At 39.0% G+C, this 144,179-nt stretch overlaps 1 protein-coding gene and 1 long non-coding RNA gene across 3 annotated transcripts; one reads left to right on the forward strand and one right to left on the reverse strand.

Annotated features, from left to right (window-relative positions):
• Nucleotides 1-20,443: 20,443 nt before the first annotated feature.
• Nucleotides 20,444-50,242, reverse strand: LOC148223741 (uncharacterized). Of its 2 annotated transcripts, none has more exons than XR_015804084.1 (4): nucleotides 43,465-50,242; nucleotides 32,649-32,788; nucleotides 32,393-32,551; nucleotides 20,444-22,982 (listed from the first exon to the last, which is right to left on the reverse strand). It is a non-coding gene; the product is annotated as an uncharacterized LOC148223741 (long non-coding RNA). The 2 variants fall into 2 exon arrangements; XR_015804085.1 differs by lacking the exon at nucleotides 20,444-22,982 and adding an exon at nucleotides 27,689-29,412.
• A 339-nt stretch (nucleotides 50,243-50,581) lies between these two features.
• GNAI1 (G protein subunit alpha i1) lies at nucleotides 50,582-83,177 on the forward strand. Its single transcript, XM_014883461.2, has 9 exons — nucleotides 50,582-51,033; nucleotides 69,224-69,266; nucleotides 69,348-69,489; nucleotides 73,865-74,022; nucleotides 75,501-75,629; nucleotides 78,648-78,777; nucleotides 79,993-80,146; nucleotides 81,033-81,247; nucleotides 81,348-83,177. The coding sequence occupies exons 1-8, from the start codon at nucleotides 50,916-50,918 to the stop codon at nucleotides 81,221-81,223; spliced, it is 1,065 nt and encodes a 354-aa protein (XP_014738947.1). The 5' UTR covers nucleotides 50,582-50,915; the 3' UTR covers nucleotides 81,224-81,247; nucleotides 81,348-83,177.
• Nucleotides 83,178-144,179: the final 61,002 nt, after the last annotated feature.

A 144,179-nucleotide genomic window follows, 5' to 3' on the forward strand; every position in this document is an offset into this window, starting at 1 on the left:
CCTTGGCTGAATTTCCTCTCTATCTGTAATAACTCTAATGCTAATCCACCACATGCAAGCAGCAGCAGAACAGACATTGTGAGAAGGACTATGCAACCCCATCCTGGGAGTTATGCCTGTCTGAATTTTCATTCCTTAACCTGGCAGTTCTACACAGGAATAAAACCAGATCAGCCTTATACCTAAGTCTTCAAGGAATGGATTTCCAACATTTGCTGTAGCAAATGCAATTTCATCATCTGTATCCAGGGCTGAATTGCACAATGTCAATACAGCTGCTGAGAGAAGACTTTTAGATGTGAACCTTTAAGTCTAATGAAAATGTAAAACCAGAAAGTATAATAAATTCCTGCCCTAGGAATTGTTTTTGCACATGAAAAATTCCTTAGGTATACATAGGTATATACATATCTGTGTTCATCCTCCATAATATAATTGAAAAAATTTTAAATTTCATTAAATCAATTTGAATTTTTATAGGTTGTCAGAAGGTAGTAAACTGAGATAATCTTATTTTACTCCACTCTTATTGGTCTCTCATTCCTTATAGGAAGTAAAAGAGCATTTGCAGGGGATGCATGAAATGATACAGGGAACAAACAGCAAGAGGAAGCTTAGGCACTGAAGGACAAAGTGGCTCATGCAGCTGAATTGGAAAGAGAGATGGAGAAAAACCCAGTTTTCTTTATTCCTGTTCTAGCATCTTTCTTGATAGAAAATCTTAAAACCTTTATTTCCTCTATTGAAGTGGTCATCCCTGAGAGCAGTGAGTAGATTAGAGAGAAATGTTTAAGTACTCTTTTATTTAAGTCTAAAATATATCTGTAAAATGGTTTTGTTTGGGTTTTTTTTGTTTGTTTGTGTTTTTGGGTTTTTTTAATTATTATAACCTTCTGGAGAAATATGGATCTCCAACAGAAGACTCCCTTAATTTAAGTCGCTTAAATTCTCCAAAACTCATTCCTCTGACAGCTACAATTGCACTCGTGGTTGACTGTTAAATGTCAGAAATAAGACTTTACAAGATACACCCTTTTTTCTTTTTCCTCTGATAGAAAAAGGTTAACCCCATTGTATGATATATAGTTAGAGAAACTGGTAAAGTAGTATGAATATGTGGTAACAGTAACAAAGAATGGTTTCTAGTAATTTTATCTTTTCTTCTGTACTAAATATTAGAACCCCCAAACAAGACAGATTCATCAACCATCTCAAACATCACTTAATTTACATGAAAATCTGTCTGTTTACACAAATATATTGGGACAGCAGTGATTAATTCTAGTAAGCTAGGCAGGTAATTTAATTAGCTGGTAAGAATTCTGTCTCGAAATGTCTCATTAATTTGTTGTGAGAAGCTATCTCCAAAGTGCATCCATTAACCCTATGCAAGGATATATTCAAATGTGACACACACAGAAACCCAAGACAGTTACAGATAGAAAACTGCTTTCAATAACTCCACTGCAGCTGTAAAATGCTTTTGCTCAGCCCTTGACAGACCGGTGTGTTCAGTCCTTGACTGCCCAGTGTGTTTGGTATCTTTTAGATGTCAGCAACTCAGCAGAGAGCGAGAGGAGCAGCTCCTGAGGGGTCATCACTGAGCAGGGGTGCAGGTAGGAGCCTTGGATGTGCTGCAGGAGACACACGAAGATCTCCTCCTGCCTCTGAAATCACTCCTGGAAAGAAATTCATCACAGCAGTGCCAAAAAGATCCTACTGCAGAGGGCAAGGGTGTTGACAGGTAGAGAGAAAAGGACAGTTTTCCTCATCGTCTGGGATTCCCAAAAGAGGCCAGCAAAGAGACAGCAGACCCTTTCTTGGATCTGATCGATTCCCTGCACCAAAAGGAAACTGTTTCTCTGTGCCTAAGCCTCATAACACAGACAGGTACTGAGATGATGGGGTCACCCAGCTGACAGCTCACTCTCACTGTTTTTCCCCTTCCTTCTAAGTTACTTTAGCAGCAGGAAACTATTTCACTGTCTCATCCCTTGAATGAAGGACACTTTGAATACCAGGAAAAAGTGAGTAAAAAAGCTTTTTAGGCTGTTTTAAGTGAGCTAAGCTTCTCCTGAAAGGAAAATAAACATATTTTGACCTGACAAGAACAGCTTTAATGGATCAAGAGATATACAGATTTAGGCTACGTCAAAATCTTTAGGCAGGTAGCTGCTGCAGTGTAATGCTGCACTCCCTGCAGCCTGTGCACCAGCTTTCCTCTCTGTGGGAAGGGGCAGGATGGAGTGGGGTGATGCCTGTCTGCCCCAGGCTCACCTGGACACAGCTGTGTGCCAGAAGGCTCCTGTGGGTACTGTGGTTAAGCTGCCATTGCCAGAGGAAGCTCAGGCAGCCTCAGAGGGGCTAATGAGACACTGAGAGCAGCTCCCTGCATCTCAAGGCTGTCCCTGCTCCAGCCCTTGGCAGTGACAGGGTGGCCTGGGCACAGGGCTGGGTGGCCATGTCCTCCCTTGCTCAGCAGGAGCCCACTTCTCACAAGCTCTGCATGAGCCACACACAGGAGGAGGCTGAGCCCCATCTAATCCTGCTCTGCCCTGCCAGGGGACATCCACTGCGACAAGGCAAGGCAATTATAACTGCCCGGCTTTAAAAATCTGATCAGTGGGTGCCCCTTAATTAAGGAGCTAAATCAGCAGGAACAGAGCTAGCTTTGATTGTCTCCTCAGCCTGGGGGACTTCAATTATATGATTTTTGAGATTCCTACAAATGTATCATTCTATATGACCAATCTGTTCTGTAGCTGCAGGTGTTCTCCCTCCGGGTCTCCCTTCAGACACCACGTCCAGAATTAACACAGCCAGGAAAAATTGTATTAAGTGCAGAAACCTGCCTGTGCCACCCAGCTACACCTATCCAACAGGTACCAGTGGGATATTGAGCCTGAAAACCATCCACTCTGTTTAGGAACAATTAGAAACACTTCTGTATGATTTAGGAAATGCTTCACCCTATCTTGGTCTAGGAATTCTAGGAATTCCTCAGTTCACAGACACTCCAGGGAACACCCAAACTGTTTGACTTCCATCATTGTCAACATCACACACAGCCAGGGACACACTCTGGACTGCTCAGGCACAGAGAAGTAGGAATATTGAACATAAAATGTAAGTATTACTCTTTCCTGGTCAAATTTAAAAGATGGTATTCAAAGCAATAGTTGGGAAACCCAATTCAGACCAGCCTTGCTCCCGAGTGGAAACAATGGAGGTGACTGATCTCACAGCAGGGACAAGGAATGTGGTGTCAGCTCTGATACCAGAGGCTGGGAACAGAGTAGGTGCTTCTTTCTGAGAAGTATAAAATAGGAATGTTCAAAATTATATCAACCAGAGATAAACATGCCTCCAGCAATTATAAATTTTATGGCAGAACTCCCTCTCAGTTGCCTCAGGCTGTTACAAATACAGCTAAATAGGATAATTTGTCTGTCCCATCTTTAAAGAGGCACATATAACACAGTCTAGAGTAAAGGCAGATGTGCCATATTATATAATGTCTGTTTTATATGACAGGTTAATATAGCCAAAACTGTCAACTCCTCCTCCACATGCACATGCATGAAGGGAAGGATACTGCTGATGCTAATCATTGCTTTTAGATCTACAACACAAATAATTTAAACTAATTCACAGCACTGTGGTTAGATATGCCATAGTTACTTCTCTGTCACCTTTGGCCTTGAGCAAAAGTCATTGATACCATGAAAATCCTTGGCTTAAGCTGATGCTGGCAATTTTTCACAATTGCTACATTCGGTTTTAGGAAGCCAAGGGCTGCCTCTGCTCTGCAGTAGTTGTGTACTTGAGTAGAACCCTACAGAGCTCCAAGGGTCTGTGCTACAGACAGTATTTGTTTCTATATTTTAACTGGTCATTGTCTAATCTACCTCTGTGATACCTGAAAAGGAAAGAAAACAGGGAAAAGATAGCAAGCCATTAAATATCTGTGACCTTTCAGAAGAATTTATGAAGTCCAGTGCACAGGTTAAGCTCTGTAAAATATTTAACTACTGGGAACATACTCAAGTGCTTAAAACCGGTTGCTCTTTTCACTCTTTTCCCTCAAAATAGCCTGACCAGCTTTGGATGTCCAGCATTGCCCAGGTTTAGCCCTGCTCTAGGCAGGTGAATAGCTCAGCTCATAAAATGAAATTAACTGTACCTAATTAAATCCTATTTTCTTTCCCCCCAGAAAATGAAATTTTGCCAAATAAATTTAACCATGCCAGAATTCAGGTAAATAGAGGTGTAATAGATTTCAGATACAAGGAGAAAATGTACTTTCCTTTAAAAAATAGATTGTGTGTGTAAAGGTAGAAAGAAAGCAGGAAGCATGAAATGATTCAGAGACAAATAAGCATCTCTCTATGACTGGGCCATGAAATAGTGGCAACTGCAGCATGGTCCACATGCCAGGACCTGGGACAGGGCTGGTGCTTCTAGGCTGGATTTGGGAGGGATGCTCTGCAGCCAGACCATGCAGGAGAGAGATGTTTCAGAGAGCAGCACCACTGCTCCACCCCACAGCGTGGTGGTCAACTGTGAAAGAAAGGAACAGGGCCAAGCTGCTGATGGAAGGTTCAGGCTTTGGGAGGGATCTGGAGCAAAGCTGTGACCCTGTGGTAGGTTTTAGTGCCATGTGAGGTCTGTGTGCTCCAGCACTGGAGTTTTTGGAGCTGTAATGGCTGTTTTGCCATCCCTGTTTTCCATTTCACCAGCACTGCACTAGACAGGGTTTTTTCTATGAAGAAAAGGGAAAAACAGGGAAGTAACTATGCTCTTTGATTTTTTTTCTAAACCTCTCGAAATTACTGATGTTTAATGAACTTGCTGCACAAAAACCCTGTATTTATAAACTTCAGTCCTAAAATGCTTGTGATAGGTGGCATTTAAGATGCAAAAAAAGCAGTTGTGTCTTGTGGTTAAACAGAGAACAACCAAAAAACTATTAATGACTGCAGAAGGAAAAAAAAAAAAAAAAAAAAAACTCTGTAGTTTGTGGTACACAAACTGTGTAGTTGTGGTTAGTTGTAGTATCTGTGAACTGTAGATCAGGAGCTGAAGCTGAAACAGTGCAAATATCCAAGAGAAGGAGAAATGAGATTCCAGCCTGGAGTGAGACAGCTCATTTGTAGCACTCCATGAGGAAGTCTGTGACCAGCAGGTCTTTCAAAGATCCACGTGTCTCAGGACCAGGTTATGACACACTGCAACACTCTGCAAAGAGCACTCACTCTTCTGATCACTGCAGTAAATGTGCCCTTCTTCAAATGATGCCTCCCAGCACCCTGACTTTCCTCACTGGCTTTCACCAAAGGATCTGAGTTCTCTTGTGCTGCATTTTACACCCAGGTAACCCAGGAGGGGACAATGGTTGGTGGCACTCTTGCAGTTAGTTTTGCAGTAAACCTGAGAGCCAACTGACTGAGAGTCAATCATTCCATTTCACAATGCACAGGGCTCCTCAGCAGACATGGGGAGCTCAGGGACAGGTATCAGCCCTGCCTCTTCCCATCCCACCTGGAAGTGCATCTGTACACTTCCATGGCTCCCACCGGGTTTCCAGAACCAAAATTTTGTCACTGGTCCGAGCCAGACCTGCCAGCAGTGCCTCTCAGGGAAAACAGACAAGAACAATCTGAGCCATGATGGTTCTGTAGTTGATACAAAAACAAAAAACAGGCAAGAGTAATTTCTGGCTGAGATTTTCAAAGGATCCTAAGGGAGTTAGGATTCAATTCAATAATGGGTTGGAGTTACTTTGAAAATCACAGTCTTAATCACTGAGCTACTGCTGTGAGAACTCAGCACTGTGCTGTTGAGTAAAGGATCATTTTGCCACATTTTTTTTCCACAAGAGAGTTATCCTGCACTGGCAGTGATTAATAAGCAAGAGCTAGTAATTAAGCTTGTATTTACAGAAAACACACAGATGAAAATGATGACTAAGGAAATGGTGTTACAAACTGACCCTTCTCACTTCAAAGAATGTAAAAGGTGCAGCAGACTTTGCACTCACTCCAAGCTAAATATCTAATTGCACTTATCTTCTCGTCCTGAAAGCTGTAATGAGGAGATTGCACATGTAAGAAGTGAGAAAACTAGCAACTACCCTTTCTGAGGGTTTCTATATGAAAAAGTGAGGAAATGCTGTCTCTGCTTACCTTGTGAGTCTTTCAGGGCTCACCCTTTACTGAGAAACAGAGAATCACTTTGTAGAAGACACCAATAAGACATAGAGACAGTCTGGTTTTTTGGGCCACTTCTAACACTCCTGCAAGACAAGACAGATCCTCCTGCCAGCCTGTCATACTGGAGACATCTTTCTGTCGTTCCCATATGGGGTCCCAGCCCCAGATCAGCCCAAGGGAGGAAGTTTGCACATGCTTCTGCATGGGACACTGCAGCTTTGGGTTGTAGTGGATTTGCCAGTGTGGTCCATGTTGTTGTGGATCCATTGGCTCACCCAACCAAGGAATCACTGTGGTGTGGTTCAGCATGGAGCAGGCTGCAGAGGAAAAGGAGAGGAGACACACACAGACACTAAATTCTCTCAAGTCTCCCATCATTTCAGAGGATAGGAGGTGGGCACAATGCCAGTCTTCCTCAGCAGTGCAACAAGAACACACTGCATGTCAGATCCAGAGAAGTCTCTGGGGTGAAATCAATGTCTCTGCATATCTGGGGATCAAAATGCAAGTTCACAGTGCAGGTGTGAAACTGATTCATTTCATGTGTGTTGAGATAAATTGCTGCCAAATCTCAGGCTGTCTAAAGCAGTGGTAGGTATCTGTTTGAAGTTATGAATCGTGCTGGGCAGCCTCCTCTATCTCAAGAGTAAGTAAACCATAGATCTGATAAGCTTTGTATTACCTTTGTAAAACTTGAATCAGGCCCTAGGGTGTTTTCTTATGCTAGAGTATTTAAGATTAATAAACCTAAATGTGGTATACAGTTCAGAGATTTGGGGGGCAAATCCTATGTTTACCAGGAAGATAGATGAAATAGACATTTTGTGAAATAAATATTTTATAAGAGAAATAAAAATAAAATAAAATAAAAATTCAGAATTTGTGTCTCAAAGGACTAATGTATCTTAACATTTATGCTGAAATGATTCTGAGGTCTCCAATGTTTCATTTCCCTTGCCTCTGAGCAACATGATTAATTTAAATAGACAAAGAACCAAATGGTAAATCACAATTCCTTTGAAGTGTACAGCTAAGTCTGCTGAATCAGTATTAAGCTGTTCCTGCTTTTCAATTAACTCTTTGAGAAACCACTGCTTCATGGAGACCTTCTGTAATTACTGATGTGAATGAGTGGAATTCCAGAGGTGATGAAGACCTTTCAGTTAATTGATTTTGAGGCTCCAGCTAGACAAGCCATGAAAAAAGAGGAGAACACAGCCCTGAAAGTGGTGATAAGTAGCTTAATCTTCAAGGCTTTTTGGTTTTATTTTTAAAAAGAAAGCAGTGAATAAGAATGTTTAGCAGTGAATAAGAATTTTTATTCTCAGAGTTCTTTTGAGGAGCAGCTTCTGTAGTTGACATAAATATGTTAGCAGTAAAAAATAAAATCAATGACCTCAGCAGCCTCCTCTAGATGCAATCCTAAACCTCAGTCTTTTCATTTGGAGATTTTTTAATTATATAAAGAGTGCCTCTCCCTTATTCTGCCATCAGTGCAATGGAACATAGCTACTTGCAACCTCTTTTCTATAGTGGATTAGGTTCATTTTTTTTAAATTCAGGAGACAGCAGTTTTGGAGATGAGTTACAGTTATGAATGATCTTGCCAAGGAAGTACCAGAACATGTTTTATGTTGTGGCAAGAGCACTTATCTCCTTTCATGAAATCAAGGTTGAACAAGAGCAAGGTTCATCTCCTCTCCAGGTCATCTGAGTTTTATTGCTTCTAAATATGCTGGCAGTGTATTGAAGCATTGACTAATATACTGTAGCATGCATTTTTATTATTTTTATAACATCTTCTGTCTTTCTTATTTCCATGCCTTCCTAAGGTAAAAAGTGATAGAATTTCAAGGGAGCTTAAAGTACGAATTTTTACAAATTATTTGGGATGTAGACAACTTGGACTTTAAAACTCAGTTTTTAAATTCTCAAATCTGGTTTTTATAGACTAAATCTTGTGTATGTGTGAGAGGTAGGAACTGTCACAAATCAGTTACTCCAAGCAAAAAACATTTTTGGGAATATTATTCATACTTAGCTAAATGAAACCATAATTGACAGGTTGCTCCTTCTGTGCTAGACATTGTAGATGTACACCTACTGTTGTAGATGAGATTGCTGAAATCACCAAGTAAATTTATGCTGTGTGTTGGCAGAACTGCCCCTTGGGTTCTAGGCCCCCCACTACCACATTCACCTGCAGACCTTTACAATTTTGTTGCTCTGAGCCTTGCCATGCTCCTTTATACACCTGGCAGAGTATTTTTGCTCCTCAAGGTGTTGACAGCTGTTACCATGGATGGCTCTGAGGATCTGATCAGCAGACCCAAGGGGTCTCCTGCCTCCAGGACACACCCCACGAGGTTTTCTATGCTCAAGGCTGTCCCCCATAGTATTAAACACCTGCCCCTGGGCACCTGAGCAGGGTCCCTGCTGGCAGCTTCAGCGTGGGCTGAATTCCTTTCCAGCTTGCACTGGGCACTTGCAGGTGGCTGCTGCCCTGAGCACACCTGGACAGCTGCCAGTGCCCACTGCACAAACCCAGACCTGGATCCCCCTTCCATCTTCAGTTCCAACATGAAATTCACCAGTTTGAGCTTCACTGCTCTTTCTTACTCTTCTCCTCCTTCTGGCCTTCTCTGGAGTGGCATTTTGTTTTGGTGAAAAAAACCTTTTATGTTGGAACTGGAATATAGAGGAACTTTGAATTCTGTTTTGACCAAGGAATTAATATATGAATTTTTTTTCAGATTTTCTCCAGCAGTTTTGGTGAAAAGCATAAAATACCATTACAAACTCTTGCCTTAGAAGTTACTCAGTAGTAACTTGCTTCTTAATGATACAAGCTGAAACTATTAACAATGTGGTGAAAAGATAAAATTTGGGGTGTTTTTTGAGACAAAGCTATGGTTTGATTTATTTTTTAATTCATTACAACGAACTGTTTATTTTAGTCCTCGATGAATTAAAGTGACTAACTGTTTTTATCAGAACAGTTTATCTAAATCAGTGATAAATAATGTTGTTTGACTTAATATTCCAGCCTCATTTGCTTTTCACACAGAAATTAATAACAGCCAATAAAACACAGCTGTGTAATAATATTGTGCTAAAGCCATAAACACTGTATTTGTAAAGCTGACATGCAATAAAAAAGGACAAAAACTATCCTCTAACTAAAGAAGATTGCAGCCAGACTCAATAACTGTTGATCTTGGGATCTTTACAATATAAAACTTTGAAAAAAATAAACTTTTTTTTAAAAAAATATTGTTTTAATGAAATGAGAAAATTAACAATAATTGTTTATTTCTTCCCCTGTGTGTCCCTTTTGTCTCCCTCCCTGCCTTTCTACCACTTTAAGGAGGCAGTGGAGAGGGGGAAGGAAGGAAGGAAGGAAGGAAGGAAGGAAGGAAGGAAGGAAGGAAGGAAGGAAGGAAGGAAGGAAGGAAGGAAGGAAGGAAGGAAGGAAGGAAGGAAGGAAGGAAAATAATGTATACATATCTAAAATCTGTAAATTACTTTGAAGAAATAAAAGTATGCGTTTTAAGCCTACAAATAAAAATTACCTCATTTTTGTGTGTGATTTTTTATTTCAATGTTGTGATGTTTTCCAGCTTCTACTTGTTTGGATATCAGTTAATTACAGTCACCTTAATTATCTCATACCATAGTCATATTTTCTCTTTTGTTGAGTAGTCTGTTAAATAACTGGAGAAAGTTCGTATGATGGAAGTTAATTTTGTTATTACTACCAAGTCAGAGGCTTGATCAAGAAGACAAGAGCATGAGAAAATATGAAGCATAACTTCCAGTTCCTTTCCAATCTCCCTGCCCCATTTCCCTCCTGGGTTCACAGAGATGTACCCATCTGTTTCCAACTAAGCGTTTCAGGCTCTGTCTTTTATAGAGGCTTTTTGCTACAAGCCCAGAAACATCCTAAATATCTGACTCAAACCAGACTTGTGCTTCTCTCCCATGAAAATACAAATTCCAGGCCGGGAAGGAAATTTCCTTTGCCTCTTTCAGAGTTGCTGGTGCTCAGAGATACCCAAACATCACTGACAACACATTAAATGTGTCAGTATTACCAAATGCTGGTCTGCTGACCTTGATATCAGCCATGAGCAGAGGCCAGGCAGCCACAGCATTTTACAACATGTGAATGTGAGTGCTGCAGTACAGGCAGGCAGGAGGTGAACACTCCTCATTCCTCCTGAAAACGAGCTGCTACCACAGAGCCCAGAGCCCAGCACACTCACCTCAGCTGGGCTCAGGCACAAACACACAGGGACATCAGTTCTTGTTGGCTCTGCCACTAACAGGGCAATGGGGGCTGCTGGGAAAACCCTATCAAGGAGATGGATGAAAACAACCATAAACTATGTAATGTTCCTAATGTCTTCCAAATCTCATTAATATATTTCAAATTGCATGGAGTGGTTTGAGCTGATATATGATTTGATTTCTTATGATCAGTGACAACATAAGCAATCCCCAAACTGCACTGGCTGAGATTTCCCCTGGCATTACAAACTCATATTTCTCTAGAAGTGTCTTTTCAGCAATTCCAGCTGCACAGTCATTATAGTTGTATAGAGTATATATAGTCATTGTTTTTTACTGACTTGTTTAATTGTTTATAACTAGAATGCAGTTTCAAAGTTAATTTATTGGGCTGACTGGAAGCTGCACAGCTTTCAAGTGTGTATGGAGCCTTCCCAGATTCCATTTTACCATTTTCATTGCCAGAGGCCACTTTTCTGCCTATTTAGTTTGGTGCCTTTATAAAATAATGCCATCAATATATTCAGACTGGAATGAGAAGGCACACATTGACCTTCTTTTTGCCAGTACCTCTGGGCTGTTGTTATTATGTTAAAGATCTATAGGTCAATAAAAAAGCTTATTAAGGTGAGGTTACTAAATGAAAACAGGACAGACAGTGGGGTCAGTTGCCATGTGCAGCTCAAAGCAATATAAATACAGACTTCTCTCCTTACTTCCCTCTTTTTTAGGAGTGACTTTAGTGCTTTTTCTTTTAGCCCCAGTTAAATGGGTTGTGTGAAATATGCTCAACTTATTTCAGGTGTACAGAATCAAAATAGCCCAATTTTAGTCTATAGATCCCCTGCTGCTAGAAATTATTGATTCTGCTGATGTAATAAAGTATGAATTCTCAGAAATTATTGTGAATGTTTTTTCTCCCTAATTCTTTTGTATTTGAAGGTAGGTGCAGTTCTCTACTGTTTCCCTATCAAAACACCCCCAACAAAACGACCCACCAAATCCACAAGAAAAACAGAAGGAAAAAACCCTCTGAAAAATCAAAATCCTTGAAAAATGGAAGCAGTAATCATTGACATGATTTTCATTCATTTTGGCCGTCTCTTGTTAAACAACTCAGTAGTGCAGTGTAGCATTCTGAGCTAAAATAAATGACCTGCCTGAATTTCACATTTATCTGTTCATTTCAGTGCAATTTAAGTAGACTATCTGACCTAGATAAACTATATAGGTTCATTGCATAACATAGGTATGATGAAAGAGCAGGTTCCTGAGAATATTTTTCACTATTACATCAAGAAAGTAAAAGGGCCAGTACTAAGAAAAATAATGTTCCAAATAGCATAAAAAAGAGCAAATAGGGAGAAAAGAGCTATTTGAGTAGATGGCAACAGGTCACATATTAAAACTTCAAAAGAGCTGGTCACAAGGGAAATTAAGAGAAACATTGCAGAGAGCATATGATTAAGATGTGTATAGAAGCACTGCAGTGAGCAGTGGAAGTTGTGTTCTTGCTTCTCCTTTGACTTATCTCACCCTCATTTCTACTACGGCACTACGGTGTCATCAGACAAAAAATGAAAATGTGACTCCAGTGGACTACTCTTACTCTGAAATTACCAGAAATTAAGGAGCCTGGACTCAAAGCACAAGTTCCCATTTGTATTGCACAGTGACTTAACCAGCATTACTGTTTGAAATATGGATTTAAACTGCTTCTGGTGATTCCCCTGTTTCCCTGCTCAAGGGAGAAATTTCCACCCATAGTGGTGACTGTCAGTTCTGACCCTAGGTACTTCCTGCAGCTGATCCCATAACTGATTGTGGGGTAGGGGAATATAACATTTATATAGTCAATGGCACATAAGAGCTGAAGAAAATCCCTGGAGGGGAATAAACATCTTCCCCCAGAAGAATTCTCAGGAAACTCAGAGCAACAGAAGAAAAAGGCTGCAGATCTGCCCTTGCAGGATGCAATTTATCCCAGGAAGGACAGTATCAGTGGCAGCACTAGTTCTTTTGCTCAGTCTCTCTCTAACATCTAAAAGTTTTCCATTGTATATTTTTTGATTCCTCTATTTTGTATCCTTGCATTAGATCCAGACAGACTTTAGAACTAATCATGCCCTGGCTTCAGGCTTATGCTTCCCTAGAGAGCATCACTCTGGCCTGCCAAAATAAAACCCCAATGAACACAAAAAGAAAAATCCCCAAGCATTTATATTTACCCTCATATTCAAGTGTTTAAATCTATTCAACTACTTTGAACTCCTGAGGCACCAAAAGAGAGACACCAAATAATAAACACAATATTGTATTTTTTCTCCAACGTAAAAGAGAAGGCAGTTTTACTAGCTGCTCTGAATTGGCAAGATTCCCATTTTCCCATTTTATTTTCTTCTCCTTTATCCTCCTTTTTTCTTCCCTTTCCCTCCCTTCAGCCAAGTCACTGATCTGGTTTCTGAGGTCCTCCTGGCAGAAGCTTACCCATCTGTTCAGCAACGTCTCTTTGTAATGATGCTGGCATTATTTTTTTCTGCATTTTGCTTTAATGGTGTTCATCAGAAATGTGCAATCTTGAATTGCAGCCGACTTCTCATCAGAGTGATAACTTGTTTGAGTAAAGCTCTGGAAGGCAGAGACCCTTAATTTTACTTTAACAAGCATTTCAGTGATGGGCAGTGGGAAAGCAGACCTGAGTCACCTCCTAACTGACAGCTCTTTTTACTTCCATTTGTATTAAACAGGAAAAGGTTTACTTAAAAATACTTCTAAGAACAGAGAGAATGAACTGCTGAAGTCAATTAAATCCGGTTATTCAACATGTTGTAATGGATATGTAAATTTTTTTAAGCACAATGCTCTTTATCTCAGTGCTGATGAGAGCATGACTCTTTGACAGGAATAGGGCATTAAATACGGCAGGTGAGTATAAACAACCTTGCTCTCTCTTCAACCTCTGACAGTACATTTTACTTTCTAAGAAGGTTCAGAAATTCATAGACTTGTGGGACATATTTTCTTCCCACTATACTAATATAAATGAGTCATTCCATTTTGACCATTTGATTTTCCATGAGCCTGCATAAACAGAACATCACAAGGTCTGCACCTTTTTAATCTTTTTAATTTTGAAACTCATAATTTTCATCAAAAATTAGTGACTAGCAGCTAATAATACTTTATATATTTAGCATATGCAATCCTGTAACTCTTTACACAAACCCTGCATCACCCTTGAAGAGAAATTTAAATTAATTCTAATAGATAAGGAGAAATGTATAGGTAAGTGGGTGAGAAATATGTAAACTCAGAAGGCATACACTGCTCTCTAGTGGCAAGAGCAGGAAATCTTAATACACAGCCCACAACCACACATTGTTTAAAATATAGGATTTTTTAATTTGTTGCGCCTTTTCTTTCAAAGAGAAAAGCAAGATCAGTGCCCTACCAGTGCTTCTGCTGTCAACTCTCAACTGCCAGTGTTTGTAACTGGCAGTAGGGTCTGCATTTTAACTATATTTATGATTCTGTGAAAAGTGACTGCAGAATTTTAAATGCTAAAATGTTTTTATAAAATATGAAAAACATTTCTATATTTAGAAAAAATATTCTTTCAAAAATGTCTAAACCAGGACACTATTGTACATTTAAAATTGGTTAAAGTAACTCCTGTCAAATCAACTCAGTCCAATTTTGTAAGCTTACAGGTCAACTAAATATTTTCCCATCTTTTGCAACTGTTTATAATGATAAATTTTGGGAACACTTAGGGGATTTACTTGTAAAAGGATATATTGTTTTCGGGGCCCAAAAGTGTCTAAAGAAATTTTTCATTTCCTAATTCAGCCCAAAGTCTAAGGAACAGTGTTTATTTTCAGCTCTTCAGCACCCAGTGTGTTGATTCATCATTCTCTGCTTTATGAGAGGGAATTTTTGCCAGCAGGAACAGCAAAATGGGCCCTGGGTTTGTATTTCAGCCTATTCATCCTGCTGCCTGCAATGAGAAGCCATATTACTTATCTGATGCCCATGGCTGCAGACATCAGCTGAAGGTGTTATGGAGTTAATCTCCCCAGTGTTTTTGAAAAAGCTCTTAGGATCTGATGATAATGACTGGTATTTGATTAATTGCTTTAGCAGTTTGCAAAATTCATTTTATTATTTATGAAAGATAAATCCTACATGGCGTGACCCATGGACAACAAGCCCTATGTTGAGAATCAGTTTAAATGAGCTCATATATGTCTTCTTACATATGGTCCTAAAATAAATCCGTGCCTGGAGGGAAGTTATTAAGGGAGAGTCACTGGATGGGAACTCCTATTTCACTTATAGTCAATGGAGAGAAATTTATGCTTCCCAGAAGGAAGGTAGAGGCAGAAATTTGTTTGACCTCTTTCAAATAACATCTCTGGGCTGAGATGAATAACAGCCAGAAATGTTCATTTCTTTGCATTGGTTATAGAGGGACCAGGAAAGCCAGCTTAGAGATGAATTTGCCCAAAGGAAAATTGCTGAGGTCCTCAGGACTGAGCAAATTGAGCAGCCATGGTTCAGACCTTGGACACTGAGCAAAGGTCCTCACACAGGTGGGATGTCCATCCAGTACAGCTGGCCACACAAAGGCAGAATGCAGGTAGTGATGCAAGAGAGATGCTGTTTAGGTGACAGCTCTGCTCTGGTCTGATTTGGTCATGAGAAGGTGCAAGTCATGCTCCAGCTCACTGGGTATCATTTATGCCACGTACCTTCCATTTGTGTAATGGAACTGCATGTTATCCAAGGAATGAGGCAGTTTATTAAGTTTTATAAGCAGGAATCTCCATAAATGTACTACATTAGCTTAAAAGCAGAACAGAGATTTGTTTTAAAGATACTTTAACTCTTTTTTTTTGTCCTTGCAACAGCCATTCACAAAACAAGTTGTCAAGATTTAAAAGAAAAAATGTAGTAACACATTAACACAGAAAAATAGCCCTGTAGGGAGATATATCTCAAATATTTCATAAGTCCATAAATTAGCTGTATATTCTGAACTTGTTTCCCGTGATTTTGCTTCAGTCAGTGGGCAGGGATAGGCACTTGAAAGATGACCAGCATTAGAAGATACATTTTGGTGAGGAATCTTAAAACCACTTTTTGGAACTGCCCATCTCTCTCCTTTACCTACAAAGAGCCAACACAGGTAGCTATCCTTGTACATCCATGAGCAAATAGGAAGAGGTGCTCCAGCCTTTATCTCTGCCTCTTCACTTTCTTTCCTCTCTCTCCTCTAGCTCATGTTTTTGGGCCATATGAGAACCTTCTAGGGCCAAAACTGTCAAAAAAAAAAAAAAAAAAAAACCAAACCAAACCAATCAAACAAAAAAAGAAAACATAATTTTAACCTGAATCCCTTCTGTAAACCACATTGCTGTGGCCAGTTCCTGCCAGCATCAGAGCAGGGGAAGCACACAGGTGGGAAGGAGTAACCAATACCAGGGGAACTGCTCAGACCTTAATGCTCAGCAGTTATGGCAGCAAAGTGGAATCCTGTGATGACCACAGAAATGTAACTGAAATCTTCAATGATTCCTTATCACAAGATGATTAACACAAGTGCACTATTTTATTTATGTCCACGTGTGATGTTTGTCTTTCACAAATTGGACTCTTGGCTGAGAAACTCCAGTCACACCTGGCATGTGTGTGACCCCGGACTGCTTGGGGTGCCATGGGTTGGTTGTCACCCTGAAGGGCACAGCAGTGAGCCCAGAACAGTGTCTGCAACTGTGAAAATAAACAACAATTATTGTATCTTTTGCAGTTTGGTTTCAACACATGCACAGTGGATGTATTCACTGTCAGCCTACATTCACTGCTTCATTTTAAACACACCTCTATCCTTCTGAATCAAACAACATTTCTCAGAGGTTCAGAGGCCAGAATCACACATACCTTAGAAACCTCTAGTGTTGATTGATCTTGAACTTAACAATTCTGAGTTTAAAGATTTCATTTGGAGTTTACTGAGTGCTAAATTTCTTCTGGAGTGTATTTTCACAAAAAATAGTCCTTTAAGCATCTGCCTTCTTATCTCAATTGTAATCAAAATGGTTTTGAATCAGTATTCTCTAAATATGCAAACAAGCTGATGGGTGGGATTTTGTCTGTTTACAGCATGCCATTACAATCCTGCATTTGTGAGTCAGCTGTGACATTCTGCACTTGATCCCAGGGCAGAACTTTAAAAGGGCTGTTGGTGTTTGCATTGTTGAACAAATATTCTAAGATACTTGAAATCCCCAGATCTCACCTCTGCATTCCAGTGCAGTGTATACAGAACAATTGTGCCAACTCTGCTGTATCCCATGTGAATAATAAGGAAACAGTTTTCATATATTAGGGTAGAAATATGGGTTCCCAAAAATCATAATTATCCCAAGATGCAGTACTGTGTTTTGGGCTATAGGGCAGTGCCAAGGTGCCACCAAGCCTGAGGACTTTGACATTTGCAGGCTTTTCAGCACCACAGAGATGTGCAGAACCCAAGGACCTGGTCAATCTTCCCATTTCCTTGAGAGTTCAGAAACCCAGATCTGAGACATGACATAAAATAACAGACAGAAACAAGTGAGTGGGCAAAGCTGGGCTCCAAACACAACACAGAAAGTTGAAATTCAAACACTCAGACTGCTCTGAGGAGCAGCTTTACTGTTCTGGAGCAGCTGTCTTGTATTTTACTGGACATAAACTCCTTTTGCAAATATGGGGAAATGCTCTCTTCTGACATCTGTCTTGGTTTAAGAGAGATTATCTTCAATAGCTGAGAGCTGTGTGCTGAGGACAGAAGGCAAAACAATATATTTTGCAATTTTTCAAGAGTATTTTGGAATGATCCAGACTATGTGAAACTGAGATACATTGGCCTCTTTCCTCCCTTACTCTGAGTGAGGGGTACCCAGTTTCTGTTTTCCTTTTATTCTGCAGTTTCAGACAGATACCCATATTTATATGCCTCTCCAAGTAAACATTCACAGCTGTCACTAAAGGATTACAGGAGAGAAAAATATCTTGCTTTCAAGTAGAACTATTGCTAAACTAAAAACATGAGAGAGGTTAAGTCCCAAAAGACTGATACTTTATGGCTCAGTTGTGAAGTAAATCTCATCAAATACAAGGGGTGTTGAAAGCTTATGGGATATTTCCTGTCTTAGCGTGGTTGTCTCTTGAGATAGCCCTTCCAATAGCATTCACTTTTTGCATGAAATAGAAAAAATTATTTACACCTATTTCTGCAATCACTTTTAAGCACAGTTCTTTTTATGAGCTTTTCTTCAATCTAACAAACCTCTAACTTCCAAACAACTGTGTAATCTATAAAATCAGTATTTTGATGTGGGATTGAGCTGTGTATGTTTGTGCTCAATTTGGTAAATGAAAAAAAGCAGTTTTATTCATGCATTGTACTAAAGGGAAGGGAGTATTTTGAATAATGAAAGTTCTTCAGTGCAGGGCATCTGTGAAACTTCTATATGAGATGAGATATACATACTATATGTATACATGGCAATATAAACAGTTCATCAGTAACATTTCTACCCTGCAGTTAAGAAGGAATTCAGAGAGACAAAAGGCACACTTCCCTTTAGTTTCTATCTCACCAAAACAACTTAATCCAACTGAATAACTGAATTTCCCATGCTGCTTCTCATTCCTGTAACCAGAGAGTTTGGATCTTTTTCTAACTTGTTTGGTTTGGGGGGGTTGTTTGTTTTTGTTTTTTAAAGCAAATATAAATCACGTGCACACACACACAAAGATTGTGAAGTATTTCTTAAACTACCAACTTGCCTGCTTAGATGATTTTCCCCCTCATAACTCAACATATCTTCAAAATATTACTATTCTTGTTTTGCTGTGAGATTTCAAAGATATAGGGACTGAACAAGAAGGAAAGTAATGCCACGTGAGCTGATAGTTCTGCATGCAGATACAAACACTGAAGAGAAACTTTAGTAAATACACACTTCTGAGATAGTGTTTCTATAGAATTTTTTCTTTGTTTATTGAGAGAGTGGATTTACATCTAAGTATTGTGGAGAATTTCTAAATATATAACATGTGTATAACAATCCTGGTTTATTTCATCATCTCTAGGGCTATAATTTAGGAAATATAGAGTTCAAAGGCACTGTAAACATCCCACTGCAGGGCACAGCTCACTTTTCTCTGAGATGAGCAAGCAGGAGACAGTGTGAGGTTTTAAAGACACATATCTACAACAGGTGCCTACTTCATGAGAGATAAGAGATCTGGGGTTTCTTTTATCCTTCTGGGAGGCAGGATTTAGTGTACCAACAGAGAGCAAAGATTATAGCAACACCTTAAGAGTGCTGCTTCCTCGTTCAAAAGGAGCTGCCAGATCCCTGCTTTGCTGCTTGTAACAAGCCTGTGCTGCCTCTAGTAGCTGCAGAGTGAGTGGGGAACTGCAGATGTGATGTTTGGGAAAAAGTGGTGCAGAGGATGAACAAATAGGCTGTATGATGTTTAACTCTGTCACAGCTTGAGACCTTCCATGCCCAAATAAATCCTTAGTCTTCTGATTGCTTTTCCTTATGTAGCATAATTCTGTCTTAGTATTCTCTGCTGCACAGCATTTCAAGTTGGTTTTCATAAAGTTTGCATTCTAAGAATTCATAGGGAATTCTACTAACGAAAAATTATTCCTTTTGAACAGGGGCAAAGGCAACATTTTCCAAGGTTGCTGGCTGTTAGAAGGGCGGCCATTAAAATAAAGCATTCCTACTGCAATACTGCTTTTTAAATTAAAACCAACTCTTTCAAACTGCTACTCTGGCCAGAATTGTCAGTTTGATGACTGAGGCCTAAAACAAGAAAGATAATCAGAGCTTAAGTCCAGTGACACCATATAGTGAAGACAGAAGGTGACTGGTGAATGGAAAAAGCTAACAAGCAAGCCTAAGTGTCTTTTTTACCTTCCTATTTTACTACTAGTGAAGACATCCACATTAATCAGATCCCCAAGCCATAAAGCTGAGAGAGCTGAGACATGGGGAGTGTAAGCAGGAGCTGTTTGGATGAGCATCCCAACATGGGGCAGGAGTTAGTGGGTGCAGACTCCAGGGTAATTTGGGAGAGGCTGGGGATGGTGAGGGAGTGAGGCAGGGTGGCTGAGCCCCAGGACCTGATACCTGAGCTCAGTGCACCCTGAGGAAAGCTAGAGCTTATCACCATCTACCTGAAAGAAGAGATTGTTACTGCTGAACTTCGGGAATATACAATTCTCTAAATTTAAATTTCATTCACATTGTTAAAAAAATGGAACTGCTACCACAATCCTGCTAGTAGCAGATGAGATAAAATTGCTCCTGAAGCAAAAGCACAGTCTTTTCTGTCCTGAAAAGAAAACAATTATTCCTGCTTGCTTGTAGAGGCTTCTCTAAATCTCCTCACCATCAGAGCAGGTTGTTTCTCCCACTTATCCCTTCTCTGCGCAACATCTCATCTCCAGCCAGCCAGATCTGATTCAGGTCCAGGTGGTTACTGCTTTTCTGGAGACCATGAAACACCCATTTTGTTTCATTTTAGATCAACAAGTGATCTATGTGCAAGAAAAAGTGACTGGCCCTGAATTTTGTTCCCCCATTTCTGCATTCATTTTGTGTGCTTGCAGAGAAGGCAGGCAAAATGCACAAATCTTCCATGGCATCTATAGGTGTCACACACACACACAGTCACACCTAAACTTAACTCCTCTCTGGGCAGAGAGCCCCACTTTGTGCTATTACACAAATTAGACAATTTCTTAATCATGAATATAATTATTTATAAGTTATGAAATCTGTTTCCAGTCTTACACAGGCAGAGATTTGCCCCTGGAACTTTATTCACTTGTTATTGCTAGGTGGATACATATGTGCTTTTGTATGAATTGATGAGGTGGTAGAAGAAAAACACACTTTTTTGTACCTCACAGCTATTCTTTCACATCTCCCACATATTAATATGAAATTAATATTTTACAGAATAATGTGTAGTTTGCTCTATGCTAGACTCCCTTGCTTTGCTAACTTTTTACCACAAGGTTTTCTAAACGTAAAACCTACAAAGAGAAATGTTCATTTCATAACTTGGAATTCATATTAAATACTCTGGATAAATACTGAACAACAACAACAAAAATAAGCTGTTCTGCATGTTTTGGAACAATGCAAAAAATTGTAATAAGGCAAAATAAGTATAGTGTTTTATTCAAGGCTGTAAAATCAACAGGCATTTTATAGCTGAGATTTCATTCCATTTGTGCAGACAATGAATGTTTGTGAATTTTAAGCTAGACTTGACAATGTGACCATTTTAACAGCAGAAGTAATTACAGAAAAGAGGTAAAATACTGAGAACAAATACCACTGTAAAAAACTGAGAACAAATGCTATTTAAAAAAATCCACTCACTACTGAAGTAAATGGGAAGCCAAGCCACTAAATGGCGCTCCAGAGGTGTTTTGAAATCACAGAATTAATTTGTTAGCAAATTATTATTACTGGAAATGTATTTTAAGACAGAAAACATCAAGTGTTATGTCAGGAGGAGTTCAGGATTTCTTCGAGAAGTGTTTTGCAAGCTCTATAAAAGAAGTGAGTTCCAATGGAAATATTTAACTTTCCTGTTGAGTATTCTCAACCACGGCAGACAATTTTTCCTAGACTCTTGAAGGACCAGATATTTCAACAGCAGAAAGGTAATTTCTTAGGAAGAGATTTCTTTACTGTATAGAAAGACAGAATTCTACAAACAAATAATTGGAAAAGCCCGTAGGTATATAGAGATATATAGACTTTTCCAGTAGTCTACAGGGATAGCTGAAATACTCTCCCTAACATCCAAAAGAAAAATAAATTTATCAAGAAATATTAGTGATAACGATTAATGTCCTGATGGAAATTCAAAGGATTTCCATGGTTGTAGCTACTTCTAAGCAATTGATTTTCCAACATTCAATGCTTGATCAAACAGAAAAATATTTAATATCATTAAATTAAAATTATTGTGTGTTTGAGAGAATCTAGATTCAGTACATTTCAGGTACACACTTCAGCCATGAAAAAGGTTGTTTGTACTGCTGACAGGTGGTCTGGAGTGATTACCTGGCTCTGGACATGGGGGTGAGGGGCAGGGCCCAGGTGCTGCTTCCTCAGTGTCGCTGGTGAAGGGGAAATGCATGAGAAGGAGCAGATGGTCCTGCAAATCAATACCCAGCTGTGCAACTGGTGTCATCAAAAGGGATTTGGCTTTTAAAAACACAGGATCCTTTGTGAGGATTGAGGACTGTTAGGGAGAGATGGGATCCACCTGACAAAGCCAGACAAGAGTGTGTTTGCTCACATGCTGACTCACCTGGTGTGCTTTAACCTAGGAATTGTGATGAATGGAAATAATGACATGTGGGAGACAGCACCGAAAGGGGTGGAAAGCAAAAGGCTGGTGGCAGGGACAAGAGACACCTCAGAATCAATTAGAACGGTAAAAAGACATCAACTTTAGGAGTATACAGAGACCTGCAACCTGTGGAGGAAGCAGGAGAAAGTAGAGCTCTGCATGGAGTCACAGAAATATTGGAATAACTGAGACCTGGTGGAACAGCTTGCACAGCTGGAGGGAGCAAGAACATGGATGTCCTAGGGTGATGTTATGGTGTTTGTATCTCCAATCGTGTGTCCTGATTATGTTTGGTATTATGTCCTGTGCTTCCAGGACTGACTCTGAGAGTGAAGCTTTGTTTTGTCTTATCAGCCGGCTCACCTCCCCCATGGTCTATGTTTAGGAGAGGTTTTAGCTCGGCTTGCTTGCTTGCCTGCTTGCTCGCGTCTGCCTCTTTTTCTTTCCTTCGCTTTGCCCTTGCTTTTTTCTTATTAGTTAGTTCAGCTAGGCAGTCCAACTTTTTCCCTGGACTGTTTTCTCTTCCACCCCGTCCCCTCCCTCTCCTGGATACCATCTGAACCTGTTCCGGACGGGGACCTGGGAAACCCCAAGAAACACCGGGAGGCTACACTTTGTCACCTGCAGCAGTCACCCCCAGCGCCAGAGACTGATAACTGAGCGACCACTCGCCAGAGAAACTGAGTTTGTCATCCCTTCAGAACGGTGAAAGAGTTTTTTTTGTCAGCTGGTGTTGTCTTTCTTCCCTGTGCTGGGGAGTGTCTTGCTTGTTAAATAAACAGGTTTTTTCTCCCACTCTTCTCCGAGGAAATTCTTCCCGAACCCGGTGGTGGGGGGGGAGGAGTCGTGGGGTTTGCTGTCTGGGGGCTCCTTCTGGAGGTTTTCCCCCAAATTTGCCCAAAACCAGGACAATGGAGCAAGCTCTTCAGAAAACTTGGGCAGGGAAGACAAGGAGAAGGGGTTTCCCACTGTGTGAAGGTGCAGCTTGGATTTACAGAGCTCTTCTATGGGATGAATGCCCAGCTGGTGGAGAGCCTGTGGGTCAGGAACAGAGAAGAGGCTTAGAAGGCAGACACTTGATGGGTTGTTGTAACAGACCCCGTGGTGATGGTAAAGAAATGGACAGAAATTTCTTTAATCTTAAGGGTATTTCTGGTCACACACCTTGGTTCTCATGGGGGAACTCGACCCAAGATCTGCTGGATGGGCAGCTGTGGAACATAGTCAGTGGTTTCTGAGCATTCTCAGGGGTAACTTCTCAATACAGGTAGTTGATGGGGCTGCCAAGGTCTCCCAGACATCTGTTCTTGGTCAAAATGTTCAGGGAAGGCCATCAAGCAGTGCAGAGCTTTCACTGAGATATTGATTCATTGTCCATTCTGGAAGAGTTCCAGGGCAAAACCCTGAGCAACCTGGTCTGACCCTACGGCTAACTCTGCCTGGAGTAGGAGGTTGAACTAGAGGTCTCTTCCTACCTGAATGGTCCTATGAGCTATAATTTGCTGAAAAACAACCTGCACAGAATGGATCATTAAAGCCAGTTCACAAATATCCCAGTTCACTCAGCCAAACCAAATACCATCTGTTTACCAAAGAGGTGAAGCTGACAGAAATAAGGGTCATAGTTTCAGGTTTCTACACCATGACAACCTGGGTCAAAGGCACAGTAAAACAGTGGGTTATATCAATTAATTGGCACATGATAACATACATACAAGGAAGAAACCATTGTTTAACAGTTTATAGATGTCATGAAATAATTTATTTGAAGAAACAGAGTAAACACCCTTACTGGTGATGACTAAAAATCTGTATTGCTCTTACCAAGGTTAAAACATCAATGAAATAAGTATTTTTGTATAAGGTCTGCTAGTGATAAAGTTGGGTATGACTTTGATATTATTTATAAATGTAATTCTTTAATTTTTAGGAGAGAGGAGATATAATAGAAATTGAACAATAAATCCTTTTAAGATTCATATTCACCAGCATGAGTCAAAAAGGATTTTCTGAGGATCTTTTTTATTTTACTTTGAGGAACTTGAAAAAATTTAGTTTTGCTCATGCCAATTCACATCCAGTTCTGCACTTTGTCTTCTTGCTCTCTGAATTTTACCTTAACCCTTTGAGTAAAGCTTTTACACTTTAGATAGATTTTTATGGGAATTCATAAGCAATCATTTGCTTTCACATGGAAACCCTCGTCAGTCTGTCTGTAAACGAATATTCATGAAGATGCCACAATGTGAACGAACAACAAGGTGATCAGAAATGAGGACTAAATGTTTGTGTGCAGTGGATGGTCCTTGCTCTCCCGATGGCTCTGACACACTGAGTTCCCTTTGCTGATGGTGCCCTCAGCCCCTCCAGACTAAGAAGTGCAACAGTGCACAGCCTGTCACTGTCACAGTGCTACAATCTACACACAATTCTGATTTCTCATCAGCTCATACAGCAGTGCCACTGACTGAGAAAATCTAGAAACAGGACATTTTCTTGGGAAGAAGTGTACATAATTTCCTTAGCATTTTAGGTCTTGGATGGTTTTCCTCTCTATGTGGTGTTTTGTTTCAGCCAGGACCATACTGTTCTCATGAAGGTATAATTTCACCACAATAATGAACTAGCCCTCTCCAGTAAGACAAGAGCCTTTTTAGTAAAAGAAAAGGTCACTGGAATTCTGGCATATTTTCAGAGGTTGAAATGAAAAAAAAATATGTTTGTCAGAACATTCAGGAAGTGAGTTCCATACAACCTCCCAAGAAGACAACATCAAAATCAAACCACGTTAACTAAAATAATGCACCGTAATATACCTTCATTTTATTTCTCATTTTTGTTCTCTGGCTTATAGACAAACACAGCTGTTTCTGCAATGCTAAACAAAAGACAGCTTTGTTATAACTAAATACACCCCAGATGGGAGTGTCTCCTTGCAGTAAATCACATACTTAGTGCATGGCTTTGAAGAGACTTCTTTCAGAGATCCCATCTTTCAGAAGTGTTTGTCTCGGGGCTGTAGAGCAGCAACTTGCCTCCCTCAAAATATAACTGCCCCTACACATACAGGGGCCCCTACTTATACTACAACCTTGTTCCCACAGCCCAACAAGTGTTAAAACACTGTGTTTGGTAGGGAATGCTGCTCAGATGTGTTAGAGTGAAGTCCTCCATCTACTCTGAAAATCATAGCAGACGGAAACTTTGGAAAATTCTATTTAACTAAAACCTTGAACAGATCTAAAAGCACAATTATTTTAATCTTTAAGAAAGTAAAGCAAATCTGGAACATAAACCTTCTAAACCAGGTTAATTCTTTAAAGAAGTTGGCTAGTTCATCCCAACAAACTTTTAGTTTCTACTGAACATGTAGCTATTTTTCTGGAAAATTACTATGTGCCTTCTTGGAAGAATTGCCTGCCTGAACAATACACAGCTCAAAGAACAGTAAGAAGATGCAAGTTGGAGAAGCAAAAGACATAAAGAGAGAAACCACCACTAGGTGGCAAAATGGTGTTTTCAATGTAATAACATCAGGATCCAGGTTCATTGATGCGGTTTTTAGAAACTTGTTTGCCCAAACAGGAGTGGTTAGATATAAATAGTGCATTGTAATGTCGCAGTGTGGAAAGCAACCATGGGTTTGTAGTCTGACTTCACACTGCTGGTAGGATTTCTCCTGCTGGGTAGCCATTCTTTGGCAGAAGTCAGTAGTCAGTACCTGCTCATATGCAAGCCTGACTTTCAGTTTCATTTCCACCTGACATACCAAGTTTGATGGGACAGCTAATCACTCACAGCATAGCATTCAGACTTGAAGAATTTTCTTACATTTTGTCTTGGCTGGAACACAATAGGATAGGAGCCACTCTAACCTCGTTAGAATCATGTGAATATGAAACAGATGAGAGGGAGAGAAGAGTCAGTTCCCATTTAAAGTTAAAGCCTAGGTAACATCTTAAAGATGCTGTGAAATAAAATACAAAAACTTTTGGTATTACCAGATTGATAACACGGATTTCCCCTGCCAGCTGGGATGGGCTATGGTGCTGTGAGCTGTGACCTGAGCTCCATGGGCTCTGAGCATCCATCAGCCCACGGAAACAGGCCTGTAATGTGCAAACAGTGCAAACACTGCATAAAGGAAAGGGATAAAACCACTGCAGTTAATATCTAATCTGAAAGGCAAATGAAAATAGGCATTGTGGGACATCCTTGAATACACATCCTTGTGTAAGGCCACAGGACTCATCACTGCCTCTTATGCTTTTCTCTTAGCTTTTAGTTGCCGTGGTGATGGAATAACTTTTTCTCTGCAGCCTGTTGTCCAGCCAACACTAAATCTGTTCCCACCTCATCCTTTACAGTATGCCCTGTCCACTTCACACTTGTCTGTTCTCTTCTTCTCAGTCTGTACTGGTCTTGAACCACTCCTTTGTCTGTTCTGCAAACTAAATTTGCCCATATAAACCTGCCTTGGCCACAGAGCACCTGGCTCCCCAAAGAAATACAGGATTTAACAGACCCACAGACTGAAGAGTAACTGCAAAGAGAAAAGTGTATTACAACTGTTGCAAATCAAACAGAGGCTAAGCACAGCTTGCTTTGCCTCTGAACCTTTTTTCATTCCCCAAGAAGTTAATATTTAAAGTAAACAGCATGATTTGAGTGTGCTGCCGTATGGGACATTCCCTGGCTGTCAGTGAGCCAGCAATGTGCAGCAGCTGGGACCAACCCAGCCCAGTCTCAAAGGCAACTTCAGTCTCAGACAGTAAAAACCTCAACATCTTGTCTAAATTATTTCCATCCCACTGTTCCCTGTCAAATCAACAAAATGTGCTCAAGTGAGGAAAGAAAATGAAGAGTGTGGTCCCAAAGGGCATCTCACAATAACACCCTCAGCTCTGCACTGCAGCCTTCACAGGCACTGCTGGTCAGCCCTGTGTACACTCACCGGGGTCACATCCAACATGTAGTTCATGAAGTCATGAAATTAGGTTATTAATGGGTGAACAGATGTAAAGGCTAAAAAAAAAGGAATATGAAATCAACATGAACTGGCAGCAAAATGGAAAAAAAAATCAAACCTCTAAATACTTCCCTACACATACTGACTTAAATTTGCTATTGGAAGATCATAAATTTTCAAATTCTCACAAAGGTATCATAATTATATGTTGGCTGACTTTTGTGCCTTTGGTTTATACTATAAGTCTCTTGCAATTAACTTTTTAATTAATATTTGATTCTATAATTATAGGGTTCAGAGGAAAATTCACTTTCTATTTACAATAGAAAACAGATGCTGTTTGGGAGGGGGAAATGTCTGTTGGGCTGAGGCTGTATGTTCTCTTATTAGCAGGTATGATACACTGTGCCTGTCTTCATTTGAGGTAAAGCCTCATTCAAAGACCATTTTCATAGAATCAGAATGGTTTCAGTTAAAATGGACCTTAAAGAACATCTAATTCCAAAGCCCCTGCCATGGGCAGGGACACCTTGCACTAGACCAGATTTCTCAGAGCTCCATCCAACCTGTCCTTGAACACTTCCAGGGATGGGGCAGCTGCAGCTTTTCTGGGCAAAACATTCAGAACAAAATATTAATGTATCTAAAAGTAACACTCAACAGGTTTTTACTGTTTGGTTTTTTTTTCTTTTCATATAATTCTTATATTTTGTAACTTCAAAACTTAAATATACATTTTACAGAAGAGAAACCAGAACCATGTTTGGTCTTTTGAAAAAAAGTCAGAGGACAGGAACTAAATGAGTAACATTCAGCTTCTGGTTTGATAAATGCACATTATTTCTGCCGAAATGCAATCAATATTGTAGGCTTCACAGTTCAATATACACTCAAAAGCCTTTCCAAGAAGATGAAGAGAGGTTCCATGATTGTGTCGAGTGGGTAAATTATTTTCATCAAATCTGCCACACTTACCAGTGTGTTTAGGCCAGTACGTTTCTGAGAAAACAACCCAAACATTGATAAACTCAACAAGCCTCAGGCAGGTCTGTTCCCTCTCAGGAACAAAGAGACTGGTGTTATTTTCAGAGTACTCACATTACAGAAAATTAAGGGAATGAGAGTGCAGTAAAGACTGCACTGGCAGATGCAGAGCTGAATCAGTCAATATTATTGTACATAATTCAGCTAAAAAAGTCCCATTTGTAATCTACTAGAAAACCTTCTTAATTAGAACATGCTAATGGCAAGTCTGTTCTCTCTTGAGTGGGAATACTGAATAAAAACCTGTCTTCTAATAATGCCTAATATAAAACATTGAATTAAATTCAATAACGTAACATAACATAACATAAACATTTGAAATAAATAAAATACTGACCTTCCTAAAAATAATGCTCATCACCTACAATTTAGCCTAATATTTTTTGATTCCTGTAATCCCAATCAGGCCATATCTTTACAAAGACTGAAAATGCAGGTTTCATTCATCTGCCCTCTTGGTGCCAGAAGAACATACATGCATCTATTATGTTAATATGTTATAAATAAAATTATTTTAATAACAATAAACAGTGGCTGTGGTGCACTTCAGTGTCTCATGTAATGCATCATGATTATCACTAGGTGACTTTAGAAGCTGTCTGAGTTTTAGCCCTCTGTCAGAGCAGCTTTACAGGACCCAGGTCTGATTTAGCTGCCAGTGGTCACCAGCACCTCAGAGGTGAAAAGGTTCCAACCCTTGCTGCCAAAACTGGAGCTGTCAGGATGAGAGCAACCATAGGCAGGTTTTGTGAAAAAACAGAGCTGGTCAAAGAGTAAGAAAGAATCCTGGAATCACAAATAGAGTTTGTGGTGTAACTGAAGCCAGAAATAACTAGCTAACTGCAGCCTCCCCTTTAGGCTGTGCTGCATTTTGTATGTGCCACAATGCATCCTGCTTCAGCACAGTAATGGAAAACTTGGTTGCTCTTCAAACAGCACATCAGTTAGTACAGACTTCTCATGCATCTGAAAGTGACTCATAGTCTGAATTATCACAACAAATCATTTTAATAGATATACTTGTGTTAATAACTAAATGCACATAGCTAATGTAACAATGTACATTACTTTAAATATTGCTCCTCAGTGTTTTATTAAACAGTTGAATACTTTCAAAAATTGGAATGTCAGACTGTGTCATATTGCACCATTTCATAGTTATTTTCAATTGAGCACTCAGACAGGAGTATTTACTCATTTAAAATAAGTCAAATTTATACTTAGACATATCACAGGCTCAGCATTTCTTACAAAACTGATGGGAAACACAAGCTCTGGCAGCTGTTGGTTTGTCCAGAACAGCAAGGTCATGAGCAGAACCTGTTGTTGATCCTGTCAGTTTACTGTAAACCCAACACACCTTTCAGGCCATGCCTTGTTCACGTGGTTTTTGTGAAGATGATTCATCTGCAGCCTTTTACAATGAAATGTTTGGATTCCTTTTACCTGTGACTGAAGGGGAACATTACCAAGAGAATTAATGTTAACTGATACTTGGGATGAAAACAATCAGAATAATTAGGTCTATTCACATGCTTCTGTACTAATTAGAATTGCTTTGAGCAAATGTTTTTTTAAATAGAGCTTGACAAACGTCATTTGTTTGACCAAACTATTTCACATTTCACAGAATCACAGAATTTACAAGGTTGGAAAAGATCTTTGAAATCATCAAGTCCAACCTATGACTTAACACCACCTTATCAACTAAACCATAGCACTGAGGGCCACATCCAGTCTTTTTTTAAACACCTCCAGAGAGGATGACTCCACCACCTCCCTGGGCAGCAGAGGAAGCCAGTGACCTGTAAGCATAATGCATGAGAAAGGAAAAGTCCAGCTGCCCTTTATAATCTGCTCTACTGTCAGTAACACTTCAAATTAGGTGCCTCTCACACATTTGGTACAAGCATATAAATATTATAGAAACTTTAAAATATGCACAACCTGATACAATCAGGCTTCTTGAATGTATTTCATTTCCATGGTTTTCTTTTGGAGTTGATATTCCCTGAGCTCACAGACCTGTGTGTTCACATGCATCCGTGCCAAAGCCCAGAGCCTGGTCCCTGGTCACCCTGCAGCTGCAGTCTGCACATTGCCTGTGCTCTGGTGCAGACACAGAGAGCTCACACAGCCTCACCTGGGGAGTCTGGGGACTGGGTCGTGCCTACTGCTCTCAGCCCTGGCAGCTAAAGCCCTTCTTAGAGATGAAAACACGGACTGAGTCAGCCACTCCAGCTGTATGAACAGTTTTCATGCTATTTCAGATGAGCAGTGAGGTTCAACCAGCACTCCACTCATTCCTCTGAGATCTCCTTGTCCTCCCTGTAGAACCACTAGCTTGAACAATGCACCTACAATGAAATAAACACTGTGTTCCTAATTTAAAAAATGTATCAATATGAGCACCTAGTTCACAGAAAAACCACATTCTCTGGCTGTAAAGCTGAAACATTTCTTTGGGCACGCTGTCAAGATCATCTATTTGAAGTAGTGTCAGCCACTATTCAAAGCTACACAATATGCTGTTTGTTTACTGTGTGCTATAAATAAGAATGCACAAAAGAAGAAAAGATGCAATTGTGTTTCATCTTGGAGAGTTAAATGGAGCAATTATTTCTGTTTCCTGATTTCTCTTTACACCTTTTAAATAATGTAATTATTTTTTTCAAAGCTTTCCATCAAAACACATAGTTTCAAAATCACAGTTGGCATAAAAAGGCTTTGCTGTGCTCAGTGGAATTCTGTTTATTTGTAAAGTTGATAATTTGCTCACAGAGCTGTTGTGCCTACACATATCCATAGCTCAACTCCATTAAAATATTGTCAAACATTTCCAGTGAATATAAAAATACAAAATACATTAACATATTAATTCATTTAAAGATTTATAATTAACAATGAAATGAATTAACTTTGAGTATTTTTTCCAGTGGAAACATAAAACTTTTAACACACCACATGATGTCTCCACTTTTGAGGTATGTAATATAGCATTTTGTAACAAAGCTTCATCGCACTACAAACTTATTTACAATGCTTTACTACAATGATATGTTGATCTATTGTTTTAGTACTTCTATCGTTTTTCTTGTTACCTTCTGTGCTGCCCTATATTTCAGCTTCCTTCACTGAAATACTTTTTCAACCAATTTCCCTGTCATTCAGGTTAGGTGGAATTCCTGTGTTCCAGGTTTCACCCCCAAAAAGTGTTGCAATCTAGGTTAGTCATATAGGTTTCCTTTGTAATGACTGTAAAGGGTCTGATAAATCTGAGGAGTGACTCATCTAATCCTCAAATGATTGAATTCAATAGGAGACACAATGTCTTTCAGAAGTATCTCTTCCACATTGCTTATATCCAGGTAACACTGACTAGATAAATTGCTTGGATTAGACACATTATTTCCAGACAGTTAAAATGAGAAGGAAAAAAATTTCTTGACCCATTAGTAACAGCAGGGAGCTTGGACACATCTTTAACCTTTAACCACTGTGGCAGCACAGACGCCAGCATGCTCTGTGCACCCACCTGACACAAAAAGAAGGTTCACCTGTGGCCAGCTCCAGGGACTCTCTCTGTGCTCCTACAGGTACCAAGCACAGGTCAAGTAACAGGCCATGTGCTGCTGCAATGTCTGTAGTGCCAGCCGAGTGTAGAGGTGAGAGAGATGGAAAGTGTATGCTGAGATAGACAGGTCAGAGAGCACAGTGGGAGTACTACTGCACATCAGTGTTCACTGAACTGAGCACATCTAGCTTTTATTGTCCTGGAAGAATTTGAGGATTCTTTTTATTTCTCTGTATAGAAAATTCTACAATGCATGTTCACATCCACTACATTCCAACACAGTGAAAAAGATACTTTGAGTAATATAGATCCTCTTGATACCTTCTGTATTAAAATGAAGATGAGTTAGCAGTGAGTCCAGGCTCCCTCCTACTTCCTCCTTCAACCTCACACACCCACTTCCTCACTTCCACCAATTATGACAGCAAATAAAGCAAAGGGCTCACAAGTTTCCCTGGTTAGTAGCACTTATTGAATCTGGTCATCTCAGCCTATTACTGCCCTGGGCAGTCACTACATTTCTTTGCAGCAGGTTATTGCATCTGCAATAGGAGGAGCAAAAGACAATGTATATCAGCTTCTCAACTGCTACAGGTCACTGCCAGCCACCTTTGATTAGAAGAATACTGGGTGATGACCGGGTGAAAATGAGCTGAACACAATCTTCTAACCATAGTTCTGTTAGATTTATTTGCAAATTATTAAAAGATTTGTATTATTTTACATAGGAGAAACAAGAAACTCAAACTCTGAGAACTCAGTCTCTGTGCTAATAAAAAGCACACAGCTAATTTTTTACAAATAACACAAAAAATTGACAAAGCTGTCATGATGATTAGTTACAGTTTGGGCGAATACCTGGGACAGAAGAGATGTGGAGAATTGGAAGCTCCCGGGAAAAAACTTGAACAAGCCTTCAACCTTTCCATCCTTCTCTTCCTGCCTACCAAAATGACCCTTCTCCTTTCCTGAGATGTGAGATGTGGCCAGTGAAAGTACCAGAGCCAGGCTGTGAATCTGAGGAAAGGCAACGTAAAACTGCATAAGATAATGATTACAAAACATCTGATTGAAAGAGGGAAAAGTCACTGAAGGAAAAATATTTATGACCTGCCTGTGCAATGAAAGATGTGAAGCCAGACCAGGTACCCAGAAAGTCAGCTGGAAGGCAAAGACTGCAGTCAGTGTTTTCCCTTCCCACCATTAAAATATTCCTGCTGATCAACAGCAAATAATACACTGTGGGCAGGAGCTCTATACAGGGCAGAAATACAGAAAAAAACCCAGATTAAGCTTTTGTTATATTTAATTCTAATTGACAGAAGAACAATGACAGGCATTTCTCCAGTATTTCATAATTAATTGAGAAGCAGAACTAATGAGGCTTTCTGGAATCAATAGTGGCAGTCAACAGCACCAGCCCCTTTTGGGCACGTTTTTCACACTAACCATGGTAACAGTGTTAAGTGTTTCCATTAACATGACTCTATGTCACCTGCCATACTATGCATTATTTAATGACCTTTCTCAGACATATAATTGCTTTTTAAGATTAGCAGGTGATTTGTAATATTGTTTGATTGTATCCCTTGGAGTCAGTCAGCTGTCATACCAGCCCAGCTTTATGCTGGTTTTAAGAGCACAGGAAGAAATGAACTGGCTAAATAGAGAGAGCAAGTGTTCACACAATGCCCAGACTAAAAACCCAGGGGGATTTCATAGTAATCTGATGTTCAGAGAATGTAATAATATAAATGACCTATTCAAAGCCATAGAAACAGCTGTAGAGTTTAGCAAAATGTCCTATGATTCTCTGCTAGCTTCTCATTTTGAACACTAGATCAATCCCTGATGTTTTTCCCAGGTTTATTCAATGGCTTTATCAGCTTCTAGTGACAGCATTTGATTTCTACATCCTTTTCAAATTTTCAATACAAAATCAGAAGCTTTTTGTCAGACTTGGTTGTCATCCCTCGTTCCTTCTTTTCAGCTATGACTGTTTATTTATTGAATTTATTCCACCTACCCTCCAGCTATTAGCTATATATTGTCTCCATAGCAATCCCTCTCTTCTCCTCAGCACAAAAGCAAAAGAAGAGGCCTGGTAATTGTGATTTGAGATGCAAGGTGTTATTTTAATGCTTTCAGCAGTGCAAACAGCAGGGAATATGGCACTTCTGACACTTTTGGACATCATCACTGTGTGCATTACTTTTTCCATATTCATGTTTCATCAACCATTTGCAAATTCTCATTTATCTTGACTGACTTTAACGTTGGCTTTACTCACATTTTATAATCAATATAAATTTAATGGTACTGTGTTCTCATAGGCTGCTTTCCTCAAACAATTTTACATTTACATTATATGTCTTAAGAGGCCTTCACAGATTTTCCTTCCCATGATGTGGGGGGAAATTACTTGGTTAAATTCTCTAGATAACAGGTGAATAAAGACTCTTTCTCCCACAAGCCTTTGCTATATCTTTTCTAGTTTTTTATGTGGTTTTTTTTACAACAAACCAGTATGGTTGATATCAAGGAAGTTCACTTTCTCTCCACAGCTGACAACAGTTGTATACATGTATTTCCTTGAATTCTTCACAACTCATCCTATACTTGTGGGAAAAAAAATACATTTTTGTATGATATGTTAAGAAGGGATTGGGTGTTCTGTTTCTGCTTCATCCAAGGTTCTGCTTCCATGTCAAAACAGACTGTGTATTAGGAAATGGCAACCTATACTTAGAGTTTACTACAAAGAACTAAGCTGGGTAATGTACACATTTACCATTGATTGCAATTGTGCTAGATAGCAGCTAGAACAGAAAAATGACATCTCTGTCACCACGAGGTGTTTTGTATTTTTTATTACTACTTTATAGGCTGAATTAAGTGTGAATGGTTCTTTGGGACACAGTGGGCTTTAGCCTCGGCCTTGGTTAATTTCCTGTTTAGCATGAGCCTTCACTAAACTTTATGCAATAACACTACACTAGGGATGGACAGTTTTACATATAATAATGGAGTAGAGCAGCAAAGTAGAAAAAAAGCGCTGGCAGAAAATTGATAGAAAAGTTAGTTACATTTAATACGGAAAAATCAAGCTGAGCCCCCAAATAGGTTAGTGAAATATAACATTATGAACTGTGAAGAACCACAGGGAAAATTTAAATGGAGGCTAATGACCCAGAGTGAGTTCAGGCAGCATTGTAATATCTGCTTGTGAAAAACAGAGCAAAGGGTAGTGCGTGATTAAAAACTATACTTATACAGATTAATTCACCCAAATGAAATGAAAAGGATTAAATATTTGTAAGTCTGTACTTTTGCTTTGACTTGAAGTAGACAAAGGCCACTATTAGATACTCTGTGCAACAAGAGCATTATCAGAAGTTCTCTGCAATTCTCTTACTTATAAGTTCATTTGGATCAAGATAAAAGTCTAAATAAGATCATATCCTTTCTGTCGTAAAGCACTACAGTTCCCGTACCCTTTGTAAAAATTGCTTTTAGGCTTTTTTTAGCCCCTTTAGCTACTGGAAGACTGCAAGAAGGTCTTCCCAGAGATCTCTCTTCTCCAGCAGGAGCGACCCCAGCTCTCTCAGCCTGCCTTCACAGGAGAGGTGCTCCAGCCCTCTCAACACCTTTGTGATCTGCTCCAGGCTTGCTCCAGCAGGGCTGTGTCCTCTGTATGTTGGAGCCCCCAGCCCAGGAGGCAGCACTCCAGGTGGGGTGTGGCAAGAGCAGAGCAGAGGGGCAGAATCCCCTCCCTCTCCTGCTGCCCACGGGGCTTGGGATGCAGCCCAGGACACCCCTGGATTTCTGGGCTCCAAGGGCACAGTGCTGCGTCATGTCAGGGGTGTCATGACCTCATCAACACCTTCTCCTCAGGACTGCTCTCAATCCCTTTCCCACCCAGCATGAATTTGTGCTTGTTATTGCCCTGTGAAATGCAGAGATGATGCACTGCTTCAGTTCAGGACCAGAGCTCTGACAGAAGATGCAGCTCCTGTTATGCTGTTTCCCTTGCTGCCCAAGGAGCTCACAAGGAGGAAAAAAATTTCAGAGAGCAGAAAGATGTTTTGGAAACAAGCCACTCTTAGCAAGAAGATAAAATTATTATTCCTCTTTGCTGTTACTTAATAGTAAGGAAGGCTCCATGAAAGAATTAAAGTTTAAATCTCTGCATATTTACTGTGTTGGAAGATAAAAGTATTTTGGGGTTATTCCCTACCTAACTAGGCTTTAGAAAGAAAAGTTCTGAGAAAAACAACCTCAAGACATTAATTAGTACCAAATTCAGGACAATCATATTGGTAAGAAGCACTGATTGACAACTCAAGTTACAAAAGCATTTTATATCAACCAAAACTTCTTCAATATTCAGTGTTGTTTTGAATCAAATTTAATTTTCACTTTCCTTTGTATCCTTGTTCCAGACTGACAGCACACATCTTGCTAAAAAGCAGTAGCAATCCAAACTAGCTAGCCTTGAAGCAGAAGACTGCATGACAAGGAGTACAGGCCTTTTTCTATGATTTAACATAAAACCCCACGTCTTGATAAAATTGACCACTCTAATTCAGTTTATACATATTAAAATCAAAAACCTAAAGGCAGATATGGAAATCTTGTTTTGACTCGAACTTGTAATTCACTTCTTCACTACTATAAAGCAGCTTTGTGACTATAAGAAGGTTTAAGGAGGGGGAAAATAGAGTGAATAATAAAATATTGTCTTTAGTCACACAAAATCAAGATACTAATATTTGCAGCATCAGTTTGTATAAACAAACCATTTAGTAGCCTCAGCTACAAAATTGTTGCCATGTTGATGTGTTCTTATCTGATTGTCCATTACAGTATTTTGGAATACTTATTGGGCTACATTAAGAGCCAGCTATTCTCAAGGAAGGAATGCTACAAAGGTATAATTAATCTGAGATAATATTACAATGCTGCATGTTAGCAATTAACATCCTTGGTTTCATCCTGGAAGAGAAAGAGAATGCAAAGGAAGACCATAAATTATCCTTCAGCATCAACAGATTTCTCTTCAGGCTACAGTGAAAAAATAATAGTAGAAATATCAAAGAAGTTTGTGCTATAACTCCCCTGCAGAAAATGTGTAAATATTTTTACTGCAGTTTATTTATATATTCATATCTATCTATCTATCTATCTATCTATCTATCTATCTATCTATCTATATCTATATGTGTATCTGTGTGTAAAGCCTTTGGCTTACACAGTACAAACTGCATACACTGAAACACCACAATTCTATGTAGTTTAAGACCTTATTACCACTGGGAGAAAACTCGTGCTGCTGCCATGTGTTTTTACTGATGCAAGTGAAGTTTTTCATATATTTTGTTGATATTTTTCTGTGAAATTGCTGTGTTGGCATAAGAAAGAGCAAATAAGCAGTAACACAAAGTCCAAAGCACGATTTTTTGCAGTGGAAAAAGCAGGAAGAAAAGCAGGGGTGTCAGGATGATTTAGCAGTGAGCTAAATTACTTGGATTTGTAAATTCTGGAATTCAGTTCTGTAACTAAATCAGTCTATTTTAGAGTCAGAGTAAAATATCTCTAAATCAAGATATATGTATTTCATGGAGATCAATAGCAGATATGATCACTCATCTGTAGCTTCACAAACCATTTAAAATATATTGCATATGTTTTTGCAAACAGGTGTGTCAAAGATTGAAGACCTCCCAGAATTTTTATTTGAGCCTTATTTGAGTCTTCCTACCAGTATTTAGATTTCAAACAACAAACAAATAAAATTTCAAAATTTGGACTCGATCTTGGGGGTCTTTTTAATCTTAATGATTCTATGATTCTAAATATATCTGAATTTGGGTATTATTAATTAGAAAATTGATCAGCATACTGAAAATGAAAGGTTTTTTGTCCTTTATTTTTGTTTCAACTTCGTCAAATGTGATTCTCATTTTGCACAATGCTGAACATTTCTGAGTTGGCTGATCATGACCCATCTGCATTATGTAACTGTCAAAAGCCTGTCTTGGCCTTGGATAATGTTGAAAGCAAGTATTGTACACAGGGTCACTCGCCATTTTTATGTAATTTTCCAGAGAATGTCCTAGTTCACATTTAAATGACTCTACGATACAAAATTTCTCCCAGCATTCAATCAGCCTTTTGTCTTGCTCTGAATAGATCCTATTAAAAAGCAAAAATGTATGAATAGAGATACCCCACTGCCTGCTTCAACCCACTGGAAGCTGTGACGTGCTTGTGAATAAACAATACATACACATACATAAAGAGGAAGTTAAAATTAAAAAGTTTGATGTGAAAAATAACATTTATGTTTGGATGGGCTAGGCTTCTGTGACCAAGGTAGTACTGAAGAACACTTATTCTTAAGAAAAAGGCCATGGTTCTATGATGCCTTTATAGCTCCTCATCCCTGAAATCCAGCTTGTTTGCTGTCTTATTATGGCCTTAAATAGGGCACAGCAAGCCATGAGCATTCATTACTGTTTGTACTGTGGACACTAGCAGAGGGTGTCCAGGTCACACAGACACTTTCAAACTGTGCTGAGGGACCAGAGGGGCCAGGGACCCAGTTCTGCAGGGCAGGCCAGGTATGGCAGCACTGCCTGGCCTTACGAGCCCTCCTTGGGGAACAATAATGAGAAATGTTTTCCTTTCACAGCCCCATTAGCTCAGAACCTGCCCTGCTCCCGCACTGCAGTGTGGGGATCCTGTGCAAAGCCAGCTCCCTGTCAGTGCTGGTGCTGTCTGTACCTGCAAGCACCACAGCCAAGGTACACAGTCACATCACACCTTCACCCAGGATGGCACAACTGGGAACCACTATCTCTTCTCTCCCCATTGTCACATGTATTCAGTCACACACGTTATCCTGTTTAGACAGCAGATGAGAGACTGAGGAGTTGGACTGCTCTGCACAATAACATCACTACCAAAGTAGGTTTTTACTGCCAACACCAACTCCTTTTTCCTGCCACTCACTAAGATCTGAAACTAGTAAGAACCAAAACTCAGCAGCCAGATCCAGTAAAAGGCTCAGTAAAGCTTGTGGATAGCCCTATATTGCATTATTAGGTGACCATACTTCTCTTTCCCAGAGGCTTTTACATGATTTTTAATCAGTAATGTAAATCAGGCTTTGAACTGTATCTGCAAGGCCCAGCAGCCATGTGGCTAGCAATGAGCTAAAAGGGAGTTCAAAGGAACATCACAGTTGTCAGGTATCTCCACCACATTTCAGAATGAATTAAAAGGTTCCTTTTATTCAAATTACAGAATTCTGTATCACAGCTCTCTGTGGCAAGTCACACAGCTTTATTTTAACTAGGGGACAATCATGCAGCTTTGAGAATCTGCTTCAATTGGAGGATCTTTCTTTTGCAAGATCATATTGAAGCAATTTCTAATCTCTAATCAGAGATTTGTTCCAGTTTATTCCTAAATTATTTTCCTTATTATTTACAGGCATACTAACATTGAGGAAGCATAAAAAGCAGATTATCCAGTTCAATATTCCAACTCTCACTGGCCCTTAAATTTTTTACTTGTCATTTGAGAAAGAAAGTTTCAGTGGTCTCCTCAGTGCCCTGCCTGGCATGAGGCAGCCACTTCACATCCATCCCTGCCTGTTCCCTGGTGCCACTTGGATGTGTGACACCTTCTGAGAGCCTGCCCAAGCTGCTGCCAGACACAAGGCAGCCAGTTCCTTCTGCTGCTGCTCACTTTCCTCATCCTTTTTATTAGAGAATTCTCCCTGGGCATTTTAATGATGATTTATACTGTAGGCTTTCAATTTCCTTTTTTTTTTTTGGTACATACACATTAGTTCTCTAAGTAGTATTTCAATATTGGTCTCATTAAAACCTCAAGGAGAGCTAAAACTGCCTCTTCATACACTTACTCTTTGTTTATATATATATATATATATATAAACAACTTTTATCCCCCTTCCTAGGGCCCTGCAGAACAAGAATTTTAGGATACTGCAAATAACTGCTTTAGCCTCATCATTACTTAATGTCTTGTTGGCCTGTGTGTCATATGAACATTTTATCAGATATGGTATGATAACTAATTTGAAATTATCACATACACCACATTGAACAGAAATGAATCCTGCTTTCTGCAGAACCCTTCTACAAATTCCATCCATCCATGAACATCTGGACAAACTATTTACATATAAGTCACAAACAATGAAAATACATACCTTTATAAAGACACAAAATTTCATATACATTTTAAAAATCTGCCAGCTCACTTCTTTGCAATCCCTATAAGGTCTGAATCATGGAAAAAGCATTTGGCTGCATTTTAAGTCTGAATGTCATGGAATACTTAGTCAAAAACCTTACACATTTTCATCACAAAAGTAAAAAGATTCATTTTTGAAAAAAAAAATCTGTAAAATGTTGGTTGGAATGGATTTTATTCCTACCTTTTACTTCATAAAGAAGTTAATTGTGTATCTGTTTTCTGTTATTTTTGGTCAGACTGACCAGCCTATTGTAGCAGGGAATGTCTTAGCAGCACTGAAGCAATGTTATTACAATATTTTTTTAAAAAAATAACTTTTCTATATGTATAATCTCATTGCTGCTTTTATAATAGATAATACAATAACATCAGATCTGGTTTTGTTGGAACAGATGCTTGTAGAGGTCTATTGTTTATTTGAAAATACTTCAGAAATGGAAAAGAACTATGTAGCCCAAACTTATGCCAACTTTGCCTAGCAAAACTAAGGGTTGGGCTGGGACTTACTCTTATTTTGCTCCAATATACAAGAGATACATAGGTCAGTGAGGGAGTACGCTTATTTAATATGAAGGAAACCTACCAAATAAGTCAGTTTAGAACTTATGAGAATGTTATGAGGGCTGGGGGGAGATTGCAAGGTGGGGCTTGGGGGTTGATTGAGGTTTGATTTTTTGTTTGGCTGTTTTAGGATTTTTTTTTTTTTTTTTTTTTTTTTTTGGTAAAAATGCAGTTTATGGATTCCAAAGTCTTTTGCTCACTCCCTACACTACTGATCTGCTTTCACTCTAAGACTGGAGGAAAACTGTCCACGGCTTACAGGTCGGTTGGGAAACCAGAGCTCTGCCCCAGCCCTTGGCTCCAGGAAGGACTGCTGTGAGCTTCAGGAACTGAAACCTGAGAACTGCAGCTATTCATTGACAGAAACATCCTTATCCATCACCAGAGGAGCTGCTGAGACCTACACAGCTGTCTCAGCTGGCCAGTTGCAGAGCCCACAAGGGCTTGTGAGGCCCTGGCCCAACATGTGCCTGTCTACAGCCCACCTGTGACAGTGTCAGGCAGCACAGCACAGCACAGGGCACCTGCCACCATGGCATTGAGCCCTCCTCCTCCTCCTTTCCGAGGCTCTCTGTGCTGCAGATGACAAACCAGTCTGAGTGCCAGCACCGTTCCTGCTCCTATCTCCATTTGCAACCAGCTCTGGATTAATCCCTCCGTGCTCTAACACTCAGCTCCAGCTGGAGCTCACTGCTTGTCTGGTTCCCCCAGTTTGCCTCTGACTTCTCTGACCTCAGCTGCAATACTGTGCTTTTTTAACAAAAGGCCAAGATCTTTTTTCTGGCCATAATCCTTGTTTGCAGCTTGGTCCTACTGATTTAGGGGATAGTTGGATGCCTGACTCCCTTGACTCTAATTCCATTTTAAGCTTTTTTAAGCAGTGAAGCACCTTGTGGACAACTTTGCACTGCTGATCTGGACTGCCTATACAGTGTCTGTCAGAGCTCTCATAGTCAGGGCAATGGTCATTCTGCACACAGCATTAGCATTCTGCAGTAACAAACAGTACTCAGCCTTTCCTGTTTAAATTCCTGATAGCTCTTTCTCATCTAAAAACATTTCCTGTTTTTGTTCCCTCGGACGGTTTTATCAATACATAGTTTTCTTAATCTGGGTTCTCCAAATTCTTGCAGCAGAGGCTCACAACTCCGTTTTATAGTTCTGCTCAGCCAGGGAAATATCTGGATCTTCCAAATATCCCTCATGAGAGAAGCTTGAAAACACCATCTATTTTCTTGGGAACAAATCCTAGATGTACTAGCCAGAACTCAACATGATGGAGTTGAGTGTTGTACCCTGTGTAGGGTAGCATTGGGTGATCTTGTGACAGACAAGGAAGAACTATTTTTGCACAATGGAGAGAACAAACTATTTTGTTACACAGGGTTTTTACTTCTAGCTTCTTTCACCACTGTCTCCAACATTGTTTAATGCAAAGCTACAACCAAGTCTTACGGATATTGATGACAGTGATTGTCTTTCCCTACAGTGCACCTGGGATTTGGTATTAATAATGTTGACAGTGTTTAGCTAATGTATTTTTTTTCTATTGGTAATATTTTTAAGACAAAACATTTCTGAACATATTTTCATGGCTTTTTAAATTTTTTTTTTACAAATAGATGTCATGACTGTTTCACCTCTGCATTTTTATAAAAAAACCACTGCCTGTGTTGATTTTATTTTTTTCACACAATTGATTCTATGAACTTTTCTCAAGAAAAGAAAGCCTTCTTTCAGGATCTCCTCTGCACACGTAGGTTTTTTGGGGGAGTTGAGGGGTGAGATTTAAACAGATAAACAGTACTCCAAAGCAAAACTGCTTACCTTTCAAAGTAAATATTATGTTCAAAATGTAATTTATAATCCTAGGCACCATTAGACATAATGTACTATTCAGTTGAACACCATAAAAGTATCCAATTCACAATAAAAATTAAAAATTAATGACTTTTCAACCACTGATTTTCTGTATTCTGCATAGATATGAGAAAAGTGAACTAGTCTACTTGAGAAAAAAAAAGTAACAGCCCATTATTTCTACAAGCTGTAAGGACATTGGACATGTAAACAAACAATAGATTGAAAAACATTACCCAGGCAACTCCTACTAATTTATATAAAAGCAAACCAAATGTCAAAACAAACAAAGGGGCACTGGAATATAACCAAATATGTGCTGGGTTTACGTGTTCCTGTTTGCAAGACAAAGGAAGTAACATTCAAAACCACTATTTCCTGCAATAAGGCTCATACCTGCTTTGCTCTGAGAAATTATTACTTTCAGATAAATAAACAAGATATAACCAGTCTTGTCAATGCATTAGAGAATACCGTGCATATTTATCTAGGTCTTTGTGGTGACATTAAGTGTTTTGCCTTTTTTAGGCCACTTAAGAAGAATTAAATGAGAAAATTACACAGTCAACAAAACCACAACATTTTGAAGGGAAATAAACTTAGATGTTAATATTTCAAGTTCTAAACTTTAATTGTATCTTTCCTACCAAATAACTTAGGATTTAATTTTAGGCAAAAAGTATAGTAACCTTTTTCATTCATCCAGTAAAAACAATGTTTTTGCAACACAGTGTCAGCATAATTTCTTTAAGTACAAAACAATTTCAAAAGATGCCGAGGAGTCTGGCCGTAGATCGGGAATTCACTTAAACACGTGTGTAACTTGAAGCACTTGAGCAGCTTCAAAAGAGAAATTCTGGCTGTATCTTTATACAGGAAGGGTAAAGTAATAGTAATAGTCACATTTCCATTGACTCCAGTGTACCCAGAACCACAAACTGCATTGCTTCTAATAAAATGTCCAAAACTAAGGCTTGTTGGTTTGTTTCCATTAACTGGTGTAGCCAAGGAAAAAATACAAGATTTGGGGTATAGAAGCCCTTCTTCAGAAGCTGCAGAGTTCAGAGTTAATTACATGATGAGAGTAAAAGAAAGCACAGGTCTAAGTATAACTCTGGATTGAATCTGGGAGACCTGGCATGACTGAGAACGAAGAGGAACATTCTGAAGATTCAGCATCCACGTAAACATAAAACCACAACAAAGACCTTTATTCAGACCTGTTTCATGCCACTGCTCCACAACAATCACTGAAGGAGGCAGGCAGTTTTAGCACTTTGTTTCTTCTCCATCTTTCCTAATCAGGAGAATCTTTTGGAGTTATAGAACAAAAGTCCCAAGGTCTAGTAAAAGAGTCTCTGTCATTCTGCCTAGGGAGAAGGACAAACCCACTTTGATACACATTTCAAAGTTATTTTACTTGGTATTTATAGATCAGCACTCACAGTTGTTCACCATTCTAAAATGGAAAGACTACTGCTATAGCCCACACACGAAGAGTTGCAAAAATAAAAAGGACTACTTATTTAAAGAGTACTTTTCATTTTCATGTAAATATTGTTCAACTTTCATTTGAAACAAAACAAAGAATTTTTATTGGATAACAGTCAAAATCGACTCCTTTCAATCAATACACTTTACCTACAATTTATTTTAAAATTGCAATTATTGAAAAACTCTGAATTTCTGTAAGCAATCAGTCCTATTCTTTAGTATGTTGATATGCTTAGTCAGCAAAATAATTGCTGGATTTATACTATATTTATAACTGGAATTAAATGCTTGTATTAATATATTATAGAATTAATTTGTCATAATAAGTAATGTTCACATATTTTTACATGCAGTAAAAGAAAACCGACTCTTCAAGGCTTCTACTGATATGATCTGCCTTTCAGAGCATAGGTGTGAAGACATCTAGATATGACAGTCAAAACATTGTTGTTTTGTCTTATAGTTATGTTGTGCTCATGTGAGATAAAAATTTCTGCAGCAATTTTCCTGAATATCTCATTTAGTGTAACTTCTTATGCAGTTGTTTCATCTACTGTACTTTTATGAATCTTGAATAAACATATTATTGTAAAGTCATTTAAAAAGACACCAATTTATGAAGATCTAGCATTGCAATAGGAAATATTATACTGGTTGATAATTTTGCTTGTACATGCTGATGTTTACTTCCTACAATTCAAAATTGATACAATAAATTATAAAAAAGAGTTTCCAGGAATTAAATGATTTCTATTTTATAATTTAAATTTTTGCTGGTGTGACAATTGCGCATGAATGTTCCTATTTATATATCTAATTTTTATCAACATGCAATAACATTTACAAATACAACACAATGTTTGAGTGCTGTTTCACTATAAACCGGGAAATAATTTCAATTTACCAATACGTACAAAGGAATGAAAAATAACATAACTGCCTAGATCACATCCCAAAAAGCCATGTATTTCATAAATTACAGCTTTGGCTGATTTTTTGTGGTTTAATTTATGTATAACTTATTTCTGCTATGGATATGCTAAAGGCATTATGTCCTGAAATTTACAGGATTTTGTGCTGGCCTCTTAGCACTATGGAAACAAATGTCTATCACTGTGTGTGTCTCTTTCTCTTATAAATTGATACAATCTTTACTAATAAATACAGTCTTTACTAATAAAGTACTCAATTTTTCAATGAGGGTTTTTTTGTTTGTTTATTTATACTAGGAAGTCTGTACCATGATTAGTTCATTTGCAGGTGAGGGGGAGAGCAGACAGTAGATTATGTAGTTTTTTCTGCTCTAACTACTCAGAATTAAATCTAACATGGTAATATTTCAAAAACATGCTGACTGCACAAAAAGAATCCTTTGCTGAACATTTACTCCTGGTTCTATCATATTCTAGGAGAGGATCTATCTACAGTGTTTTGAACACTGCAATAATGAACTTAGATACTTGCAGAACTTGTTGGAAATCTGGTCTCTTGGAAAAGTTAATATAAAATGAAGTGCTAAATTCCCCTCTTCCCCACTGCTCAGCCTTCTCCTAGGAAGTCCACCTCCAAGGAGCTCTGGATTACACAGCATGCATACACAAAGCTGATTTTCTTCCTGCATCCCTGTAATTACACTGCCATCATTAAAATTAACAGATTTCTCACTGTTTATTTCAAGGCAACAGTGAGTACTAGGATAGCACTCACTGGCATACACAGCACACGTCTCCTCTCCCTGCCAACAACACCTCCCTCACACAATATACACCTTGGAATCTCCCAAGGCACTGACAATAATTATTTGCATCCATATTAACAAGCACTATAGGAGTTAGCATGCTACCAAGCTGCAGCTTAATCAATTCAGTATTGCTCAGCTACAGCGTTGGGAAATTTTAAAGCCAAACTTGTTTTGTGGTTCCAAGAAAAATTTCAGTTTGAATTAAGTGTATAAAATCTCTTAGTCAGAAAGGCCCTTTCACAGAGGTGTTGCATGAGCTCTGCCCTGTCATTAGTGACATTGCTGAACAGGGACATTATCCTAGCTAATTAATATCTAAAGTATCCACTATCCATTAATTAATCACAGTAACGTGAGAGAAGAATCAGCGTTGTGTATGCATACAGGGTAATCCAGAGGTTCTTGAAGATGGACTGCAAGGCTTTGCCAGAAGACTCAGCAATGGGGCAGAGGGGGGCCTTTGACATTCAATTCACATGGAGGGTTTGCATTTCCTCAGTGTAATTATTTTTTCATTTATTTAAGTTTCAAATGGTGTAATACAGCTGTTGTTTTAGATTCAGAAAGCCAACCTGTGTCCTGGGCTGCATCTGGAGCACTGTGGGCAGCAGGTCAGGAGGGGATTCTGCTCTATCTTGAGCACTTCATCCAGGTCTGGGGGCCCCAGCAGAGGGATGCCAAGTTGATTGGATGGATGGAACACTGCTCCTATGAGGAAAGGCTGAAAGAACTGGGTTTGTTCAGCCTGGAAAAGAGAAGGCTCTGGGGTGACCCCATTGTGGCCTTTCAGTACCTGAAGGGAGCCTACAAGGAAGAAAGAGACGGACTTTTCTCAAGGGCATGTAGTGACAGGACAAGGGTGAATGGATTCCAACTGACAGAGAGTAGGCTTAAATTAGATATTAGGAAGAAATTCTTTACTGTGAGGGTGGTGAAGCACTGGAACAACATGCCCCACATCCCTGGAAGTGTTCAAGGTCAGGGTGGATGGATTTTTCTGCAACCAGATCTAGTGGAAGGTGTCCCTGCCCACAACAGAAGGGCTGGAATGAGCAGTAGGGAAGAAGATACCTTGCACCATAATTTGGGAGCATTTCATTTTCTTAGCACAAAAGGAAATTAAATAACTTAAGTAAAAATATTGTAGTTCAGGCATAAAGATAAAATTATGATATAATTACATGCTTTATTCAGAAAGTATTTTACCTTGCTCTATTTCCTTTTTCAAAGGCAGAAATTCAAATTCTTGCCCACTTTCTTCTATTTCTTTTGTAACAACTGTATTCAACTTCTCATATATATTTTGTGTACTGTGTCTGATTAAAGACAAGACCAAATAAGACGACTAAATCAGATAATTTAAATTAAAATCCGAAGCAAAATAGAAGGCTGAAGGCTGATCATTATCCCCATAAAACACTGTGTATTCCATACAAAACACAAAAAGTTTATCTATTAAGCCCATGCAGCACCAGCTAAAGATAATCTTACAGAAAAATGAGCCCAAGAGCTGGTGATGCAGACTCAAAAGGAGGTCATATCAAACAACAGCTATTTGTTGTTAAACCAGGCAAAACAACAAAATCTCTTGAAATAATCGCCTTTCAGGAATGGGGCCATGAAACACAGCTCCTGACCAACCTCCCAACTTGTCAGATGAGGGTAAAAGCTGTACAGCTCTAACTGCAGGGATGAAATACACTGTCTCACACAACTATACTGCTGTGAGACAATGCTAATCAATGAGTTAGAGCTTACACATTCCCCATGTTTTGGAATAAAAGAGATCATTGGTGTACTGTCCAAATACAGACTAGATCTATCTATTTAACTATAGTTTCTTTCACTGTCTAGTAGACTATTTTATCTTAGAAGAAAATACTTTTGGACATCAGGTACAGATCTGTGGTTGCTCTAGATAGTGATTCAGGCCTACACTCCTCTGCAGCATCATCTAAGGCATTATTTGTTATAAAGAACTGCACTGACAACCTTTGTTCTGAATATTGGGAGTTTCCTGGCCACAACAGACTTAGCACAATCATTCCTCAGCCTTCTTGGGCAAAAGACAGTTTCTGCTATTCCATGATCCTGAGAGCTGCTATGTGTGTGAAGTAACCAGAATACAATCATTTATCCCCTGGGCCATTATTGCATAAACAGAACTAAACAATTGATATTGCTGAACACTGTCGAAAAGATCACTTATGGTTTCAAAGAAGACTCCATAAGGAAATAATATCGGTGAATCCGTACCATAAAGTACTTCCACTTCTTAAAAATTAGAAATCAATACAAATTGGCTTAAATTTTCAAATTAATGCATTTTAGATACTCAGGAGTTGCCTTGGTTTTTGTAATATTGTCCATGTACAGTAAGATACAATTTATCTACAGGGTTGTAATAGGAAAAGGTAGTAGAAAAGTCCTAGTTGTGAAAAAAAGTGGACTTGAGTTAAATAGAACTAAAAAGTGAATTCAATTTGATTTTTAAGACTAAGCTATATGTGCAAAAGAGGAGAAACTATACAGTTCTATTTTCCAGATACAGGGTGATAAATAGAAAAGGAACTTGGGCCTATTTCATGCTTTTTGCCTATGAATGTAGTGACAGTGTTAAAGGGAAAAAAGGACAGAGAGAACATCCTAGCAAATACTCCTGGTTAAAAGTATAGAAATGTGTACTCTATGCACATGATTGAATGAAACAAAATGCATGTAAAGCTGAAATGTCCTACTTGTAGGACCTCCATCTTTGTAACATCTGCCGCTCTCATTATCACATTATTTCCACCTACTACAATCTCTGTTTACTACTTTCTTATCCCTTAATCTGCACTTTCACTTGCAAATATCCTAACCACGTGTTGTTTATCTCAGAAATCATTCTTTATCCTTGATTTCCAAATCAGAAAAGTATCCCTAAGCTTATTAATTTTCATCTCCGCTAACTCTGTTCTCTCCTGAGCAGCCATTGACATTGCTCCTTCTACCTCAGGAGAGGGCAGGAACCCTAAAACAAGACTAGGTTTTCATATGTGAGATGAACTGTTTTGTAAAAGCTTTTATCCCACGCAGTACCAGTGTGGAAGTCTGCCCAAGAGAACACAAAATGGACTAAGCACCTGAACAACTCAGGAGGGCAGAGAAGCAACAGACACTTCTCAGGTGCCCTGGCCTTCTCCATAGCAGTAGGACAATGAAGAATGCCAAATAAAATGTCTCAGAGGTCTTATAAAGTCTTAAGAACTGATGTTTTCTGGGGTTTCTTTGTGAAAGGATTCTATACCATCCTTTGCTAGGGCTGAGAGCATACCTACCAACGAGATGATGTTAAAAATATTTAAGTTATAGTTCGAGTGTTATCTACTTCATTTTTTACACCATTACTTATGGTTTATTCATTGTCAGCATCCAAAGACCCTTGCAAAGAAGAAAAACCAACATATCCAATAAAAATAGAACATTTGACACACTTTTCCATTGAGTATTACAGGAAAAAAAGCCTTTTAATTTGCTAAGTATAGTAATAGCTGAGTCTGACTTAAAGTCTTTGCACTCTAATGCTAAAACACCTTCTGTGCTGTAAAATGATGCTCTTTTTGAGCTCATTCTGGGGGCAGAAGTTCTTGAGATTCTCTGGAAACAAAAAATTCTAAGGACTCACTGGAATGATGAATCTTGATTTAACAGATTTGCCTTGTAGGCTTTTGCGCCTCATGTTCTGACTGCAGTTTTTCCTGAGATTCACAAAGTTTTACTGGCTGTGCACAGTTTTATCTACCAATTTCAGTGAAATCAGTGCTCCACCCTATCAGTGCTCACCAGCCGGGGTGGTGGGTCCCAGTCCCACCGCAGCTCGGCTGCCCTTGGGATGGATTATCCCCTGGTCCCTTCAACCCCATTTGTCCTGTGATCCTATTACCGGGTAACGGGACCTTGCTTTTGCAATCCAAACAGCGAATCATGTGCGTGGTGAGGAAAGACTTGTAAACATTGCATAGTTTTCTTAGGCTTTTTATATTAAAGAGCAAAACAAGTCATAAAACAACCTCTGACAGGTCACAGATGTGCGGGCTCTGAATAGGGCAGAATCATGGAGTGGGTCAGGCTGGAGGGGACCACAGTGGGACATCTATTCCAACCTCCTGGCTCCAGCAGGGTCACCCCAGAGCACGCGGCCCGGGATTGGCAAATGGTTCTGGAGTATCTCCACTGGAGAAGGCTCCACAGCCTCTCTGGGCAACCTGTTGCACTGCTCGGTCACTGCACAGCAAAGCTCCTTCTCATCTTCTATGTGTGCACGATTTCCCTGGTAGCTCTCGTGCTACTGATTGATACCACCGGGAACAGCCCGGCTCCACGCTCCTGGCACCCCCTCCGCCATTTAAATACTCATCCACATGGATGAAGTAAGGTCCGTAGGAAAAGAGAGCGGGATGAGCAGCTTTGAGCCGTGACGTGGGATGGCTCGTTTGGCTTTGAGTGCGTGGGGTAACGTAGTGCTGATTGATCAGGGCAGCTAAGAGGCAGCCCTGCTACTGGCCCTCCGAGGGCCGACGGCCAGTCCCTAGCGCCGGCGGGGCTGGACCCCGAGGTGCTTCCCTGGATCCCGGCAGCGGAAACAGCGGGACAGGGGGACAGCGCGGGAGGGGACGAGGTGCTCGGCTCCCTACACACCTCCCCCCCCCGGGGTACCCCTTGGTACAGCTCTGCCCGGCTCCCCCCGCCCCGCCGAGCAATGGAACCTCCCGCGCGCGAGCAGTTTAAATTCGAGCCCCTCCCCAGCAAGTGCCCGGGGCTCGCGCGTGGGGGCCTCACGGGCCGCGCCGCTTCTCGCTCCATCGCGTTCCTCTGCGCCTCCATTTCCAGCTCCAGTCACGTTCGCATCCCGCTGCGCCCCCGTTTCCAGCCCCGTTCACGTTCGCATCACGCTGTCTCTCCCCCCATCCCGCCCCCCGCCCCAAAACGCTTCGCCGCCGCCGTGCGCACGCGCGGCCGCGCCCGCTGCGCTTCCCGCCGTGCACGCGCTGCCCGCGCCCGCGCCCCTCCTCGCTCCCCTCCCGGCGTGGGCGGTGCGCGCGCGGCCGCGCGCCTCCGGCGGGGCGGGGGCGGTGCCGCGCGCGTAGCAGCCTGAGGGCCGGCGGCGGGAGCGGCGGCCCCGGTGCGAGGCCTCGGTCCTCCGGTCCGCACCCCTTGTGCCCGAGCCTCCCCGCGCCCCTCCGGTCTCTGCCTCCCCTCTTGGCCGTGAGGCGAACCCGGCGCGCGGTATCCGCGACGCCGCTGCGCCCCAGGTGAGGGAGCGGGGGAAGGAGAGAGCGAGCGGGGAGCGCTCGCTCCCCCTCCCTCCTCAGCGCCTCCCCGCCGCTCCCGGCGCCGAGCCCCGCCGCTCCCTGCTTCATTTCTCCCGGCGGAGCCGCGTAGCCCCTTCCCAAGATGGGCTGCACGCTGAGCGCCGAGGACAAGGCGGCGGTGGAGAGGAGCAAGATGATCGACAGGAACCTGCGGGAGGACGGCGAGAAGGCGGCCAGGGAGGTCAAGCTACTCCTCTTAGGTAAGGGGTGCCGTGAGGGGAGGCTCCTCTAGAGGCAGCCGCCCCCCGAAGCTCCGTCGCCTACCGAGGGGTATAGTTTTATAGCATCCCGTCGGGCTGGGCGGGGGCGGTGCTGCCCTCGGACCCCGGGGTACGTGCTCGGGGCCCCTCGGAAGTTTTGGGGTCGCAGGAGGCACAGCAGCTTCTTGGAGCAGGTGGGTGCCTCGGCTGCTTGAGGGATCAGAGGCAGCGCCCCGGGGAAGCGGCACGGCGTGGACCGTCCGGGCCCTGACTTCCATAGGAAAGGGATAATGCCTCAAACTTCTGACCTGGATCCTCTGTTCCCCTGTTGAAAGGAAGGAAATGTTACGTTGGGGGGATATTTACGCTTAATGTTTCTTGTAGACCCGAGAAACTCCTAAACTGCTGCTACGAAAGCGTAGAAAAGTGTCAAAAGAACAAAAGGCAAAGCACCGCTTAACTTTTTCGTGGATTTTTTTTTTTCAAATTTTGTGGAACTCGCTTATGTTTCTGAGATCTTACAATGGGAAATACACTTTGATGGAACTACTACATGTGTAATAAAATGACTTATAGCGTGCCATCGTGTGTTCTTCAATTTTGCTCATAGGTACTTGAAGCTTGCCTTTTGGTTTATTGTAAGATATCCTTGTGTGTACAGATAACCTTATCTTTAAAATTACAGGAAAAAAGGAAGTGAGGATTTTAATTAGAATATGTTTTCAGGATTAAAACTCCTGTAGGTTGGGGACAGCTAAATGCTACAAGATTAGCATTGAATTAAGGTAGTAGGAAGTTTTGCAGTATATTCTGTTTAGCTAAATCAGACTGAAAGCTTCTAATAGCGAGTTAAAATAGCTGTTGCTATTATTATTATTAACAGCAGCTTCCCTCTCAGAGGTGAAGTTCCGGGCAAACTTTTTAAATGATGCACAATTTCTCACTCCCCTCGACATTGATTTTGCTCTCCTGCAGTGCTCAAACAATTCACTACAGACGTAGTAGACCTCTTAAGTAACTTTCCGTTGCTAAATTCTAAGATGGCTCCAGAAAGGGACAAAAGACTGAGCAACTTTTATTGTAGATGAAGAAATGGAACAAACCTAGAATGGGAAAAACAAAGATCCTAAAATTATTTTCTAGATTTAAAATCTAACTTGAAATATGCCAGAAACAAAAGCTTTGTTTTCCAGGAAATGGAAGTGAAGCCTATTAGTGGAAACCTAAATCTGCTGGGTTTTGGGCTAGTTCTGTGCCTAGTCCTGAACACCTTTGGAATCCTCAGATTGTTGTATGGAAGGGTTTTCCTGTATGTGATAATGGCAATCCTGCAGATGTTACTACCTTTTTAAAAAGTGGCAAGGTAGCACTTTGTGTCGTCTGGCAAGGCATTTGAAATTAATTTTCAGTTTTGCTGTTCTGTATGTAACTCGTAGTGCCTGTAGTTTGGTACTTGTTTTCCTATTTTTCATCATAATTCTTGGATACAGATGGCCTCTGTTTAAAGGTGCTTTGAACTTGAGAATGGATTTTGTCACTATTTTAATGCTCTTAAGTATTAAGTCCTATGTTATGAGGTTCAATTGCATAAATTCTGTGTTTCTAATGCTGGAAAGTCTTTTCTGCCGAGCTCTCATGAGATTTGAGACCACAGAACAAAATGGTCAAATACATGTGGCTTCTCATGGCGTTCTGAGCAGCAGCTCGCTTGGGTTAGCATTTCCCTCTCCCTTGCTAAAAAGAGGTGTGAGGGCTGGCTTCTCCTGGGACCAGTGTTGGGATCATTGTTTAAACAATGATTACCTAAATATTTACTGAACTCTGGTTGAGGTTTTTGTGCATACACCCATGGATGCATATATGTATTTCATATGTTTTGGAATGAAAGTTTTCCCATCCTCTTCCTTGCAAGTCTGTCAGATGTCTTGAATGTGATGTGAATGCTTTATCTGATAGCAAAACTATTTACAGTTATTTCCACTAGAGTCACTTTCTTCTTGCCACTCACTTTCCCAATCGTTTGTTCAGCCCACATGTCATAGTTTATCATCTACTCGGTTGTACTCTTATGTCTATTTATGGGTTTGTTCTGCTAAAAAGACACTGAAATAAAAGGAAAAGTACAAATTGTGGTCTGCTGCCAGGAAAATGCAATGTGAGAGTGGCATCTGAAACACCTTGTTTATGTAGAAAAGGTGATGTAGCTGTACACCTATTATTATTGACCCAATAAATTGGATTTATTCCAGTATGTATACAAATTTTATTTTTGCATGGTGAATCCTAGTGAAGTTTGAGCTAGAATGCTCAATTGAGGGAAGATGTGTTCATAAAATCAGTCTATTTCTAGACTGGAAATTTAATTTATTCCACTATGTACTTTTCTATTTTTTTCCCTAAAACAGGAAATTGCAGCGATTTAATTGAGAGAGACATGTGATATTGCTGTACCTGAACCATCACTGTGAATAATATCACTGATCCATGTTAGATTTATATTTTGTTGTCCTGTCTCTAGGAATAAGTAGATATATTTATTCTGTGCAAAATACTATTAAACTGAATTATCTAAATTCTTTTGTCATATCTGTAAATTGGTTCATCACTTTGTAAAATTTTGAATGCAGGTATTAGGAATAGATTCTAAACATCATCCGTGTGTAGCTATTTTAACCCTGTAATTCTGTGCACTTCAATGTGCTATCCCAGCAGCAGGAGAGCATTTCCTGGAGAATTTCTGAGAACCATCATTCTTGGAAGTAAGCTGAATTTGATCTTGTAGTTGGTAAATCAGATGGAAGATGCTTGTTTATAGATGGGATTTGATGATTTTGTCTTTTAAAACCATTGCATAAACAAGCTTATTTACTTTCATACTATTTTCAATCAACGTGTAACAAAGAAATACTTAAGTTTCATGAGAACTCAGCAAAAAATAAAAGTGCAATATAGTAAATTGGCCAGTGCTAAAAATTCAGCATACAAAAGTATATACTTTTTGTAAAGCAGTTTATTTGTGACAAATTGACAGTTCCTAAACTTCTGTGTCCTAATTAAAGTGAGATTTTTCTTGTATTTTCAATTTGGGGTTTTTTTGACAGATAAACTCATATACTTAGTGTAAGACTTTTGCAAAGCAGTTTATATTTTGGCTGGCTTTCAGGCAGAGAAAGTAGTAGGTCCAAGTTGGCTTTTTCTTCCATGGTTCCTTATCTTAACTTCTAATATTCAACAAATGAAAATTCTAGTGATGCTTGCAGAATGAATGTAATTCTACTCAGGTTCGGAGGTGGTGATTCTGAGTGACCGATCCGTGGGCTGCATTAATGGACATGTGATCCCTGTCAGGTGTGCATCTGCAAGCACATTTCTGTTGAATTAGCTAGAGCACAGAAGACTGAATTTATGCCAACTGCAGGAGAACAGGCAGTACCTCATTTAGTAGAATGCCTTCTGGTATGAGGTTAAACTCATCAGGTTTTATGAATACATTCGAATTGGTGCCATGAGTTTATAGGATTAACACTTTGTCTTTTTAATTATCCCATCCTTCACCTAACATAACAAATTTGGTGTTAAGGTTCCTTGTATCTTGGATGAAAAAGCCAATAGATATGTCTTAGACATTCTTTAGGAGTGGGTCCTGGGATCCAGGAAGTCACAGGCCATGTGTTTGACAGCTGTCATTGTGTCTCTCCTTGCTGCATAATCACGGTTGTAGATGTAAGTTCAATGGATACCTTCGTCCTCCTGACTAGCAGAGCCACTTTTCTGTTCCTGAATAGATCCTTGTGATTCATACTGGAATGTGTGCATGTCATGTTCTTAAAGATAAGTGACATTTAACTTCAGGCAGTGCCACGTTTAATCTTTTCCATTGCAGCTTCCTGCTCCTTAAGATGGTAACTAGAACAATTCTATTGAATTGTTTTTCAAATTCTTCACATCTCGGGCATCTTTTTTCTATCTGCTTTTCTTTTGTTCCAGACCTGCATCTTTCTATCTCAGCCAAACTCAGCTGAACTGACTCCTGCTGCATACTCATCTTTTCAGCAGCATGATCCTCACAGTGCTTGGCAGTACCTCAGACCCCATTGCACACTGGACTGAAAAAAATACATTTATGCTGTTTGTATCATTCTTGCCTTTTCTCCAGAATATTCTTTCTCTCCACACTTGCAGACAAGAGACTTTAGAAGTCTGAACTTCAGGGAGCTCTCAAAAACTTGCTCACAAACAAGTATTTCACATTTCAGAGATGTTGACTTTATCTTCATAAATTATGCCAGCCTAGTCTAAAACATTTCTAACAAACTGTTTCCTGTCATGCCTTCAGAGACAACTATCTATAGATGCTTACGAAGTTTGCCTCTTATTTAAAAGCTGATTTGTGATACCTAAAAGAAGTGCTTAATGTTTGGGTTTGGTTTTTTGCTTGTTGGTCTTGTCTGTGTTAATGTGAACACCCCTGCCCCGCCCCCACTCCTCCCTGTCTCCTCAGATTTAGCAGGAGTTCTCAACTAGGAGCTCTCTTGCTTTTAATATGGTACAGTTGGACCATCAGGATGATATTTATGTGGAGTGACTGGATTCTCATAGAGTAATAATCCCCCTTGCTTTTGTGAAAGGAGACTCAAGGATGTGCAGAAAGCACACTCGTTTAGTTATGGTTGTGTTTGCACAATTGCGGTGTGAGTTCTTTATGCTTGTCTTCATCTATTTGAATGTTGTAAAAGTGTAAAAGTTTACATCATAATGTCGGTCTTTAATATATGTATAGACTTGAATACAAATTATCCTTAATGATTTTAGGTCTTCTGTTGCATTATATTTCTTCTTTTTGGAAGTTACTTTATAAAATCACAATTTATAATTGTCATGATTTTAGTTCTTTAACATTCTTAAGAAAAAATTTCTCAGTACATACTGGTTTAGGGTTAAAAAGAAACTGTGCATGATCTGCTATCTTGTGATAGCAGTAGTGGTGACTTTGCTTTTATAAAATCTTGATTTAAAAGTCTAGTTTATGGATACATAAAAATTTGTTGTACCAGGTATTAAAGATTTAATATTTTAAGAATTAGAAAGCATTTTAAGCTTGAGACATGGTTTTTCTCCAACTTTTCATTCACAAACAATATAAAAGTGCTGTTGTTTCTCTTTTTTTCCCTTTCTGAATTGGAGGCTCTAGTAAGGTACTTTTTGTTAAGCTGTCCACTCCTAGCAGCAGTGATACCTCAAGACCACTCACAAATTTTCTAATACGCTATGATATAATTCATGTCTTCCTACTTTTTTCTGGCAGCACAGTTTATTGTATCATCGTCATATATGACAATTTATTCTGTCCTATGGATTATATTACCACAGTGGTTGTGTATTTCAGCTACTTTCCTTTTATAAAGTTATTTTTAACTCGCATCAGAACCAGACTTTACAGTGCAGGTCCTTGCATAGTTGTGTTGGCACAACTTGAACTCGGGGCTTTGTGCTATAGTTAGTCTGTAGTGATTTATATACTCAAATTGCCAAAGTGGGTTGTTCTTTTGTGGCCACATTTTACCCTTTAGTTGTTTTGGTCCTCTGAGAAGGAATAATTGAGTAGCCAACACATCCTAAAGTCTGGCTAAATAATTTGAAACCGAGCCATGAGTCTGGCTCAGAGGGCATAAAATTCTGAAGTCAGTTTTGCTGTCTAGTTGATGGATGTCTGCAGTGTTTCCTGTAACATGCTATCTGGCAGATGTTGTGGTACAGCAAAACTGGATGTAGAAGAGAGGTATTTAAGATGTTCTGTTAAGTGTGAGGGTGGGGTTTTTTTGCCATGGAAACACTGAAATAAAGATCTTGACTGACTTGATAATTAGCTATTAAAAGGTTGAGGATTTTTTCCCAAGACATGTATAGAAGAGCTTGTGCTAATAAAAACTTCCTATTCTTCTAGTCCAGCTTTTACCTAGGATTGCTGTTCTATTTATTCCCCTTGTTTGCTCACTGCCCTCAGGCTTTGTGTAAATTATACAATTATTCTGTGAATGCGACTTGGTTGGCTCTACCTGAGAGATTTTGTATCCACAAAGTATTGAAGTTAGTAATATGTAGAGGTATATAGAGTATCTGGAAAAATCAGAACTTTGGATTTTTCTTACTCAAAACTTTTCACACTCAGAAGTCCAATTTAAGTGGCTTAACTTCGTGACATTTCTGAGTGACATTTCTCAGTGGAAGGATAACTAAGATTTTGAAATTAGACTATTAGGACAAAAATAAACTGGTTTTGCTGAGACACTTTTGTGTACCAGGGCTATATGCTTCTGCAATAAGAGATTTGAGCTCTTCTTTTCTTAATGCTAAACATTTTGTTCTTGATCTGTTCTTATTTGACCATTAAGTAGGAGCAGGCAGGACAAAATAAGATTTCTTAGCAAGGATGGGAAGTAAAGGAGTGATTTTTTTGTAGACTAATTACCCATATTTGTGACTGCTTATAGTCCTTTTACAGTACCGGTGTAAGAAACATTAGAGTTGGGGACTTGGAAGATGCTTCCTGAAATCACAGCTTTGCTCTTAGAGTTTGCAAAGCTATGGAGCCAAGTTCAAGGTCTCTGGAGTTACCTATAGCTTATAGGCCTGAAATATCATCTTGAGTCACAGGTACCCATATGGACCAATCCTTGATTTGAAAGTGTGTTTGTTATCTATTGAGGTTAGATTTTGGCTTTGTTTCGTTTTGATTCAATTGCTGACTACCCCTTCATTTGAATCATATTTGTGTTACTTTTTAAAAAGTTACTTTTGGTATTATTCTTTCAGGATCTCAGCTGAGGGACTAATGGACATAAAGCAGTTAGGAACCAATTCTTTAAATAAGACACTTGTCAAACGTGTGATAAGCAAGTAAATTGGTTTTCTGGCTTTGGTAATTGAAGGGTTAGTGAAGCTTTAAATAAGACCATGTCTGGTATACTTTGGTAACAATAATCAAGTTGCTATGTTGAGTTATAGATGTATGCTTACATGGGTACCTGGTGTTTATATTTACCAATACATGTAAAATTCAATATTGTATGTACTTATAAAATTGATACTGAAATTAGAAAACTCTTTGTGAAGCAACTTAAAGGAATCAACAGCATTCATATATACTGTGCCTCAACTTCTGAAATAGACCAGACTTGACTACTTTTTCAAATACTCTAATTAGAAATATAGTGTTGCTTTTGTAGCGAGTAATATACTTAGCAAAGGTGCCTGATTGAATCTTCAGTGAAATATAACAATATCTAGGCAACCAGAGTGGATGGGAAGTCTTTATAATCATTGCTCTAAGCAGATTGTTTTTATAGAAGTAATCAATGTACTGTAATGAAAATTCGTGTTGAAACTGTGAAGCAGGTTTATAATTAATAGTCTAAAATTTAATATGACCTGTTTCTTGAATTGAAAGTACTCTTGCAATCAAATGTCTACCTGTAATCCTATCTTCCTTTTTCAAAGTTGATAAAAGAATTTTTTGCATATGACTTTGGATTTTTTACATGGACAAAGGTCTTGTAGTTGTTTGAATAATACTACAAGTTTTCATTGATCACAGTTGTAAGGACAGTCCAAATCTCTGGGGTTTTTTAATAGTTTCCAGTAAAACTCAAGAGGTTCTTTCTAAATCTATATTGGCATGCTGGAAATAAGCAGTGGATGTTGCTTTACAAGCAGCAGAGCTATTCTAGATGCTCTGTCTTGCTAAAAAGGAAAGCACTCCTGCAGCATCTGGCTGAGTTGCTTTGCCCTCTTCCTGTCACTTTTAAATGCTTAATTTAGTATTTTTGCTGGTTGAGTAGTTGAACTGGCTGTCCTGATTGGACTTAGTTTGCTGCTAGAGTGGTGAATTCAACTGGTATTTCATAATGGTCAGATGAGGACCTGACTAAAAGAATGATGAGGAGCAGAGGTGTGTGCTGAATGCAGATGGAGTGTGGGAAATGCAGAATAGCAGGTGGAGGGGAAAATGGATGCAGAATAGGATGCTTTCAATTGCTCTATTTCTGTGTCGCAGTTCACTGCAGACTTGGATTAGGAATAATGTGAAGTTTTGTTCACCTGCAAGATGCACGTGGTAGACATGTTAAACTCTATTCCAAACCCACTTGATAAAGATTCTTTGCCACAATAGGAGATAGAGACAGCCTATGTTAATGAATGTGCTGATTGCCCGTTAGAGGTAGGACTTTCTTTTCGTTCCAAATCCAGGGAGAATCAGATCTGTGCTTTTTCATGTTCCTGCATTTTGTAAGTTGTAGGCTTGACTAGGAAGAATCCTCTTCTACCTAGCACTTCCTGGTGAAGAATGCAAGATGGTAGTGGGCAAGAAGTACACCTGCCAGCCCAGTGTCCAAACAGTAGAGAGTGAAGGCAGCTGTAAAGTCGTAGTAATACTAAAATAGAATACAATGTGAATGAAGTGTTGGAATGCAACTTTAAATCTTGCTATTACTGGAGATATGGATCTTGCAATAAACAAATTAGGAATAAAACAGGCAATTATTTTGACTATTTATAGATTTTATTTAAAGAAATGTTATTTTGAGTCTTGTTGATTTCGTGTCTGCCAGTAATGTTTCATACAGTAGTGGACTGAAAATAAGTTGCTGAGTCTCATTGAAGTGCTGTCTGTGTTCTTGATGCACTAATATTGCTTGGAAGTGGATTTCGCAGCTGTATGCAGATCCTTAATCTGGTAAACTCTTGGCAAAACTGTTACATACTTTCTAAAGCATATAAATGCTTAATCATAAAGCTCTTAAATCATTGACTGGATCCATTCTAATATGCTTTAGGGCTGCAGTGTTAGATAGCAAAAGCTGTCATCTAATTCATAGATGAGGGTCTATTTACATTATTTTCTCTATTTGCTGTTCTGGAACATAGAAGTGTTTGGGGTTAGGTTAGATCAGCCTTTGATTACATACTTGTTTGAAGCCTAACAGGCTGCTATTTATGTAGGTGTCTGTCTTACTCCTTGCTTCTGGGGTTATTGGGTGCAGCTGTGTCTTGGAGGGGGTTGAAATTTTAATATACTTCAAAGCTGTCTCACAAAACCCCCAGAAAACCATATATATTTTTTTAAGTACTGTTCACTCTACTTGAGAGTCTTTTGTATGCAAAATGCCCGTGCATGTAACAAAAAAATAAGGTTGACTATACTTATGAATTTTCTTTCTTGGTTCACATACAAAAAGGAGCTATGAAAATGTTTGTATTTGAAAGAAATTGTTCACTGATATCTAGAATCTTTTTACATTTTAATCTGTCACTTTAAATTCAGCCAAATTCTGGTGGAGTTGGAGACATTGAAGTGAGTTTAGATCAACTATCAATATGCTTTTTCTCCTTATTTTAATAGATCTTGGTCCTTGAGCTACAAGGTGAAAAACACTTTCAAGTTAGGTGTGGATGAATACTGCAGAAATTTACATGAACTGAAGTTTATTGCTTTGTTTCTACAGTAATGGGACAGTTTTTGTGTAATTGCATTTTGCCTTCTATAAACTTTGACAGTACTCATTTTATCCCATTTGCAACTAATGCTTTGGTGTTATGTAACAAGTAGAGCTTTGAATAAAATCAGTTGAGATTTATGTGTGAGATCTTTTTCTTGTTTTGATAGAAATGCACTTGCAGTTTTCTCATTGTCCCAACTGTGCAGTTACATAGTTATGAGGCAGCTGGGACAGTAGGTTCTGTCAAAATTGTAGGTAGAACAACAGTAGTGTTGTACTGAATTGGAAGACAGGCCTGCAATGGAAATACATTGTTATTCCAAGTTATTTTGTTGGAACTCTCAGCAAGACCAACCTCCAAAAGTATGCCTTTGTTGCAGAGGAATATTTTTTTTATGAAACATTTGTGATTGTGATTAATGATAGCCTGCTTAGTAAGTTTGCTCTGCTATCTCTGAACCTGCCATCTTTGCACACCATATTTATAGCATGGTGCACTGTAAAAGGCCATGAAGGCCAACCACACCATGGAGAACAATGTCAAGGCAATCTGGATTTTTTGAATGTGTATTAGATATATATTTGAATGTCTGGATGAGGCAAGCTGTACTCTGTTGCCAGAAATTGATGGTAACTCTCTTGATAGACATTGTAAGAGTAAAGGACTTTGTTTTTCCTGTTGGAGCAGTCAGCATTTATCTCCTAGATTGGGCTCATATACAATGATCACTGAAACTCATGTTCAAGCAGGTCTTTAATCATATTTTCATACCATGATTTTAAATTATATAGTAATTGTTTCTGAGCATACTACTTTATATAGAAGAAGAAAGCCACTTGAATTTTTTTAAGTAGCAAATTTAAATCTTACTTCAGTTTTGTAGAGAAATTACAGTTATTTGCTATGTTGAAGTTCCATTCAAAATACTAACAAGTTTTTGGGCTTTGAATTTTGAAGAGATTCTCAAGTATTTAGGTGACAGCATTGTGGATGCTGGCCTTTGATAAATTTAAGTAGCCAACTGCTAATCTTCTCAACCTGGTGTCAGTATTGACATCTAAGATAAACCTGATGCCACAAATATTTAGCTGCTGGTGGTGTGCCATGCAGTTGTTGGGCAGCAAGCGTGATTACCAAGTGGTTTTCATTTCCAAAGGTGCATTAGCACCCGTGTTTCATTTCTGGCATGAGACGTTTATTTCCAAACCTTTGGTTCTCAGCTTGTCGTGGTCCTGCTGGGTTTGACACTTCACACCAAGGGAGCTGCACCTCTGTCTTAATTGAAGGAAAAACTACAATGGCACTAAGGCAGTGATACTGGTGTTTAAAGAGATCTCTTGTACATTCTGAAGAGATACATATTTTTAAATTTTAGCTTCAATTCCAAGATACCACATTTCCTTTTGAATGTTTCACAAAGTTTCTGAAATGACACTTGGCATTGTACTGGTGCTCTCTTTTAGAATGAGATGACTCCCCAGTACAGCTATGCTATAAGTGATGCACATAATGATAAAAGGGTTCCTACCATGGAGCAGGAGCTAGTAAAAAACAACTGAGGAGTATAGAAATTTTTGAAGAGCTAGGTAGAATTTGTATTCAAAAGCTGCATGTGTTTAATTTTGTGTGGTACATAAAATTGCACATAATTTCTGCTAAGATGTCTTATCATATGATTGAATTCTAAGCAAAAAGAACACTTTTCATTACAAGTTCATAACACTTTTGTCATAAAAAGATATGAAGCACTAATTAAAGATTACAAGTAGCACAAAACTCTATTCATACTTTACAAGATAAAGCTGTGAATAGAAGTTACATTAAGGTTTGCAAAATGGAATCTGTGCCCTCCTTGTTTCACCATAAGATTCATTTTTAGAATTCATTGGGTTCCAGAGGTTATACTGAATATAAACTCGTATTTTCTCCTTGTTTCAATACTAAACTAATTAACACTGTCTTTATCACTTGCTTGTGTGTTTACTCTAGTAACACCTAGGTATTTAAGAAATTCAGAGCAGTCTATTAGACATCTAGACCTGAATAAACATACAGGATGCTACCACAAGTTTATACTTGAAAGTTTCTAGAGGCGACATTTTATCTTAAGTTTTCTCAAATTATGTTTTATGTATAATTGACTGTTTTATTGTATACAGTTGATTTCAAACATCCTCTAAAAGAGCAATACTGAAGACCTAGGAAAAAATAATCAGTTGTAATTAATTTTTGATTTGTTAGGGAATTTACAAAAGTGACAGTGGTGTATGGGTGTAAATTATACTGCTTCTGTAGGACTAAGCACACAGTTACTGAAACCTTGAGAATTATCTCAGATCTTTTATCTGAGTCAGTGCCATAATTTTAGAATCTGTCACTATTCTGCTTTGAATCAGTGATGTAATCTGGGATTCATACTACATAGCTAATTTACTGAAATATTTTCTGCCAGATACTAATCATACAGATTCTTAATTTGTTGAAAGATTCCTGGCATGTTCAAATTCCAGTTGCTTTGGAAATTCCAAGACTAATGCCACCTTAGAAGTAATGACTATGATCTACCTTTGGTCGACTCTATGGAAACAGTTGAGGAGGGGAAAAGGGACATAAACTGCCAGGACCAGAAGCTGCCCCAGAATAAGAAGAATACCAGATGGTGGGAGGTAACTGTTACTGTTGGGTGACTTCAAAGAGGGGGAGTGGACAAAATAAGAAATTTCAGACAGAGCAGTGTGGGTTTCAGAGAATGTTTCATTTGGTGTTCAGCCTCTCCAGAGCCTGTTGTAGCAAAGTTTCCACTGTGGGTTTCTTGTACTTGCATTGATGCATTTTGAGTATAGTAACACTGATTAGCAGCTTGCATTCTAATTTTAATCTCATGTCTGATAATGTGTCATGAGGTGATAAATTTAAGAGATTATACTTCCAAGCTACAAAGCCATGTGTTTTTGTAAGAGATTACTGACCCCCTAGCAGAAAGAGTAGAAATCACTGGGTATTTAGCTTGTGCTGTGACCAGTGGCAGCTGAGAAACAGGCATCGTTTAGCTTTCTACTGTGAAATTCAAATGTCTGACCGAATTGGATAAGAAACTTGTGGGGAGAACTTTGCAGTACCTGAATCCAAAAATGTACAAGTCAGTGTATTTTATTTTAAATTTCACATGTGTCTTTATGCTTAAGTTAATCTGATCTAAGTGTCCTATTCTACAGGCTCAAAAGATGGCAAGCATCTGTTGAAAGTTTTAAATGAATTACTCTTGTCCATACTTGAACTATCTTCTGGCAACATACAAGGCTGTTCTACTTTTTAATGGGTTCTATTCCTTAGTCTGACTTATTTGGTGTTATTTCAAAGCTGGCCCCATTTTTTTCTTTATTTTTTTCTAAAGCTTTAGTTATTTTAACTTAGTCTGTATTTTTTTTTCCATGTTAGCATTACAAGGAGTATATTTAATCACTTAGATATAAGTTCTACTTGACAGTTAATTTTGACCAAAGAGGGATACTGTGAACTTGAAGTTTGCCTTGCTTTTTACTTTGGTATTTGATTGGTTTCTTCAGTAACCAATTAGCAAATGTGTTGCAAGTTGGAAATCTTACTGTTGAGATCTCAACCCTTCCAAGCAGTGTTTTTGGTACTTGGATGCATGAAACATTTGTTCCAGAAATTTGTAGTTCTGGAATGCTTGCTATGTAGGCAGTGTGTGGGATAATAAATCATGAGACATTCTAAGTAGTTTAAAGTAACATTTTTACTTACCTGTTAATTTTAATCAAATTATTAAATGCTTCAATTAATTTTAAACACAGATTTGCTCCATTTGGAAAGAATATTCAATCTAAGATGGTGTTCGCTACGATTTCATAGTAATGAGTCATAGGGTAATAAAATAATTTAGGTTGGAAAAGAACCTTAAGATCAAGTCCAACTCAGTCTTTTAATTTTTTTTTTTCTGTAATTGACCACATCACAACTTGGAGAATCAAATATTGCTTTAGCTGTTTCTTAAACTTATTTAAGCTCTGTTTGTCTTACTTTGTTCCTTCAAGGGGAAGATTCATTGAGACCTATCTCAATGTTTTTTTGATTGTTAAATGGTTACATGTTTTTTTGATTGTTTGGGGGTTTTTTGAACATGAAGATGCTTTGATTTTTTTTCTATTTTTTTTTTCTATTTCCAAAGAGCGCTGACTGCAAAAGAAAAATCATAATGCAAGCTTAGTCCCTGTTATTTAGCCGAGTGTCAGCTTCACCACATGCTGCGGGTGGTGAGATAGGGTTAGTCACACGACTGGGTTTATGTGCTGGCTCTGAATTCACGGAGTGATGTCAGAATTCATGCTGGACCCAGGTCATTCATGCTGGATCCATGACTGCTTTGGCTAGCACAATACTAGCTGGGAAATAATGATATGTGATGGTAGAGCCTCAGTATTAAACTTTGATGCAGAAGACCCTTCAGATTATAGTAAAACCTATGAGGAAAATGTGAAGATGTCCTTTGCTCCCGTACTTTGGCAGTCTGTGTAATGAAGCGTAAGGATCTATCTGCTTTCTGGCGAGAAGGTGTAGGAAGAATATTAGATTTAATTCAAGTTACATTCTTGCTCAACTGTGTGAACAAAAGTTTTAAAATTCTTTACTTTAAATTTTTATGGATTGTGTTGCTCTCTTTTTTAGGAGCACATGGAGGACATCAAGTGTGCAAGGGAAAGAAAGGACTAATCAGTTATTAAAACTTCCATTAGTGTAATGACCTAACAATTAACTTAGACTTCCATTTAAAAGTAAATAAACAAAAAATACCCACTACTCTTTTAAATTCAGAAATTACATGCTGCTGTTCTTCTAGTCTAAGTGGAACTGTCATGTCTTTAATAATATTTTTGTTATAAATAAATAGTAACAGAGCCAGTAAGACTAGTCAAATTACTGACAGTAGTGATCTGAAATCAAGTATCACACTTAAATAGCAAGCAATAAATAGCATCATTTACTAGATGATTGAGGAATATACAATCAAGTCTGTCTAAATTTAGGTAGTGTTTGGTTGTGACAGTATAGCTAGCTCTGACATTTTATACACAGCTGTCACATGTAATATTAAATACTGCTTGCTTCAGTCTAAAACTTTCTAAACCAGAGTTAGTTCTCATTTTGCTATATAGGCAACTTATTTATGCTGAGATAAAGGAGGAAATTTTACAAAGTATATCTGTCAGAAAACCTGGCAGAGCTCTGCATTCAGGAGTGCAAAAATAATGAATTTCCTTTCAGCATGGGACAATGAGTAACGTGAAATTTTCCCATCTACTTTGCAAAGATTATTAGGAATGCTGTAGTCATTTCAGTGAGCAGTTAAAGGAGAAACCCACACCAAACACAACCATATCTGTTTTCCACTTAACATAGGGGAATGCACTTTCTAGGAACTCACTGCTGATGTTAGGTATTCTCTAATAAATTACTTAATTATTCTTTGTTTATTATGGGTATTTATACTTATGTTACTGAGAATGCTTTTATGGATATTATAGGTATTTGGTACATGTGAATTCTGACACTATAAAGAAACGTGCATATCTGCCTCAAAGAATGGAGTACAAAGTGTATGGCAAAAATAATTAAATTTTTACACTGTAACTAGCCCTGACACTGACGTTCTTGGTTAGTCAAATATGGTAAATTTTTAACATAACATTTTATGAGGTTATGTAAATTAAATGCTGTAGTATGGTTCTTAATATCTCCAAAATTGCTGTTGAATTCAGGGAATATACCATCTTCATATTATTTGAATAAATATATTAATCTAAATCAGATTATAGTAATTTCATTAATAAAGTGAATCTTTAAACTGTTGTCACCTATTTGTGCTTAAGTGCATAATTTTAGCTATTTTGAGATTGTTAATTTGGTTTATAAATGCTTCAGGTGTCTAAGTAACAATTGACTTTTGTACTGGTGTCTCTGAGTTCTGTTTATGTTAGTGTAATTCCATGGCCACTCAGATTCTTGAGAGCTATTGGTGCTCTCTAAAGAAACTTGCAGATTTATGAAAACAATCTTTCACTTTTACAGAGCTAAAGATGGTATTAAGCAATTGAAATTGATGCTGACAGGCCTGCTGTACTCCTTAGCTCTATTCCTCTGAGCTCAAAGTCTCCTCTTGGTACCAGCACTCGTTCTGTGGTGCTGGAGGAAGAGAAGTGGAACCACATCAGTAGCAGCACTGGGGAGGAGGTGGGACAACTTTTGACAGCCAGTTTTAAATTGGACTGAGCAAGTCCTGAAGCTACGTATTTGGCTTAATAAGGAATATCCTGAAATCATCACTTTACAGTATTTCAGTATAGAAATACTCTGTTCTACAGAAATTCAATACTTAAGTTGGAAGAAACCTCTTAGAGGTCATCTAGTTTAGCCCTTGCTTCAAAGCTAGGCTAACATCAAAATAGATAAGGCTGCTCAGAGCCTTTTCCAGTTGAATCTTGAAGATCTCCAAGGCTGAGTTTCTACTTTCTCTATGTACAGTATAGAGTATTCCTCTTCTATGGAATAAGTTCCCTGCACCTCTTTCCCTTCTATCTCTCTGAAATTGGCTGTGCTAGAGGTTAATTGCCTCACATCTCTTTGTTGTGTAGGTCTGACAAGTTTACTTCTGCTTTAAGCTGTCTGAAGTGGGTGTTATAGGAAGGACACAAACTTACAGACATCCCACCTTCTTCTCGCCACACCAGTCTTTCTAGGATTAAAATGCCCTGTTCCTTGTAGCTTTTCCTCGAATGTCATGTGCCCTATAAACAACTAAGTGACTTTACTGTTTTTTGTCTATCTCATTTACTGGGCTTTGAGGGGGAGAATTGTATACAGTACTTGGATACAGCATAATGAATTCTGACTGCTGGGGAAGAACAGCATCCTTTGCCTTGTCTGCACTTTTGCCACTGCAGCACTGGAAGGCCAGGGTCAACCCAAACACCCACACAGCTGTGTGATCTCGCTCCTCTCCCTTGGGATAAGGAAAAAAATAGAAGGAAGTCAAGAAGACTCATGGATCAAGATGATGTTTTAATAGGGGAAGCCACAGCTTGCACACACTACCAAAGCAAAGAAAAGAATTAATTCCTTACTTCTTACTGGGAAGCAGGTGTTCGGCTGTTTCCTGGATTAGGGCCTTGGCAGGCATAATAGTTGTGTGGAAAGAATCATAGAATCATTTAGTTTGGAAAAAGCTTATGTCATTGTGTCTAGCCATTAACCCAGCACTGCCAAACCCACCACTAAACCATGTCCCCAGGTGCCAGATCTAGAGTTTTTAAATACCTCCAGGTATGGTGACTCCACCACATCACTGGGCAGCCAGTTTCAATGCTTGACAATGCTTTTGATGAAGACATTTCTCCTAATAGCCAGTCTTAACCTCTTCTGGTGCAACCTGAGGCCATTAACTATTGTCTTACTGCTTTTTAGCTGTGAGAAGAGACTGACCCCACCTGGCTAAAACCTCCTTTAAGATAGTTGTAGAGTGTTGAGGTCTCCCCTGAGCCTCCTGTTCTCCAGGCTAAAAGCCCCCAGTTCCCTCAGCTGTTCCTTATATGAATTGTATCCCAGACCCTTCACTATAACCACACTTCCAAATGTTATAACAAAAAAAAAAAGATTCAGACAAACACTATAACAACAAACGACTACCCCTCTTCCTCCCTCACCTAAGTTTTTATTGTGAGCATGGCATCATATTGTATGGAATATCCCTCTGCTTTGACTTTGGTCAGCTGTCCCAGCTGTGTCCCTTTTCGAGGTGCTGTCCACACACAGATTACTCACTAGGGGTGGAGACATGGTGGAAAGGAGAAAACGCCTTGATGCTGTGCATGCATTTTTCAGCTATAAGAAAACCATTGGTTTCTCTTACTAACAAATGTGAACTGTGAGGGAGAATTCAGCACAAGTCACAGACCAACTGGGAGCATGCTGTCTAAAGGGGTTAGGCTGCAGCTGTAAGTGTTCCATGTATTTTTTAGAGTAAGAAACAGCCTAAAGATAGTTTTTGCTGTCTCAACAATCTATGTCTTCTTCCCTATTGACAGAGATACTGTTTTTGTAAGCTTTTTATTTTAACATAGCTTGTTTATTTGTTTTGTTGTTAAGCACTTAAAATGATATCAGGTTGACCAGCAAACCTCGTGCCATCTGTTCTAACAAAAAGTAGGCTGACCTTTGGTTTATTCATGCAAGGGTCAAAAGAGGGTTGTGAGGACTAAAGCGTTGAAGAACTTTAAGGTGTTCATTTGCAACATGGAGGACTATTAATACAGTGTGAAGAATGGATTTTGGTTAGGTTTTTGATTAAAAAGGCAGTTAGAAGAATCAAGCTTTAGATCCCTTTGAAGTTGAGCGACTTACGATCTGTTCGCATTAGAAACACCAGCAGACTGTGTAAAGATTATGTTCACTTCTGTAAAAAGAAAAAACTCTTTAGAACTGAAATTTATTCTTTAAATGGCTTAATTTTGAAATTTCTAGCTGAAAGTGCATTTTTATACTAAAAACCAGTTTGTTACATGTTCTTTTACCTCTTGAAGGTTTTTATATTGGTTAAATACACGAAGTGTAGAATCAAAATATATTTTCAAAGATTAGTAAAAGCCTAATGTTGAATTTTCACACATTTATTTTTCAGGAGCTGGTGAATCAGGGAAGAGCACAATTGTCAAGCAAATGAAGTAAGTATGGTAAAGTACTGTAATAGAGAAATATTTTTTAAATTTGAATAGAGAATTTATTTACCTTTTTTTCTTCCATAGGATTATCCATGAAGCTGGTTATTCAGAAGAAGAATGTAAACAGTACAAAGCTGTTGTCTACAGTAACACCATTCAGTCCATTATTGCTATCATTAGAGCAATGGGGAGGTTGAAGATAGACTTTGGTGATCCAATCAGGGCGGTGAGTATTGAAGTACACACACAGACATATACATGAAATATCCTTACTATTTCCTTCAGAAATATTTGTGAGATAGTGTTTGATAACTAAATACCTTTAGTCTTTACATGGCAAGGTGACCTGTAGAGCAGTCAGCACTGGATTGATTCACAACTATTTGGTTTAGATACTGTTTCCTGAATTCTGTCTAAATTTGGAGAACTAAACATCTGACTCATTAGAGTCCACAGTCATGTCTCTATTTGTATGGACTTGTGGGCTATTAGGTAGGTCATTTAAGTTAGACATCTTAAAAAATACAGCTTAAATAGAGAGGCATCTAGCTACTTCTGCACTGTGCCTGCACTTCTCTATAAGGTCATAGACACAACAGTGCCTAAAACATGCCAGCCTCTGGGCTGGATCCTGTTTCATACTGATTTCAGTGTGGAGGACTTTATTTTGCTCAAAGAGACATGGGCATGGACCTGCTGCTGGGATCCCGTTTTTTCATTGTACTAATCCTGGGATTTTTTTCCAGAAATGAGATATTTTCCTAAGCTTTTCTGTACCTTTTCTGTCTTATTTCATTTAATTGTCCCACAGGCAAAGCTCTGATGAGTTTATCTGCCATCCCACCTATTGGTGTCTCTAGTCCTAATCCTATGCTCTTTGGTGACTCTGATTACATCCACATTTGGTCACTCAGGGAGATGTTTGGAATATCTCTTTAAAATGTTCAGTTTACATTTTTTGCTTGTCCTCTCCTTACAAGACTCTATACAGTCTGTGTTGCAATGCTGAAATTGATCCCTAGAGTTGTTAGTTTGAACAGCAGTTAAGCTTGGTTCAGGATGTATGCTTTTATGTCCTCCCCACAGAAGTCAGTCACAGTGCAAAATGCTCGCCAATACTAATTTTGAAGCCAGAACTTGCCACATTGTGGCCATCTCACAGGAAACATAGAGGAAGGATTTTGTTGTTCATTAGCACGTTCATAAGTATATGTAAGGTAGTCAGAGGAATATTTTGTCATAAGTTCTTTCCATCACTTTAAGGTGAAATTACAGTTTGGGAGGAGAGAAGGGTCTTTAAAAGTAATAAACAGTATGTAGATTCTTCATTCTTGACAGTCTTCAAGATTTTGTTGGTTGTTTGAAAAGCAGTTTATCAATGTTAGACAGTATTCATTCAGTAACCTTGTGAAATGCAGTATGCATGTTTGTCATAGGGAAGACATTTGTAAAATTATGTTTAGTGAGTCATAAAGTTGTATCTGAAGTCTAAATCTGTTTGACTGACAATTATAGCCATTATTTTATGTACATATGTTAATTCTACCTGATGTTTCTTCAGTTTGTAAGCATAACTAGTAAAGGCTTCAGTTTCATTGGTTATTCCTCTCTACATTTGCTCTCATGTTTGCTGTAGTCTGCCCCTAAGACCAAAGTTTTCCAGAACACCAACAGTATTTCACTGCTTGTTACTTCAGTGTTTGTGCAGTCCTCTCTGGAGTCTGGCAGTTAATGCTGGAAAGAGGCAGATGGTAGACTTATGTTACTAAATGCGTAGTAAGAGAAAACGGAGGAGGAGTAAATTTAGGTGTTAGCAGATAAAATGACTAACAAGAAGACTTTGAGGGCTATGTTATATATGATGTCAGTTTTAAGTCATCTGAGTTTCTTATCTTCAGAGAGCTGTATAAATGATGAGGCAAACTTGTGTCAGGAACAATCTTAAAATAGCTGTCCGTCCCTTTGTACTTAGTCAGGTCTCAGTGGTCCAAATTGTTTTTTTTTATCAGAAGAACACTGCTATGGAACATTAGCATTAGATGTTAGTAGTAATATGTTCATACCTCAATTATTTTCAGTTTTGTTGTAATTTTGTTATCTTTTATGGAAAAAAAGCTCAAAATTGTATCTCCTGGTGTAAACTTAGATTCAGATTATTTTTCTTAAATTTCTTAGGTGAATTTCTGAGGATTTTATTCTAAATGGGGTAGGGTTTCTTTGCAAATCACATACTCTTATTTCTGTCACAAGACTCATGGTAGAGCAGTGAATGAATGTTCTCCTTTTTCAAGTTACTGAGTCAAGGGAGCACAGATAACACCAGACTTACAACTGACCTGCTGGTGTTATCTTCCTCTGTGTTACAGGAGAGTTTAAGTGGAAGCTGTGTTTTGAGAAGCATTTAGTAAATGTACTTCAAAGGACTGTGGACCACATTCTGTATGTGAGATTTGCACTAGTTGGAGAGATGATTAAATCAGATTTTTTACATTACCTTAAGTATGGAGTCTGGTTAAAAAAGTGACACCTGTAGAGGAAGCTGCCCTATTTCAGTATAACTAAATGAAAGTATCTAGCATTGATTAATAATGAAAATAGGACTTGATCATTGCACACTGCCTCACTTGTGGTGTCTCTGGTAGTTGCCATTTTAGCAAAAGGAAGATGGGGTAACAGACCATTTTTAATTTTAATGTTTGGCCTTTTAAAAGGCTGAAATCAATCCTCTTGCTCTACCTTCCCTTTCTCCACTCCCCTCTTTGAGAACATGTGGAGGTACATGAAAGTCAGATCATCTTAGGCATAAAATGTCACCATCTTTTGTGACAGAACTGTCTGTTTCTAAGCTGTTTACATCATGTGTCTTAGTATATCATCTCTTCTTAAAGATTTGCTGCTTTTGTGAGTTGTGGGTCCTTGCATTTGCATCCACAAACGGTATTGAAGACCACAGCTGTCATTCCGGTTTCTTTTATGCAGGCAGAATGTTCAAATTAAAGTCCCTAAAATCTTACAGCTTGATCTTTACAGCTCTGGGTTTTGTATGTAATTATTAGTGCAATCTATTAACTTTTTATTATTTGTCGTGTGTTTGTATAGTAATCAGTTTTGTTTGACGAATGTTCTAGATTTTTACCTACTCTAGCATTCAAACGACACTTTCAACTATACATCAACAACCTGTTCTTGATATGTACACCTACAAATGTATATATATATGTTTAAATCTCTTCAAGGCTGGCTTGAATTCACTGAACTGCAAGCCTTTCATTTTCAGCCTCTGAAATTCAGTATTACTCAATCCATCTGTAAACAATTTCCCTGTTAGCTCACAGATTTTTGGATTATTTAAGTCTACAGTGGACAGTATCTTTAGAACAATCACTACTTTCTGTGCTTATCCTGAAAATGTTAGTTTTTTCCCCCACAGCTTAGTGTTGGAACAGCAAAGTGACAGATTTTTCTACAGATTTGCATATGTGTCTTCACTTACTGTTTTGTGAGAATAACCTTACATGTTGCCTTTTTAAATCCTCCTCTTTCTTGAAACACTTTCAGTTCCCAGCTGACATGTCTGACTCTCCCTTTCCTCCTTCCTCCTTTCCAGATTCATTGTTCTTTCTTTTAATTACTGGATAAACAGTACATGCTGTGGGTAGTAGTTACAAGCTGATTTTTCTGGCTGATGTACCTTGGCATGGGATTATGTTCTGCCAATAACCAAGGTCAAGCAGGTACCCACAGGAGAGTACTAATGTGGATCTTCCCTATACCCACCTGCAGCCTTTCCTTCGGTGCCTTACAGGTCTAAATATAATAGAAATACTTGGGAAAATAAAATACTAAGTTTCATTGCTCAGTCAAAATTGGATGTTGCTGGTCAGCTGCTGATAAAAGGGGAATGTTGAATTTACATCCTGTACTCCATTAGCCTCACTCTCAAAGCCAATGATTATATATAGTTTAAAAATCCAGTATTTGCTCTTAAAAATCTTGGTGTTTGCTTGATATTGCATTTCCAAGAGAACCTGGTCTCTGTAGAATAATTAAGGCAATGGACATTTATAGCTGATTTATCTGGAAGGGTTTTTTAGTAATTCCCAATGCATGATTTGGGAAGAAGTGATTATTTGTAATTTTCGAAGTTGTGTAGTTAATTAAAATCAGGCAATTAATGGATTTTCTTCAGTTGTTCAATATACAGCTACCCTTATGAAGGCTCTAGTCTGTATTGTAACCATTTTATCCAGTATGTGGTATTTTGTGAGCAAATATGGTTAACTTTAGGTTTGAGCACAAAATGTTATTATTCCTGTCTATAAAAACCTTGCTCAAGTTAAACAGACCAGAAGCTTTATCACCTAATGATAAATTCAATTTGCTAGTCGTCCTCTGTTGTTGAAAAATGTGGGACTTAATATCCAAAGGGAACACTAAAATGAATTTTCTTTTGCATTTTTTCATTTACAAAACACATGTAAATGTGTTACATTTACATTTACCAAGTTAAGTAATGCATTTGCTGAGTCTAGTAGTTCTTAGGTGATAATACTTTTGTGTTTCTCAATATTCTCTCTTCACCCTGTGTTTACATCCTGAAGGATGATGCTCGTCAGCTCTTTGTGTTGGCTGGAGCAGCAGAAGAAGGATTTATGACTTCAGAGCTTGCAGGAGTTATCAAGAGACTGTGGAAAGACACTGGGGTTCAAGCCTGTTTCAACAGATCTCGAGAGTACCAGCTCAATGACTCTGCTGCCTAGTAAGTACATGGGGACAGACAAGATTCTCCTTGCCTTCTAACTAGTAGCTAAAGCACTATGAGGTATCATCTTTTGATAAATTCTGTTCCCACGGAGATGGAAACCACAGAAGTATCTGGATAAAAATAATATCTGCTTGGGTAAAAATGCTGCAGCAAAGCTTTGAGGGGAGGAAAAGGTGTGGTGTAATTATGAGCTTGTCGTGTTCTGACCATGTGTTTCACTCCCTTAAAGAAGACAAAAATTGATTTAAGCTGCTTTAAAAGGTTTTCTATTACAGAGGCATGACTAAAGTACCTTTTCAGTATCTGAATGTGTCCAAAAAATGCAACGATGTGATCTGTATTGTATTACCAGGGATACTACTTTCTTTCATAATATAATTTCTTCCTATTTCAACATTACTATGTTTTCATTGTTAATTAATGGTCTCTATTGGAAATGTGTGGAGCCAAGAAACAATTAGAATGTATCCTTTATGCTAGGGCACTTCAGTAAAAAGTAAAATATTAAGCAACTAGAAAGGCAAAAATAAGATGGTGTGGCAGTAAGTAGTGGTAAGCCAGTCAAGGAAGAGAGTCCACTGAAGGAGATATAAGATGATAAAGAGTGGCAATAGCAATGATACCCTTTAGTGCAATTTCTTATGATTCTGAAGTATTTTGTGGTGCTTGAAGTTGTTTCTCAGTTGTATAAACTTTTTTCCATATGGAGCGTTTCATTTGGAGATTCACATGCTCTCCTGTGGTAACCTCCTGTGTTCTGTTTTGTTGTTTTAGGCAATTGTGTCTCAAGCTTCATAAGAAAACTCTTCTTCTGGCCATATAAATGTATCTGTAAAGTTAACTTCTTGTTAGAAAATAGAACACAATGCCTCCCCTATTTACTATGGGAAAAGTCCAAGTAAGAACCATAGTGTATTTTGGAAACACTGGACTTGGCCTAGATTGCAATGATTTTGGCAATGAAAGTATACTAATTGCAAAAAATATGTGCAATTAGGAATTCTCAATAGAAAGCTAATTGTTATGTATTAGGCATTTTCTTAGATTAATTCTGGCCAAAACACTGAGTTATTCTTTTCATAGCTGCTGTCAAATAGAGTGATTTTGGGCTTTGTGGTTCAAAGTAACCTGCAGTTCAGTAGGTTGCAAAGATGAAGATATTAAAATTAGTGCCAATAACATTGTTGCTTATGGAGCCGTTTGCATTTTAGAATTTCTAAAGAATAATTCTTTGTAGGGGAATAAGTTGCAAAAATTTTCTTTCATCTAGGATGAAATATTGTCGTGTCTCAAGTTTATTTTGAAAAAACTTGGAAATTTGAGTAGAATACTGTGTCGTGTGTCTCAGAGAAAACTATTTTGTAAAATTCAAGCACAGTGTAATGAATGAACTTAGAACTTCTGTAATTCTTTGTAATAATTTTGTTGCTGTTTTATGAATAACTGAAAGCAGTGTTTATTTTTACCTTTAGTTACTTGAATGACTTGGACAGGATAGCACAAACCAGCTACATTCCAACTCAACAGGACGTTCTCAGGACTAGAGTGAAAACTACAGGAATAGTGGAAACTCACTTTACTTTCAAAGATCTTCATTTTAAGTATGTAAATCATGCTGCATGGTTATCTGTCCTTCAAAGTTCCTGTGAAATTATGGAATATGGCATTCAATGGTGTAATTTAACAAATTTGTCTAACCACAAGTTTGATTATTTTCCCCCAGTTTTTATGGGGGAAAAAGAAAAAATTCTTGTGCTTGACTTCAGTTTTCTGAAGGCATGTGAAAGTTGTTGGAGCTCCAATAAATGTTTTTGTTATATTGAAAATGTTTTGCAGTTATACTTTTGATATAAATTAAATCTCAAAACAAAATACTGCGTTTTCTGCCATGTTAAATAGCGATTCTGTTGGAGAACTTCTAAGAGTTTGCTTCTAAGAGTTTGTTGGTGTTGTATGAAAGAGTAAATCCATTTTCCCAAATAGCTGAATTCAAATATGTCCTATACTTTAAGGTAGTATTTTAGAGATGAAAGAATGTAACTTAAATTTTCTGGGTGAGATTTAGAAAAGAATGATAATATTCTGAGCATTTTATGTCTAAAGACACAGAATCAGAGAATGGTTTGGTTTGGAAGGGACCTTAAAGATCCACTGCAACGGGCACGGGCACCTTCCAAGAGACCAGTTTGCTCAAAGCCCCATCCAGCCTGGCCTTGGACACTTACTGGGATGGGGCATCCATAACTTCCCTGAACAACTTGGTTCAGTGCCTCACCAGCCTCACAAGAAAGGATTTCTTCCTAATACCTAATCTAAACCTACTGTCCTTCACCTTGAACTCATTCCCCCTTGTCCTCTCACAATTTACTCTTGTAAAAAGTTTGCCCAGATGTACATGCAGCATTCAGGGTGAGAACACAAGATAGTGTTAACCATCAGCATGGTAACTGTCAGTGTTAACTACCTCCTACTGATGAGGACGAATGAGAAGAATTAAATATGAATTTAGATTCTGCAGAAATTGTTCAGCATGTCTATATTATATATTTGCTTAGTATCTTTGTGGAAAATATTTTTTCTCATGGAAATGCACAGCAAATACTGAAGTATGGATACTTCAGGACAATCAGTACTGTGGAAATCTGTTTTCTTTCTTTGTTTTAGGGTTTAAGAATACAGAATTTGTATTAACCCGCAAAAGAGTAGCTGATAAATGGTAATAAATCTTTTGCAAACCTAAGGAGAGAAGTCCTTAGCCAAGCCTGAGGAGAGGACTTAAGTATTCTCAGGAGCTCTCAATCTTCTCACTTACTTTCCAATGTTTCTTGTTCCCTGCTGTAGATGGGTCCAGTCTGTACAGATTATGGGGACTGTTACAAGAACCTAATGGTTACATGCCTGTAAAATGTGTCTTTGAGTCAGGCCTGTGGAATTATTTAGCTGTGATGTACATTCAAACACCTGTAGCTGTGCCTTAGGCAATAGGCTTAATGAGTTATTGGGATGGCTTGAAGTACACTCTTACATAACCTTGAAAAGAACTTTTGAGATCATCCAAACACATGAAAGGCTCGATTATGCTAAGACAAGGGTAAATAAGTATGACTAGCTGCACAGGATCAATTTCTTTCATTATGTTTTCTTTCCTTTTCTGCGGTGTGTGTTTAGACTCCTTCAGGTTGAGCTTCAATTCAGCCTTCTCTATAAAGCAATTAACATAGCCTTGATTATTGATTCAATCCAAAATGCAAATAACAAGTTGTCTTCATCCTGTTTCTATAGACTAGTCCAAAAGTTGAGTCTGATTATTTACTACTTTTGTGTTCAAAGAACACTTTTTTTGTAGAAGTGTTAATCCTTATGGAAAATCAGATCTCAGTATAAAGTTATAAAGCCTAGCATTAGAATTGACAGAAGTAATTACTAAAATTTAAGGGATTAATTACGGTGTACAAAATATATTCTATGGTTACAGGCATTAATAGCCAATTGCTAATTATTTGAGAACTAAGTGGGAGTAGTAGGTGGTTGGCTCACATTTGTATAGGGTCATATCCAAAGACTTCCCTTCAAAGATTTTTCTGAAGGTGAGGAGCACCTCTAAGGAAACCTTTTTTCAGCAGGAATAATCTTTCAAGTGTTTTTAACATGGCATTATATCAATGTAGAACATTAAAAGGGCAGTGAGCATTGTCACTTCTGCAGTAGTTTACCCAAGTAGAAGACTTTGTCAGAAGCACCATAACCTCTAACAGTTTTTCATGAGAAAGCAAAGGGTGGTTCTTTTTCTTTTAATTTGTTTCCTTCTCTACTTACTTCTACTGGGTTTTTTTGGTTTGTTTTTTTTTTCAAATTAAAACTTAGCAACTTGGAACACTTGAAAATATCTAAAAATAACAAATGTAATTGAATCCCTTCAAGTGCAATTTACAGTGTTTGTGTAGTGCACTAAAATTAAATTGGTAGGGCTTTTTACCTGCCCTATTCTTGCAATCTTACAACTCAGGGAACACAGGAAAGGGGGATAATAAAAAATACAAGTCAGTTTCAGTAAGTGTGCCACATGTGAGACTTAATTGCATTTCAAAAATGCCTTTATTGGAGGAGAAGTGAAGGTTATTTTTAGTATATAATGCTTATTTGTCTTCTAAGATAATCTCTTAAAAAATATCCCATTTAAACATGGCCAGTTGAAGAAGAGATTTAAGTTGTAATTTAACTTAGAAGACTGAGGAACTAAAACTGACCAGGATTGACAGATCACTGTTGATCAGTATCTTTTATTATGGTAGAGATTGTAGTAAAGCTAACTATTTTAATTTATACAGATTACAATTAGCTTTTTTAATGAAATATGATATTGTAAATAGTTAATTTTGGTTATCTTTCATCTCATACTTTCTCATGTTCTCTAAAATGTACAGGAAGCCTTCTAAGATTTTATTAAAATAGAGGTGTACACTGAGAAAAATAGTAATTAACGATACAGAGTTTTTTGCCTTTTTTTAAAGATGTTGTTCTCAGACTTGCAGAGCTGATAATTCCAGATTTGGTTGGTTAATATTCAGAAAGCTAAAAATTCCAGAGTTTTTTCACTGCTTTTTACTTTTGTTTTGCAGAATGTTTGATGTTGGAGGCCAAAGATCAGAGCGGAAGAAGTGGATTCATTGTTTTGAGGGTGTTACAGCAATTATTTTTTGTGTGGCACTGAGTGATTATGACTTGGTGTTGGCTGAAGATGAGGAAATGGCAAGTACTGTAATGTTGAAGAAGGGAGTAGTTGTTGGACAGAAGCTAATCTTGGAAGGAAAGCTATAAATTGGTCTTTTGAAGTATTACTGCTTTATAAGATGTATGGTGTTTGTGCAAAAGGTCTTAGTGAAATGGTGATAGAATTCGTGCTTTTGAGTTCCAAAGTGTTTCCTCATATTCTCAGAAGGAATACTAAGAGATAAGTATTCTTTTAGGTACACTTTTCATGTTTTGAAGGAAGCATAAATTAATGAGGGCACATTGTCAGTAATACACAACTTAGTCTCTTTATGGATGCTAGAAGTACATGGTAAGAAATTTTTTTACCTATCTGTATCTGCTTTTACCACATTTTGTTTTCCTTTCCTTCCTCAGTCTTCAGTTTTTTGTTTCTTTCTAACTGTGTTTCTCCAATCTCTTGTCTTAGTTGCAGAAATGTTTCTCTTCCTTTTCCTTTCCAACACCCTCGGCTCCTTTCTCCTCTTTCAAGAGTTTACATCTTCCGTGTCACTGTGCACAGGGTGCATTTTACTATCTTGAGTGGTCTGAAGTGATGCTTACCTCTGTATGTGAATCATTAACAGACTCTTGTGCTCTTCCTTGTGTTCTGCAACTTTCTATAAAGTATAATTTGGGGAGGAAAGAGAAATAAGAAAACCTTTCAAGTCAAATGTAGTCAAAGAAGGTCATAGCTAGCATCCTGCTACTTAAATGACTGGAACTTGGCCAAAGTACTTACATGTTGGATAATTTTTCTACAGAGTTAAATATTATGGTAAGAGTTGAAATACCTGCTTACTTGATTCTCTAGCTTTGTAGAACTTCTTTCCTTTTCTGGAGTATCCAGCTAGGTGCAGAATTTATTTTCTATTTCCAGAAGATCTAATCGGTGTTAAGACAAATTCAGGTAACTCAGCAAGTCTTGTGGAATATCTCTACTGCAAAATGTCAAAACACACAAAAAATTTCTGAAATATTAAAAACTTAAACCTGGAAATGAGAAAAAGTAGTTGCTTAAACCCTCTTCGTGGAAGTGATCTTTGTGATAGTCTAGGCCTCTCTGTTTTTCCCTGCAGTAAAATGTGATTGTTTGCTAAAAACTTAGTTTTGTAGCTAGTTCATTTCTAAGTAATCAAAAATATGTCTGCTTATTTTACTCCCAAAGTCAAGTAAAATAGAAAGTAATGTTGTTTTTTTTAATTTCAATTACAGAATCGGATGCATGAGAGCATGAAATTGTTTGACAGTATCTGCAACAATAAATGGTTCACAGACACTTCTATTATTCTATTCCTGAACAAGAAAGATCTTTTTGAAGAAAAAATCAAAAGAAGTCCTCTCACTATTTGCTACCCTGAATATGCAGGTATTGGAGGGGTGCAGATGTAAAGGGTTGTTTTTTTTTTTTTAAATACCTAATTTTTGATGCACAGATCATGAGGAGTTGTATAACTCTAGGCATCTATAATATTTATATGACCTAAAATTTAAGATGGGGGTTGTTTAGATGGATCACAAATCAAAGAGTGCTTAAGTCTTTTTAAGCAGGTGAAGTAATGCTGGTCCACTAATAGCATTTACTGCTGCATGTTACTGCTGCAGCTCTTTAGGCTCATTTATTTAGCCTGTTCTTATTTCTGATGTTCTCCTACTTTTGTACTTTGATGTAAGTAGGAATTCTGAGGTAGAAGAGATTTTTGAACAGGGATTGTATGTACATTTTGACACTGCAGCTTATTCAGGAAGTACACAGCAAAAGAGCATGAATTCCTTTAAAAGTCTCAGCATTTTTATGTATCATTTTCATTGTAACTTCAGGCAGAAAATGGCATGTTGGAGGTAAAAAGGCTTGGGAGAAATGTGTATGCCAAGTGTCTTTAACTGAGTGTGGGAAAACCCCTAACATTTTAAAACATAAAAATTGAAAGCAAGTAACTTAAATGAAGGAAACAAAATACCCTAAACTAGGAAAGTGATGGGTCATTAATGACTTCTTCTCTGGCATTGAAGTAAATGGAAAGACTGTTCCTGCACCTGAAACTGAATTGAGTGTTAAATTTTTACTATTACAAAACTATTACTATGCAAAAGATCTCCTTCCAAGGTTTTTTTTGATGGTATCTTAAAGCAATGGCTGTGGAATTTCTCCTCTTTAGGTTCACTGTTTCCAAAGAACCCTTTCCATCAAAGATAATGTGTATCTTATTCTTCTCTGTTGGAAACCTGCTTACTGAGCAATTTTCTTCTTCTAGGGTCAAACACTTATGAAGAAGCAGCTGCTTACATTCAGTGTCAGTTTGAAGATCTGAACAAGAGAAAAGACACAAAGGAAATCTATACTCACTTCACGTGTGCCACAGACACAAAAAATGTGCAGTTTGTTTTTGATGCTGTAACTGATGTCATTATTAAAAATAACCTTAAAGACTGTGGCCTCTTCTGAGAACAGACAAAAGATTGTTAAATGGTAAATGACATGCCTGAAAACAGGACTTAAACATTTGGAATATGCCCACGCTATGTAAAACTGCATAGATATACTTAATTCTCTTTTATTTTATTTTTAGGTTTGGAGATTGACTTCGCACAATTCTAATCTGATTCTTTTCAAGGTGAAAGAAGTACAAAATGCATTGTGCTCAATGATAGATCAGTACTGTACTTGCCTGTTTTAACAGCTTTATTTATGTTTGTCTTGTAAATTTAAGTAATTAGTTAACACTGAGATGTCAGTTGATTGTATGTAAACTTACAATTGTAGTAATGTATTTGTATAAACGTTGAACAGAATATTTTAGTAACTTGATGTCCTCTAAAACATTCCTCTAAAATTTCCATGTTTTATGAAGATACTCTTAGAGGAGACAGACACTTTTTGCCTTTGGATTATTTAAACATCTTGTAAAATTAAATTTTCTTTTCATCTTAAGGGTGCATGCTGCCTTATTCTTTACTTTTGTTGGTAATACTGTATATGGCGTTAGCTTTTTTTGGATGTTTTAAACAACCTCACACTTTCTCAGACTTAAAGAAGCATAACCAATAAACTTGTTTTTTGCCTTAAGTTTTGAAAAAAAATCTTTTTATAAATTTAGGATAAATGCAAAGATTACTTTAAAATTTTAATGAAATCCACAGTTTATGAAATCCAGGCTTGCAGTCTTTGCAGTGGAAATGTAGAAATGTGGAAATTCATGTTTAAGGGGTCAGCTATCACTAAAGCTGATGGAAATGCAAAAAGGAAGTAGTTAAAACTATTCATATCAATAAAAAAAATTGATGCTGTGGTCTTTATTCAGTGGAGTGAATGGAAAATTTACCTTTGGGGTGTTTTAAATAGACAGCAAAGACTGGACTTCAGAGTAATGTTTTTTCTGCTTGCTTAAAACATAAATTCATGTTCTCCTTAAACTTTTTGCTATTTTCTGGTAATAAAACTAGTTGGATAACTTAACCATAGAAATATTGTGTTCTCCTACAAGACAAGGGGACTTGAGCAGTTAAAGCAAATTCCTGTTGCATAAAAATCTTCAGTGTTTTGGGTAGGGTGTTTTAGTGACTTAGAAGTTCTGATTCTTTAATTTCCTCTTTAATTACAGCCTCACAGTTTCTTGTAAGTTCAAGATGATTTTCTTCTGGTTATGCTTTCATTATGTGATTTACTGTCTTAGGTACCTATCATCCATTGCCTTAGGGATAGTGCCAAAACTGATTTTTTTAAATACAGATTTTAAAAAGATTAAGCTTCTCACTGTAAATAAGTTGATGGTTGTCTTGAATGTATGTTGTCATCTAGAAAACACGAACATACTAAACTTGGAGATACAATTTTCTATAATTGTTACAATATTTCAGGCAGCTACAGTATACCCTAAGTTCTTTGTTCTTTTCATAAGTTCTTTACTTCGAGAAATTAAGAAGTCTTGGAGCCTGTGGTTTTTTTTCTGTATTATCTTAGCATTTATGTTCTTAGAAATGTTCAAAATATTGAAGTCATTGTTCTGTTTAATTTTTGATTGTGTATGTGTTTAAGTTAGGCCTCTGCTTGAGTAAAACTTACCTGCCCTTCTCATTCTTTAATGCTTTCTTTGTTAGGTACAGAATTGCTAAATGCATTTTAAATGAAAGATTAGAAAGGAGATAAGTTATTGCTGGAGGTTGTTAAATATGTTGATACATTATGAGCTCTTTCAGCAGTTATGGTAAGCAATCTGTATGTCCTGGGCTGCTTTTAATTGTGCTTTACAGTTCTGGATACGATTTTAAATCTCGCTGAACGACTTTGTGGAATTGTATTTACACCTACGTTCCAGCTGGTTTTTGTACTTAATGTAAAACAAAAATTGGGTTTAATCGAATTAAATAAATCTAAATTTTTGTGCCTTGCTTGAAAGAAATGTTTTTCATTAAATGTGCTGGTGGAAATCTTTGCATCCATTCTGTGGAGGTAAATAGGTATTAAAAATGAGAAGATAGGAAGTCAAGAGTAAATGTAAATACTTTCTGCTAGAAGCATTTTTAAAAATTATTATTAATTCTTTTCTTAACACCTTCAGTTGGAAAACTTTTGGAATTTTTAAGTAGTGGTTTATGAAATGCTTGTATATTAACACAGAAAAAATTGTAAACTAATTTGTCTTGCTAGTCCGCAGATAATCTTTTTTTTCTGACCTGATGCATGGCCAACAGGGATGTTTTCTTGTAGAGATGCTGCACTGGTAGATCAGTCTTTGTCCAGAGATAAAATTGTCAGCCTAGGCCACTTCTCTAAGAAAAGCTACAAGAAGATTTGCATGCAATTGTCGTGGGAGCCACACACTTTGCTTTCACTGCAGCTGTAGTAAGGCTCTACATCTGTGTTTCCATCAGGAGCCTGCTTGTCTTTCAGAGCACTGCAGAAAATGGAAGAAATGCTGCAGGTACACCTCTAAGGGGGACTGTCTTGGCCTTCAGCAGCCTGAGCTCTTTTCTCTTCCAGGTCCCCATTCCTCTGATTTCTTCATGCAGAGTGTGCAGGCGAACTGCTTTGCCTAGCAAGATGCAAAGAAGCTCCTTCTATTACCTAAGAAATTCCTTCAGGCTATTGTAAATGTAGTATATGTAAAAAAACAGACCTTTGTGGAGACTTCTCTAGCCCTGTGGTCTTGTGCACATTTGTGGTTGAAGTCTCTCCTTAAAATGCAGCTGTCATTAAACATGAAGTTATTTTTAAGAGGCTTAACACTGTAGATGGGTGGTTTGGAAAATTTGCACTTTGGCTTCATTATGCCACCTATGGAATCTGGAGGTAATTTGGTGCTAAATGTAGTAACCTTTCATTAACTAAAACAAGGTCCAGGATCACAGCATGGGAACAACATAGATTTGCTGGATTGCTGTTTCTGGTTCCATGTAGGCAATTAGCAGCTTTATGATTTAAAATCTAAATAAAACCTTAGGGAGCAAAAGAGATCCATCTGCAGCAGGCTGAACAGCATGGTAGCTGGTGTGTATTCAGAATTGGGGAAAAATTAAAGGATAATTGTCTGTTTCAAATCAAGCAAAAAGGAAACCCTGCCAAGATGCTGGCTGTCCTACTGTGTGAATATGTCTTGAAGTTGTTATACTTCATATTAGTAACTAAGATCCTGTGGGTCAAAAAATAATGCCAGGGTTGTAAGCTTCAAAGCCTTGACTATATTTCATTTTAAAATAAGTGTAGAAGGTGCAACAAGAGTTTTTAAGCACCTCATCCTTGAATAATTTATAGCCTGTGGAAGTGCACTCACAGGACATGAATGTGTAAGATGAGACTGGTAAAAGGGGAACTTAATCAGTGCTTGTAGTTTTTGCAAAAGTGCCGAGTTTTTGGACTTTGATATATAGTAATATTGAAATTCAGTTGCATAGATACAAGAAAACTGTTTTGTGATTTTGTGTCTGGAATTCTTGCAAAAAAGCTGGCTTGATGTAGAGGGACATAGGACCATAGTTTTACTTAGTTACATTTCCAAGTCATGAAAATATGCTGTACTTAAAAATGACTGTTAAAATACTTTTCTCAAGGTTTTTGTCCTTAGTGTATTTAGAAACAGTGCTTTTCAAAGTTGGTTATGATTCCAGGCAAGGTGCTTCTGGCTGGTTTGCTGTGCTTGTTTTCTTTTTTGTGGTGGTGAAGAGACTTTGACTGTTACCTGACACAACAGATATCAGGATTATTGAGCAGTTTATTGTAGGAGTAATTTATTTGATTTCAGGTATAGTTAGGTTTGTTTTTAGAAGTGTAGTCAGTAGGTTGAGATCTATGGGGTAGTGTAATGTTTTACCATTTTTGGTCATACTCCCTTCTGGTTATGAAGACAGGAAAAACTGAGCCCACACTGTAGAAATACAGTTCTGCAGTAGAACTGTATTTCTCTAGTGCTGTGTGTCAATTCTGAAAAGAAGTTCAGAGCATCTGTTACAAAAGATTTATGCATGCAAGGATGTACTGATAAGAATATGCTATCTGAAAATCAACTCTTTTTAATTGCAGTGGAACAAGAGGCATTTAAAACCAAATACGTTGTCACTGGAAGTCACTGCAGCTTCACAGAACTAGCTGTTCCCAGCTGCCATAGTCTTGCTCTTTTTCTGTTCTCCCACTAGCAGAAGTTTGGGGAGAGGTGGTATCACTGTGCTTCCCCTCCCAGGTTGTACTGTTTGTGTCGACATCTGAGGAATGCGTACCTTGAATCCTGTAGAATATGCTGATCTGTATTTTCTTTTGCAGATAAAGAATATGCAGATGTAAGATTAGTATTAATATGGTAATGTAAGAATGTGCAGATTGATTAGAAAATAAATATACTTAAGACTGCATGTGTTTGTATTGAAAAGCATGAAGAAAAGTCTAGGAAACCAGGAACCTGAGCAGGTGAAGCTTTTGTGTTCTGTGGTTTACAGTTCCACAGTGATCCCCAGTCTGATCAGAAGTCCTTACAACATGACACCAAGCACATCTCAGATATCTCTTACAAGTGTCCTATCTACAGAATCAGAATGCACTGAGACAGGACAGTACAAGTGACTGAGAGGGAAACACATTGCAAATAGAAACATACTGCTAGGTTTTCTCCATTTGTCAAAATGAACAGTTTTCTAGACTAAAATTAATAAACCATCTATTTTGTACATAGTTTCATAATAATTTGTCTCAGGAACTATAACATCTTCCTGTGAAAAAAATATGGGGAGGTACAGTCACAAATTTTCACTCTTCCTCTCTTCCAGTGTCGTGATTCTCTTGAAATGTGACTTAAAAAAACCCCAGCCCACAAAATCTATTCTAAAAATGCTATAAAACTGTCATCCTGAGAATGTTAAATAGTTTTGATTTTAAAATGTTAATACATATCCTGCAAGTCAGGATTTTTTGTTTGATAGATTAAAACAAAACTCTTCCTGTTTTAATTTCATAAATCACAAACTTATGATGTCTAACTTTCATCAACACCTTTATTAAAACAGATTTTTTTTGTGTGAGAATACTATTAACTTTGACTTGGTGTGAATTGCCAAAACTTACATTTCTATTCCTATTTAATGAGAATTAAAGGTGAATTTATTTTAAAAAACAGTCATTCTCAACTGCATAACTTAGAATATAACACTGAACACAACTAGAAAATTACATTGTGATTTTATTGTTGTAAACATTAGAACATGTGTTGAAGATGTGAATTTGGCCTGTTGATCTATAAGTGAACAAGGATACTTCATTACATCCCATTTCTAACGATGACTTTTGTACTATTTTTAGCATTTAACAAAAATGTGATTTTTATCCTTCATGGTTCTAGACATTTTATTGAAAAAATATAGAATTTGCTAGGGTCTGCACATGGAGATGAGTACATTTGATCGAATTCTGAAGTTGCATATAGATTTTTCCATTATCATTCATAGCTGAGTTATGTTGGTTTGGCTTAAATGTCATTAGTTTGCCTTGTTTTTCTACCTATTAACGTAATTCTGTGTGAAGTTTTCAATCCATGGTCCTCTGACTCAATTTGAATTTAATTTAAAAGGTAAGGATACATTTTATCATCTACTGAGACAAAAAAACATTTTCAAGGTGTTTGCAGTCAGTTGGGCACATATGAGATTAATGTTCTGGGAAAGCATTAAAATACTCAGCAATGATCTTGACAGCTCTGTCCAACATTTGAAGAAAGCAGCTTTGAGAGGGTGTTGTGGCATAAAGTTGTTGTTTGGTATATTCTTGCCTGTTGTTGTTGTCTGGAGCTCTAGTGAGACAGTATGTGCAGTTGCTCAGCTGTTTATTCCTTTCCCAGGTGAGGCTGCTGATATCTGTGTGTTAAAGGCCTAAGCGGCCTGATCTTCCATGTATTGAGGAAAAGGGTTCTGAGGTACTCAGCAAAAATAAATGGGCAGGAGGCACCCTGATCCTCCTGGGGAGGAGTGGGAGCACTCTCCAGCAGTGAAGACGGGTGGAGGAGGAGGAGGGACACAGCTGCACTTGTGATGTCTATTAAGCTTGTATTTGAATGCTATCAGGGCTTAATACAATTTTACAAGTAGAGATTATGTATTTGAGTGCTGCTAGGAGACAGTTGTTAGGATGTTGTACACTTAAACTTGGAGCATGTTGTCCTATCCAGATTCTCAGTCCTTCAAGATCGATCTTCCTCTAGTTAAAAGCTATGCCAGAAAGAAATGCTAGTAGAGCTGCAGAGTAATAGTTTGCTGGTCTTGAATAAGATTTGTCTTCACCAGAAATTTTAGTGTTGCATCATTTCAAAAATGATCTAAAAGATAAATCATGAGGTTAAATGAGTTTTATAGTGTTTTAAATATTAAAGTGCAGAGACAGGAATAAGCTATTTTATATCACTTCATTTTTCCCCCAGTAAATCTGTGAAATGAAGATGAATAGAGAACTCCAAGTGCCGTGTGAGTCTTCCCAAGACCAGTGTTGAAATGCAATGCTTTCTTAGGCTGTAAGAGAAGCAGAATGAAGCATTTGTGTCTCCTGTGGAAGTACAGCAAAGAACTGATAGCACTGGTGTTTTTAATCCAGTACACTGATAGCTGACGTCCTTGGCAAAGCAGAAAGAAGCACTGGAATGCTGTCAATGATATAGGACCCTAAACTACAGGAGTACAAGTGCTCAGGTCGTTGAGGCCAAAGTGTGATGGTTGCTGCAGATGGGTTGTTTACACAAAATTATTTTCAGAGAAAGCTTTGAAGGGAGTTACCTGTTCCATCACTGTGGCTTTTTCTGGCCCTTAATGGGGTCTTCGCTTTCCTCCGGTCTAGCTCAGCTGTTAGGGTGAAGCCTCCCTTGCCACATGGATGTAAATAAGATAACAAAAGAGGCTCTTTCCCCTGATGAAGTTGCAGGGTTTATTTCTTGTGGGTAGTGAGGAAAAGAGAGAGAGGAAAGATAAAGAGGTCAGGGGGCACAGGTCTTTTCTAGGTTCTGAAAAGGGGGGCGGGGAGAAATTGGATCCCAGCCAGCCCTGTATGGCCAGGAGGGGAGAGGGACCAAGCTACAGGGCATAGCAGGGGTCACGGAACGTACCATTTACAATGCATCTTGGAAATGCAACACATCACCTTAAAAGGCCTGCAGAAAGCAATGAGCAGTCCTGCTAGAAATGCATAACTTGCTTCACTTGAATGTTCAGTTTTCGAGTCAGTTTTAAAGGAGTTTTTCAAGTGATTGCGTGTCAGCTGGCATGGGGTAATATGTTTTCTGAGCCTTTGCCAAATGCAGTGTAGTTCACATTATTTAGAACAACAAAACTTGTACTTCTGAGAAGTAAAGAAGGCATGATCTCTAGGAAATAATTTGCAAAATTAAATTTGCATATTAGGTAACTGAGACTTGGATTCTTCCAATAGCACACACACATTATATTATGCCAGTATTGCAGAAACTCAATTTTTGAAATAGATCTATGGCAAGTAGCATTGCTCACTGCCATACTTTCTACAGAAGTGAAGGGATGATGACACTAAATGGTATTTTCTGTAGTCCAGTTGCAAGGATGTTCAGCTGGCAGTTGCAATGCTCAGTTTCAAACTAATCTGAGTTTTAAATTACATTTGGCCTGCTGAAATCTGAGAAAATCTTCCTGACATGGTGGGTAAGTAAATACTCTGAAATAATTTTTACCTTGTCATGTTGATTTGATTTCATTTATATGATACTGACCTCCTGTAAGGGCTAGAATTTGGGTCACAGTTACCAATAATTATAATTCATTCCTTTGTGACAAATGTCTGTATTTTTTACTAAGTAATGTAAGTTCAGTAGAAGGTCTCAGGGTGAGACCCTTACTCATCTCCTTGCTCTGCATTGAAGCTGAGCTCTGTCGTTATCCTGAGGGAGGATCTGAGCTGGTGCTGCTCTGGTATGTGAGAATATTGCTGTCCCTCCTCTTCAGCTTTAGATGCTAACAAAATCATCCCTACAGACTTCTTTTCCCCCCACGGTTACCATCTTATTTGGAATAGTTCCCACTATCTAATTCAGTTTGAAATTAATAATTTTTTGAGCTACCAGCTCACTTAAGACTGACTTGGTCATCCTTTAGCTGTTTCTCTTTTGAGCTGGATGGATTCGGCATGTGGAGGCTTTCTATATGATGTGTTTTTAGTCCATTCATTCTTGCAGTTTTTTCTTGCATCAGTTTCCATTTCTCCTTGTGTATCTTGAATTGTGAAGTTATTTATAAATGAAAGGGGTTTAAAAGTGGAAAGATTTTTTTTTTTTTTTAATTTCCTTTTGGTAGGATAGATGAGGATGGAATACAAAATGAGTGTCTTACTAAAAAAACCCAGTTTGAATAATCTCAATAAGCTTCAAAAATTTCCATTCCTAAAGATTAGACATTACTTGAGAGGTTTGTAGATTGCTAAACAATTTAATACGCTTTTTAACAAAAAAAAAAAAAAGAAAAATCTGATTGAAAAGAAAACTGACAAAACACTAAAAATCCTTTTTGCCTCTGTCCTATTTCTGGTCAGACAAGAATAGTTAATTGATGGCTTCATTAACTCATAATACCATTAGACAAGGGAGAGAGACAAAAATCAGAATACTGTGCTCATTCTGGAAGAATTCAGGTAGCACACTGCGAAAAGGCTGAATGATGAAACAGGACTGCAGGAGTTTAACTGGATAATGGAATACTTAAATTCCTGACTGAAGGCATGCAGCTTCCTTGCAAGGTGTTTGTCCCTTGCCTGAATTGACTCTAACTAATGGCTGCTGTGAAAGCATTTCTTCGCCTTGTTGCCAACCACTATTCTGCTTTAGAGCCATTAATCTTTGCTATGTTCAAAAAGAGAATGAAGTCAATTTCTTAGGAAGTCAATTTTCCAATGGCCCAGGAGTTATAAGCTGGACTTCTAAGGCAGATCTTTCTTAGGAGCTTTGTTCTGGAAGGCTAAATTGTAGAGCTGCTGTGTCTACTCAGGCTTCTGTGCTTTAAACACAGCAAATTAATGTTTATAGCATTTCATTATACCAAAATAAAGTACTTTGTTAGCCATTCTATCAGCACACCTCTTCACTTGTATTCTTTGTTAGGTGTCCAGTGGTGCTGAATTCTTTGAAAGAGAAATGCCATGAAAAGTATGATGACAAGGTACAGTCATTTATCTTCCTATATTTATTGGTCTTTAATATCGTATTTGGGTTTTTATTGTTGTCAAACATGGAAGTCATGCCACAGAGAATGATAATCATGAAACAACATTATTAGAATGTATTTTGTTACAAGAATGACTTTGCTTCTGATGCCAAAGACTGTAGATAATGGAGGAGCTAGAGCTAAGTGACAGAACTCAGTAGTTCTGTGGGATATTTAAATAGCTTTGTTCAATGGGCCTTTGCTTTACACCAAGCTGCCTGCTGTTCCGTGGAGGCTCTTCCGCTCAAAATGCAGGTGGGAAGTTTTGTGGCCTTGGTAGTTTGTAATGCTTTTTAAAAAAAATTCGTACTGTCTTTGTTGGAAAGCTTTCCCTCATCACTATCTCTTCCAGAGCTACCATCTTATGCGATATATGGAAAATGCCTCCAATAACTATACTAAGCTTTCAAATATTTAATGTGTCTAATTTAGAGGTGTTCTTACTTTCAGTAGTTTCCTTTTTTTTTTTTTTTTTTCTCTGGTGTTGCACACTTTTCTATGTTCTATAGTACTGCAGCTGTGCTAAAGATACTGTTAAAAAAAAACCCCACAAGTACTTATAGTCTTGCTGATACATCAGTTATTATGGACCACAATAATTGTTTCCTCTGCAGTTTAGAAATGTCATGCATGTTTTCTTTTTCTGTTTTAGTACTGCACTTGCAGCCTCGAGTGCTTTTTAAAAATGACTTTTTAGTTCAGGCTGCCTGAAATCTCTCTGTAGTTTAGCTTGGGCCATTAGCTCACAAAACACACTTTGATAAAAGCTGAGTATGCTATGAAGCTGTGACCAGTGTACCTTTCTATTTACAGGGCTTTTTTGCCCCCTCCCTTGTTATTTATCTACAGCTACAATAAATACACTTGCCAAGTGATGAATTGATTTCAGGGGGATTTTTATTAGGAGAGGGAGGTAACAGGAAATGCAGTGAATGGATCTTGGGGAAGAGGAAGCAGGTGGGGATGCTGATGGCTGTGGGATGTGTTATAGCTGAAAAATAAGGTTTTAACATCTGTCTTGTGAACACCACATTTAGTGTTTTGGAGAGGAAGCCCAGGGAAAGAGGCTGTCAGATCCACACACGGTGGAAAGATAAAGAATAAGCCCTTTTAATGCAATATAGAATCCTTACGTGTTTCCTCTTCTGTAACAGCTTCCACCTGTTGATTACATGGTTATATACACTGCCTCTGGCTCTCCTCCATGCAACTCCTGAGCTACACGTCTTATGTATGACTGAAGAAGGTTTTGGCACCTTTCTGAGTACTTGATGTGCTGTGTTCTTAAATGCTTTATGCCCCACTATAAACTACAACCATGTGGCTTAATTGGGGCTGGTACCTTTAAAAGTGTTGTTTTCAGTCACTCTTACCCTGCTGATGGAACAAAAACTCCTGGCTGGCTGCTGTTTTAATGGTGGGAGACACAGCTGGTCAGTCTGACCCAATGCAGTGGAGTGCCAAATGTGAAACCATGCTAAATCAGGGATGAAGCAGTGATGCTCTGAGATGTTAGAGGACTGCTAAAACCAGACTTTCTAGATCTTTCCCATTTAAAGTGAACAAACTTGCCCTGAATTAGAAGTTGCCTCATTTCCTACACGAATACCTGCTCTGACCACAAATGCAAACCTCTTTTTGCTTTATTCCCATAAATAAATGATCATTTGATGTGAATTATCTGGAATACCACTTAATGAGAATAAGACATAGGTAGTATTCAATTCCCCATAGTTACTCAGTACATGTAAAATGTCATTCCACAAAGTGAATCACACCTGAAGGAGTCTGCATCATGTGCAGGGGACATCATGATTAACAGACAGGATTTCAGTGCAGTAAATAAGCTTGAGATGTTAGCCTGGTCTTAAGAGGGATACAAATCCTCTTTAGGAAAAAAACCTCACAAACATCAGAGCACACCACATTTCATCCCTCAAAACCAGCATCAGAAGTTGGGAATTTCTCTCAAGACACAAGCATAGGTACTGTAAGTGGAATGCAATGCTAAAACCTACCCGACTGTGCTGCCCATTGCTTTGCTGGCAACATAGGCGGGAGTTTTGTGTTCAGTGTTCTGTCCCACACAGACGAATTCTGCTTCCACTAAGGTTAGAGGATGACGAGCTAATCTAGTGCTGACTTACCTGTGATGACCACAGAGCCCCATGCTGGCCAGTAAGTCAAGTGAGCAACCACCTTTTAACATGGCAGCACTTATAATGGATATTGGCTGATGTGTAATGGTTTAGTAGCAGAACGTTTGAGCATGGTATTTAGTATCCAGTGAGCATTTGAGATGGTCTCTGTTTAGTCTGATGCAATTAAATCCAAATGCTGTCATAAGCAATAACATCATGTGTTATTAACAAAAGGATGCTTCTTCTGTATATTTTTTAAATCCCCCTTTTATTCTTAGTTCTGTTGTTTATTATGTATGATTACATAAACTATACCCTGTGCAGTATAGGTGAGAAGAGTTCTTCTACCTGTAAAACAGTCCCTTTTCATGCTGTAATGTGCTATCATGTGTTAAAAGATATTTTCTGTAAGAACAAACTGGAACTTCTTTTCCACTGATGGAAATGGCATGATTACTCTTACTGAAAACTTACTTCTGTAGAATCTCTGGCATACCTCACTCATTATAATAAATTTCTTGCTTGAAGTTGTACATGAAGTGTGTGGCAGAGCAAGTGGATATGAGATAATCATATTCAGCCTTACTCTTTAGCTGTCTCTCGGACTGCACTATTATCCCTCAGCCATTTCTGAGATCTGGATCTCTGAGCTGCAGTGATGTAGTACAGATCAATTATTTAATATTTAATTGTACTCATGTCTTGGAAAGGTACTGAGCCTTTCTTTAAAGACGTAGGTTAGAAAAACAGTCTAAACTTTCCAAAGAGACAGAGTAAAATACTACTTTAGAAACTAGATCTATAACATTTTTCTTGGAAAACGTGTGCTTATGTCCTTTTAGAAAACATGTTTATCTGAACCTTATCTTAAATTAGCTGGTTTTATCATATTTTCTCTCTGATAAAAAATAGCTGACTTCAGAGTGGTATTAACTTCTCCACAGGAGATAGATTTCATAGCTTCTCTTCAGATACAGTATTTTCAAATCCTGATGCAAGGTTGTAAATGTTATGTACTAACTCTTTACAATACGGTCTGTCAGCAGCCCTGTTAAAGCAAAATTTAACATCTTTTCAAGGATTCATAAAGGCTGGTACTAAAACCATCTGATAGCTGAACCTGAAATTGCCAGACCTGTTTCAGCATGACACGCTTTTTATATCCATTAAAGGAAAACAGGACTCTTGTAACATACCTTGCAAATAGAAACAACTCTCCAAAGATTCTATCTCTGCTAACTTTTCTAGGGATCATCAGGGAGGCCATTTAAGTCCTCCTTCCAAATATTGCAGACTGGCTTGTTACCATGCTGTTCTTGCTTGTGCTCTACAGTGCCTGGGCTGTACTGTGGTTCAGCTGCAGCACCAACTCTGGCTTTTTTTGGAGTGTGTCTCTTGTCCACCTATGCTCGTGGATCACTTGTCTCACACTCATCTTGGCTATACCTGATAGCAAGAAGCAGATTTGTTCATGTAAAATGCCTGTTGCTAAGGGTGCAAGGTCTCATTTCACAGGAGTTTACTCTGAACCAGCTGCTCTTTTGGACCAAGTACCCCTCAGGAGCTCTAGGTGCACTCCTCGTACAGAACCAGATTTGCAGAACTTACTCTCCCTGGGAAACAATGAAGATGCATTTCCTTTGGAAGCACATTCCTGGTGACAATTAAACTTAGTGTAGACACACACACCTTGTTACTCACTTTAGGGAGACTGTACAGATGCTCAGCCTTTGTGTATCACTGGTACAGAAACAAGCAGCAGCCTATCTACAGTTACTGTGCCCAGTGCTCTTATTTCTGCTGAAGGCACAGTCTCCTGAGAGCTCGTGCCTCTGGAAGAGAGCCTTACCACCCCTCTCTGGATCTTGGGAATCCTTCACTTGCACTGGCCAATAAGGAATTAACTCATTGTAAGATGACCATCTGCTGGTAGCCTAAGCTTGTGATGCCATATTTCACTTCTAGTATAGTTTGGTCTCTAATAGTTGTATACCTGAGGTCAATCAGTACTGGTGTGTTATTAGTGATATCTCAACTGAAAAGGTCTACACATCCCTGTATGCAGTTTTCATAATAAAATGATGATGATTGTATTAAGAAGTAATTACCATTTTGTCATTTTACAGGCCCTGTGAGCTGTTGTGGAAGGTCAGTTGTGTCTCTGAGTCTGCAACAACAGCAGAGACAACTGCCCACCTCAAAAATTGGCTTTTATACCTCAGCCTTTTTCCACTGAAGATACATTTCTTCTCCTGAAGGAAAAAATTGTTCTTCCTGGTCTTCATTACCATTCAGCTCTACCAATCTAGAGGCTCATGCACTTGCTTTGAGAGACTCCTGATGCTTCACTGTTGATATGCAGGGTGTTTTCTGTCATCTCACTAAGGAGAAGGATGGTGTAGGACAGCCTTTCTGTGATCAGTGTAAGGTGCTTGAAACCACTGTGCAGAGAGCTGTGAGCTGTGCCATCCCATCCCAGTGAATTGTCCAGCAGCCTCAGCCGTGTCCAAGGCTGCCATGCTCCAAACTTCCCTGTCTGCCTTCTTGCCCAGCCAGATATTGTGCCCATCTGTATTGTTTGTTTCCCTGCCTAGAGCATTGATCTTTTCTCCAAAGTGAAAGCCTGCTGCATGCACGAACTGTCCCATAACCATAAGGGCACTCATATAATGCAAGGCATAACCAGTATTATGCTGTTATTGACCACAAAGGTCATCCACATTCTACAGGGCTATGAAAGCTTTTGTGAAACCTCTTAGGCTGCTGGAAGGCTGCCCTTTAGCTATGGCCAAACTTCTACACGTTCTGGGTGTTGTGTTTCTCCTTACTGTTTGCAGCCTTTTCTCTGTGGAAATAAAGCATTCCTCCATCATAAATCTACTTTTTAGCAACCTGGATTTCTGTATCAACCATCTATTTGGGCTGCCTTCCTGGCAAAAAGCCAGGAGATGTGTAGGAGCAGAAAAGGCTCCCATCAAAACACTGAAACAACCTTTTTCTCAGGTTTTTTTTTCTTTATAAGGATCCAGCCAGCCTGTGGAAGGAGGAGATTTGGATGAGGTTGTCAACTGTCTTAATGGCAGCCTACTTGACCTCTGCCTGGACACCTGCTACATCTGTAGAGCCAGGAAAATGTCCTGCCATGGGGTCTTCTGGGAAAAGAAAACATGACCAAGGAACTGTGCTTTTCTAGGTGTCCATGACCTTCTTTCTAACGCAGCCCATCAGACAGTCAGTTTTTCTATTGCTGCCTCTTCTCTTTTTTCGCAACATTTTTACAATCAGCCTGTTGCTGCATGACCCACACAGAATTGTATGTGCAAGCCTGGGGATAGGTGAGGCTAAAGACTTAGATCTTTTTGTGATGAGGAGCTGTTTTTGTCTGGAGACATGCATGGTTGCTGATATCTGTGCTTAGCTTACTTGATCTCAAAAGTTTTAGTAACAATATTCAGTTTGATGACAATACCAAAAAAGCCTTCTTGGAGAAAGATCTTTACTGAAATTATTTACTAACTACTGCTAAACATCCTTTGGCATGGAGAGGGAGAGGATGGCAGTGCCTGCGTGCAGTCTGAATGATCTCCCTGTTTTCATAATAGCCTAGAGATGAGAACCTGGGATGAGGTTTTTTTGTGAGCAACAGCAGTTGAGTTGGGAGTGTTGGGCTGGGTCTTTTGTGGGAAGGGTTTGATACTACTGGTCTATTCCTGTTTTTTTCCTTGTTGCCTGCTCAAAAGGGATTGGATTGATGCCTTTGCATGGTGCAAGGATTTGCTCTGTCATTCATCACTGTAGCCACATCATCCTTTGAGGAAACATGCCCTTCTGCTGGGAGTTCCTCTTCTCAGCCATATCTGGGACTATGGGGGCTGCTTCTCTTCCTGGTGGCAGGAAAATCTATCAATATTCCTTCTTCTGGGGAGGTCAATATTTGGGATTCATACCATGGCCAGGCTGTCCTGGTAGAGTCCTAGAAGCTTGGAGTGGTCTTGTGGGAAGAAGGTGGAGTGTGGAGGCTGGGGAAGATGCCAGTGGGATAGTAATCAGGTGTTCCATACTGGGTGACTCGTGTTTTGTGGTGTCCCTCTCCCACAGCTGATGCTTTCATCCCACAGCACATCCCCAGGGGGCAGCTGCTGTTGGCACATCCTCCTGCACACACAAGCACAACCCAACCACGGGCTGCTCCTGCTCCTTGCTTTGCCATAATGGGCTGGGGTGGGCGCTTTGTGACTGAGGCAGGAAGGTGATGATGATGTGTTTACATCCTTCAATGGCCTCAGAGAAACTGAGTCCATGCAGTTATAGCATATGGAATACTTTAGGTTTCCCAAAGCAGAGGAAATCCACCACAGAGGTGTGAGTTCTGAGATGCCAAATGGCAAATCTGAGAACCTACAATTTCTGTCTTTGTTTAAATTCAAGAAATACTGGTTCTGAACTGATGGGTGAAGAAAACTCTGGTGAAAGATAGATGTTGGTGGTGTGGGAAGAGCAGGAAAAGGGCAGATTTGCTGCTGGAGGTTTTCGAAGTCAAATCTTCTGAAGCTGGTTTGCATCTTACCACAGGATTTGATTACATAGTCTGAATTTTGTAATACTTTCATAACTGTAAATGTGAATCATACCATTTGGAAAAATAAGTTGTGACCTCAATTTGGTTTTTTTCTTTAATTTTTTTAAATTAAAAAGTTAATAAAAAAAGAACACAAGTTGACTATATTTTTCTTTCCAATCGTTGGTGCTTGATTGCCCTATATAAATCCACCATTTTATTCTATTTAACTTCGTTCTTCAGTAACAAAAAAAAAAAGAGCAACGAGATTTAGCAATTGTCCTGTTTGCTTCTATATCTGCACACTGGTCGAAACATTCAAGGATGTTGCTAAAAATAAGCATCCTCTTCCTGCAAGGCAGTGAACTTGGACTGTAAAGTGCATCTTTCAGGGAGGTACACGAAGTAACAGGAAATCAGCTCGGTCTTATTTCACTTTACTGGTGCTTGGCAATGATGTCACCCTTCTAGAACAAGGGTTAGGCCCTGAGAGCAGGAGCAGTAACTCTGTTCCACAATTCTGTGTTTCAGAGAAATGACCTCTGGTAAGCAATGAGGCTGAGCCAATGTGCAGTGAAAATAGGAAGGCAGGGTCATTTGAGCTTTCTTCAGGCACATCTGTTGTAATTTGGAAAGAAAAAAAAATGTATCTACCCATATATGCTTTTTTCTTCAGTGATAAAGCTGGTGGTAAACCCCAGGTACTTAATGTCGTGTTACTTATGTTAACAGAGCTAATAGTTTTTTTTTCAGGCCATTATTTCCTTAAATTTTCAATTAATGAAACCCCCTGATAATATGAGTGACAGATTTTGGGCTTTCAGAATTATTGTTTGTTTCTAAAAATAGCAAAACCAAGCAAACAAAAAAAAAGAAAGAAAGAAAAGAAAAACTACTCTATTGTCCCAGTAAAAGAAGTTCAGTGTCTCTTTAATTAATCTCCTATTTTCTAGAAAATAATGATAATTTAAATTTTAACAGATCAAAAATTATCATTTTAGCTTGACTCAAGCTAAAGGTATTTGTTTCAAATGAAGTTTGTGACCCATGAGCCTGTTTAAGGAGATTGTTTTAACAGCAATAATATTTTTGTGTTAGCAGAAAGGTTATAAATTATATTCCAAATTCCAGTTAGTTTTCTTACTTTTGCTGGTTTATTGGGGTTTTTGTTTTCTTTCCCCTCCCCTGAGCAGGTTGGTCATGTCTGCTTAAATGTGTTGTACACAAGACTCCCAACAGAAGTCTAGTCTCAAAAGTTATTAAATTTCAGTCCTGACAAATTCCATTCATTTTCTTATTTTCTTTTCTCCAAGCAATAGACGTTTTTGAAACTGCTTGAAGTATTTGATATTCATGTGTACTTGGCTCTAAGGGGAAGGATTGCCTCATTGCATTGATTGTTTTCAGCTACCTTTTGCACTGTGCATTTTAACACTATTGTGAAGTATTTTATCTTAATGCAGACATTTAATCAAGATTCATATGAATCTTATTAATCCTGAAGTTCTTCATAAATAAATAAATACATTATGATACATATGTAACACAAATTATTAGTAGTGCAGTGTTACAGAGTTTATTCATACTACAGAATTTATTCATATAAATATATTAACATTCATTCAAAGAACTTAATTTAAAGAAATAAATAGTTATTCCCTTCCTATGAGTGAAAAACTGAAGAGGAGTGAAAATGGTCAGTGAGGCAATGCATCAGCTACTGTAAAAATCAGGAAGATTGTCCTGTTTTCAGAATTCAGTGTCAATGTATCCCATATCATCCACATAGGTGGTATATGTGCCCACCACACAGGGGGGATCCTGCATCCATAGACAAAAACATATATTCAGAAAAGGGTAATCACTCCCCTACACAAAAGACAACAATCCTGTAGATTATGGCAAGTTTGCTGAGCAAAGAGGCAAAACCTATATGTGTATGACTCCCTCTTCAGGAGGCCTTATATCTATATTTCATATTTTGTGTAATTGTTCTGTTCATATGAGGTGTCTCTGTCCTGTCACGTTGAATATGGTCGCGTGAAGCTCTGACTTGGTTCTGCCTAACACCAGGACCTTCAGAGTTCCTGCATGTTTGATGCCAGCTCTATTCATCTTGTTTAATAAGCTACATTGGCTCCGAGTGTCAAAAGCAAATGGAGATCTGCTCTTTTAGGAACTGCAAGAATGAAAGGGAAGAAGCTCCCAGGGTTTTAGCAAACAAGTGTTAGAGTGCAATGATGAGTATCCAGTGAATGCCCCTTTCTGCTGGTAGATCTGAGCTGCACATGTTGTTAACTCAGGGTGATTGAGACTGACTCAGTACTGGGGATTTGGGATCCAGTAACTCCAAAGTGAAGATTTCACCCCGTCTGCTGGAAAAATTCTTCAATCTCCACAGTCTAATACTTTCAACTACATTCAAAAGTGATGTAAATCACGTGCACTGCACTGCCAGGCATCATTGCTACTTCAAGGTAGGCTTGCTTATAATTCTGTCCTCAAAATATTGTATTGCTGCTTTTAGATGAGTCCAAGAAGGAATATTGCATGACTAAATCATGGAATTAAATAGGCAGCACAGCTGAAGTCTGCCAGGAAGGGTTCTCAACAATGTATTTCTGTTACTTGAACACTGCAAGCTGGTGGTCTACTGACTGTGTCTTTCCTGAAGAAAACACTTTTGGGTAATTAAAAACCTCCCAAACTTTTTAAAATAGTGTGAGATTTTCAGTGAAGGGGAGATTCTAGTTAAACAGCCTCTACATTGCATTGCTAATTATGATTGAGATCTGCGAGGTGTTTCATTTTTTAAAAGGTGAGTATATTAAATCACAGACAGAGTTTTGAGAACTTTTCATCTTCTACTTCCTGTGAAAATGTAGATGATCCAGCAGAGAGAGGAAGACAAGTAAACAGCTCTTGATCTGGCTGAGCCAGTACCCAGACAGCTCCATTAACAGCTCAGGGAAAGGGCTGCAAACTCTAAAGCAAACAGCTGAATAACTCACATGTCTTGTGTGTATGGTTTGCTGCATACAGACCTGACAGTGTCTTTGGGCTGCAATGTGCAACAGTAAGGGAGGTGAGGAGAAAATGATGAAGTGGCCTTCCAAGATGTCTTTGACTTGTATCTGGAGTTGAAAGTACAACAAATCATTAACTTATTCACAATGAACAAGTTCAATGCTTTCACTCTAAAAGTCCAGGCATACAGGGACATCTTTGTTCTCCCATAAATGACTTTAAGGCCTGATGGTAAGTCTACTAATGTTATTCAGAACACTTCAATTGACTTTTGTATGCTCTGGATGTAGCACTTAATAAACAGAGTAATTCAGACAAGATGAATCTCTTTTCTCTTAGGAAAATAAATACAGAAATCTCTTATGAACTTTTCACATATGTGACCAGGGACTTAAATATTCCTCATTATTTGATTTCCCTCAGGAAGTAGAGAGAAATAGAAACTGAACAGACAAAGCCATTACACAAATCATTCCCATGGTGTTTAAGCTCAATCATCAACACATTTGGAAATATGGTAAAAGCGACCTTTAGAAAACATAAACTACAATCTTACTATGTATTTTTTAAGATGCATCTCAAAGTTATAGCAAAGATGGAAATTACGTCAGAAGCAAAAACGCACATCTGCCATTTAAAGCTTAACATTTTAGGATGGCAAATTATCTATTACCAGTAGAAACAGATTTTTATGTCCATGCTGACTGATATATTCTTGCTGAGTTTTTTCATTCTGTCCATACAAAGCAAGTATAATCAGGTGTTTTTCAGCAGAGTTTATGGCCACTTCTCTTCTTTAGGGTAGAATAAAACAAGTACAGTATGTTAATGAATTTGGACCTATACTTTAACAAAGTAAAAGTGAGTACTTCAAGCAAATATGCCTGATAATCCAAAATAAGAGGCATAAAACAGCTTCTAAAATTAATCTTTTTCTTTTTGCAACTAAACCCTTGTTTTTCCAGACCTAGATTTACAGTTCTCTGTAAGAGAGAAGGGAAAAAAAAAAGAAGCAAGGATCAAAAGCTCTTCGAAGTGTTCTAGACTAGACATTCCCTAAAACTGACATGCTTAAACAATTTTGGTATTTCAGGCTTTTGTGGATTCCTTGTTCCTACTCTGTCCAATCAATTTCCTATTTCACAGCAGCAACAAATGTATTGCTGAAGAAAAACAGCACTACTGCACCAATGAAGGAATAGAGCATCTTTTTTATTTTTTTTTCAATCTGCTTTAGTTTTTCACAACAGTCTTCCTTTCTGCTTTGACTACTCCACACACCTGTAGAACAAATTCTATTTTAAAAATTCTTCAAACCAGCAAAGTGCTCACTTTGCTGCTCATTAGTAAATGCCACTGAAGATGAGTTGGTGACTTGCAATCCAAAGGTTGTCCTGTAGGTCTAAACATACTGCTCTTGTAGATCTAATCTCCTGATTCCTCTTGATGCTCTTAGGACACCACAGGCTCTTGTGATAAGCCAAGCCTTCTCTGTAACATGGGTGATGTTAACAGAAGAAATATTTTCTGTCCTCGTCCTCTGTCTTGTAGAATAGGAGGTGGGATTCAACCCTTTCTGGCTTTCTGGTCATTTTATTACATAGAGTCTCCAAGAAGCAGAGCTGCTGCACACAGACAACACAGGCTGCTCTGGCCCTGCTGTGTGGCCACAGCTGGACATGTCAGAGCCTTGGGAAGCTGAGGAGGATGGTTCCTGGAGCATGGTAGGGTGCTCTGAAAGCACCTCAGGGCCGTGGGGTCTGTGCTTCCCCCTCCCTCTGGGCTCTTCCAAGCTGGATTTAACATAATGAGAGCCTTTCCTTCTTCCCCTCTGTCAGCAGTTCTCACAGATGATTATCCACAGACAATAACATTATTGTTATGACTTGCTATGAATTACAGAAGCCTAGCGTGGCTGCTCTAGCTGAAGAACAGCATGGACAGCAGTAGCACATTTAATTGGCATTATAATATCTGTTACAGGGTATAGGTAGAAAGTTTGGAATGGAAAGTTTGGAGTTTTCCACCTAGAAATGCTGAAATTAAAAACCTGTTCCACAATGCTAAAGCAGAAGTGGCAGACAATGAAGACTAGTGAGTTGCTATATTTTTCTTTGGTTTAAACCAATTTTATCTCAGAAATAATATTTAAATGTGGTAATTATGCTGACAGCTTGCTTCCTGGGGAGGCATGCACAACTTTGCACAAGTATTAGTGTATATTATAGCAAAACCTACAAATTTTAACTTAATGCTCATCATTATGACTCTTTTATACACATGGAGAGCTAAGTTGTTCAGCCATGTAATTTGATCAGCTTGCAGATAATGATTGTATGTTTATTGGGTGCAGTAAGATGAGAATTTTCTGAAAATCTGTTATTGCACTGGGTCTTACAGTATGATATTTTCTAAGTGCTGTCATTTAAAATAACACTCATTGGAAGAAAAGCAGTGGAGGGGATGTTGTCACAAATAAATCATCAAAAATAATACAGTCTGTAGTGAGTTTAATAGTTCTGGGTTCTTGCCTGCCTTTTGCCCTTTCATGTCTCATGATTGTCTTGCTTTTGCAGAATCAAAATCAGAGCCGGCTCTGGAGCAGTTCAAATGTAGCACTCTGAAGTGTGGTTTACAAGATTGTTTCTAATATTGCCGTACTGCTCTGCTTCAGGAGGAGCAACATTAAACTTCTTCTTTGCTTTGTAAAATGATAGTGTAAGGTATAGACTGCAGATAGCTAAAATTCACTTTTGGATTTCAATCTTCCTATCATGCGAAAAATGCAGCCCATTCCAAAGGCACAGAGGAATTAACATGTTAAAGCATATAGAGGGATTATAATTAAGTGAAATAGTCAGAAACAGAGGTAGTGGGTCCTTTTGCAAAATAATAATGAGTCAAGGAGTTGCCTGAGACAGAATGGGAACTGGCTTTTCACACACGAGCATGCAGCCAGTGGAGCAGCTAGCTGGCAGGGATGAGTCCTGTCAGCTGGGCTGTGGGATTAACCATGTGTGTGCTCACAGTCAAGGGTAAATGCAAAGTCAACTTTCAAGGTGTTATCAGTTCATAAGCTTTACTTTACAATGGAATTGGAGCAGCACAGAGCCACCCTGCCTGGCTCTGCAGACAAGTGATGAACACTAAAATCCCATTGTTACAGTGCTTTTTTCAGGTAGCATGCATTATGAGTTCCTTAAAATCCCACCTAAATTTCTCACTTTTATCTGAAAATTTATATATAAAACTTCTGAACTGGAGCTGTGAACATCCACCCAGGGACCTCTTTGTATTAGGAAAACATATTTGAAAACATCTTCAATGTTTTTCTTCATTTTTCTTCTTTATAAATGTTAATGTACAAAAAGCTTCAGTAGCTTTAAATTTATTTGAGGACCCCACTCTCTCCTATGGTGTTTATGATTCGGAGTGCAATTTTATCGGGAGTGCTCTTGAAGCATTTTGAAAGCTTCCTTGTAAATTATTTCTGGCCTTCTGGTGAAGCATCATATTTTGCAACTGAAATATTTTTAGCATGATTTTTATCACAACTGATTTCCCAAAATCATAGGGAGCCTCTCTTGACACAGATGGAAAAGTGATAAACACCTGAAGGGGAGACTGGAAATAAAAGGGAAAAGTTATGAGTGATATTCTGTGTTGATTCCCCTTGCATTAACTTCATTTCTTTTGATCTCGGATTCAGTCTGTGCAGAAAACTTGGAGCCTTTTTTTATGTTTTCCTTTTTTTTTGTGGAGGCAGTGTGGACTGAAGAGGGGAGGGAACATCCTTTGGGACTTATCAGGCATTCATCTTCAGCAGCTGAAGGCAGAAATAAAAATCTCTTCTGGCTTGGTTATTTCATAATTTATCATTATTATAAGTTTCTTCCAACTTCCTCTAAAATATTAAATACTCTTGCCATAGTTCTGGCAGTGTGATTCTGTCTATGACTATCTTTGGGTTTTTCCCTACTTACAACTGCTTTCAAATGTGTTTAATGACAGTAATTTGCTGAAACTGATGCATTAAATTTGTCCAGGAGGAAAAAAACCAAAACATTTTAGATTACCTGTTCCCCCAAAACACAAATCAGGGGTGAATCTGAGTCTTCTCTCCCCAACTAACCATGAGCTCTAACTTGTACACCAGGTTGCCATCGCGGGTTTTTCTCCTCCCTGGAAGGATTTCTGCCTGTTGTGTTTACTTCCTCTACACCTGGAAGTAGCTGTGGTGCCTGGGCTTTGGGAGTGGGGCTTTCATGGCCTGGCAGAGTCCTGGAGCATCCCCTGGGCTGGGTACCAGCCAGTGGGCAGCACTGGAAAGATCAGGGGAATTTGCTCTTCAGTCTTCCCAAAAGATGCATTAGGATGAAAATTCCAGCCCTGTAATTTCTTTCACATGGTGTTTTTATTCTCAGTGATGTAAATGAAAACAGGATCAGTCCAGACAACAATAATTATTTCCCAATGATGGCAATGGGCACAGTGGGAAAGTATTCTTGCAGCAAAGATTGTAATGCATGAAGAAGCCAGTGGTTTTGGTTGCTGAGGGACTGCTTTAGTCCTTAGACCCCCCTCAAGGCTGGGACTATCTGTCATGCTCTGTCACTGCAGACAGCTGGTGCACAGCAGGCAGCGACTGAGTTGCTGTAGGCTTTTGTGTTGCTTTAAGATTTTTATAATTAAATATGAAGCAGCAGTTAAGCACAATACAAACTCAACAGGATGTTTTCTCAGTAAATCAGCATAGTTCCATTGGCTTAGTTTATAATTGCCAACCCTGATGTACTGGGATCCTGGCTAGTCGTGCTGATCAACATTGCTTCACTGCTTTTTCTACACCAGTGTAAGTGTAATCTCTTGATTCTTGCTTTGAGCTGAGGCTACAGAACTTAGCCAAGGTTATGGGGCACCTTGTTGTGTGTTTTCAAAGTAGTGTTCTTCATGGTGTTTCATGGTGTTTTGATAGCCCAAATAATAATAACAGAAGTTCCAGGGTAAATGCTAAGTTGGAGAGGCGTGATGTAGCGATTGAAGTCTGGTGTTTGTCAGGCTTCCATGAGTGGGGCTTGAGCTCAGCAGGGAGCTGAGAGCTCGAGGGTCTCCTGCTGTGATCTCAGGCCTTCAGAAGGGGCTGTAGCCTGATTTACTCCATACAGAACCAAAGATTTAGCAATGTTTGCTTTATCTGGTCCTACCAGTTTGAGCAGGTTTGACTGAAATTTGCCCTTAAAATACCTTCTGTTTTTTCTCATTGGCTTCAGAAGGGGTTTCATTTTAGTGAACGTGCATAAATGTATATCCAAAACCAATGTATTAAAAAAATGTTCTAATACTTGTCATCGTGGGTGGCTCAATGGTTCCTGCCAATATAATCACAGAAATTAGTGTCACGAATAAAATCGTGTCACTGGAACTGAGCTTTGCATAAGTCTCATGTTTGACTTCAGTGTTTTCCAAAGAAAGCTGTTATACAACCCTTCCAGATTCTTTTAGCATATACACATGTACAATATTTTAACTAAATGTAGGACAAAATGTGTCCTAAGAATTTTCAGATTTAGTTTACTTGACTGGCTTTTTATATAGTGTTTGGCAGGGAGAGTTGCAGGAGAAGCATTTGGTGTGTCCTACATTTCTTGGTTAGTTTTGCTGATTATATAACTTTTCATCTGAAAGTGTAAGACTGTTGTCTATCTTTATCCCAAGCCCATGTTCGATCTCCCATGCTAGGGTGCTGTTCTTACTGTGGCAAAGCACACAGAGGTTTAAGCAATACAGCAAATATTTCTGTCCAGGGCTCCCACTCTCTCCTTAGCAACTCTTACCCCACATTGCACTAGTCAGCCACTGCCTGAAGTAGACACTGTTATATTCACTAAGTTATACTCAATTTCACACCTGCTATTGTTGCCTAAAACCCCTCAAAAAACCATAAAACTTGCAACAGTGTTAAAATACTAAGATAAAAAGCAGGTCTTTAATGGAAGCTTCCAGGTAGGCACCCATGGTTATGGGCACACCTGCCATCAGATTTCTACAATTTTAATAAGTTTAACAAATTTTCATTAGTCTAGAAATATTGTCCAATTAGAAGAGCAGTTGGTTAGGCAATTCCCCCCCAGGTTCTGCCCCACTGGAGTTGTTCCAGAGGTTTTCTTGTTATGTCTTCTGAGTTCTAGTGGAAAAAAAAAGTCTTTGTCGGGCTTCTTTTTCTTAAGAATAAGACTAAACTGAATTCCAAGTATGCATTAGAAGGGTTAGCTTATTATTCTAAAATCCAAGAGAAAGTGCAAGAAAAATACAAGGAGCTATACAACCATGCATTGACACTCAACAAAGTTACAAAATATGAAAAATGTATAAAAACCTAAAATCTGTAGGTATCACTATAAGCACGGTGACAGCAGGAATGAATTAAACATCAGTGTTTGGTCTATTCCCCTGAGTGGGGTCACATAACTGCACAGAGCCTGTCTCCTGTGGTGTTAACTTTGCTCCTAAAACAAGCACATGATGGAGCCAGTGTGGGGTTGAGGAAAAAAGTGAGGATGCTGGAGAATTCTCATGAGTGTCTGTGTCCATTGCTGAGGTCAGTGTCCAGGCTTTCAACTGGATGAATGCTGTGGCCAGGACCAGCCACCTGCCACCACAGCATCCTTCTGCTCCTGTGCCTGGAAATGGCTCTGGAGCATCTCCTGCCACCAGAGCTGTGCTCCCACCCTCTGCTCGGAGTGAGAGAGACAAACCCAGTGCAGGGTTATTCTGGCAATGTGTTAGAGTGACTGTCTGACACTGAAATGTGTTGATGTCTGTCATGAATTCCGAGTGTGCTCTGTTTGTTCTGGAGTACCTGCTAAGGCTAAAACAGTGGGAAGAGCCACGAGTATATCCAATCAGGAAATGGTGAAGCCGGAAAAGTTTTGGGCTTTTGAACTTGATTTTAATGCATCAAGGAGTCCTCTATCTATCTCCCTTTTTTTTTTTTTTTTTCTATCTGCAGCCTTTCATTACAATAAGCAGAGATATTGAGACTCTTACATGCTTTTAAGGTATTTTTTAGATGAGGACTTTCAGCCACTGCACAAAGTGAGTCTGATATCCCTCTGACACTAACCAGTGCATCCATCCTCAGTAACAGGGCAACAAAAGTTAAGTAGCTGCTACCTTGAACCTCTGCTCCAAGTTTTACTGGGAGCAGGACACTTACCACTTTGTTTTCACTATTCCTCATTTCAAAACTCCTCATTTTCTCTCTAACAAACCTTTGGTATCAGCTTTGAGGTACTTTGATGTTTTCACTTCCTATTGAAATGAGTGGAAGAATGTACATTTGAATCCCAGCCTGGTTTCAGTTTGGAAGGAAATATAACAAGACTATAAAAAGCAGAGGACTGCAGTGTATGCATTCCACATGAGGCATTTTTCTAGAAGTGAGGCATCATTACTAAACCCTGCTTATGTCATTTTGATTTTTCTGAATACATTATGAAAAGGATAACATTGTCATGGCACAGTGTCTGGTGGCTTTTATATTAATATTCTGAGCAATTACTTGATGGCTGCTATTCTCGTTCCTACATTATGTAGTTTCCCATTTTATTCTCAGTGTGATCCAGATTATTTGTTCACTAAAAACACTGTGCTAACCCTACAGAAATGTAAAAGATGCATCCTACCTCAGCTCCTGATTAAGCAAGGTGTCTGGTGGATGTAGCCATGATTGGTTTTGACATGTTGAATATTTCAATTTTTATTAGACTTTGATCAGGTACTTTGTGCAGAATTTTTTTTTTCTTGTACGACTTTCTACCTTTAAATGATAATCATGTCAGTTTAGAGCACACATTTATTTTTCAGTATGGAAAAAAAAACCAGACAGCCATGGCTATGCTTAGGTCAGATACACATTAGAAAAAAACTTACAGTAGCCTTTAGGAAAAAGAGATGTTGAAGAAGTGTTTGAATCCTTATAAAAAGAAGGATAGATTTTAGATTAAAGCAACCTTCCTGCAAGCTGTAGTTGTGTTTTTTTCTTCAGAAGATGTTCCATAGTTGTAAAGGTGTATAATTTCAGAGCATGTCACGGTTGTCATGGTGATTGCATTAATATTGCATGGGCATAAAGTGTGCAATAACATCGTGTCAGTTCCTCCTGCCCTCCGGCTGCCACAAGTTACTCATTTTTTTCCTTGTGCTAATTTTCCCCTATGAACATTCCTTTTACGAATATCAGCTCTTTAATTGTTCTCTTGTAATTCTCACAGATAAATTGCCACTCTGTGCACGGTCTGTGACAGTGAGAGCAGCCCTGAGGAGGCAGATTGGGGGGTGTTGGTTGATTAGAAGCTCGACATGACCCAACAATGTGCACTTGGAGCCTGGAAAGGCAGACGCGTCCTGGGCAGTGTGGGCTGCAGGGTGAGCGAGGTGATTCTGCTCCACTCTCATGAAACCACCTGGAGTTCTGCACTCAGCTTAAGAAGGATGTGAACCTGCTGGATCAAGTCCAGAGGAGGCCACTGAGATGGTCAGAGGGCTGGAGTACCTTTCCTATGAAGACAGGGTGAAAGAATTGGGATTGTTCAGCCTTGAGGAGACTCTGGGGAGACTTTAGAGCACCTTCCAGCACATAAAGATGCCACGGGAAAAAGGGAGAGGGACTTTTTACAAGGACATGTAGTAACAAGATAAGGAGAAATGGTTTCAAACTAAAAGAGGGTAGATTTAGATTAGATATTACAAAGAAATTCCTCCCTGTGAGGGTGGTGAGGCACTGTGACAATGCTGCCAGGGAAGCTGTGGCTGACAAGTCCTGTAAATGTTCAAGGGCAGGCTGGATGGGGCCCTGAGAAACCTGGTCTAGTGAAAGGTGCCCCTGCCTAAGGCAGAGGAATTTGAATTATATGTTGCTTTAGGTCACTTCCAACCCATCCATTCTATGATTCTACAGTTTGCCTTAAGGAAGGGACTTCTATAAATGCAAATTTAATTGTAATTGGAATTGCTGAACTGCATTGCTGAGCTAAGACTGGGAGGATGAAAGAGTTGTGGGTGTGGTAACTTAAAGTTAGAACATGATTATTGTCTCTTTTATCTGCTACATTTATGTCCTTGCCCCTCATGTTTTGGTCATTTTTCCATCTCAGGTTTGAACTTGCCCCGTTTTGAGTCAATGAAATCTTGGCCAATGGCAGTCAGGTAAACCTCCAAATTATCTTTTAGGATTAAATAATAAGAAGAACCAGAAAAACACAGAAATTCCCATTGATTCAAGCTATGTTGCAATTGTGAATGTTTTGCTAGCTCTGCTCCTCAATGCAAGTTGAAGTTTGTGGGATAGGGAGGGTGGTGGAGGTACCTTGCTCCTCCCTTCTCTTCAGTTAACTTCAGTGGGCTTTGCTAAACCTTCTAAGGATGCAAGAGGTGTTGTAACTTCTGCTTCCTGCATATATTGGGTCTCATTGAAAATGCAAAATGCCAAGATAACAGCTGATCCCAAGAGCAAGGCCTCTGCTTGTGCACACCTGCACTGCTTGCACAGGGGTGAATCCCATTTTGTTGTGTTTTGATAAATCCCATTTTGAAAGGGCAGCTGCTGCAGCACTGAGCTCCCTGCTTGTCAAGCTCTGTTGTCTGAGTCAATAACCTTCTGCTCCTCTGTCTGTACTAGCAGTCTTTGATTTGGATGTTTAGTTTAGGACTTCAAAGCCCTAAGTAAAGCCTGTCTGCCCAAGCATATGTTTGTTAAGCGGCTCAGGAAGATTAATTTCTCTCCTCTTTCTGTTTGGTGACTACTCTGGCACCTTCAGTGCCTGCAGCAGAGTCCACAGAGCAAGTGGGAGAGGAAATCTCCTGCAATGCATTTACACTTTATATATGAGCAGTGCTCATATTGTCTGATATCCTTCACATAAAAAGTGGTTAGATCTAATTTCCTGCCTTTGCAATTGCCAAGCTGATACAGTCAGCATCTCAGAGGGGTTTGTTACTTGTGCCTTTTCAATATTCATAAACATAAGGCTGTTTTTGTTCATGTAGCATGCTGTGTCCATATTGCATAAACTTGTTTTCACCTTTTCCTTACACTCTGGCTGCTTTCTGCACGGCTTCAGCCCTGCTGGTAGGGCAGTGAGTGTGCCTGGCCAGAGCCTTTCCAGCAGCACCCTTGAACTTGTCTCCTCCTTCCTCTGCACGTGCTGGGCTTTGCTATCCTGCTGGCTCTGTTTGTCCTCAGCTCATGGAGAAGTTAGCAGCTGTCTGCTCCTGGCAGCTTTATAGTCCATTACATTCCTAATTTTTGGTACGAGCAACTTTGCCTGGAGTTTGGCATAGATAACTCTGTTGGATAGAGTCATAAATACTTCAGTTAGAGCTGCAGGTGTAATGCTGTAGATGATGAATAATGGGAGATTGCAATCAATTCACTTCTAAGAGCCTTATAACTAACACTCGTAGGGGAAGGCATTTTTCTTCCAACTGTTTGGAGCATTAAATCCAAAGCTCAGCATTAGAGACCTAGGAGGGCCCATCAGCAGTGTCACATGCATTAAGCCCAGAGCAGAAAGCCTTTGCACAGCAAGCACCACACTATTTAGGAAGATGCAGTAGCTGTGCTCCAGATCACTTACTCAGTATTAAAATTCAGCTCCTCAGCCTTCTTTTTCAGCACCTGATATATTTCAGCTGCCTTTATTTTCTGTTCTCTTTCTATTTAAAGTAAATCAGGTTTATTTTTTAAGCGCTAGCTTATGAGTCACTGTTAATGGGAAGGTGGAGCAGGGCCAATAATGCATTTGATTGAGAAGATCTGTTCTGCTGGTGGTTTTTGTGAGGAAATGAAAACCACAAACTGCAATAAATTTGCTTATTAAATAAGCATTAAAGTTTTTGTTGTAAAATAAGATTCTTCATGATTTTTCCCCGAGTCAGCGATGTCTTGTATTTCTAGAAATAAGAAAGTGACTCATTACATTTAGCGAAGGGTTTTTAACTGGCAATAATATAAAACAAAAGGAACACATGGTCTACCAACACAGGTCAATTTCACTGATTTAAGAAGCATCACCACAGATATGCACAGAACTCCTCTTATCCTTTGTAAAGGCCATGGGGTTTTCAATAGCTCTGTAGAACCAGAAAAATGAAAAACCCTTAAGGCTTTTAGTGAGTTTCTGGCTGTACTGGAAACGGAAAACATAAAAAATCAGGGAAGATATAGATCTGCAAGAAAAGACACCATTCTGCTATGCAGAATTATGCCTTACTGACATCTTTCATAGGAAATGACTTCATCAAAATGAAATCAGAAGAGGTATTGCTGTCACTCTGGCATGGACCAGTAGAGCTTTTTAAGCACATGCACAATATATGGAGAGCTTCATTGCAAATGCTGCTCCCAAGCACATTTCCTGGAGGGTATAAGGGCAACCAGAGCCCTCTTCTCCATTACTAATTCCCCTAGATGTTTCTTGCTGCTGAATGCTGGACACAAACTGCAGCATGGCTGAAGGCCTGAAGGCTGTGAAAATCCAGCCTTGACATCCTGTAACAGTTCTTTCATGCACTGCACATGTCACATAAATCTCTTTTAAAAATTTGATAGTGCTGCTGGTTTTAAAGTGTGGCTTATTTCCATTCAATGTAGTTTTGGTACTGTTGTGTTCATGTTTCATATAGAATAACCCCCCCTTTTTAAGATACTGCCAGCTATTTCTCACTGTGAGAGGTTGATAACCTTCCAGGGTAACTGAGCTTAGTCTTGGTGGGTTTTATCCCCATGTGCCCTGCTGGTGTGTATTTACAATATCTATTTTATCAAAATCAAGCATATTAAGCACAGACAACCCCATAGTCTGAAAAAGGAGGCACTTGTCCTACTGATGTGGCAAGTCTCTATGTGTAATGGGCACCTGTCCCTTGTCACTCTTACCACTGGTGTGTCCAAGGTCTTATTTGATTTTCCTGTAGTCAATAGGAAGTGCCCTACTTGCTGTGAACAGATATAAAACACTGGCTGTAATTACTTTATCCTGTCCTGTAGATAAAGTCAATGTGTCCTAATCTAAACACTTCCAGCTCTCTCTGTGTATTCCCTACTTGACACTTTATCCACTTACATAACTTTGCCTCAAAATGCCTCTCTTTGATTGTCTGATCAGCAAAAGGGCTGTCACTGTTTCATTCATCTCCACAAAACCAGTGTTTTCATTGCACAGGCTGGTGGCCTGTGCTGTGTCAGTCTAGGGCACGCTGAAATAGCAGGGTCCTGGTAACCTTGCCCTGGATGAAGTTTAAAATGTACATAAGTCTAGAAACATATTAAAATGTCTTTGCTTTCCATGCTATGTAGCTGTAAGTACAGCTGAAAAAGGATATTTTCCTCTTTGTCTCAGTATAAATGTAAGCTAATTACAAATTTGTAACAGATTCTTAACCTGTGACAAAAACCCTGCTGTGTATTGATGAATAAATTTATTTAATTTCCCCAAAGGAAACCGTAGGCTCAGCTTTATCTGCTGGGGCAGCACTGCAGCAGAAGGTGATGCTGTACAGTAGTATATTTGGAATGAAGTATTTTAACATACTGTTTTATTGCTTACTATCTTGACTAATGGTTCCCACACCATGACCCTGGATCAAGGTAATCTACAAAAATCATGAGAGTGCCAGTGCTCCCCACAGACCTGATGAGCTTCTGCCTGGTGCCCCGTGCTTCAGTGCAGAGACAGTCTCTCCCCCTTTGTGCTCCCTCCTGGCATGCAATGGGGTTTGCATCAGGCCTTGCTACTGGGAGGAGGGATGTTGGAAACCACTGACACTGTGGCTGTACCAATACATGGCACCACATGCAGGGGCTGCTTTATGAAGTCCCTGCGTTTGTCTGTTCTGTGAATTGCTATCATTCTTCCCATGGAGAAAAGACACATCATCAAACTTGGCAGAGGGTGAAAACCTTACTCATACATGCTTGCTTTGGCTCTGATATCCAGCACGTGGAAAGGGTCAAAGTCCTGGAGGAATGGTTCAGTGAGCTGAGCTGATAGAAGGCAAAGATGTACGTCCTGCTTTTCCCTGAGCAGGGAGCCTGTAATACAGCTTGCAAGTAAAAATGTGCAAAGTCCCTCCCACAAAGCATTTTCCAACATAGCAACTGGGATATCTGGAGCTTGGAGGGGTGTCTGTGATGCAGTTTTCTAGAAGTGGTGGGATAGAGCTTTGAGGAGAGATACTGTGCTAGAAGTGAACAGAGGAAGCAATGTTCTGCTTTGCACTCCAGCCAGCAATAATCTTTTCCTGCTGAATGCTGCATTTTTCCATTATAAAAACATTAATCTGTAGGGTATTGGGACATGGTCAGATCCTGCCAAGAACAAATTGTTAAGTAGTTGCTGTGCTCATTCCCTCTTAAAGCTGTAACTGTTGGTTTTCATTTTGCAAAATAAGTATCATGGGGCAAAAATGTATTGGCTGTGACATTATAACTATTTCCCAGAAAGATTAATTCTAAACTGAGAGACTTGAAAACAAATCATTCTTAGAAGGCTCTGTTTGTTTAGCAGCTGTTGTTTATATATGAAACAAAGGGTATTTGGTTAAAATTGTATGATATACCCTTATGTTTCAAAACAAGGCTGACTTTAAAGTTGCTATTTTCAGTTGACTTTAGGTCATGGTACAATACATGAGCTTCAAACTGATAAGGAACTGGTCATTCCTTCACAGGCTCTCCGCCCTTGAGGGGTCAGACCCAAACTGCACCATCCAGATGTACCAAAGCAGAAATTCCCCTCTTAAATTGTGCCCTCTGCTTTCTTTGGAGTCTCCAAGTACATTCAGCACTTTGAATTCCCACCTCTGTGACCCTGTGGCTATCTAACCCCCCTAAAGTACATGAGAGAAAGAAAGTTTCAGAGTGATGCACTCAAGCTGACCATCTCACTTAAAGGCACTTTCTGGAATTTCCAAAGCAAGTGCAAGGGCTTCTGTCAAGCATATTTCCAGAAGGTGCCTGTTTGTTCCATGGGGCAGACCTAAAACCCATCACATGTACAAGCCCAGTCACTCAAATCAATTGTCCATTGGATCTATCATAGCATAATAGCTATCCATAAACAATTATAGCAATAATGAATGTGCTGAGCTAATGAAATATGCAATAAAGGGAAGAATCTGGAAGTGCAGTTTGCCCCAGCCTGAGGATTAGTATAAACTGGAACAACTCATGCCAAGTCCAGCAAGAGTTATAGTCTTCTACAGCAAGATCACTTTGACCTTGGACTTTATTGACAGTTATGTTTTGTTGCAACCTACAAGTGGAAATACTGTCAAATACTACATCAGCTCATCAGACAGCTGATGGTTCTTTCCCCCCTGTGTAGTTAGATATTGAAGGTGTTGCCAGTCATGCTTATGGAAGCTGTGTCATACTGCTCCTATTCCCAAGTTATCACAATTTGGGAATGTTTATGTCTGTCTTCCTGACAGATACTGCTATTGTTCTGATGATGAATTCTGCAGTCATTTCAATAGTATTTTTGCTGTAATTTATAAGCATTTGTAAGACAGCAGAAAGAACCACAGAAAACCTAACTTTTAGGGCTTGTGTCTGCAAAAAGAGGAGGGTTGTAGCCTCTCCAAGACAGGAGTCCTTTGAGCCCTTTCATATTTGGCTGGATGAACTTCCCAGTAATTCTAGTGTATTGAGAAAATTCTGGATTTAGTGACAAATGACTTAATAAATCCTTTCTTTAGGCTTTTAGTTGGTTTACACCAGAGAGAGATATTTAATTTAATATGTCATTGACTACTCTCAGGTATGAGGCTACCTCCACAAATCTTTCTGTACTGTCACCTCTTGGCTGGTTATTAAATTAGTGCTGTCTACAAATTTATTTGGTCATAAATTATTTGGTAATTATTGAGAAGTTCCCTTCACCCTGTGTGCCAGATGGTTGTTGGGAAGTAAAATGGAAATCGATGATTTTTTTTCATGGTGATTTAAAAATGCTTGGGAATAACTGGAATATAAGAGAAATTACTTTGTTAAATATCTGAATTTTGCTTTTAGTAAAAATGTCAAAGAAAATAAGGTCTCTGGACTAGACATCAAACCTTTTATTTATAAATCAGATTCTTAGAACTGCTTTATTTGGTTCAAAATAACCTGATGAGAATTTTTATATATAATCAACTTAATTCCTACAGCAGACCTCTATCTTTTATTCTGAAATTGGAAATGAATGAGAGCCCAAATGCCCTCAAAATATGTTTGGCTCCAGAAACCTTCTTCAGCTTCCAATGTTTACAAGCAACTATCAGCACTGCCATGGGGATGTTGTCTTTGGCCCAGCAAACAGGGATGGTATTTTAGGTTTTCTTTCTCTGGAAACACTGTGAGTGCCATTGGGCACTGAGCACACTGGGGGTCTGTAGCTTGGCTCACCATGTCTTTGGGCTGGGAGCTGAGAGCCTGGTGTGAACACGAGGATTCTGAAGCTGGAGACAGTATAGACTCTTATATGTGGAGTTCACAGCAGCACATGATGCTAAGAGGGAGCTCATCTATTCCACTGCAGAGCAGACCATAGAATATCCTGAGCTGGAAGGGATCCACAGGGATCATCTAATCTGCTCTGCAGGATCTGCTGCCTTTACATTACACTTGTGTTCCTTTCCTGAGGAAGCTATCAACTCCCAACAACCAACCATCCTCTAATGTGAAAAAAGTCATTCAGCTTTCATTATTTTTATGATTTTATGTCTCATTTTTAGTGTTGTTTGTCAAGAATCATTTACATGATGACATCAAGGAAAGAATGAGTGAGCATTAAGTCACTCATGAACAGCAAACAAGTATCACCAGCATGGCAAAGCATAAACCCAACTGCTGTGTATTGATTTTCAAACAAGGCACTGTCCTGGTTCCAGCCAGGACAGGATTAATTTTTGCAGTAGCAAGGAGGTCATGGCTAGGACCTGGAGATTGTTCTACACCACCTCATCATTTCTGGGGCTGGGAGTAAGGTGGTCTCTTCCTGTTGAGTACAGGTGGCTGAGGGTTGCACTTGGTAACACCAGTTCTGAGCATCACTCACCTCTCTCTTGTACACTTGAAACTTGACAGGTGGTGATCACAGACATGATTTTCAGTGTGCAATTTTTATTTCCTTGGACCTGATGTTCAATCTTAAATTTTCGTTTTTGTCAGACAGAACATTCCTATTGAAATATATATATTTCTTAATCTGAAAAGCTGAGCTGATTTCAACTCTTTTTTTTTTGCTATTCCACAATGTTTGAAGAGTTGTGTGTAAAGAGGGTTAAGTTGGCCTTGGTTTAGAGAATTATATCAGTCACAGAGTGGGATCAGGTTTTAAAGTATGCACAGATACATGTCTTTGCTGATAGGATCTGTCAGACCATATGAATGAACATAAATAAACATATTCCTATTTTTTAGACTTGGCAGTGGAGGATAAGACCTGGAGCTTAATGAAGAGAAAGCACAAGCTTCTCACGTCTGCCTATGTGGAGATGGAAGCAGATAACCTGGAGGTTTAGCTGCACTTTCAGTTAATGCAGATGAAGTTCAGCTCAGTTTCACTCAGAGGTTGGCTACAGATTCTGTGCACTCTCCTTGCCCAACTCATTATCACACTACAACAGTTCCTACAGTCAGGATATTGCCATTTACTTGCAACCAGGTTAATTTTTAGCCTGATTAATCTGGTCATACAGGCAAATTGAAGTTCTCTGTTCATGGTTTGTCTATTTTACCCCCCCACCAAATATAAAGCAAACAACCAAACCAATCAGAATAATAAAAAAGGAAATATTAAATATTAACCATTCAAAATTTGGAGGTAGTTGGATAACCCTAAATAGTATAAAGTTCTTGGCCATTGTATGACTTAGATTTGAATTTCATCTCATTGTTAATGCCAGTCTGGATGGGGCTCTGAGCAACCTGGTCTAGTGGAAGGTGTCCCTGCCCATGGCAGGGGATTGAAACTAAACTACGTTTAATCTTCTTCCAACCCAAACCATTCTGAGATTATGTGATTCTGAAAACCTGGAGGACTTGCACAAACTCCAGTACAGCTCAATAGGGATGTGCCATCAAGCCAAATCAGTCAGCAATTCTCAGCATTTATCACTTTATGATGTCTGTTACCACTAAGATTTTGTTTTGCTTTTGCTCTGATCTCTGGTAGCCATTTATGCTACTGTAAAATGTTACATTTGTGGCTTTTCAGGTTAGTTAGGGACAGACTAGGCTTAAGGCTGTGGGCAGGTGTTGAATGGCAGGGTACAACCTCACAGCTCTCAGTTCCAGGTGACACTGTGCTCCCTGCTCAAGTTCCACTGCCAGTGGGTCCTGCCAAACTGGACAGTGGCAAGCAGGGTCAGATTCTGGGTGAAGCTGAAGCACCCCCTCAATTTGATGAGAAAGGCACCACCCCACCACCCTTCTAAATTTTTTTTTTAATTCTCCAAGAGGCTCAGAATATGACCAAAAGGCCAGATTTGTCTTAGAACTTAAATGCATTAATCTTGTATTTCTTACCACCATGTTTTCCTGCCTTTTTAAGGTTAGGGGTTTCCCAGTGGAGATATTGAGCTGTTAAATGCTTCTTAGATGAGTGAGCAGGAAGGCTCAATCTGCATGTGTATTTTATATTTGGAGCCACAGCTCTGATGTCCTTTCTCGTGCCTTCAGGACCTACAAGAACTGTTAGATGAAATCCTCAGGCTTTGGTAAACAAACAAATAATTCTGATGCTTGCATCCTTCCAGCTCATTTCACCACACTCAGAAGTTCACGTCCTCAGACAATACTGCTGAGTGTCACCATCCTGCTGCACAGCCCTAAAATGCATGTCTGACATTGAAACTCATTGTTTTATTCCGATCCTCCCACTTTAATCTGCAAAATTCTTATTGTACTGGCATATTTAGCTAAGAAAGTGATAAAGCCTCTTCCATGGGTGTCACTACTTGAGCACAGTACTGAAATCTGCTTAAGAGAAATACTAAGTGATATGGACCATAAAACTGGTGTCTTCTATTTCATTGTTTTTCACTTTTCTGCTCTACTCTTTTCCTGATGAGCTGCTGATAAAGTTAATTTGTCACAGGTTTATGAGACTATTGTTCTTTTACCATGGGAGTAAAAAAGGAATATTCTCAGGTACCAAAAGCACTCTTGTCTCCAGAAGTTTCATCTTGACTAGGACTGTCCTATTGGAAAAATTCAAGAAAATATTCACCACAGATATTGCATATGGATTTAAACAGAAGTATTTTTAATTCTAGAGCTTAAAATTACTTTCAAAAAATCTTTCCTCCATGCCTCTCTTTTGCTAGACCTTAGAAGGTTGTGGTTCCACCCAGCTTCTCTGGAGGGGAAGGTGGCAAGACTTGTGAATTTATCTCCCTTTCTTCTGTAGGATATTAAATTTTTTTCAGCGTTTCTTTAAGACTTCCACAGCTTGTAATGACTCCTGTTCAGCACAAAAATCCATGTGAGAGAACAGGAAAGCAGACAAACATCACTTTTGCTGCTTGGCATTTGCACCATTTTTTGTGGAGTTATTCGGGAGAAACCTAGCCAAACCAAATTGATCCCAAGGCCCCTTGACTGAAGAATGTCCTGAATTTCGGTGTTTCCAGGGAGTGACTTCTACACCACACATCAAATGTGTAGCCCTGAGCTGGTGTCCATGGCTCATGGAGGGTGCCCTGCTCTGGCTGTGATCAGCAGAACAGCTCCCAGCACCCGGTGTCATTCACTCTTCTCTTTTATTTCATCCCATCCTGCTCACCTCTCAAAATTCTTTGTTACCCCGAACTTAACCTCCTGCTTCTATGTCTCCCCTTTAAAGCCAGCTGTGAGTTTCTCAGCTGATTGAACTCATGCTGGGAGATAACTGCACATTGTTTTCATGATCAGCAAGGTCTCTCATCGACCAGCTTGCCTTACCAGAAAAAAAAAAACTGCAAAATATTCACGGTAGATTTAGCTCAAGCCACAGACCGGGCTTGAGGATAAAAAACATCATGAAAAGAGAGAACTTTTCTCTGTCTGTTGTCCCTGGACTGTAAGTGATGCCAGCCAGCTTTGCTGAATGAAAACATGGCTTCAGAGCTTCCAGTGAGCATTTCTGCCTTTACAAATGCAACCATGGAATTCTTCACATACACAGTCAAATGTATTTGTCCTCTCACAACCTGAGTCGGCTTTGTCATCTGGCATCCTCTTGTGCAGGCCTGAGGAAGCAGAGTGTTTCTCTGTATCTGAACTGATAATTTTCTCAGGCTATTTTTAGAGACCTGAGGGTGGACTTTTGTTTTTTTGCCGTTTCTTTCGCAAATGAAATTTCAGAGTGCCTCACTGAGTTTTGACTGCTTGTTTTATTCCTTGTGTGTCTTCAGCTATCATTACTCCTGGGTGATTCACACTGCTTTCTAAATGCATATGTTTGGATGCCTATTGTGGGGAGCTTAGCAACTGCATCATGCTGAAAGCCCAGGCTGGCTGAGGCACGGCTGATGCTTAACCTTTACTTCTCTTTACAGGAAAAAGGTCACTGCTGTGAGCTCATGACTGAGCAATGTTCTAAAATGTTTGATTATCTTGCTTTGTACCTCTGCCTTCTTCCTCCCACAGACTTCTCCTTTCCTGGCCATGGTGTCTTTTATTTTTTACTCTGCTACCTCTTTTCCTTCAAATGAGATTTTGCAGCACTGACAGTAGTAGACCGAGACATCACAGGTGCATCTACAGAACCTTGGACACTAGTTCTTCATTTTAATTATGTAACAAGATGTCACAGGCCAGACTTTCTTCTGCCAAACTTCAAATTACTCTGTTATTTTTTATTGAATTTTCAATGAGTAAACTGAATGGACAGTCTTCAAAACTCAGGACTTAAATCCCAAGCCTTGCCTGCAAGTCACTTTGGCACAATCTTGGCCTAGATTAAATTCATTCTAGTAGCCTTCAGTCATATCCTTTATTTATAACACTAGTTTCTGATTTTCTTCTTAAATCTGCAGGCTAAAATAATTTCAGATAGACTATTTTATTTCTGGTGACTGACTGACTGATGATTTCTAGAAAATGTAAAAAAAAATAGAAAGGAAAGAAAAGAAGAATTTAGCTTTTTAAAACTATGTCTGTCATCAGTGTATGCTTGACAGCCTGCTGAAAAGTAAATAGTAATAGAGAATGGAAAACTGCTTGTTAGATTTTTAAGCACAAGCAAGATCATAGACTAACAAACTACAAAAAAGCTTCTTGTTTCCAAGAAAAAACTGGTCTTTTAGGGAACAAATTTCTACCAGAGTTTATACAGAGACAGAATAAAAGCTGTGCAATGGACCAAATGGAGAACGTAGGCTCTGTTAAATGGGTATCAGTGGAAACAGAGGCCCCATGTTTCCCTTGAGTTGCATGGGAAATATGAATAAGTGCTTCAAGGAAAGCTTCACACACTGTGTACTTAGAAACTAAATTTACAGCATGTATTCTTCAAGAAATTATATTCAGATATTTTCTGTAGCAAAGCCTGGAGACTTTTAGGGCAGCAAGCTCTTTAAGCCACCGAGGTTCTGGTGCAAGGTAAAGGAGGGTAATGACTTCTGGAAGATGTTAGCTGGGTAAGAACTAATATCGCATCAAATTTACTGAATTAGGTGCAAAAACATGTCTTCATTTAGAAAAGACAAAGGGGTCTTCATAACTTATTGTAAACACAGGACAGTAAGTATAAAATTAGACACTTGATGTTAAAAAAAATGAATGTATTTATGACGAAATACATATAACTTATCATGGATATCAAGTAGTATATTTTAATTTATTTTTCTCAACAGACCACTGTGAATGACAGAAACTAAAATTTAAGCAGTAAAACCGGCAATGGCACATCAAGAATATTTTGTCGACTTGTCTTCTGTTTCAAAATGGAATTGTTGATCTTTTTTCTAATGAAAGCAGAAACCACAGACCTGCTGTTCCTGCTCTTAATTGCAGCCTGGAAGTTAGGCAATGTTCTGAGCTAATTTTTTTCTGATGAAGGTGAATCCTTGCAATTAAGAGTGTTAAATTCACTTTTTAAATGAATCTAGCAAAATAGATGTGCCATTTTGCATATGGTAGCACATGTGATTGTTCAGCATGAGTCCTGCCCTCATATATCTTAGTATAGTTAATTCAGCTCTTATAGTAAACCCAAATGCCAAAACCATGAAATTGGCTGGATTAAAATAATCCTGTTCATTTTTTTCTTCCTCCTGTTTTAAGATTTCTGATCTTGAGCTCACTTTGTAGAAAATAAAGACCAAACTTCAATGAAATATGAGTGTGTATTCTAATTAGTGCTTGATGGGAAATGAATTTTGGTTTTGGGGTTTTTTTTAGTTTCTGAATGAGGCAGACAGGCTGCAGGCTCCACTTCCCAGTCCAGGTGTCTTGATGGCTGGGTTACCCACTGCACAGGAATAAACTTCAGCCTCACTTGTTGCTGTTTCCCTCATTCTTCCTTTCCACTCATACTTGCTTTGTTCTATCCCTAATCACATGTTTCTGCAAACTATTCTTTCTACATGTATTGGGTGTCATAAGATTATTTGGTTTAAGGTCATGAGACTTTCAAATTCTGCTTTTTTTCTACTTTTAATGGGCCTCTTAGAATTCACCCTGTTAATTTGAACTCTGCTGAGTAAAATAGAAGAGTTCACTATTGGTCAGACCTCAAATCTCAAGTGAAGCTGGTGATGAAATGCAGCATTAAAAAACAATTGCTCCAGTGAGGCCCTAGGACTCCAGTGCTCACAACTCCACACAGCTCCATGCCAGTAGGATTTGAGACATGACTCCTTTCTTCTCCTGATCTGAGCCACTGATTTGAGTGAAACTGTTGTTTGAATTGGATGAGAGGATGGAGCTGAAGTTTTGTGCTTTCAATATTGTGTTAACCAAACTGATAGCTGAACTGGTTCTTGTGCTGAACTGTGGCAACTAAGTTTCATATGCTAAATTTATTTATGTCCTGGAATGAGAAGATGGATCATGGTAAGACCCCCATGACAGTTTTGCTGTTTTGGGTAATATTTGTTATTTATTAACTCGTGTAATAGTCTTGTAAGGAGGAATTAGCCAATACAACTGAAAATAGCAGGGATTTTAGCACTCAGGGTCTTTCTGTATCAGACAGTGATTTATGAGAACATGCCCATGTTTCCTGTGCCTCTGGATTCAGATGTCAGTCTTGTCAGTCTTGTCAGACCCCTTGGCCCTGCTGCCAGCTCCAGAGCACCTCCTCACCAAGGGACTGAGCTGCAGCACTGCAGAAGCTGTGTGGGCTATCCCAGCCTTATTTAAAACTCTACTGGAATTCCAAAGCTTGAGTTGGTGGTTTTAGTCAGGATTTTTTAATTAGTAAAAGAACAATATATCCCCTTTCTTCTATAAATCCATTTGTGCAGCTCTGTTTCTGTTAATGGATCTAAGCTGCTCTATGTTACTCATAGGCTGGGTCTGTTAAGGGCTTGAAAGGAATTGGGATTTTTGCAAGGCAGGGCCTCCACCCGGGTTTGAAATGAAATCTTTCCATCTTTTAATTCATTTTCTGATTTTGCCTTTTGATTTTTAGCATTAATATTTCCAAAGTGTGTGAATAAACTATCCTGCAGCAGGCTATAAAAAGTTTAATGATAGAAATAGAGATGCATTTTACTCTACTGAAAAGATGCCTCAGGATTTCCATTGGCAAATCTCATTACCTTTAATTTGTCAGTATAAAACATGACACACCTTTTGTTGCTGTAGAGTAAATATTTGTATTCATACAACGTTACAGGGGGTGTTAAAAACTACACCAAACATGACAACAGCCCTTGCCCCCCATACAATGTTACATGAGACCCTGGTGGTGGATGGCCCAGGTCACTAACCCATTGCTCAGAAAGCAGACATCTAATCTATTGATTAGATTTCACTGTGTGTGTTACTGAAGGGCTCTGACATGAACTCAAAATTCCTTGCATGGCATTTGCTAAGAGCCTCTGTTTAGAGTTTGGGACCACACAAGGTTTGGTTGTTTGGGGTTCTTTTAAATTGAGATCACTGCTAATAAAACCCAGTATTTGTCCTTGTTATAATTTATTACCTTGTCTTTCCTTCATTTTGTTCTCTTATCTTGTACACTTGAGTTCTTCACTTCCAGTACTTAAAAATTTAGCCTTCAGTGTGAACAGTTCTGTTTATCTTAATAACAGAATTAGTAACCAGATATATCAACAAGATAAACTTGTCTCGCAAGAGAAAAAATCTCCCACTTTCTTAACCATCCAGGGAAGTAGTTGCTGGACCCTGCATATATTCTGGATGAGATCTTATCTCAAAATGTTTTTGTACTACCCTGATGCTCCAAGAGCTCATTCAGAGCAAACATGCCATCCAGGAGACAACGGGAGAGCGCTGTATTCTTGCCAAGCCTCAAATATTTGCTCTGAGACAGCCTCGTCAGCTGCTTGCACGGGCTGCAGAGGGGCCAGGCACCAAAACACTGCCCTTCAGGCTTGGCAACCAGATTGTGGGGCTGTCATGCATTTTTCAGACATGGCCACAAATATTTATTTCCTTGCTAGGGCAGTGGCTTGAGTGCAAATTCATTCTGAATTCTTTAAAACCTCTTTTATGATGATTTTCAAGGAAGTAGAAAAAAAAACAACAAATCATGCCTTGAAATGTCCCAGAGTTGAGCAAGTACAATAAATCTGGTGGAGTAAGGATTACCACCCTGCACATACAACTGCTCCACTGCGTGGGAGAGGAGATGCTGGGCACAAATCTCCCTGAAAGGGAGGTGGAAATCTCTCTTCTACCATGGCATCCATCCTCCAGAGCACCCCAGGAGAAGCCACGAAAGGGCTCCTTATTCATGGCATGTCTGGCAAATGTTGAGGTCAGCTCTTGGTAAGAATGTTCCAGCCCTGAGCTAAGCAATGCCTGTGTGGGGGTGGTGTTTTTGTTAACATCAGCACAGCAAGCACAAACACAGGTTTCGTGGAAATTTGATGATCCTGATAAAATTATTCAGTCCAGAAGATAAACAGCAGCACATTTGGGTTTGTTTAATCTAACAGTTTCTTTCCTTTTGACTGTAAAAAATGTGACCTGAAAGGAAAGAAACCTTCATACAATGTTATAATTGATCTTGCAGCCTAAACAACGCATTTTGATCAAAAAATGGAAAATTTCAATTAGAAAATTTCACATTTCGGAGAGGCAGAGGCAGCTCATGACCATGCTTTGTGTAAGGGATGAAACCCTCCCCACCATGGTTGCAGATCCTGGCATCTTGCTCTTCTGCACCAGAAGAGGTCTGAACCTGCAGCAGAAATGTGAGTGGTCTGCACTGCCATCCCCACAAAGCACCACACCAACATTTCTGAACTCTGAGAGTATGTAGCCTGCTATGTGATTTTAAATTTCACAGAAAGCAGTCACTTTTTAAAGAGAAATATTTTATTTAAAGAGCAGATTCTATATTTAATTTGATAGGTAGATTTTGTATGGGCAACAGTCTCAGTTACCCATAGATACTGAACCGCCAGTGAAGCTTTGTAGGAGTGAAGATACTGATGTTGCAATTCAGATTATGCTCCAGTGTTGGTAATCACAAAGTGGGTATCAACACTCCTCTGCTATCTTATCTTTGAAGATTCCTTTGCAGCATGTTTCAATGTGTGTGTGCTGGTGAAGGGCACAGTACCATGTCTCTTAGCAAAAGGAGTTGTTTTCTGGCAAAACAGTTATTCAATAAAGCATATTTTGAATGTAAAACACTCACATAATAATCAGGTTTCACTTTATTTTGGAATATTAAAGTTATCTTGGACTGAGATAAAGTGATCAATCTAGACATAAGAATTTAATTTAATCTGGTAGCTAAACAGAGCAAATATCAAGTGCCAAATCCAGTTTGGACCTGCAGCTTTGCAAAGCCTCTATTCTGAAACTGTATTTCAAAGTAGATTTTGGCTGAGAGATGGTAGGCTTTTTTTGTGGGGAAGGTGACATTTCAGGCTATTTCTTTTTTGTTGAATGACTCTCGAGGTGAAATTCTACAGTAATAAGCAAATTAATCAAGTCTAATTTTTTTTTTCTCCTGTGAAATTTACTGATTGATTCAGCTCTCCTTTTAGTCCCATGACACATGAGGTAAATTGAAGGAGGCAGTAACTCTATTAACAAATAAAAGATATAGAAGATGGTCCCTTTAAGTAAAGGATGGTTTACTACCTTAATAAGAGCCATGGTGTGATGCTTTTGCCCTTGAGCACTCTTTTCCTTCTTTGATGTCTTCTATCTATTTATAAAGCACTCTGAGATTACAAGGATGAAGCACTCCATATAAAGTACAAGGTCGTTGTCTGTCTGCATTAAAAAAAGACAAGACAATTTATGTTTTAAAAAGAGGGGAAAAGAATTCGGCAAAGAAATCAGCTTGCCACGTTTTGTTATAAGATCCAAGAAAAATTGATAAAGCTGACACACTTTTCCCTTACAGCCTAAATTATACACATAGCTTCAGAAAGATTCATCTGGTTTTTTACTCAAAGAAAAAGGACCTGAAAAAATAGAAACTAAATCTTAACAATAAAAAAAATTGCTGAAAGTTGAAATGGATGCACAATTGTGGGTTCTGGGCTGTAATTACAGTCTAATTCAGGCAAACTGCAATTATACATAAATAATAAGTTGAAGTTACACTGCCCCGTGGAGATGAAGTACTGAAACCAATCTCTGCTTTAAGGGAAACTTGCTATGCCAAGGTGGAATAAAATATGCTGAAACTACCATTAAAAATGTCTGTGCAGCAGACTTTATTTTATTAAATATGTTGAAAGTGATACACCTAAAAATACCTAAAATAGTGGTTCTTCTGCCTGGTATCATGTATTTTTAGTTTTAAGGAGCAAATCAAACACAGAAGATAACTTCAGGATCTGTTCAATACCACGTGACTTTTTGATGCTGTTTCTAAAGTATGTGACTCCACACATGCAGGTAACCAGGGCGACCACCAAATTACAGCTGAAATACACGGGGTAGATTTATTTCATTACCTTCTTAACAATGCTAAGTGGCAGAGACACATGGGGACACAGACTGCTGTAGGCTCAGCTCATCCTAGTGCCCACGGGTACATGGGGACACAGCTCAGCTCATCCCAGTGCCCACAGGAACATGGGGACACAGCTCAGCTCATCCCTGTACCACAGGTGCATGGGGACACAGGCTGCTGTAAGCTCAGTTCATCCCAGCAATGTGTGTGTTTGAGCCCCTGCCTGCCCCATTGTATCAAAGGACTTTGTGGATGTGCAGTTTGTCACCATGTGCTTTTATGGTCTCAGAGGTTTTGATTTCTCTCTCTCTCTCTGTCCATCAGGAGGCCCAGGTGTGTCTGTGAGAGAGTGTTATCTCTACATAGAAATTCTGCTTCTGAAAACAGGGAGAGGATGAACAACACTAGGCATAATAACTGGGGTTTCCCCACTCTGATATTTTTAGCATTCTCAGCTGCAAGGTCACTTGAGTGAAGTTATCTCTTTGACATCCTTGTGCTTTCAACCCTTTCCTCCCAACACAAGGTTTTGTTTTGTATTTTTAGGCTAGACCTATCACTTTTATGGTGCCCAGGTCTTCTTCGGCTGGCTTTTGGAAAGCTTTGGAGTTTAGGAATCCTACAAGGGCTGGCAGGAGTCTTGACTTGGCTGAGTTTATATGATCTGGCTTAACCCCAGCTCTGTGTCCCTGAGGTTGGCAGGCTGGATGCTCTGCACTGGGTGCAGCAGGTCCTCAAGGAAGGCTTTGTGCTGAAGACCATCCCATGCTGGATTCCATCTGCTAAGAGGTCCATGGACCTCTTCCTTCTCAGCTCAGTGTATCCAATGGCAAGACATTTGGAGCAGTCCAGGTTCAAAAGGGCTTTGAGCACATGGAGCTAAACAGTCCCAATTCAGCAAAGCTGCCGAGCCCATCCTTCCTTGCCCTGCTGAATCACAAGTGAGTTCAGCTGTCGTGTTCATTTGTACACAGAGGCCAGTGAGGCTGTCACACTGCCTGCCGTGCTGGGTTAGAAAGAGAAGATTAAAAATGACACACTTTGTATCACACTGATAAGAGGTTTTCCAGTTCCTTTATTCTTAAGAGTTTGGGAGCTGTTTGAGACTGGCTGTTACGCACAAATCCAGTTAGCTGATTATCTACTGAAAAACCACCCGAATAAATACCAAAGATTTTGAAAAAAAAAACCCAGCCCCAAGCCCTTGTGGTGTCTTTCTTTGTATTTGAAGTTAGCCATCAGTCCCCTGGCTGACTTATATATTACATCAAGTAGCAGAAATGAGTGAATCATTGGACATGGTGTTAATTTATTCTTGCCTAACTCTGTGCCCTGTGTGAGGGCAGCTATTGTTCTGTACATGGCAGATATTTGATATGGTGTGTGCCCTGCTGTTGTGACTCTGTAAAGCTTCTGAGGATTAACAAAGAAAGGATGTAGAAATATACTGCCTGAAATGTCAAACACAAGGGTGAAATAAAAAGAAACATATAGGAAAAATGGGCACATTAGTACCTAAACCTTTCAGGGAACAAGATAGTGTAGGTTCAATTTCTGATTCCACTATCAGTTTTTTATGTGACCCTGGGCAAATAATTTAACTTTCCTCTCACTATTTCTCTTCTGTAATACTGAAACCAGACTTTGTCAAATGAAGGGGAAAGGGATAAGCCTTATTTCAGCACAGAGATCATCTCATGTGGACAATGGAAATATGAATCAATTTCTTTTAAGAAAATAATTTATAATATATATTCCTCCTGATCTAGTCATACAATATGCAGTGCTTAAGTTTTCCTTCTTTTATGTTGTAGATCTCATATTTGAATAAAATAGATTGTACTGAAAACTAAGTGCCCACACCTCCCCAAAGCCATTCACTGAAACTAAAGCAGATATTTGACCTCTTGAAGCATAAAAAGTAAGCATTCTACTCAATTTCTTCCCCCATTAAACTGATAGAGTTTTTCCTAGAAGAATTACCTTTGGCAAAACATTCATTTGTTGTAAATCTTCAGAAGCTGTGGCAGAAATTGGATCAGAACAGTGTCTTACACATTTCAACAGCAGCTATAAAAATATTGAGAAGATTAAGGTATATCTCTTGCCACCAGGAGAGTTTTGCTGGACCTCCCTTGGGCTGACAGCACTTTTAAACATTTACATGGCCTAGGATTTATATCCTAACTGTGTGCAAGTTAAAAAATTACCCTAATTGGTATCAAAAAGTCTTAGTGGAGGTATCATTTTGGAAATAATTTATTTTGTTTCATGTTGAAATGAAATCATATGTTCTGCCTTGAAGAACTGCTTCTGTTCCACAGTTTACATGCCGTGAATAAATATTTAAATCACTCTTTCCTGTGAGCAAAGCTCAAAGGGGGAAGCTTGGCCACTCCTTACCGAGGACAGGAGGGATGTGGTGCTGCCTGCTGGCCCCCGAGGGCTCACAAGGAGCTGAGCTCCATCCTTGCCCCACCACGCTGTGGTCAGGGCAAGGCTTTGTGCCTGCACTGCTCTGTCACCTCCTTGCTGTGTGTTTCAGAAATACCTGGGATCTGAGCTCCAAAAAAAAAAATAAAAATGTCTGCAAGCAGAATCAAATTTATGATAAACAGGCTTTTTTGGGCTCTTATAAGGTGGCTATCTGGAATATCTGTGGGGCAGGGGGGAAACATAAGATTATATAATTAAAATTATCTAATATTGCACGTACATAAAGACATTGAACCTATTTCTGTCACTTCCTAACTTTTCTGTGTTTAACTTGGCATCTTTGGTTGTATCCTTTACTGTTCATGAGTAATCTGGGCAGCACAGGCTCTCTGAATTTAATAGATTTTTAAAATATCATTATTCATATTTTTATGAGCAAAAACCTCCTTCTCAAGCATCTGCATGTACAAAAGTCACAGTCATCTGAGTACTCATGGGAAAGGGACTAGAATGGTATGAAATTCAGAAGTTATGCTCTATCTCACCTTTCATAAACGCATTCGTTTTATCTACAGCTTTTTATTTGTGAGACCCAGGTCTCACTAAATACCTACTAATTCAGGTAAAGTACAGCTCCACTGTTTTCCCAATACTAATGAAAGAGATATTTTTATGTGTTCATCATAATAAAAATGTACTCCATTTTTATTTAAACAGTGATTTGACAACCTCTTTCTTTACAATAGTTCTTTTCCAGAAGTTGTCTTTCAATGTGTCCCTGAATTCTTTAGCATTCTGCACTGATGTGGTACAGGAATAAGGCTGAATTGAAGGCCTTTATTCTAGGAAAATACAAAAGGTATTGTCTCCTTTCTGTCCTGGAACTGTTTTTTTAAATTGCTTTCACATTTAAGGGTCAAGCCCTGAGGAATATTTAAGATAATATGCATTATGAATTGCACGTGGCATGCTGACCTATTTTTCAATACACTCTATTTTTTAGTAGACAAATCTCTTCTTTTTTCATGTAAAGTTTGCATCTAGGCAAAGGATACAGCAGCACTCAGTGATCCAGGCCTATGAGTTATTCTGCCAGGTTCTGCCTTGTTAAATTTACAGACACCACATCATCTTCTTGACCTCATTTACCTCTTGAGAAGAAAGTGCCTGAGGCAAAGGATATTTAGTTTTAAAGCAGTTATTTTTGCTTCATGTGCTTAAGCCTATTGAATAAATGTCTCTCTGTAAAAAGGCTTGTGTCCCTGCAGTGACTGTCTGGTACAGAGAAAACACCAGAAAGTATTATACTCTACTGGAACAGCAACCTTTGACAAAAACATGAGGAGAAAACAGATATGTTAGTTAGAAACATTCCTGCTCTTAACCTTTTGTTTCATTGCTCATAAAGGAAAAAACAAAACAAAACAAAACAAACATTTTTTAAAAGGAGTTAATCTGCAGGAGTGGCACAGAAATGATGGTTTCCTGAAGGCCATGAGTCCAAGTATAGAGGTGGGTGCTGGCAAAGGTCTGTTCCCCCCAGAATGCAGATGATCCACTACTGGATTTGCAAATTCCTTGAAGAAATGCGTTGAACCCCTTTGGTCAGAGAGCATTTGGTTACATGGACAAGGTGCCCAACAATGTTTCTGCTTGAAAGGGGACCGACACAAATAGATGGGTGTGGAGCCCTGACATGCAGGTGAACTGCAAAAGAAACAGCATAATTCAAAATAGCTGATGACACACAGCTTATTTCCCTATCTCAAAAAGTCTCTGTAGAAGCTGGAGGGCTAAAGGCTTCTAGCTGCATCAAAAGGCTTTAATCACTCCAAGACAGTGGCCATATGTATAAAAAAAATAGGTACAGAAAAGGTGGTGTCTAGAGATGTAGCTTATTTATATGAAAACACGTTGCTGATTCTGTGTGAGGCTGAGTCTCAGTGCTAGTCCTCAGCTCAAGGGAGAGACTGGCACTGAGACTGAGGTGTGATCCTCCTGGAACTGCTTATTAGATGTGTGTAAAGTCCTTCCTTCCTTCCTTCCTTCCTTCCTTCCTTCCTTCCTTCCTTCCTTCCTTCCTTCCTTCCTTCCTTCCTTCCTTCCTTCCTTCCTTCCTTCCTTCCTTCCTTCCTTCCTTCCTTCCTTCCTTCCTTCCTTCCTTCCTTCCTTCCTTCCTTCCTTCCTTCCTTCCTTCCTTCCTTCCTTCCTTCCTTCCTTCCTTCCTTCCTTCCTTCCTTCCTTCCTTCCTTCCTTCCTTCCTTCCTTCCTTCCTTCCTTCCTTCCTTCCTTCCTTCCTTCCTTCCTTCCTTCCTTCCTTCCTTCCTTCCTTCCTTCCTTCCTTCCTTCCTTCCTTCCTTCCTTCCTTCCTTCCTTCCTTCCTTCCTTCCTTCCTTCCTTCCTTCCTTCCTTCCTTCCTTCCTTCCTTCCTTCCTTCCTTCCTTCCTTCCTCCCTCCCTCCCTCCCTCCCTCCCTTCCTTCCTCCCTCCCTCCCTCCCTCATTCCCCCTCTGTCCCTCTCTCTGACCCTTTCTTTCCCTGATTACACATTTTGATTTCTATTCTCAGTATCTAAGCCTTTTTCTACATTAATGAAAGCCAGGGCACTTCACTATAAAAAAAAAAAAAAGAAAAATGAAGCTACATAGAAAAATGAAGTTACACACCCTCCAATGTGAGTCACAGGAACTGGGGCTAAAAAAACAGTGTAACAGTTTGTCCAGTTTAAGGGACAAATCTGGAACTGAGTATGTGACTCTCCAGTGAATCTGATTTATACACATAGTTGACATTAGTTGTGGAATCAGAATGAAATTGTCACATTTTTGACAAGGTCTTTGAGGGCACAAGAAAAGTAATATTATTTTTTACTTAACTTTTTTACTTCCTTAAGTATTAATACATTTGCACTATTACTCCACACTAATTATTCTAGCTTATTGCTGTTTCTGGTTCTTGGTGTCTGATGCTTAGACGTATTTTTTGTGGTTTAAATCTCATTGCTTGCCTGTAATCAATAATAGTGAGAACCACTGACTCAAGGCTTTTATATTCCTACTCAGTCTGTGCATCAACTGACTTTACTTTGAAGAAATTTCACTCAACAGTTGAGCTGATGACACATTTTTGCAAAAAAATACACCTTGACCACCTCCACACCCATCAGACAGCTTTGGGAATAATCTGGAAGCAAGGATTCTGTGGCTAAGAAGAATTTTGGGAAACATCAAGTTCTGTCACTGGGAGATGAGTGGATATGTTCAATGTGCTGCCAAAACCTCAGGGATGGATTTCACCAAAAGACACTTTGTGGGAATTTTGGGATATCTGATCATTATTAGAAATATGCAAACAGCCTGGCTTTGTCCTCAGCCAGCTTTCACAAGCGTTTGCCTTCAGGAACGGTGTGCCTTTGGCAGTGCTCCTGTTCCATGCACAAAACACAGTTTGCCAAGTCCTGGCAGCTGGCTGCCACCACCTACACATGGAAGAGCAGAGATAGCCTCCTCTCTGGGCTGAGCTGCTGAGTCAGGAGTAGGTTTCCCTCTCCTGCTCCCAAACCCAGCCATGCTGCTGTGAACTAATGTTGGGACTTGCTTTTTATGGCTGGTGGAGAACAGGAAACTCTTCTGAGAAAGTCACTCAACCTTTGTCCCTCCATCTGAGGCAGATGTTTGTCATGCACACTGTGATTCCTCAAGAGGACACACAAAAGTCATATTCCTCTCAGCCAGTCTCTGGAATGTCCTTCCTCAGTTTGGTGGCCTTTCTTTAGGTCTGCTGTATTCTGTATTCTCAGACCCCACCTGCATTCTAGCACAAAATACTGGCTATATACTCTGGCATTTCTGAACTGCACCCTAATCTAGTGCAGGCTAATTCACAGATTTGAGGAGAAGAACAAACCACATGCAATCAAGTCTAATTCAGTCTTTTGCTATTTTCATAAAACCAGTGTGTGATTCATGGAATACTAACTGCATATTTTCTTTTGCAGCCACTCGTTCTATGCTCACTTATGGAAGTAATTTCCACCTAAGACTTGCTTCCATGGCAGTGAATTTGCTGGTTTCCCTGTCTGACCCTTTGTTTGTGGCCTCCCAACACCCACCCATTATAAAAGCCAGCTTCATGAGCTAAAACACAAGCTCCCCATGAGCCAGCATCCACTCTTCCACAGTGGAACAATGAAGAAATGGATATATGTTTATTACTGCATTGATGATCTGTCTTCAAGATTCTTTCACATTAAATTCTGCACAATTTAGTCTTTTATTGAAGCTTAGCTTCATTACATTTATCACATTTCCTCTAAATATTATTTCTGTTGAAGGTAAGAAGAAAGCGATGAGATCATCTGTGTAAAAGTATGACACTCTGGGGATGACATTATTGCTTTGAGATTAAAAAATAACCATAAAGGGAACAAAAATGTTTCATATCCCTGCAGGTATTTCATCATAGTTTCATTCTTGGACTCTCACAATTCCCAAAACCTCTCCTTCCAGGGATGACCAATTATAAACTTGTCAGTGATATAATGAATTTACTGCATTTCAAGAACATTTCCAGAGATAAAAAGTTTCTTGCTCCTTATGTAATTTTCACTTGTTCTATAATAGCTTTTCTTCATTGATCTTTTTCCAAATTTCTGACCTGAAGTTGGTTATTTTAATGGATGAGTGCCTTTAAGAAGATATGACACTGTTAATTATGTAGTTAATTATATTAAAAAGCAAGATTGTTAATAATAAGATACTTATAATGAGAAGATATTATTTATTTATTCTAAAGGCACAAAAGTCTGAATTAAATCTTATTTGAAAGTATTAATTAATGATTCTGCTGTTGCTAATATCTAGCCTACAAAGAGATATAATATTATGCAGTGCACGAGAAGTGATTAAATTAAAGGTATAAAATATTGATGTCTCCAGGCTCCGAGCTGGTACTGTAGGTTAGAAATAAAACATGAAATGTTGAGGCTGATAATTGTAACCCACATAATTTTACAGAGACTTTTGTCCTTCTCTATGGCCTCTGTTTTTCAGCCTGCTTTCTGATGGTTGCCTCAAGAATGTAAACACAAATGTGAAGGTGGTCATGAGTCAGTATGAGAGTGGGATCTGTCTTTTACAGAAAGACACTTCCCAAACAGGCAAACATATCAGCAATTTGTGTGTTTTTTAAGTAAATGGCAGGTAGTGACCAATTCAGTACCAAAATGATACAGCAGTGGTGCTCTGAGGGAAATGATCAAAAAGCACTTGTGATGCAGAAGATGTGTGGAGTAGGTTATGGTAATTACATTGACCTCTCCTGTATAGCACACTGAGATGAAAATGCCTGTGTCACAATTAGAGGAAACATGATTTCTTTCCCAGCACTCTACGATTGCAGCCCCAGCACTCTCCCAAACCGTGGCTGCTTTGGCCGGCACCGACAGAAATGAGGCTGGAAAAAAAGGATGAGAGGATTATTCTATTCACAGACATGTAACAGGAGACCTCTGAATTACTGGGGTTCTTCCACTCCCTTCCAGAGTCCTTTTGTTGGGTATTGGGATGATCTTTATGGATGTAAAGGGAGCTGAGATGCGATGAACCAGGTTAATCAAGACTTACAGCACATCTGTATTTCAAAGGCATCTATTGCCACTTTCAAACTTAATGGAATCCAGATTCTTAAAGATCAAGGCATTAGTATTTTCCAGAATACAGGTTAAAGATTAAGTCTTATCTTGATTTGTAAAAACACATATGGATAACACAAACTTCACATATGCACTTGGCCTCATTCAAAATAAGGCATTTTATGAGCTTACCTGCAATATAGATGTGATGTGTTTATGAAAACCACTTGTGGTACATGTGTGTGTGTTGAAACCTTTAGCTATGCATTTACAGGCACCAGCATCACTTTGCCACTGATGTTAACAGAATACTTTTGCAGCTTACATGCTTTCATGCTTGTGGATCTCTACCAGCTGAGGATCTTCCACGTTTCTATGATTCCATGACTTACTAATGCCTGTGAGTGATGCTGAGCCTAATACACTGTACCTGTAAAAATATGGATGCTTGTACACAAAAAATATCTGTTCCTTTACATGCTTTTTCAGTTTCATTTTCAAATTATGTCATATTGCAGAGTGGCTTAGAAATATAGCCAAAGTTCTGTTATTAGTGTTTGCACCTCATAGTTTTGTTACTGGGGCAACTGAGGACTTTTGCTATGGAAATGCTGCTCTCAGACTTTGAGATATTGGCAGTGCTGCACAGACAAATTTCAATTCTTAAATGACTTTTAAAGATGAAACCGGAATTAATGGGTATGCTTTGAGAGAGGGCTGAAATACCTTGATGTAAAAAGCTAGACTAACTGCAGCAGCAAATTAACAAAATGGCAGTAAAATTAACTTCCAAACATTTCAACATAAATAAGACTAACTGTCAGAAGAGTGAAAATCTGAATTAGTAATTTGCTGGACCAAGATTCAAATGCAAATTGATGTCTTGAAACTGGTGGTTCCTGAAAGACAATGTGGACATTGAAAGAACATGCAGAGTGCCACCTCGATCAAGACCTGCACTAATCTTGCATGATCCTCTGTTTTATGCTTCCTTCCCCATTTTTTTGTTTATTGTCTGATACTGATTTCTTATACACCATGATGGGTTAAGAACCAAATCTCAAAGCTCAGCTTCTCTCTGATGTGTTTTGACTCTGTGACAGAACAGGAGCAGCAGCTTCAGAGCATCAAAACTGGAGCCCTAACTTGCTGTAATCACTGAAGTCCAGGCAGACCTCCTGCTGTCCTTCAGCTGCTGTCAGGGGCCTGCAAAGGGCCGTGTGCCAGTGGTCAGAGCAGAACTGTATGTGCTCCTCCTGGATCCTACTGGGCTGCCAAAGTCTCTCCCAGGATGTTGACTTGGGACCCACAGTGCAGTTCTCTACTCCAATTACTGTCTACAGTGGCTTCTCCTTTAGAGGAAGAAAATATTCAGTACAGAGGAATGAACAGAGGTGAGGGCTTTCACATTTCTTCCCCACATCCTTTTTAAAATATGTTCCCACAAGAAATACAGATCTTTTCCTAAGCCACTGTTCAAACTGAGCTAAGTCAAGTCAGAGGTATTTGAGGGGACAGGAGAAAATAAGCAGTCATCTCATCTCATCTCATCTCAAATTATTATGAAAAGCAATGTGATTGGTATCCTCTTACCCTTCTCTTACCCTTGCTGTCTTCAGTATGGCTCTTTCCATCACAGCTAGTCACCCTTGGAGTTCCTGCAAAAACCAAATCAGGAAACATTTATAGCTGTCACCTGGTCTACTTTATCTTTTATCTTATCTATTAGACTGCTTCAAAAGTGATTCTTTCTCTCTATGAACTAAACCTAAATGACTGGCTCTATGCCTGGGATGCCTGCATTTAATGAGATAAATTCCAGTGTTTCTGACATTTTTTGCCATGTAATAAAGACTCTCCTGATGGAACAGAGTCACCAGTACCTGTTTGTCACCCACATCGCTGTAAGCATTGTGAGCAGGCAGTGGGAGGAAGTGATCACTCTCCATGCTATTTCTGGACCAGAAAGGCATGCCTTACTAGGAAAAGTGCAGTGGGATTTTTATCTTAGTAAGGATGGATAGGGAGGGGGAAAGTCAGCCAGCAATGCATAAACAGAGGATTTGTATCTCTGTCAGCATCAGTCTGACATCTTGCACCTTCCTGTGCTCATCAGAAAAACACACATGCAGAGAAGTAAAAATTGTAGAAAATTTAAAACACAGCATGAAAATAAACTGAATGGTTATGAAAATTTCTCAGAAACATGATTTCCAGAATTAAGATGTCTGTTGTTACCTATTCTTCCCTATACCTGATGCTGTTTTCTGAAACACCAAACGACACTGTTTCTCACTCGGTTTTCTCTCATATTTGCTGGTTACTCATCAACAAAATCCTGTTTCTGAATGTAAGCAAAAGGAAAGAAAGGTTTTCTTGAGGCTTTTGTTTCACAGCTCACAAGCTGGTCCCAGCTGCATGTGAATCATTACCTCCTGGCTGGACACAATCCATCCATGGCTTTTGTTTTTGTAATTCGTTTGGGGAGGCAGATAGGAGAGAGCCTGCCACCTACTTGTAGGCAGGAATTTTCCTGGAATTTAGTCAGCCTGACAAAAGGTACTTCTAGGTTTTGTTTTGTCCAATGTAAAAGGTGCCCTAGAGACTGCAGAGAGCTGCTGCACTACCTAATTAAAATGTAATGCAAATGGAGTACTTTTCATGGAATGTCAGAGAACAATCACTCCCATAGTTTGCTTGCAGGGACAAGTCTTTAATGTTAGTGGTCTTGATTCTCAGCAGGCTCTGACCTGGTTGCCACAGCCAAAGGAAATGCTCCTGGCATACTGAAATCAGTATGATTTAATAACATTCCAATTTTCAGAGACTTTTTTATTCCCAAAATTTTTCAGTCAGCCCCACATTCCAGTTTCACTAGTGGGCTATTGTGAATCAAGTGAAGTTTTCCTTCAGTGGAGAATGCCTGCTGGGTTTCAAATGAGGGTTTCAAAAACAAGGAGGTGAAATAGAAGCTTGGATAAGAAGATATTTTACAAAAACCTTTCTCTTTAGTGTCTTGAAAATTGCAGCCAAAACCTAACTTGACAGAGAAATACATGACTGGCTGATTGATCAATAGCCTGAAGATGCTTTTCCTGAAGTTCATTCATCCAGACAGATTCTTCAGGGAATTGTCACTCTATGAAAGTTCCTAGGAGATAAATTGGATTGATGAATCTTCAAATGCTAGTCACATTAAAATGATCTAGTTTAAATTTGTCCTCTGTCTTGTACTTGTTCTAATTGCCTACAGACAGTAAATTGGATGCCATATCTGAGCATTGGTATAGTGCATGTCTGTTATGTAGATAATGCAGAACAGATAGCATGGAAAACAGTCTGTGATTGGCACCCACATGCCAAGGCTAGAAGTACAGGGCTCAATTTAACAGGAATTGTGACAGTAATGTAGTGACAGCAGGGATATTGTTCTGTTTCACATGTAGGAATTCCTGGCCTGCTACCAAAGGATTAATTAATATTCAGGAAGAAGCAACTGAGAAAAGAAGTGGTTGTTGTATTTTGTTCCCGATTCCCTCAGCATGTAAATGCAAAAGAGGAGAATCCTGCACGTCCCTCTCAGAGATGCTGAGTTCTGCTCTGACTCTTGCTCCAGGCTGGGGTCATTAACATGAGAAGGCAAGAGGAGCCATCAGGAGCTCAGACACTCAGCCCCAGGATGTGCTCAGTGGTGGAGACAGGCAGGAGGAGCTATCTGAGCCAAAAGCTTTTCAGATCAGATGAACCAGACCACTAAAAGTGAAATCCAACTGGAACTGTGTCTGCTTCTCTTGATGACAGGAAAACATGAGCTGAAGCAAGAGAGACATTTTCAGTTCTGTGTATAGGCCAGCCATAGGTAACCAGCTATGCTGAAAGGAACTCGAGTCTCTGAATCACAGAGGTAAACTCCCTCTTTAAAAAGTTGTTTGGCTCTGGCTCTTAAGCTTCCCTGATGCACCAGTGAGGAATAAAACCTAGCCACATTCACATGCCAGCCTCAAGGAATGCCAAGATGAGCTTCCCTAAACCAGACATGAAGTGAGGGACTTGACAGGGCACTAGTGGCTGAAAATAAAACCCCTAAAAGTGAGCTGTGATCAACTCCTATTGTACTATTAGGCTTTTAACAGAAGAGAGTTGCTGGCTGTGTGTTGTTTTAGAACCTAGGAGTGTTAATCCCAGTGCTTTGTTCAAGTCCCTCATAAAGGACTTAAAATATTGGATTAGAAGTTCTGTTGAGAATATTTTGGTAGTGGTACATGTAAGTTTTAAAAGGATGTTGTAATTTAAGGTAAATTCCTACTTGCATTTCCCTTATGACTGAGCATAACCTGTGGAGGAGAACAGAGCTGGAAAGGCTTATAATTAGTGATCCAAAGCAAACTGGCATCCTCTCCCTCCTCTGGGCAATCCCCTGGGGCTGACTCTCAGAAGTGAATATCCCACTAGATATTTTATTTCAGTGTTCCTTTGCAAGATTTTCCTCAGTGTGTAGACTTGGCAGCCTAGAAAGTAAAGAAGTTGAGGAGTGGGAAGGACTCAGTGAGCGGAGCAGAGGAACCAAATTTTAAACATTAAATCTTAAATTTACTTCCTGACAGCCATCAGAGGGCAGGCAGCAGTGACTTCAGTCCTAGTATAAGCATTTAATTTCCATGTGTTCTCACAGGATGATTTTTTTCCTCAGCAAATCTGGTTATATATAAATTTCAGTGAAGGTGTAGTGAACAAATGTGAAGTGTTTGGTGCGATATCCAGACAGCAAACTTTGGAAGCAGATGTGCAGTGGGGACAATTGGCTTTAAAAATAATTGTGTCAACACCTGCTGTCATTTCTGTAGTGCTGCATCTGTAGGGCTTGGACCTACTCCTGTCCCCTTTTCGAGCAGTGCCCTAAAGAGGAGGCTGATGTGCAGAAACTGCTCACAGTCCCTACCTGACAAAAATCCCAACCTGACATAATCAAAAAGCCTTTGTTATTATTTTTGTCTATTTTTTCTCAGAAAAAGAAGACAAATTTAGTAATGAGATTGAGACTGAAATTTTTGAGATTCTAGTATTTTTGGATCCCGAATTTCAAAATGGGTAGGAAAGTAGATGTGGTTGGCTATATAAAGTGATGTACAAGGAAAATAAATAAAGATTGCCATGAGCCTGAAGTTGAGATTTATCACAATTTGAATTCCTTTGCAGTATATATATATATATCACACTCTTGATAAGAAAGGCCTATTTACTTTCTGTTTTTACATATCAGTAACACTCAAGCATCAAACATCTTTCATTTTTCTTGTTCAACTACCCATTAATATGGAATATGCTACTCAAGGAATTTGAAAGGATTCCCAAAACCACCAGTAGATGGGCTATAATACAGTACCAAAATCCAAATGAACCATTGCTATGGCAGCTACTGTTTGTATCATCTGTCACAACCCATTCAGTGATGCCTGAATCTCATACTGGTAGCAATTCTGGCATTTTAAATTATAGTAATTTAAAATCCTAATACTTTCTCACCAAGGCTAAAATCACACACTAAGTGGACTATTACCAGACTGTTATTGTGCTGAGGTGCATTTAAAAGATTGTATCTGTCTGTAGCAAGGATGTTGACAATTCCTTGTAATAGCATTTGGCAATTTATAATTGCTAAGTTCTTTCTGAATACCTTCTGTCATGTTCATATAATCTCTATCAGAGATTTCCAAACAAAATGATTCATGAAGAGTCATAATTAATTGGAAGAAAGCCAGCTATATAAAACAAACACTATCATTAGCATCTCTGGCAAGCCCAAAAATAGTCTCTAGAGACACCACTGTCACAATGGAAAAGCTTTCAAAACAGTATCAAGATGTATGCTGCATGTTAAAGGAATTATTCTTCCCAGTCCAAGACCTTGAGACCTTATATTAATGAAATTTAAGATGGACATGAACCTCTGGAGTGAGTCCAGAGGAAGCCATGAAGATGATGAGAAGGCTGGAGCACCTGCTCAAGAGGAAAGGCTGAGACAGATGGAGCTGTTCAGCTGGAGAGGAGAAGGCTCCAGGGAGACTTCAGAGAAGCTTCCAGTAACTAAAGGGGGATACAAGAGAGCTGCAGCAGGTAGTGACAGGCTGTGGCTTTAAACCAAAAGAGAGAAGGTTAAATTGGATATTAGAATGAAATTCTTTACTATGAGATTGGCAAAGCACTGGAATGGGCTGCCCAGAGAAATTGTGGATGCTCCACCCCTGAAAGTGTTCAGTGCCAGGTTAGATGGGGATTTGAGCAGCCTGGTCCAGGGAAAGAAGTTTCTGCCTGTGGCAGGGGGAATGAGATGATCTTCAAGGTCCCTTCCAACCCAAACCTTTCAATGACTTTATGACTTTATGATACTTAGAATACTATTTTGTGAAGCTAAGAGGACTGCAATATTGCTGTAACGCTGTAACAGCTGTCTCTGACTGAAGGACCAAGTCACAGGACACATTACCCAAAATTCAAATGGAACCCAAAATGACACCTTAGCTCAGCTGAAAGCTTCAGCTTTGGAGCACAAGCAGGAAGGAATTTTCACTTATCTACCATTTGCCATAATTTCTATGTATGTGGGAAGGTGTGGAGTGTGCAAATTCGGTATTTGGGTGTGAAAATATTAGGGTCTACTGCAGAGCTTCAAATCATCCTTACCATATTTTCCTGTGATCTGTCTGGATTACAGGAAAGGACATACACCTTGGATAAGCACGTGAGCACGTTCCCAGTATTAATTCAGGGGAAAAAAACCCAACCTTCAGCAATCAAGAGAATATTTTATAGAAGAAACCCACAGGAAAACAGTACAGATAAATGAGATAGAGGGTGTTATTCAAGACTCCTTCAATTGAATCAAACATGCTTCATCAGTAACTTTTCTAATCAATAATGATACCAAAAATGTACATAGTTCATCTTTTATTATAATGGGCCAAATTTCTACTTCATCAGCAAAAGCCATAAGCAGAAAGTTATGGTTTCCTGGTCCTTTGCCCAACACTGGCTTGTGAGCTGGTCTGGGCAGCCTTGACACTGCTTGTAAGTGCATCTGCTGGTCAAAATTTCCTCTGAGAGATTCAGAGCTGTGGGTTAGCTAAGTGCAGTTTTCTAACCACATTTCCTCTCTGCTCCTCCTTCTGCCCAACAGTGTGACCCTGCCTTCAGAGGGGATAAGAGGGAGTGGCAAAACCTAGCTTAACCTATTATACACAGAAGTGAAAAAGTCGTCTTCATTTGGCTCACTTGTAATCTCCTTAAAAAGACTTTCAGTCTTTTTAATAGTGCATTTCATCAGTTAAGATATATTAAAAATTTTGTAATATAAACAAATAAGACCCTTACTATAACCCAGTCTTGTAAAGAGATGCTTTCATGGCATGTTTTTTTCTTTTCTAAAAACTTTAACAATATTTATTATATTGAATATAAGGCAGTGAAAGGAGAAAGAGCTTTATTTGTAGAGTGCATGCTACTTATTAGAAATTAGAATTAAATAAATACTTTCTACTCTGTTAGATTGAATCTGAAATTCCTCCCAGTCTCTGTGCATAGTGGAATTGAAGATATGTTTAAGATACTGATGGAAAATATGTTACTTCTCTCCAGTTTTCTGATGTACCAAAACAAATGGAGTTTTGTGGTAGATCTGCCTGCAGATATGTAATGTCATTGAGCATGGTGCAGAAAGGATTGCATATAAATGATTGGCTAAAGAGGAAAAGTAGGTGATTATGGGAGCATTATGAAGTGAAACATCCTGTCATCAGTGAATTAAAAATGTACACATGCTGACCTATAGGTGTGCACATTCCTCCTTGAATGCCAAGAGGAAGTGCTAGCAGCAGTCCAGGGTGATGCTAGACATGGATTAGAAAGGCTGTTTTTATCATTGTTGCCATTAAATTACTGGAAATGCAATCAAGCACCACCCCTTCCCGTTTAAAAGGGATGCTGGTCTGAAATGAAAGCATGGCAACCATCGAGGGGTAAGAGCTGCTGTGGGAATGGATTTGTAGATGAGTCGTGCTGATTAGCAGGCCTGTAAACAAAGGTTCATTAAAAGTCTGTTTTGTCTCTATGCTACCGTCGAGGTCTCCTATAGAACTAAGAAATTGAGTAAAAATCAAAGGGGATTTTAAAATTTGTAAGATCTGTGTTTCATCTATTTCTGTACAGCTTTGAAGATACACTGTTTTGATAATGAAGGCAATAAAAGCAACACAGCTTTACCTCTGTGAACTGCTCCAAGGGAAGAGCTATTCACTATATGTTCACTTTCTCTGTGTGCAATAATTCATCAGCTGCAGACTCCTTGTTTTCCCAGTCAGCTTTAACCATTTCCTTGCCTGCTCCTTGCATGCAATAACACCAAAGCCCTTCAGTAAAACTTGCTTCCTCTACAGGCACAACTAGAATATGTATGAATGATCTGTACACTGTGACCCAGTCCTTTCCAATTCAAAATAAAAGCATTTCAGAGTAGGTAGACAAGATTCCTTCAGCAGCTTCAAGCTGGGTGAATGTGAAAGTGTCAGAGTCCACTAGAGTATACTAACTGCACCTGCCCTGACCTCCAAACCCCTCATTGCAATCCTACATCATTGTTCCCCTCATATGATGGCATGAAAAGCCACATGAAGATGACTGGTTTGCTGAGATTCATTCCTAGCCTATACTGTGCTTTCTTCTTGATAGTAAGTTAAAAGTGGCAGAAATCACCATTTCTACGAGAAGCTCTTAACTTCCATGTTGCAAAAATTAGAAGTATATTCCATTCACCTCCTGGTTTTATCCTGGGTGATAATACTGTCTTTTTTACCCTATTCTGCTTTGGAAACCACAGACTTTTTGAGTGATATTGCAATGTCTAGTTCACTGATATGTTGGCATTGAAGCTGCCTTCCAAAAGCGTAGCTCACTTAGGTTTGCATTAAGCAGGGACCCTCTTGCAGAGTTACTGCTAGAATGTTGTCAGATAAAAGCTAAGGATTCTTCGGGTTTTCCTGGTGTTAGCAGGGGGCGATGGGCACATGAAGACTGAGAACTCCTTAGCTTGATTATCTCAAATCTAAGATGCATCTCTCTCTCTTTTCTGGGACCTAGGAAGGCATAGAGTGTAACTCACCCAAAGACATAACTCCTTTCATTTTCATAAATTTGGGATGTATCTCCATAAGGGATCTGTGGGAGGCAGCTGCAGGTCACCATCTCTATCCATGGTATTGCTGAGAAATGTAGTGGAATAAAGAGGTGTCTGTGGACAGGGCAGTATTTCCCACTATCACAAACCATGAAACTACTGTGATTCATATCACAGTGTTACTGTCCCTCTTCATTACCTTGTTTTGTTTAGGGTTCTTCAGGATGACTGTCTTGCAAATGTTGTTACACCAGTATCTTCTGCCAGAGTGAAAAACCCTACTGTGTCTGAAAGGACTTCCCTTTTCCAGTGAGAAATTATGCTGAAATGACTTATCTTTCTAACACAAGAAGCGTTACTGGAGATCTGATGACTTAATTTTGCTTTGCTCTAGAGAATTTTGCTTAGTCAATGAAAACATTTAGGTTGTGACCTTCCTCTGTAGAACATCTTGGTGTTTTGATTTTAGCCTACTGATAAAGAAAAAAGGTCTTCATACCTTTATAAGGAGATGGGAAGTAAGAAACAGTTTAAACCCTGCTCTTACCAATAGAAATTGAAAAGAGTTAGAATCTGATTCTTCTTATCTCAACTGAACCACTTTGCAT

Source organism: Sturnus vulgaris, chromosome 5 (genome assembly GCF_052056855.1).
Source record: "Sturnus vulgaris isolate bStuVul1 chromosome 5, bStuVul1.hap1, whole genome shotgun sequence".
Taxonomy (NCBI): Eukaryota; Metazoa; Chordata; class Aves; order Passeriformes; family Sturnidae; genus Sturnus; species Sturnus vulgaris.

Coding starts and splice junctions, on each gene's coding strand:
- GNAI1 (XM_014883461.2), top strand. CDS start 50,916: ATGGGCTGCACGCTGAGCGCCGAGGACAAGGCGGCGGTGGAGAGGAGC. Junction 69,490..73,864: donor TTGGTGATCCAATCAGGGCG/GTGAGTATTGAA, acceptor TACATCCTGAAG/GATGATGCTCGTCAGCTCTT. Junction 74,023..75,500: donor CTCAATGACTCTGCTGCCTA/GTAAGTACATGG, acceptor TTTTACCTTTAG/TTACTTGAATGACTTGGACA.